Source organism: Scleropages formosus, chromosome 8 (assembly GCF_900964775.1).
Source record: "Scleropages formosus chromosome 8, fSclFor1.1, whole genome shotgun sequence".
Classification (NCBI taxonomy): Eukaryota; Metazoa; Chordata; class Actinopteri; order Osteoglossiformes; family Osteoglossidae; genus Scleropages; species Scleropages formosus.
Window position 1 is genome coordinate 2,209,617 of NC_041813.1, and position 141,117 is coordinate 2,350,733.

At 49.5% G+C, this 141,117-nt stretch overlaps 6 protein-coding genes across 19 annotated transcripts; 2 read left to right on the plus strand and 4 right to left on the minus strand.

Annotated features, from left to right (window-relative positions):
* Positions 1 to 234: 234 nt before the first annotated feature.
* Positions 235 to 8,484, minus strand: nolc1 (nucleolar and coiled-body phosphoprotein 1). 6 transcript variants are annotated; one of them, XM_018738184.2, is made up of 14 exons: positions 8,343 to 8,484; positions 7,707 to 7,762; positions 7,340 to 7,464; positions 6,658 to 6,749; positions 5,923 to 6,076; positions 5,555 to 5,724; positions 5,351 to 5,462; positions 5,013 to 5,156; positions 4,745 to 4,834; positions 4,519 to 4,650; positions 3,417 to 4,316; positions 2,738 to 2,886; positions 2,285 to 2,345; positions 235 to 686 (listed from the first exon to the last, which is right to left on the minus strand). In XM_018738184.2, exons 1-13 carry the CDS (start codon positions 8,451 to 8,453, stop codon positions 2,292 to 2,294), a joined length of 2,289 nt encoding a protein of 762 aa, XP_018593700.2. In that variant the 5' UTR covers positions 8,454 to 8,484; the 3' UTR covers positions 235 to 686; positions 2,285 to 2,291. The 6 variants fall into 6 exon arrangements, with proteins under 6 accessions (XP_018593700.2, XP_018593698.2, XP_018593695.2 ...); XM_018738182.2 differs by having other exon boundaries at positions 236 to 686; positions 2,285 to 2,368; XM_018738179.2 differs by lacking the exon at positions 235 to 686 and adding an exon at positions 876 to 2,129 and having other exon boundaries at positions 2,285 to 2,368; positions 5,351 to 5,459.
* Positions 8,485 to 8,585: 101 nt separating this feature from the next.
* On the plus strand, positions 8,586 to 10,492 carry mrps6 (mitochondrial ribosomal protein S6). Of its 2 annotated transcripts, none has more exons than XM_018738048.2 (3): positions 8,586 to 8,625; positions 8,772 to 9,347; positions 9,623 to 10,492. In XM_018738048.2, the coding sequence occupies exon 2, from the start codon at positions 8,955 to 8,957 to the stop codon at positions 9,339 to 9,341; it is 387 nt and encodes a 128-aa protein (XP_018593564.1). In that variant the 5' UTR covers positions 8,586 to 8,625; positions 8,772 to 8,954; the 3' UTR covers positions 9,342 to 9,347; positions 9,623 to 10,492. The 2 variants fall into 2 exon arrangements, with proteins under 2 accessions (XP_018593564.1, XP_018593565.1); XM_018738049.2 differs by having other exon boundaries at positions 8,588 to 8,625; positions 9,626 to 10,491.
* A 1,408-nt stretch (positions 10,493 to 11,900) lies between these two features.
* psap (prosaposin) lies at positions 11,901 to 20,932 on the plus strand. 2 transcript variants are annotated; one of them, XM_018738132.2, is made up of 15 exons: positions 11,901 to 12,060; positions 16,679 to 16,812; positions 16,951 to 17,025; positions 17,148 to 17,273; positions 17,771 to 17,959; positions 18,093 to 18,236; positions 18,360 to 18,416; positions 18,666 to 18,671; positions 19,115 to 19,267; positions 19,388 to 19,480; positions 19,566 to 19,749; positions 19,838 to 20,001; positions 20,077 to 20,157; positions 20,271 to 20,378; positions 20,461 to 20,932. In XM_018738132.2, the coding sequence occupies exons 1-15, from the start codon at positions 12,027 to 12,029 to the stop codon at positions 20,494 to 20,496; spliced, it is 1,584 nt and encodes a 527-aa protein (XP_018593648.1). In that variant the 5' UTR covers positions 11,901 to 12,026; the 3' UTR covers positions 20,497 to 20,932. The 2 variants fall into 2 exon arrangements, with proteins under 2 accessions (XP_018593648.1, XP_018593649.1); XM_018738133.2 differs by lacking the exon at positions 18,666 to 18,671 and having other exon boundaries at positions 11,903 to 12,060.
* Positions 20,856 to 33,079, minus strand: abcg2c (ATP-binding cassette, sub-family G (WHITE), member 2c). Of its 7 annotated transcripts, none has more exons than XM_029254021.1 (17): positions 32,703 to 33,079; positions 31,966 to 32,010; positions 30,440 to 30,656; positions 30,035 to 30,094; positions 28,344 to 28,461; positions 27,488 to 27,643; positions 26,948 to 27,105; positions 24,472 to 24,623; positions 23,715 to 23,807; positions 23,109 to 23,281; positions 22,555 to 22,706; positions 22,275 to 22,364; positions 21,953 to 22,077; positions 21,707 to 21,861; positions 21,519 to 21,608; positions 21,347 to 21,399; positions 20,856 to 21,263 (listed from the first exon to the last, which is right to left on the minus strand). In XM_029254021.1, exons 3-17 carry the CDS (start codon positions 30,631 to 30,633, stop codon positions 21,116 to 21,118), a joined length of 1,917 nt encoding a protein of 638 aa, XP_029109854.1. In that variant the 5' UTR covers positions 30,634 to 30,656; positions 31,966 to 32,010; positions 32,703 to 33,079; the 3' UTR covers positions 20,856 to 21,115. The 7 variants fall into 7 exon arrangements, with proteins under 7 accessions (XP_029109854.1, XP_029109857.1, XP_029109856.1 ...); XM_029254024.1 differs by having other exon boundaries at positions 31,966 to 32,026; positions 32,703 to 33,078; XM_029254023.1 differs by lacking the exon at positions 32,703 to 33,079 and adding an exon at positions 32,522 to 32,696 and having other exon boundaries at positions 31,966 to 32,026.
* Positions 33,080 to 36,790: 3,711 nt separating this feature from the next.
* On the minus strand, positions 36,791 to 48,592 carry slc29a3 (solute carrier family 29 member 3). Its single transcript, XM_018738052.1, has 7 exons — positions 48,481 to 48,592; positions 46,296 to 46,418; positions 45,443 to 45,813; positions 41,707 to 41,789; positions 40,520 to 40,746; positions 39,649 to 39,811; positions 36,791 to 37,539 (listed from the first exon to the last, which is right to left on the minus strand). The coding sequence occupies exons 3-7, from the start codon at positions 45,767 to 45,769 to the stop codon at positions 36,894 to 36,896; spliced, it is 1,446 nt and encodes a 481-aa protein (XP_018593568.1). The 5' UTR covers positions 45,770 to 45,813; positions 46,296 to 46,418; positions 48,481 to 48,592; the 3' UTR covers positions 36,791 to 36,893.
* Positions 48,593 to 52,164: 3,572 nt separating this feature from the next.
* unc5b (unc-5 netrin receptor B) lies at positions 52,165 to 106,726 on the minus strand. The gene is made up of 17 exons (XM_029254036.1): positions 105,937 to 106,726; positions 71,639 to 71,863; positions 69,391 to 69,534; positions 68,625 to 68,728; positions 68,166 to 68,346; positions 67,248 to 67,415; positions 66,396 to 66,560; positions 64,877 to 64,909; positions 63,292 to 63,486; positions 61,021 to 61,395; positions 60,224 to 60,311; positions 57,377 to 57,545; positions 56,788 to 57,027; positions 56,513 to 56,662; positions 56,059 to 56,223; positions 55,645 to 55,823; positions 52,165 to 55,001 (listed from the first exon to the last, which is right to left on the minus strand). Exons 1-17 carry the CDS (start codon positions 106,043 to 106,045, stop codon positions 54,836 to 54,838), a joined length of 2,856 nt encoding a protein of 951 aa, XP_029109869.1. The 5' UTR covers positions 106,046 to 106,726; the 3' UTR covers positions 52,165 to 54,835.
* Positions 106,727 to 141,117: the final 34,391 nt, after the last annotated feature.

Consider the following 141,117-nt stretch of genomic DNA (forward strand, 5'->3'; position numbering starts at 1 on the left):
TACAAAGTGGGACTCTAGCAAGTGGAGTCATCAGGGTGACATTACAAGCAGAATGGGATTTCAGTTCCTATTTATTGTCCTTATACAAGTGTGACAAAATTCAATTTCCCCAACTCCCAGACTAATGGAACTTAGAAAATTCCAGGCAACAACGGGATAGAGGAGAAAGTACAAAGACTAGAAGAAAGGTCGAGAACAGAACCTAACGCTTTTCGAATGTTTGTTTCGCCTTTTTCCGATCGCTTCATTTCCACTTTGGTTTCAGTTGTGATCGTTTTCCTTTTCTTTCACCATCGCTTGCATCACAATTAAACTTTGGTGCCACGGAGGGTAAAACCAAATACAGTAACACACGAGACACCGTTAACGGCGACGTGGTCCGACTGGAAAGAGCAAAGTCTTAGTCCTGCCTCGGGCCCACGAGCCGACGAACCGCTGTACACGAGCAAAGTTTTGATGCAACGAACCGTCGTACGTAAGTGGACATTTGTAACCTGGGGACTGCCTGTATGTCTGATCAATCATTTTTGTATCAGCCTGAGACAGCAAGTTAAACATATTTATAAAAAGTACTTGGAACTTTCAGCTGGAGTCAGGTGAGAGGAGCCCACGGGGTGGTCGGTGTACACTGGTGTATTGCCGTCACGCTGCATCTACTTCACGTGGTCTTGCCCTCTTCCTGCAGCCTGTCGGTGAAACAACACCAGTGCAATTGAGAGGATACAACTGCTCATTATAACCTATGCTAGAACAGTCTCAAACAGTTGCTGCTTTGTAGACCTGCACATGTTCTTGGCATCTAAGTAAAAGACAGAAATTGTTTGTTCCACAAAAGAAAAAAGTACAGTAATAGTTGATGCTGTGTGCTGTTTAATTATTCCACCAGAAAGCACAGGCAGCTGCAGAAGCGGAGTCCCATTATCGTTAACGAACACGGCCTCGGGAGATTTCAAGCAGATCTAATGAGTAACACAAGGTAAGGTTAGGGCTACTGGTGGGTGGGTGTGGTTGCTTTGTGAGACAGACAAACTTGTGACAAATATAGAACGGTACACTGAATGTGCAACATGACAGTAACCACGGGAGCGTGTCGAATCAGACTCGGAAACAGGTTTTAATATTTTATCCAGCGGCCCTTTTATTACAGTAACAAGGTTTGCATTATAACCCAAACGATTACTGCTCAAAATAGAAATTTCTTAACATTAAAAAGGGGGAGTTGATGACAACCGTTTAAATGTGCAGCTCCCTGCTGTCAGGGAGCCACCAGCGGACCCTTCCAGTAGCTACTGAGCATGGACATTCAGACCACAAACCTCAACTTGGTCACATGGCAGCTGAACTACTGAAATACACTTACAGAATATGGCTTGTGGTCAACGCAATGAAAGTCAACAAATATGTACATTAAAACTACTACTTTGGAGAGAGGAAAACTGCCAATGTGACCTGGGCTGAAAATTACCACTGCAAGCAAAAACAATGTTCTCTCCATGACTCAAACATAAAATTTAAAGACCTTGTATGCTGTTTCCCAGCTCCTCAGCTGGTAGTGTGAAGAGCACACACAAAGAAAATTTGAAGCTTGGCATGAAAAATTATTTTAAGATAGAAAATGTTAAACATTGAAGCGATTTCTAGGGCAACCGAAAGAACGAGGGAGAAGAAGTGATGTTTCTCAATGAACCACTGAGATGTCCAAATGATTAGCTTTTGAATGGTGCCACCTGCAGGCTAAGGGTACAACTGCGGCAGCTGCCCCAGTCAAGGGAGGTGCTGTCGAAGAGCAGGACGATGGTACGGTCAACCTCCCTGGCTGCGCCAAATGAAAACCCAGTTTCTGTCTTTGGAACTGGCTTGAGTTCAAGAGGAGGGATGTTTCACAGTGAGCTCCTGGAAACGAGCCATAACGGCGAAGGGGTTCGGGTCAAGCGTGGATGTGAAGGGACACTGAGGGATGGGGCTGGGTCTCAGTCACTCTCAAACTTGATGGAGTTAACAGCAGTGGAGATCGTCCCGCCTTTGTAGCTTCCGCGCTTCTTCTTGGTCTTCTCGTGGCGGAAGGACTTGCCCTTTGTGAACTTCAGCATTTCATTGGCTTTCTGGCCCCAGTCGCCATTAGACCCCAGCTGGGCGAAAATGAGAGCGCAGGGATCAGGACTGTGGGAAGTGCAGGCTGCACTGAGCAACACAGAGCAGTAGCCTTCATGCAGGTGCGTGCCGGCACCAGCGCTAAAGAACCAAGTAAGAGTTGCAATGGAAGAGGTCACCGGTGCCCACATACCTTGGCGTCAAAGGAGTTGTCCAGCAGCCTGGGATCCACAGCGATCTCGTCGTCTTTTATTCTGCGGAAGGGAGAGTTGCTTTTCTTCGAGCGACACAAGACAGCCGCAAGTCAGTCAAAATTGCATTGTTTGCAGGAAATGTAGAGCACACAGATGCGTCCCTCTTCTTGTGCAACTGATATGACAGCTCCTTTCAGGACTATGAAAACACCTGATTACGTTAATTTCAGATTTCCTGCATTTGCATACACTAAGACTGTTTAAGGATAAGAATATAAAGGAAGGAAAAAAAGTGTCAATCTAGGAACTGCAAGCAAACGCAATCAAAAAAATGCATTTATAACAAACGGCATACAGACTAGTAAAATATGAGTCGTTATCTCCTCCTTAAGCAAACAAAACTAGTCCAGAGAGCAGCCAGAGAAGTTTGACCCGTCTCATGACGGCAGTACCTTCTGCTTGGCCTTGGGGAAAGAATGCGGGGTGGAGGTCTTCAGTTTCTTGTCCTTGGGAGTTTTAACTTGGGTAGACACCTCTTCCCCCACCTTGTCCTCACTTTCCGATGACGATTCTTCATTCCTTTTCCTTTTGCCGTTTGCACCTAATAGGAGAGTTCAGATACAGCTACACAACAAAACCCAGGTACCCTGGACCCGTAGGGAACAGTAACCACCAAAGGGCTGGCTTAAAGGACTGCTAAGATCATAGACCTTTTCTAGAGGGGAAAAAAAAAAAAAAAAAAAATCCTGGGTTTCATTTGTTCTACACAGTTGGTATCTCTAAAAAGATTACCCCCCCGAGATGACTAATCGGCTGTGAGAAAATTAGCTTAGACAGACACAGCTAAACGTTAGCTGTTTTGGCTAAGAGTCTTTGAACTTCAAGTCAACAAACACAACCTTGAGCCAGCTCCTCAGGGGGCTGTTTTAATTAAGATAGTTTTGTCTCGTAAATTCCAGTAAATCGCCATGAGCACGTCTACCATTATGACAACTGGCGAAAGCATGATAAAGACCCACGATCGCTTAAGAGGACAAGCTAGGCGGGAAAATTTGTGTGAGTGTTGATGCGTTAAGCATGGCCATGGAGCTGTACTCCTTTGAAATGCTAGAAATAGATTTCAGCTCTTACTGTTGGGTGTAGCAGCTCCTTTGGGGGTCTTTGCCTTCTCCTGCCCCTTCACATTCACCTTCTTGGCGGTGCTCTCCTCCTCGTCAGAGCTGCTGTCGCTAGAAGATGAAGAGTCTTCCGTCTTTGATGTGGCAGGGGTGGGCTTTTTCGGCACCGCTTTCTTGCCATTGGCCACCGCAGGCTTGGCGGGTGTCTTCCGGGCCTCGGCCTCGGAGTCGGAACTGTCCGAAGAGTCCGAGCTGCTGCTCTCCCGCTTCTTCTTTTGAGCAGGTGCGGTTTTAGCAGGTGCCGCTGCCTTGCCGCTGACCACTGCAGGCTTCACGGTAGGTTTCTTGGCCTCAGACTCGGAGTCGGAACTGTCGGAAGAGTCAGAGCTGCTACTGCTGTCTTGCTTTGTTTTTTGGGTGGGCGTGGCCTTAGCAGGTGTGCTTTTAGCAGGGATGGCCTTAGCAGGCGTGGCCTTGCTGGGTGCAGCCAGCGTTTTCTTCCCCTCATCTTCATCGCTGGAACTATCCGAACTGTCACTGCTGCTGGAGTCTGCGGCTGCCTTGCCGGCAGGGGGTTTGGCCTTGGAAGCAGTCCTGTTCGCGGCAGCCGGCGTAGCTGCTGGTTTAGCGGACTCGGTCTCGTCGTCAGAATCGGAACTGTCGCTTTCTGCTGCCGGTTTTCCGGCTGGGGTGGCCGGTTTAGATGCCGACTTGGTAGCAGGAGCGGCGGGTTTGGCCGATGCCTCATCTTCAGAAGAGGAACTGTCTGAGTCAGAGCTGGAACTGGTCTTGGTGTTAGGTGCAGGTTTGGCAGTTCTTTTGGGGGTTGAGGCTGCTGCTGTGGGCTTTTTGGTGGCCACGGCTTTGGGGGCTGGTTTAGCTGGAGCCTTGTCCTCATCAGAGCTGTCGGACTCTACGGAAGGAAAAGAACATGAAATACAGATGTTGTTCCGCTGTCGCACACAAAGACGTAACTAAACGCAATGCCACATACTGTAATTAGGGCTCGTCATCATCAAGAACTGGAATACGGGAACGGACAAGGAAGACCGTCTCGAGCCTCAAGGTCAGTCTACAGCTCACGGGTCTTCCAAATTACAAGAGTTATCGCCTACCAGAGCTGGAAGAAGAGTCTTCCTTTTTCTTAGCTGAGGTCTTTGCGGGCGGCGTCTTGGTGGCTGCAGCCTTGGCAGGGGTCACCTTAGCTGCAGGTTTTTTGGTCTCCTCTTCTTCTTCGGAGCTGGAATCTGTCACATGGAGGGAAACTGTTACGGAATCCATCAGGGAAAAAAAAAGAAAGGGGGGGGGGGATTCTGGAAAAAATGAGGGTCGACTCCTTACCAGAACTTTCTGAGCTTGATTCTGCCTTCTTAGCAGCAGGTTTAGGGGTGGCGGGTTTTGCTGGGGTGGATTTCGCTGGAGCAGTTTTAACTAAAGGGGTTAAAGATTGAAGAAATTTTAAATACCAGCAAGTAGACAAGTTCAAGTGTGGTTGAGATGGGACAGAAGTAATCCAGGTCAGACAAAACAAACACCAGCACTTGAGTGTTTCTCAAGCACTCAATAAAGAGCATGTGTTCAGAGCCCTCTTTTCTTTAACACAACTCACCAGGCACTGTCGTCTTCTCCTCCTCATCGCTACTGTCGTCACTGCTGTCATCGCTGCTGCTCGTGTCCTCACCTGCCCTCTTTTTGGCCGTGACCGGAGTGGACTTCTGCACGGCCGGCGGGGGTGGGACTGCATTGTATGGTCCTGAAATACAGCAGCACCTCCTCAGTACAGCGGGCTCTTAAGAGTTTTGTATTGCAAATCCACACCCACATCTTGTATCCAGGTCTTTAGGCCTCTTTAAAGTGAGTAATTCCGCGTAAAATCGGCATACTTAACAGAAGAAACTCCACTGCAAATACAGGATGGCCGAGAAGACTAGGGGGACATTAGCTTACCTGATTTAGGCTTCTTACTTGGGGGAGTGTCCTCTTCCTCTGAAGAAGAATCTTCGCTGCTCGAGTCTGCTGGGGGCGTCTTTGCAGGGACTGGTGCTTTCGCAGGCTTCTTCTGGAAGAGATGGAGAGAGCGCGTAAGAACACCAACCTAAAAACTTAAGGAGAGCTTAGCCGTCTTCCATGCGGAGCGACACGCAATCCCACCTTGGCTGGTGGCTCTTCTTCCGAGTCGCTGGAACTGTCGCTGCTGCTGCTGCTGCTTTCCTCTTTCTTCTGGACGGAAGGCTTTTTGGTGACACCCTTTGGGGTGGCGGTGGCAGCAGTGGCTTTGGGGGTACTTTTGCTGACAACTTTTGGGGTTGTCTTCTTAGCAGCTGCACAGTCAACAAGAACGACAAAGCAGGCAGGTAGTATGGAGTATAGAAAACAAAGGAAACGCAGCTCCCCAAACACACGTTTGTTAAAACTCCTGTTTAACGAGACAAGTGCGATGATTCACACAACAGATTGTTTGGACCGAACGGAAGAGCCTACCAAGACAGACAGACGAGAAATGCGCGAAGCCCACTCACCGGTGGCCGAGGCCTTTGCTGCTGTCACCTCATCATCGGAGTCTGAGGATTCGCTGCTGGAACTGGTGTCCTTCTTCCTGCCCGCCACGGTCTTCGTCGGGGTCTTGGCTGGAGCCGGCGCAGGGGCTTTGGCTGCAGACTTAGCAGGAACCTTCTGAATATTGGAACAGCAGGAGGTAATGGCAATATAAACGGATAGCTGACCATTTTAACATTTATGCTTAAGATGCGTACAGTCAAAAGGGTGCAGCTTGCTAGTGAAGAAATTTACCATATAAAAAAATAAGCATAAACAATTTCATGTGACAGTTTAGGTGACGGATTGTTTCCAAGGATCCAAAAGCAGTTCTCATCCCGAGACCCATCACCGTGTCTTATTTTCTTACACCCTTGTCACCCTGCTGACAACTTGGAGTATTACTCACTACAAAATTACATATATCCATTGTGCATTTGACAAAATGCCGTTGCTATTCACAGCTACACTCTGTAGCTTCAGTTGGGTGGATTTCTGTGTATATATATATATATTTAAACTGGGCTTCATCTTGAAAAGACATCTTTTTTTGAATGATCACTTAAGAGAACAGAACCCATCAGGGCCCGCAGGTCTCAAATCAGAACTGCTGCAACTTTAGCAGGTTCTTTACTGTCTCGCTCTCCTCCCTGCCTCTAGCGTCTGACCATCCATCATCCTCTCGGTAATCCTTCGTCTTGTCCGGATCACCCTCTCACCTTGGCAGGGGCCTCATCCTCAGAGTCGCTGGAGTCGTCACTGCTGCTCTCCTTGGCAGCGCCTGCAGTCTTCTTTGCCGATGCCTTGTTCACTAACGGCAAACAAGAGGCAGTTTTAACAATACTTGCAGACCTTTGTTCTGTGTCCTCTATGGAGTGTTTGAAATTGGGGTAAGATGCGCATCTACTAATGGAAAAAAAGCGTAACTTCTAAACACAGTAATTACCTATAAGTTACTTGCCTGCAGGAAATCCGTTTTCCCATGAACTAGGAATATTTCACATTTTTCAGGCAGACATATAAATAAGATATTACTATTACTTTACAGCTAAACTCCAAATTTCACACACACGTTTTATAAGTTTGAATATGCGTAAAGTTACGAGGAGAACTCAAGCGGAATTAACGTAAATTCAGAGCTGCGAAAGACGAGAGTACGCAGGGTCGCCCCACGAGCAGAGCTTAACATTGGCGCGTCATGCGAACAAGACACGCCGGGGGTTCACCGCCGAGAAGCGGATACGGTCCTCGAGGAAACCGACGCAAGTTCAACAGGTGCCAGGGCTCAACGGTGGGATCGATCAATCGGTTCCCAGATCGACAAGGGGTAACAAAATACGCCGTTAAAGGGACACCTTCCGGCGCTACTCCCCGCAGCCACATCTGCTGGCGGAACCGTACCCGTGGGCGCAGCCTCCTCTTCGCCGCTGGAAGACGACGCCTCTTTCCTTGCCTTCTTGGCCGAGGGAGCGCTTTTCTTGGGAACCCCGTTGGCCAGCGCTTTGCGCTTCTTGGCTTCCGGCGACCTAGAGCGAGGCGCGGCACAGAGGTAGAAACGTAAACAAAAGGAGCGAGGGCATGTTGGCTTCTGCTCATCTCTTGTAGCTCAGCAGGTGCACGGATCAGATGCGTCTCTGTCCCCGGTTTCTGCTGTTCTACGGACAAGATGACTGACCGAAAAGGGATTCCGTACCAAACCTCGCTGTATAGTCGAGGGCATCGTTCAATTTCATTCACTCAGCAGTGGAGCAGAGAACAGAACACTTACTTCACCCAGAAATTGAAGATGTCCAGGAGGCTGTTTTCATTCTGGGCCAGAGGTTTCTGCGCATTTAGGAAACAGAAGATACAGCGTGAGAAAACGCGTCCTCCTCCTTCGACTCGAGTGTTTAGAGCAACTCGCAGCTCGGACCACTTTGTTAATGTTTGGGAGGGAACGTGGAGCCACGTGGGTTTCGCACTCGGTCCCCCCCCGGGCTCTGACAGCTACGTTACGGCCGACAAAATTCACACCGGCAGCTGTGGGGTTTCATTCAGTTCAATTCATAAGGAGGGAAAACTGTCTAGGTGGAACACGTGCGAGTCACGAGTGTTGCCCTGGCTTGACGACGCGCGCTACATGTCATAAGTTAACATTTTGATTTTCTTTGTCAACCACCTCGTTGTTCTGGGGAATAAAAAGCTTCCCTCCCCCCCCCACACGGTTCCGATGCCTCTATTAGATTTCATAGGGCTCACTCATCTCACACGAACACACGCACTCGCGACGTCGTTTCTAGCCGCACGTGTCGGCACGCAGCAGCACGCGACTCCCCACGTTTCCCCTTGAACTCGGGCGCCGGCGGGGTAAGCACAGTCCTCGTCGCGACGCGCGGCCTCCCTGGACCCACCGCCGAGCACGTACCACTTTGGCCTTCTTCGAGAACTGTTCTGCGGCTTTGGTGAATTTGTTCTCGAGCAGGAAGGAGTAGACGTGCTTGTAGAGATCACTTGGCACAGACCGATGCTCCGCCATCTTCGCTCCTGACGAACGGAAAGGAAGACCGGAAGCGGCGCATGGCGTCACGATACGATACGATACGTTGCGTTGCGTTACGTTACGTTACGTTACGTTACTTACGTCACACGGCTGCTAAGTCGCTGGCGCAGAAGAAAAACGACACTTCCCGAGCGTGCCCCTTTCACAGGTACTTTTCCCCCCGCTGTTTATAAACGTTAAAGGACATACCGCTAAACTATATAAATTAGATAATTTATGTATTTTGCCTCATAATCAGTGAAATGCATATGAAAAGCACTTTTAGACTGAGGGTTTTTTTTTTTATATTATTAGGGAAGAAAGCGCATGTCTGACGCACAAATGTGACGTCATTTCCCCCGTCCCCCTTCTGACACGAGAATGGCAACTTCGAGGGTCGCGTGGACTGCAACGGAATGCTGAAAGTCGCGATGATCTTCCTCTTGTAAGAGCCATCGAAACAATTCTGAGCGTTGCGGTGGTCAAGTGCGCTCCGCCATGCCCCGGTACGAGCTCACGCTGATTGTGAAAGCGATGCAGAGGCCCGAGACCGCGGCCACTCTGAAGCGCACCGTGGAAGCGCTGATGGAGCGCGGCGCCGTGGTGCGCGCTCTCGAGAGCCTGGGCGAGCGCGCGCTTCCCTACAAAATCTCCAAGCACAACGTGCGCCACACGCGGGGCGGCTACTTCCTCGTCGATTTCTACTCGTCGCCCAAAATGCTCCCGGCCTTCCTGGACCACCTGAAGCGCGACGTGGACGTGGTGCGCTCCACGGTGCTGAGGAACGAGGAGAAGGAGACCGGGAGCGCGCGCTGCTGTGTCCGCGAGCCGCCGAGCGCGAGGCAGGAGGAGGAGGAGGAGGAGGGACCGCCGCGCCGCAGATGAATGACGGTGAGTCGAGTGCGGAGTGGGGGTTGTGGGGGTGTTTTCACCCTACGAGTTTAGTACTTTGTTCGAGGCTCTACTTGCCGGGCAGGAGCGGAACTAGAACCAGGAGCCTTTGTTTGGTTTGGATGACGAACACGAAGGAAGTAAGTGGGAGCTGCGGGACAGTCGGCTCTGTCTGTCTGTCTGTCTGTGTGTGTTTGTGTCTCTCTCTGTCTCTCTCTCAGGGAAGCTCTTCTAACTTCTCCTTTTCTTGCTTCTGCTCTTTTATCCTCCTCCAGCAGACCTGTGTGACCCGGTCGGTGTTGGCCAGCTGTCCGGAGGAACTGCGCCACCTTTGCCCTTTGTTTGTGTAAATATGGTGAAATAATAAAGTGCACACCTTTCAATATTATTATTTACTTATCTATGTGGTGCAGTTCTGTAAAAGTACTGTTAGCGTTAGGTTTGTACATGAAGATACAGGAAGTTATGCACCCAGTTCTCATTACACGGCGCTCATACTGATGATCGACTCAGTCCAGAGCACTTGCATCGCCCAAGGGAGCCGCAGTCGGACTGCTGTTCCAATCCGGATCCCACGAGCGGAAGATGACGGCCGCGAGTACTGCGGTGCCTCGTGGCCACTGATACGTTTGGTGATACGTGTGACATGTGTTTGCTGGATCTGCCTCTATCGCAGAAGTATAACTGCATGTGTTCACTATGAGCTCCTTTTCCACGAGGAGTGTTGGTTTCATGGGTGTCTGTGAAAGTCTTAGTAGATAAGTAAAGTACATAAGGTTTTACAGAATGTGCATTTCATATCTCGTTCATAGATTGATTTATTTTTGCGCAGTACTCTTCCCAGCAGATTAGGTTCAAGAAGTGCAGATGGCACAGTTGTGTCTCAGTCCACCTAGTGAAAATAAAGCTTTGCGCTTTTCAACAACCTTCGGGAATCAAAGGCTAAGTAGATGCACACTGCTCGGTGTGCTGACGCCATGCCGTGAGGGTAAAATGTTAATGTTTATTAAGCAGCTTTACTAATGGTCGGGTGGGTGCCTGATCTTCCCGTGTGTGGTTATGTGGTCATCTTTTGTGTGACAAGGTCAATATGTATAGAGGGAAAAGGCTTGGAGCTTTCAGTGGGGCAAAGTTTCCTGTGGGTATGCAGAAAGGAGGAAGAGTAGACAAATATAGTTCTTGCTGTATTATACATCTGTGTTCTTGTTATCAGTACATTAACTAATGCTTTTCTCCAAAACATCTGGCACTGATTTTTCTATTTATGAGGCTAGGTACATTTATTAATTTAGCTGATGGTTTTCTCCAAACCAAGTTATAGCATTAACATTATTTATACCGCTGTGTAATTTTACTGCTGTAGTTTAGGGTAAGTACTTTGCTCAAGGGGACTACAGCTAGAGGTGGGGAATTGAGCCTGCAACCTTTGGGTCCAAGGACAGCAGCGCTTACCACTATGCCACCGGCTAGCCATGGGTAAATTTGAATGAGTAATTTAAGGTGAGAACCTTGCTCAAGGGTACTGGAGTAGTATGTGAAATTTGAACCAACAACCTTCAGACTCGCAGGCAGCCGTGCCAAACGCAACGTTACCAGCTGTCCCATGTTTTTGGCCGATCTGTACGTCACATGGTGGCCAGTGGTGATCCTGATTGAAACGCCATGTCCATATTAATTTTGAGAGAAGCAAAATTGAATTGTAATTTGGTACAATAATAATATATAGCTATATTTACATCAGCAGTTCTCACTCTATGTGGATCAATGTGTATGCTTGTTTCTTTTCGAAGTCCTTTTGGTTGTCATGACAGATACGGAGTAAATGAACTTATTCATTCATATATGTTCATCTCCTAACAGGGTTTTGATGGTCATGGATTCAGAGGCAGCGAGGCTGGGTTTACCCTGGATTCCAGTCCACGGCAAGGCTGCCGCAAACTTGCGTGCTGTAAACACAACAGTTGAAACTGGTGAATGAATGAGGGGAGTGTAAGCGCACCTGATAGTGTAGTGTAGTGGTTAGCGCTGTTACCTTAAAACCAAAGTGTCTAGGTTTGAATCCCTGGTTCCTCAAGTATGTGGTTGAGGGGCATGGTGGCACAGCAGGCTTGGCCAGGTCCTGCTCTGGGTGTGTCCCTTCCCCCTCCAGCCCCATGCCACGTGTTCCTGGGTTAGGCTCTGGCTTGCTGTGACCCTGCTTAGGACAGGTGCTTTTGGACTCTGTGCGTGTGTGTGAATATCTGGGTTAGAATCCCTGACACGCGGGGAAGAAATTATTGGTGTGAAGCTTGTAAAACAAGGGGAGAGTGTGCAAATCATGTGAGACAGTTTGGGGGAAAGGTGCGGCATCAGTGATAAAGAAGAGTTTTATTTTTTTCCATTTGAAACGTCGGACACGATTATGTCCTTAAAGAGAAGTGAGGACGAAGCGGGTGGAAATCGTGGGGAAGCGCTGCGCAGTTGAGACGCACATGATCATGAAATCAGGCAGAGGCGAAGACACGCCCACTGGATCACGTGCTCGCGGAGCCACCCACTTATCGGTCACGTTCCTCGGGTCACCTGACGCGCCGGACTCTGTATAATAAAGTGATCAGCTGACAGACCGCATTGCAGAGACCTCGTCTAGCAGGATCTGGCGGAGCGAAGATCAACGAAAAGCTGTTACTCGCGCGAAAAATGTCGCTTCTCGCCCTCATTTTCGTCTCCACAGGTAATATTCGTAGTCGTTTTGTTCGTGTGGGTTTCGGAGCGGGGAGCGCGAGTGAGTGACGCCGTTCGGGGAAGGAACTAGACTAGTAAACAAGCAGCGCCGCCATACTCTGTGTTGGTGTGTGTTGTTGCGTCTGTAAGGCCGGGAGCCGTTGCTGTTCGTTCTGCTTACCTCCCACTCCGAGTCGTATATATGGCAACCCGTGCTGTGGCTCTGTGCTCCCCGTCAGCTCAGTCCGAGTCCGGGAGTTCCCCCCCACGGCTCTCTCACACACTCTCTCCCAGGCTGAGGCCTGAACTGAACAGCCACCGAGCGACATCCAAGACGACCGACGGGTGTACCGGACAAACACGGGCTAGTGACTCATTCATTGAACTTGTTGTCCGGGATATGTGTGTATTTGCCGAAAGGACATTTGACGTGTCGCTTCAGACAGAAGCTCTCGATCCGGGACGAGCTAATCTAACGGTCAACAACGGTTGTAGCTGCTATGGTATGCCATCCGCGCGCCGCTGTCGACTTATGAACAGCACACACCGTTCATTGTGTACTTTCCCTGCCTTCCTCCCCCCCCAGGGGTCTGGTAATTGGGCTGGTTTCGAGTACAGTGAGTGAGTAACACCGCTTGTGCCGCCGCGTTCCTGTGGCGCGTGAAAGACCAGGAATGATTCACTCGCTGTGTCCCGTGACTCTCCGTGAGATAGCGGGAGCGCGCGCGCGCGACGAGCAGAACTGAGGTCTTCGCTGAGCGGTCGCTGCGATCTCCTCCGTAGCCCGAACTGTTGTCCAAATATCGTGTTTTAGAGGCTAATTCGCTGCCGTCGTTAACGTCTCATCCACCCCCATCATGGGCTCTTTCGCGAAAACTTAAGCGCTTGTAGTTGTACAGGAGTCCATTTGAAATGGCTGGAGCTCCTGTGTCTCAATCCCGTGTCACGTGTCTTGCCTTGATACTTAGTGAAGGATCCAAACCCAAGTCGTGTCAGTGAAAAACCAGACTGTAAATGGGCCAGTTGTGATAGTGTGATGCTTTCTATCATTTCAGGAGGTGTCAGCTAAAATAAGTATACTAGCAGGGTAGCGGTTAGAAGTGCTGCCTTTTGGGCCCAGGAATCATGGGTTCGAACCCCAGCCTGCAGCAGAAGTGTCCTTGAGCGAGGTACTTACCCGAAATAGTTCCTGTGAGATCACCCAGCTGTGTAACTGGCTACATTGTAAAGTAGCTTAATGTTGTAAGCTGCTTCGGAGAAGGCATTTGACCTTTTGCTTGTAGATGCGGAGTTTCAAGTTGTAGTACCATAGTGCCTAAAATACCACCTGATGTTCCTCTTTCTGACGATCTTAAAAACCCAGGTTTCACTTCACTTTTACCCACACTCCTGCTGCTAGAGACCTTCGTAGCCCAGGAGTGACTTCTGTGCACGTTCCTGGCCTCCCGTGACTAGCAACTTAAAATCTGTCCTTGGGTGGTGGGTTGAGAACTCGAATATCCAGATCGTAGTTTGTCAAAGCAGTGGGATGGAGATGTTACCGGCACTGCTGGGTGCGCGTTGGTGCGCTGGTGCGCTTCCTCCGCCCTGCACTTTCAGATCCTCCTTTCTAAACAACTAGTCAGTTGAGTGATTTTGTTTCAAAATCTCTGCTGAAAGGGAACTTCCTCTTTGATTGTCTTTTGAAGTGTCACATGCTGTCAGCTTTCTAATGGAGGATGGCTGAGCTGAAGGCTTTGCTTCACTGTCAGAGCCTAGGGGGCTGCAGCAGGGTTAGGGATGTACACTAAATCTAGGGTTAGAGTACATTAGCGGTAGTCTTGAAAGTGCTGTGAATTGGGATGAAATGGTGCAGCTGTCTAAACAACTTAACAGTGTTGGAATCAGTGGATTAGAGGTGTGTGGTTTTTTTTTTTAATTTTTTTTTTAGGTGTTGTGGGAGGTCTAATGTAGTTGCATGCTGTATTGTAGTCATGCCCTTTAAAACCAACATGTATTCAGTAAGAACCCAGATACTTATTCCTGCTCTACGTGGCTTGTAGCGGTGTTGGAGGTAAAAAGCCAGAGCTGGATGAGCGTGCGGTGAAACGTGACAGCATCGTATCATATTCCAGCTAAAAAGGAAACCTGGAAAGTTCCCTGAACAATGTGAAAGGCATACACCCAGGGAAGTACTTTTGAGGAAGTTGGACTGCTGAGTACAGTTCAATGTACTGAAAATACAATGAACCAGTAGTTGATTTGGATGATTAAGGTGTTTGATCTGCAGGACTTGGTCACAAGCACTTTGTTCAACCCTTGAACTGATTTCAGGCAGCATGTAATGTCACTGGGTTTGCCGTTCAGGTAATGTTCTGTATGTCATTTCTTGTCAAAGTGCCTACATTTACAGTTAAGCTGCTTTGGAGAGGAGCATCCTAGTATTGAACCACACCTGTTTCTCCACTTGTACAGCTAAAGATTGGGATGGGTCATTTCACAGGTGCAATTCAGGGTAAGTGTCCCATAAGTGGAAGTGGTTCACATGACCAAACAGCCAGGAAAGCTGTACAGCTTTTTTTTTTTTCTGCTAAGGTCAGGGGATCTTTGTAGAAATCTAAGGTTTATGTGCTTACTGGCAAGTTATGGGAGAAACAACTTTAGCTGCTATCAGAAGTTGCTGTCGTGTTGCAATGCCCAATCATGTGAACATAAGGGCTTAACTGCTGTCAACTGTCCTTTACCTGAATCAAGTGCTATTGCTCATGGGTTATGTTGTGTAATGTGCAAACCTGAAGTTAACTTGCTCAGCAGTGTGTGCAGTCACTACTACTGTAAGTAGTGAGGTTGGGGTCCCATCCTAAAATACATGTGAAACAGGATTGCTGTACTATGAAACTTTCAGTGGGTGATGCAAGAGTATGAATGACGTATGTATAGAGCCCTTGTGGGAAAATTTTACCTGATTTTGGGAGTATGCTAGCCTTTTCCCACGCGTAAGCTGTGCTTGAGTGAACGGTCTGCATTTTGGAACGTCTTCCCTCCGCGTGACTTGATTGACTTTGCGACGGCTCCCCGCGGTGAACTTTTGCTACAAGTTGCACACAAATCAAGAATTCTCTGGTTTGTGACACAAGGTGGTTGTCTTGTACTTTCTGGGAATGTGAAATGTGGTTTCCTTCTATCTGCGAGCATGAACAAATAGTATGGTACCTGAGTTAGTCCTGCCGTGAAGTTTCGGAACGCAGGTTCTTGTACGTGCGATTGGTCTTTCTTTCCGATTTCCAAGTAAAGCTACTTTAAGCAAGTTGCCTAAGAACTGACTAGTAGTTGCCTACATATTATCTTGGAGGTGACTTCTCTGAAACTAAGAATTGGGCCTTCAGTGAAAAGGAATTTTCTTATGTTGTCTCAATAGATGTTTGTATGCTGTGCAATGTACTTCTAACAATCATCCTGTACTTGCTGTGAGGGATTTAGGTGCTTTTGCAGCAAATTGGGTTGAGCAAGAGGAATGAGCTTTAGTTTTTGGTGCAATTATGATGGATTGGGGTCAAGCAGCCTCAGCTGCTGATCTGTGTACTAGTGTTTGGTTAAATAACATCTGATCACTGAGTAGCTACTGAATGTGGCTGTTTTCAGCAACATGCTATGCATGAAGAGGATCTGTCAGGTGATCACAAGTTTTATTTTTGTCCTTCCCGTGGCTGCACAGGAGCAACACAATAACAAGATAAAGTTTCCTGCTGCTATAGGGCTGCCAGATGAGGGTGTCCGAGTTGTCTGACTTGTTTGAATGCTCTGCTGTCTAACAGGCTGAAACCCTGCATCAGGAAGTAGTCCTGAACTCAATGAACAATATCTTGAAGGGGGGAAACGAGAATGTTGGGCAAATACCGGAGTGCCGCTGTCAGCGACGTTCCCAGTTTTCCTTCTGTAAGGAAGTGATTTGTTTGCATTCCACAGCTTGGGAAGAACAAGGTGCAATTGTTATGCAATGTAGTGATATCTTTGTGTTCAGTGTCATAGTGATTGGAGTACTATTTACCAAAGTTAAGTGCTAGATTCAGTGATTCACCTGGTTATACAGCACAGCAAGAACACCCACCAATAATGGGGAATTTAACATTTCCCTGGATCCATGCCTTTGGGTTATAGGAGGAAATGGGCACAGACATGGAGTGTCTGAACCCACCACCCTGTATATTTAGTTACCCACTATGAGTTTTAAGGGTACTGATGCTTTTCATCAGATTCACTCACATAACTTATGTCCCTTTTAATTGCAGGAAGACACTTTCCCTCTGTAGAAAAACCTTTCCTCTATTAGGTACAGATGGTGTGTTAACTAGTACTTGGTTGGTTCTTTCATTCGAGGTGACTAGGAATGGTATACATGGCAAGTACCTGCATTATTTTACTGCTTTAGACTACAAAGCAGTAGAAATGCATGGCGTGTGGGATGAAGCGAGAGCACCCAGGAAACTGTTGGCGCCCAAGGGGGGAATGTGAAAGTGGTACATATACCCAGATTGAAATGTACAGTATTGTCAGCATTGGTGCAGTTTGTATTTTTGTTCCACAGCTGAATGTGGCTTAGTACAAGTCTCTCTTTATTAGTACTCCCAACTGTGCTTTCTGTTCCTCAGCTGTGGCCACCCCCCTCCTGGGCACTGAGCAGTGTGCGCAGGGCCCCCCTTACTGGTGCCAAAATGTGAAAACTGCCTCGGTCTGCAATGCTGTCACTCACTGTCTGCAGAATGTGTGGAACAAGCCACAAGGGGTAAGTAGATCATTTTCTGTGCAACATATGGGAAATTGACAATCTTAAGTTGTCTCCCTGCTCCACTAATGAACCCTATCCATGTGAGTTGTGTGGTTGTATGGAATTTTTTTTTTCTTCCTGAATCTGTTGCTGCAGAACTCTGTGGCATGTGACCTGTGCAAGGAGGTGTTAACTGTGGTGGGCCAACTGCTGAAGGACAATGCAACCCAGGTTAGTTTGGGTGAGGTGAGGTTTACAGTTCAGCATAGTTTGCTTTATTTAGACTTGATGTGGGATTTATAAGTGTTCACACCCAGGAAGTGAGCATTCAGTGTAACTCTTCTTGTTTCCAGTCTGAAATCTTGAGCTACTTGGAGAAGGCCTGCCAGTTGTTGCCTGACCCGAATTTGTCATCTCAATGCAAAGAACTGGTGGACAGCTACTACCCTGTCCTGATTGGCATCATCAATGGAGAATTGGTAAGGAATGGAAAGCTGAAACCTGTTGGTTCTGTAGATATTCTGCAAGTCTTACAGCCTCATACAGAAGGATGGGAACCTGCAGCATGTTAGAGATGCTTGCAGACAAAGGGCTGGTCATGTATTTGGTGTAGCAGTTGGCTGAAGAAAATGTTTCCGGCATTGAAAAGTTAACTGTGTGCTGAGAAGACAAACTGCTGTTAAAAAGGCTTGAAGGTTACTGCTTCAGGCACTTGATGGTGATTAGCATGGATGCACTTAATGTTGATGAGCCAGGAAGTTTGCTCAAATTTAAAGTACTTGTTGGAAGGGCCGGAGTAGCGTAAATAGTTTGAAAACAAAATAAGAGCTTGTGATGGAATGCATTGCATAGGCTTAGGAAGCCAGAGGCCGGTATAGGTGATCTATAGGAATTGGGAGCGTTGCGGCAAACCGGAGTCATTCCGGAAGGAAATACTGTAAGGGTGACTCCTGTCCTTTGTCTGTGCCCCGCATAGAACAATCCTGGTGCGGCATGTGCTGCCTTGGGCCTGTGTAGCTCCCAGCAGAAGGTACTGGCTGAGTCGCAGCTGCTGTCGAACGAGATCCCCCAAGTTGATGCTCCAGAGGGTCTGTCCCCCTTTCTTCTAAATGTCCCACAGCTGCTATATCCTCAGGAGAGCCCTGAACAGGAGACTCCTAAGGAGGTAAATTTTAGTATATAGTAAAGGGCAGAGTTGCATACCTCCCCCTCCCAGTATGTAGTCGAGAATTGGAAAAGTGAATTTATTTATGTAAGGTGAATAATTGCTCATGTACAGATGTTGTATGCTCCCCCAGGTGAATGGAGATGTGTGCGAAAGCTGTGTGAAGTTCATCACTGATGCTCAGGAGCAGGCCAAGGCCAACAGCTCCTTCATAGACTCCCTCATTGCTCAGATTGAAAAGCAGTGTGATCTGCTGGGGCCTGGGATCTCAGACATGGTAGGAGCATGCAGAACAAAGCTTTGAAATGGGTTTGCTGAAAGGAGGTAGCTTATGAGTGCAGTGTATGGAATGAGTTTTTTTTTTTTTTTTTTTTTTTTTTTTTTTTGTTCCCCCTTACAGTGCAAGCAGTATGTTGGTACATACGGACCTCTAGTTATCCAGCAGCTGATGTCCATGGTAAGTAGTGGAATATAGGCAATGTCACTGGCCCTCTTTTTCTTTAAAAGCTTCCATATGCCCCCATTGATGTAATGCAGCATCTGTCCGGGTAGGGTGTATAGTAATTCTTGCTTCTGGAAGTCCTGACAGCAGTGTTCTTCATATGCAAAACCCTTACTGCCTATCTGTTCATCTCATTTGTAAACTTGTCTTTCTCTTTACCTTCCTATTCTTTCGTTATGGATTGTTAACTTTGCCGCCCTGCAGGATCAGGTAGGTACTGGGTGTCACGTAGCCCCCTTGCTTTTTGCCCTCTGCTGTTGGCACCACCTCATCGCTTGTGCCGTTTGTGGCTTAGAAAGTTGGAGTGCAATTTTGGTACACGTCTTTCAACTAATCCCCCAACCACTAATGGTCATCAATAGACTGGTTTCCTTTGCAGTTCTGGCACCTGTCTGAAGTGGAAATATGAAAGTCTCATACCTAGCTGTAGGTAGTGAACCAATGTGCTTGTACTGACACTAACCCATTTTATCACTCAGATGTGTTTGAAGTTTGTGCATCCCATGTGGTGTCCTTCAAGGTGTATGTTTATGTGAGCAGGACAAGGGCTTGCATGGATTTGCTGAACTGACATCAGGGTGCTGCAGACATGTAATGCATGCTGGGCCAGTTAGAACTGTGTTGGCTGGTTTAACCTGCTTGTGTTTCCATAGCAACCGAGGGATATATGTTGCCGTGCTGGCTTCTGCTCATCTGCCCCAATGGAAGTGCTGGTGGCAGCTAAGCTTGTTCCTGCTAAAATGTTTCCTGCGCTCAAGATGGAGGAACCTACAGAGGTGAAGCCTCTGGCCCTCAAGCCTTCTAAGGTAATGTCAGTACTTGTGATGTGAATTTTACTGGGTGAAGTTTTAAACAAATACTCTTTGTGAAATGTGGGTTATTTTTAAGATGAATTGGAATGATGGTTTATGTTCTCGTTAATGCAGAAGATGGTGCGTGCCCGTGAATCACCCCAGTGTGTCGTCTGTGAGTTTGTAATGAAGGAGTTGGAAAGCCTGGTGGAGAACCCAAAGGAGGAGGTAGGGGCTGCTCTCTCTCCATTGTCCTTGTCAGTGGCCTGTGTTGTAAATGTCAAGTTGACTGCAGTTTTCCTTACCCTTGTAGGAAGCTGTTGTTCATGCTGTGGAGAAAGTATGCTCTCTTCTTCCCTCCACCCTGAAGTCCCAGTGCAAGGACTTGATTGATGCTTATGGCCAGGCGATCATTGAGCTCCTGGTCCAGGAAGCTGACCCTAAGACCATCTGCACTGTGCTGGGTCTCTGCAAGGGTGCTAACCGTGCATTCATCCGTAAGTAAGAGTCCAGATGCAATGTTTATAATGTCAAGTGCCCATGAAAAGAATGCAAAGATTTCTGTATAAATTGGCCCCCCCTCAGCGGAGATGGACAAGGCTCAGTTTGAAGCTGGAGGCTTTTGTGAGGTCTGCAAGATGGCAGTGCGTTACATTGATGGATTTCTGGAGCAGAACGCTACAGAGGCAGAAATTGAGGATGCTGTGAAGAAGGTGTGCAACTTCCTGCCAGATTCATACAAGGAAGAGGTGAGGACATGTGGCAAAAGTTTATGTACATTTCTGTAGTGAATTATTGATTAATGTATTTGTTGGTCTTTGCAGTGTGATCAGCTGATTGAACAGTATGGGCCAGTCATGGTGCAGTTGCTCCTACAGATGATGGACCCAGACTTTGTTTGCATGGTAAGTCATTTACCCTGTCAACAACCACAGCTCCAATAAGTGTGTCTGTTGTAGAAAGGTGAGGTGATGCACAGTGGCAGTTGAGAAAATGACTTTGGCATCCTTTTCTGCAGAAAGTGGGTGCATGTCCAGGTGTACTGAAGAAGCTTCTGGGTACTGAACAGTGTAGCTGGGGCCCATCTTTCTGGTGCACAAACATGGACACAGCCTCACGGTGCAATGTGAGTCTAAAGGTTGGTTAGGGTGAAAGTATGATAATGGTTATGACAGTATTGTAATGTGTCTATCCTCAATTCTTTTCAGGCTGTGGAGCACTGCAAACGCCATGTGTGGAACTAGGAGTGATGGAAAGTCCCATCGTAGGACAGGAGGAACTGCTGTAGATGTGCTTTCTTACTTTGGTTCTTCAATGATTTTGATTTTTGTTCAAGTGGGTTCCTCTGGGGAACAAAAGGGATCTAGTCATTAAAGGTTTCTTTTTGTGGGGATTGCTGACAGGGATGGGGGAGAGTAAAGATCAGCTTCCTTTGTAGGGGTCTTGGTTCTTGCAGGAGGTCTGTGTGGATTGAAGAAACTTTCTGGCCAGTGTGTGTTCAGTAATTTTTTTTTCCTAATAACTAATGAGCCACTGTCTCCATGAATGTCCTACCTTTTCTGCTGAGCTGATGTTCTGTTTATTGATCAGTCTTCTAGGATTCTTTGTGTGTAGTGGCTGGTTTTAATGAATTGATAAGTCAGAGCTGTCATTTAACTCCATTAAAGGTAAGTGATCTTATACTGCAGTGTGGAGGAATTGCAGGGGGAAAAGGGTGGGTGGATGTTGAACAGCTGTAGCACAATATCATAACCACTATAAGACTGCAGGGTTGAGGATAGGTGCCACACTACCTCAGCATGTTAATTACTGCTTTTCAGCAAGCTCACAGGAGAGAGAGCAGTATCCTTGATTAGTCAGTGCTCACTTCCAGCGCTTGATCCTCCACAGTTGGATGTATGAGAAGAGCATGCAGAGACACATGATGCCAAAGAGGGCTACTTCATTCTGCCAGAAGCCCCATGTTGTGTAATCTATAGCCTGCTGATCCATGTACATTTCTCCTGTAATGCTGCAGGAAGGAGGAGTTGTATCAAGAGGGGGTGGCAGGACATTTAACTGACAACACATGAAAGGGGTGCTAGTTGGCCTTACCTGCTGTAGTTGCTTGTGAACACCTGTCCTGTCAGCTCGTTAATGGTGAGTGCCTAAAGGGTTTAAGTTACGCAGTTAGGACCTGTACACACTATTGTACTCTAGGAAGAGGGTGCTATCAAATACAGTGGAGAGCTCAACTTCCCTCTAATAGGTGACAAGTGCTACTCACATTCAAGCCATAGTAGAAGATGCTGACCCACTTTAGCCATGACAGCCAGCTCAACATGGAGTTGAGGTTCACAAGAAACCCTCCAAAAACCTGGTGAAAGGAGTGGGGTAAGAAGTTTATGATAGAACCAGGTACAGAGTGGCAGGGCCCTAATAAAATTTCCAAACTGCAGCATAACAAACACTCACCATCATGAAGACATAAGGCAGTGCAATGAGGGTGTTGGCTACACCAAAGGAACCCACACTGGCACTAACCAGGAATGCCAAGCTGACTGCTGAGAGGCTGATTAGACTCATGGTCACACAGAACAGGAAGAAGGCCTCTGGTTCAGGCTTAAAACCTGGATGACATGAAACAAAGTATGTGAGCAATTTTCTGAGGAGGGGGAACAAAACATTAGGCTCCCCTCTCAATATTTGACCTTTACTCACCCATCATGAAATAAGGGATGGCAGAAAAGACAAAAACAGGCATGATGCGGTTTGGGATGAGGTCAACAACCATCTTGGACAGGAAGTAGACAGAGGTGCGGTAGTAACCGCCAGAATTCTCGTGGCTGGAGGGAACATCATGCAATGTCACAGAGCCAAATATGCAACTGGGGTTCTTTTGTGGGTGTTGAAACTGCATTTGGTTATTGGGAAATGTCCTGGTGCAACACTACACAGAGCGGACAGCTCCCCTGAAAGCATGCACACTTACAAAAGTGTTGCCACACCTCCCTTCCCTCTGTGAGACACAAATATTTCTCACATGAAGAGTGCTCTCTCACTGATGAAGAGCTCAACTCCAGACAGGTTTCCAAACACCATGTTGATGACCAGAAAGAAGAAAGCCCCTATCCTGCAGAACAAAGAGACCCATTTTGCAGTGCTGTCACTACTGATGCCCTCACTGAGTGTGACTCCAGCAGTCAGGAAGAGTCTTTTTTCCAACCCTGATATAGAAAAACCTGACTTGTCATTTCATTTTGTTTTTACATGAACTTCTTACGTAACATTGGCTATCTCGTACGGCGCTACGGGGTGTTTACCTGTTCTGCAAAGCCTCGGGTAACGTTCGGGGGATCCGATAGTAGATGAGTCCCACGAGGATGCCGAAAACGATGTTGAGGGCAAGCTGGGCGTAGGAAGTCTGAGGGTTCCTTAAGATGTTCTTCGCCGTACGCTTGCTCACAAGCAGGAGCTGAGAAGACAGCGACGAGCTATTTCATTCGTCCGAAAAGTACGCCCCAAAGGCGAAGAGACTTTCCGCTCGGACTTCGCTTCGACGCGTACGCTTAGGGAAGGTGGGCAAAATACTTCCTCGTGTCCGAGGTAGCGGCGCGACTCCGGTCCGCTCCCAGAGAAGGCCTTGCGGCCTGAAAATAAAAGCGCTCCCCGCTAACCCCCGTGACAAATACTAGGCCGCCATCGCTTTCTCAAAAACCCACCAATATTTGGCAACGGAGATACCGTTCCCGGTTCGGTGCTTCGTTTCACCGGGAGCTTCCGGTAAACAAATTACAAATGCACGTGCTGGATGCTCCCTTTGCCCAAGACGGTGACTTTTGTAGAGAAAAACTGATGGAACAGAAGGTTTGCGCACCTGATAGCAAAACGGTGTGGCGTAGCACGGCTTCTCCCTCCTCGCCTTGTCGTGACGGTTCACGGGGTTCTTCTCCAGCTGCTCCAGCTGTTCCATCGTGCGGCCGTAGAGCTGGGATCGGCGGTACTGCAAGGCCAGCGGGTTCTTGTCCTCCGCAGTCCGAGTAAGCGTGGCTGCGCGGACCAAAGGAGAGACACGGCAAGACATTTACAGACGGCAGGTAAATGGGGACGAGGGTATTACCATTTTCTATACGTTACACTCTATAGTATTATCCTTTGCGCGGTTTTTACGATGCGTTTCGTTTTAGCTGCGAAATACACAAATGGCAAGTTACACCTGGCTTTGTGGCGCGCGGCCTTTGGGCGAGGGAGGGAGAGAGAGAAGTGGAGACACCGACACACTTGTTCCCCATGAAATGTCTTTAAACCCTTCGTGCGGCACGTTTCGACCCCGACCCCGAGCCCGATAACCTCCCACCCGCCCTTTCTCCGTCTTTAAACGATTGCCTCCCTTGCCCTCGCATCAACGTGTTGTCTTGCCCGAGCGGACAGAGCGCCAAACCTCTGTCGACGGGTGGGTGGGCGTGCGGGAAAAATAACCAACCGAGGCTGGGACCGTCCGTCGCGGGGCCGATCGCTCCCTGCGTTATGTCCATGAAGAAGTCGGCCGGGTTGTTAAACTGCTCGCATTTGTAACCTGCGGACAAGAGGAGGACAGGCAGATGCGTGATTCTTAAGTGCAGTTAGTTCCTTCCTTCCTTTCCACAACGTGAACCGACGTTCATCGCACGAGTAGCTCCGTCAAACTTTATCGGAATATCCACGATTCCCAATCGCTTTCCTAGTAATATATTTTTTTTTTGAGATATATATGTATATTTACGTTACATCACAGGAGCTGCTGTGTACAGGTTTATTTGGCCACGATCTTCAAGTTATGGTGCATGAACATTTACACCTTATGTGAACTTAAAGAGATGACGGGCAAAATGAGTCTGGAAGAGATGAGTTTTAAGACCCTTTTTAAATGCGGACAGGGATTCAGCAGTTCCGAGTGAGAGGGGGAGCTCGTTCCGCCGCGACGGAGACGCTACCGAGGACCTTTGTGCTTCGGCACATGTAAACGGTGTCATCCTGCAGAAAATCGCCGTCTCCTAAAGTCGCAAGTTCCCAAGAGAACAGCGTTAATATGGAGCTGGCAGCGAATATGAATGTTGCGCACGAGCAAGTGTTACGTCTCTTCCTGTGAAGAGACTAGGAATCTCAAAACAAAGTAATGTGAGCAACGGCATTTTATTCGCTCTTTATGCATTTTTAAAGTATTTCTTCATTTTCCCCTGCCCTTCCCCACGTCCTCTCACCCAAGTCCTCGAAATAGGCCACCGCCTTGCTCGCCTCTCCCGCGTAGATGGCCTCACCCTGGTTCAGGAGAGTGAGGTGGTCAAACTGCCGGAAGATGGAATAGCGCGGCTGGTGGATGGAGAAGATGACGGTCTTTCCGTCTCGCGACAGTCTGAGATCGGGGAGAGGGGTCCGTGAGTACGGGGCGACGGCGTGAGCGCGACGGCCGTCTCGGGCCTCCTGCCCGACCGCGGCTCTGCCGAGTAACGGCACAAACTTTCGCAGCAAAGTGCGGATTAGAGGCGATGCGGCATCGCCGACATCTCGCCTTGCGACTACCTGCGCAGCGAAAACATTGCCTTCGCGTCACTTTCGGCTCGGTTTTAAAGTTAAAGCTTTTCCGTCGTGACATCGGCATTCGTTCATTTAGCAAACGCTTTTCCCCAAATGCACATAGAGCTCAGAGTAAAACAAAGTACACCGAAAAACAGATGAGAGGCTTCAGAGAGACAGATACGTTGATTACAGCACAGCGCGCCTGCGCGGACATATGCTTTTTCGCTCGTACACAGAGTAGTAAGCTGAAGTGCCTGACTGCAGATATGACAATGAAATTAACACAAATAATCCTTACGGTGCAAATCGTGCTGCGGTTTGGGTTTAAATCCCACCCGGTCTGCGTGCGGTTCGCAGGTTTTTCTGCCCACGGTCCAAAGACATCCGTTTCAGGTGAACTACCGACTCTATGTTGACTGTAGTATAGATATGTGTGTGTGACATTACCCTGCAATGGACTAGTGTCCCGCAGCGCCCGTACCCTGTCTCGACCCCTACGCTCACTATGCCGTGGACCGCCTCGACCCTGCGCTGGACAAACGGTTATTGGTCACGGACAGACGGAAGGGTAGAGAATCACAGCGGACGATGCTGGAGAATCTCATGCAGCTGTCAGGAGAACAGGAGAGAAATGGGTCTGAATGAAATGGGTTTCAAACATTTACATACATGTACATGTATTCATTTATCAGACGCTTTTCTCCAAAGCGACGTACATCTCAAAGAAAATACAATGTGTTCATTACATTAGCAGGAAGAGACACTTAGATGCAGATTAAGTGCAGTTCGTTTGTCTCTTTCCACCATATGAACCAATGTTCATCACACGAGAAGCTGCATAAAACAGTCTGAATATCGACGATTCCCGATCACCTTCTTAGTAATTTTTTTTTTTTTTTTTTTTTGGAGATAGATACAAACATTTACATTACATTCCAGGAGCAGCTGTGTAAAGGTTTATCTGGGCATCATCTTAAAGTTATGCTGCATGAACATTTACACCTTACGTGAACTTAAGAGATGATGGGCAAAGTGAGTCTGGAAGAGGTGAGTTTTCAGACCCTTTTTAAATACGGACAGGGATTCAGCAGTTCCGAGTGAGAGGGGGCGCCCGTTCCGACAACCTCCGCGCTTCATCCCGGAGTGCCGAGAGGGCCTTCCCGAGGGACGCGTTTAAACTTCCTCGCAATACGATCAAAACCACATATCGACAGGGGCTCGCTGTTGGACCTCCTGCGAGCGGGAACAGCAAGTGGCCAGCGGTGGAGGAGAAGCACGGTACTCTTGATGGAGTGTACCGTTTCCGCGTCTTATTTAGCGACACGTCTGTAACCCGAAAGCTAACGATTTCGAGTCCCTAGACAAGCCCTGCTGTGCTATTCCAGAGTAGAAAGTACCAACTGGTAGCGTCGTGGTTACAGCTGCCGCCTTTAAAACCGAAAGCTGCAGGTTCCATCCCCACCTCCACATGCAGTACCCTTGAGCAAAGCACTCGGCGTACATTGCTCCGGTAAAATCAGCCGGCTGCGTAAACGGGCAGAACGTCGATAAAAGCACTCGATAAGGTGTTCGAAAGCAAAGACGTAACAATCCCGACCGAGATCAGGCTCGTTTGGGCGCTTGTGTTCCCGATGCTAAATTACGGCGCGAGAGCGAGACGGAAAGATGACGGATTCCGTCGAACTTCGGCGTCGGACGAAGACGTCGCGCGTTCCGTGGACAGCTACGAGAACAAACGAGTCGACCGTAGAAGAGATGAATCCGACCGTCGCCGAAACTACGTCCATCCTACTTTGGTCGTACCATTAGAAGAGAACGATCGCTACAGAAGGACGTCGTGAGCGGAAAGACGGAAGGAACGAGGAGAAGAGGACGACCCGCAACGGCGTTGACGACGGCGACGGGGACGACGCCGGAAGAGCTCGCCGAACTAGCGCAAAACCCGTTTCTTCTTACGTCTTTAATTCGTCGAGTCGCCGTGACTCCGACCCGAGTCCAGGGCACTTAGCAAACTAATCAACGGGTACGTAATTGCAAGCTTGCAACTCTAACCGCTTTGGAGGAAGGTGTCAGCTAAATGTAATTTACATGCACAACACAAAGCGGCGAGGAGGAGGTGCGCGGAGAGAAGTGAAGACGCAGGGGCCTGCGGACAGGTACTTCTGCAGCAAGGCGATTATCGAGTTGGCCGTGTTGGCATCCAGGCCGGTGGTGGGCTCGTCCAGGAAGAGGAGGGCGGGTGAGGTGATGAGCTCCATGCCGATGCCGCACCTCTTCTTCTCTCCTCCAGACACACCCCTGAGAAACACCGTCCCGATCTGGAGACACGTGGGAGTAAGGGGCCCGATTCAGAAGCGCGCGTGCGCGAGATGCCTCGAGAGCGTTACGACTGAATGTGATGCTGCCAACATGAACAATGAAGAGCGAATGAGCGAATGAGCGAATGAATGAATGCAAAAGGACTTGTCCAACAGAGGCCCTTTAAGGAGGTTACCGGTTGAAATCTCACCGTAATCTAACCCTGTTGTACCTTCAGGCAAGGTACTGAATTACCTCATAAAATCACACACTGCAAACGTATAAGACAAAGCTACTCTTAGTTACACTGTTAATAATCCATGATAACTTGTCCTATGATGGATGTCAAGGGGGCACTACAGTACTTTTTTTGTTTTGTTTTTTTTTTTTTTTTTTTTTTACCTTGGTGTCGGCGCAGTCCTGGAGGCCCAACTCCTGGATCACTTGGTTCACTTTGGCCGCCTTGTCCATGTGGGAATATTGTCGCTGCGAAAGCCTCAGGTTGGCGGAGAAGGCCAGGTTCTCCCTCACAGTCAAAGTGCCCATCAGAATGTCATCCTGACACACACACACACACACACACACACACACACACACACACACACACAGCGGAACCAGTTACACACAGCTCAGAACACAAGGTGTCACAATGGCAGATGGGGGGGGGGGTTGAAAAATGGAGAAAATCGTTTCTAGAGAAGTCAGTTAACGTTACGTTTAACATAAAATTTTGTGCGCTCTGCTGTCGGGTTTCTTTAAATGACGGCTTTTTGCCCGACACCTTCAGAACACGCACCGTAACACTTAGGCTACGGAATGTCATCTTATTCGGATTTTTTCAGAATTTTCTGGAATAAAATACAAACGCTATTTACTGCCACGAGACGGAATCCAAATACAGATTTCAAAACCTGTTCTTTAAAAAGAAGCTTTTTCTAAATGATCTGTCATCATCTTAGGACGCGTGAGGCAAGCTGGCAGCCGCGATGTTATTTTGGCACATCTGGAAATTATTAATGCGCGACTAGAAATTCCGCCAAGAGACGGTTGTCCCGAAATGTCCGATTGCGTTGCGTCCAAAAGGGACAAGGTGACCAAATGCTGACCTTTGGTCTTGCCAAAAACACAGAGTTTATCCTTCAAAACACGGGGGCGGCGACTCGTGCAACGTATCGCCCAAATGATGAAATATTTCATCGGGCGGCGAGTTCCGGTCGGTTCCGGAGCCGAGCCCGAGAACGAGCGGCGACTCCCTTACCTGAACCACGTAGGCTGAACTAAGTCTTAGGTCCGATGTCACGACTGCGTTCTCCACCATCACCTGACCGGAACGCAACCCTTTAGGGTCCTTCCTTCCTGCGATGACATCCAGCAGCCTACATGGATACATGGATAGATACATTAAAGTAGAACATAAAAGCAACGTAAAAGGTGAAAGCTAAACAAACCAGCACGACAACATGATGTTTTGGTGAAAGCAAATATCTTTTATGCCAATATTTCTTGAGGTTACGTTTAAATGTATTCTTTCAGTAAACACTTTTCTCCAAAGCAAAGCACATCTCGGAGGAAAACGATAAGTTCTACGAGCGCTAAGCGTCAACAGAAGGAGACGTTTGGATGCAGACGTGCGATTCCACCACGCGAACCAGCGTACGTCACACGAGTAGCAGCGTAAAGGTTTAGCCATTATTTCACTAATTGTTATTAAAAAATGATTACGTGCTTACACGTTGACCGAGAACTTCGGGGAGAAGCGAGTGCGAAAGAGGTACCTTTCGAGTCCCTTCTTAAACGTAGAGAGGGATTCAGCAGTTTCGAGTGACAGGGGGCGGTCGCCGCACCACGTCGGAGCCGGAACCAAATACCTTCGAGCTTTTCCTTTTGGACCTTTTGCGCGTGGGGCCGCCGAGCGGGCGGAGGCGGACGAGGGAAGCGGTCCGGTTCGGGCGTAGCGGATGATCAGCTCTTGTAGGTATCTGGGAGCGGTTCTACCGATGCTTTCGTAGACCATAACCGGGGTCTTCAATTTGACCCGAGCAGCTACGGGAAGTTAGCGCACGGAGACGACGAGAGGAGACGGGCGGGAACGCTTCGACGGGTCGGACGCAACTCGGGCGGCAGCGGGAAGGCCACGCGGGACAGCGCCGCGGCGGTCCGGACGGGACGTCGTCGTCGCCCCGGCCCGGATCGGGAGCGGCGCGCAGTCTGTTGCGAGATAAGGACCCATCCCGCGGACGTCGCGTGGGACGCGTCCGCGGGTCCGAGGCGCGGCTTCGACGCGCCGAGAGAAAGACGGACCCGGACGGATCGTCGCCGCCCGGCTTGACGCGGAGTTCTCGACGGGACGACGCGCCGGCCGGGAAGTAAAAGATCTCCATTTTGGAGAGGTTCGGCTGTACTCGGCGAAGGGCATCGACTTCTGCGCAGCGGTTTTTTTTTTCTCCAAAGTGACATACAACTGAGCGAGATCAAAAGGGCATTTTGCAACGCGGACATGCAATTCTCAATTCTTCCCCGACAGCTTAGGAAAACAAAGCGAAGGTTTAAGGACCGCATTGCGAATGCGGCGCGAGTTTCGGGAGCACGTGACACATCGGGAGAGAAGCGGGTCCAAAACAGATGTGTTTCGACGCCCTTCTCGAATGCTGAGAGGGATTCGGAAGTCCGGAGAGAGAGAGAGAGAGGGACGCCGTTCCGCCGTTCCGCCGAACCGGAGCGAAAACGGAGAACCGCCTGGCTCTTAGCAAATACATCGGAACGGATAATTCCGATTAAAACATCCAGAACAAATTAGGAAGATAACATCTAGATAAGTCTATGGGCTGCGATCTCCAGCGGTTTTCATCGTATCTCAGTTATTAATTGTTCACTTTCATTCAAAACCCCGTACGTTGTGCAGTCCACAAGGACCGGCCTCCCAAACCCAACATGCCGTTTGCAACTTACGAAGTTTTTCCGCTTCCCGTGGGTCCCATGATCGCATTCATTCCCGGCATCATGATCCCGCTGAAACGAAGAAGTCATCAAAAAATTTGCCGGAACATTTCCTCGTCCTCGAAACTTGACGCATGCATTTTTTGTACAACATACATGCGTTGACAGCTTTCCGTTAATTTGCGCAAAGTGGAGACAGTGACTACGGATGCGAAATATGTGTCTGTAAAGCCATCGTCGGGTATATTATTAAATACGTACCATGCGGCGGTAACGTATCCTACGAGATTGTAAGTACACGCTCTCTGCCGCGATCCCTCTTTCAAAGGAAGTCTAATACTCTGCTCTATTCTACCGTCTCCCATGTACCGTACGGTATTATCGTCATCGGCTGCTCTCCGTCCCTCCTCTCCTCACCTGACATTCTTGAGGATCTCTCTCTCCGTCGGCTTCCTTTGAAACGGCCCCGCGCTCTCCCGGATGCGGTAAGTCAAGTTCCGGAACGTGACGGTGGGACCGGGGATGCTGAAGCACTTCATCTCCTCCGCCTCGCGGGTCGTACCGTCCGTCTTACGGCCTCCGTCCATCGGAGACTCTTCTTCGGGCACCATGGCAGCGGCCGGGACGCGGCGACCTTAGAGAGCAAAGGAAAAACAAGGGAGCGCGCGGTGCCCTAAGTACGATGAGTATATTTATCTCCCGTCTTTTCCACGATGGTCTTTTCAGAGAACGCTCCATTGTTCGGTTGTCTCGTGACATCCAAGTTCAAGGTTTGTCGTCGTCGTACGTACAAGTACCGCGTACAAAGTACTACGAAATTCTTGCCCGAGCGCTTCTCCACAGACTATAGACAACACAATAGATAGTACTACGCAAAAAAGGAGAAATAAATAATACCAATAACAATGAACGGCCAAAATAATTACAACTGACAACGCGAGTCAAACGCGTGGAGGGGATCAGTCCAACTTCCAGTTGCAAAAAGTGACAAAGTCCAGTATCGTTGTCGATACCGTACATCAGTATGCGTTGAACATTCTTGCAACATTCTTCACACGGCTATTTCCTGTCTAAGAAGAACCACCAGAGCTCGCAACCCATTTCGTTCTTAACTCACTTTCACGCTCCATCGTCCGAAATTCACGTCGAAACACGTAGCGCTTACAGCGAAACAACCTTCAAAGAAGCAGAGAGGGTGGACGACTGTGCAGCGGTGATAAACTTTGACCCCCAAACTCTTTTTCTATTCTTTAACAACGCGCTAAATAAAGAACTGCCAACGCCTAAATGTTTTTTTTTTTTTTTTAAATGTCACAAAAAAAGAAAAACACTGATGCTTCTATCTGAAATTTAAAAAAGCAATAAGAAGCCAATGTCACATCATTCTGTTCTGTAATACGATGAGAACTCCAGTAACCCATCCATGATCGATAACTGTTTGTCGAGCGCAGGGTCAAGGTGGTCCGGAGCCTATTCCGTCAACACGGGGGAGAAGCGAGGTGCACCGGGACAGCCGGCCCACGACGAAGGATTTCATTATTACTGTTTATTACCGTAATTACCGTTGTTATTATTCAGCATCGTTTCCCTGCAATAAGACTTGAGGAGGCCGGCCGTTACGGCAGCGCCCCGTGCTGACCGAAGACGACGAGACGTACCTTGCCGAGCTGGGGAATCAAGCTACAATAGAGCAACAATAACTGGCTTACAATTCTTGTTTAATCTAGAATGTTTGGGCGGGGGGTTACAGCCACAGATTTTTTTTTTTTTTATTCCTTTCCTCTGGACATACTTATCGCTTCATAAAAGCATTGATAATATTTTACACTAGTAACTCTGTAGTGTCTTTGTTTCCTCGCTCCGTAGCTGTGCGAGAAGAGCTTTACACACACTTTACACTGTACAGAAATGGATACATTGACTCAATTTCGTTACACTTACACAGGAGCCGCCTGCTGATGCGGGTGGTGGTGTCCGGCGGCAGCCAGCTGCGAAGGAAAAGTGCTGTAAAAGTAAATAGTGAAGGAAACCGTAACTGAAATTTTTAAAGAAATTAAACAAAAAAAAAAAAAAACACAACATTATATATATAGATATATATACTGAGCCACACTTAAACTGGGGGATTATTTTCTGTTTGCTGAGCCGCGCTGCGTGTGTGTGCGGAGGTTCTGAGACGGAGCCGCTGGCTGAGGCGGATGATCATGATGGTAACGAAGAAAGAAAAGTGTCACACGACGACACGACACACGACGGCGGGGACCACTGACCGACTCAGTGACTGGACCACCGGACGGACCAGCACCAGCGCAGTGAGTGAGTACGTCGTTTACCGCGACGCTCCCCGCACAGCAGCACAGCGCCGACTTGTGTCATAATGACTGTATTAATAATTAATACCTGCGACTGAACAGTTTTTATCGTTCACAAAGCCTAAGCGAGCCGGGGACGAGGAAGGACAAGGAAGGAGGAGGAGGAGGAGGACCAGGACCCACTTACTCTGACTGACTGACTGACTCACTCACTCACTCAGGACCCGAACTTCTCGGACTTCAGCACCAGCAGCAGTCCCGCGCTGTACCGCCGACGCCCTGCTGCTGGTGGTGGTAACGCAGCCGCAGGTCCCGAAAACGTCCGCACGTGCACAAACACATAACATAAACACAGTAATACTACTCACGAGCGTAAAGCAGCGGCGCGCCGTCGTAAACGGGCGCGGAAGGGTTCGTAAACGTCACGGCCGCCGCACGTGCCCGCCTGCGCCGCCCTACGTTCGCGACGCGTGTGTCACGTGGTACAAAATAGTCGACGTCCGAGCGGGTAGGGCGAGCTGCGCGAGCTGCGCGAGGACCGCGTGACACGTATTTAAATACAGAAGCGCCTCGCGGGCTGCCGCAGCCGTGTCGCGCGCGCTCACGCGTGTCTCCCCGCGTTCCCGAAACGGCACAAAAGCGATTTTTCCCCCACGGAAAGTCGAGCCGAGTCGCGTCCGGCGGCGTAGCTCTGGCGCACAAATCAGTGCGAAAACGAAATAAAAACAGCTGCTGTAACTGTGTGATGTGGCAAAGAAGCGTCCAAATTGCTCCATATTTCCGTACAGTTCGCCTCCGATTATAATCATCGTGTCTCATTTTCACACATTTTAGTGGGCCGGCCGTTTTTGTGATTGGGGGGGGGGGACAAAAAAAAAAAAACACGTGGGCAGTGGCTTTGCGTTAAATTTGCATTAAGAAAGCAGAAGTTGGCATCTGATGCCACGGTTGAGGAAAAAGCAGAAGTTGGCATCTGATGCCACGTTGAGGAAAAAGAAGTTGGCATCTGATGCCACGTTGAGGCCATTTTGCTAGGTAGGTCACTCAGTTGACACCTTCGCATGATAAAAGTAAACGTACATGGTAAAAGCAGGGTAAAAGGACCTTGGTTCAGGATGCAAGAGCAGGAAAGAGCGGTTTGAACTCAGAGCCTGGGATTGTGAAGTGACCGCTGTAGCCCACTGCATCCACTAACTAGTGGGTTAACCCCTAACCTGTACTTCATCAGTTGTGGCACCGCTTATAAAAATGTTTCATTAAACAGAGAATTTTTTTTTTTTTTTTTTGGCATCTCACCTATTGCCGTCTTCACCATCATCTGTTCGGTCGTCGTGTCCGTTCAGAAGTGGACAACACCTGTGGATCGGACACTGGAAACACGCGCGGAAAGAGACGTCCTTTAGTTGGCTTACGGAAGATTTTTCCTGGTGGGTTAGGGTCGACTGGCTTAGCACTAGAACAAAGAAGGTACAACTCTATGCAATTTGCCACCGTTCATTTAATTTCCTGTAAAAAGAGTACAATGAAATGTCTCATATGTGTAGATAGATCTAAAGAATACCGCAAAATAAAAAAAAAAAATGAAGAGGCCTTTATGCAAAATACATACATGCAGTAAAGGTTATGCATTCAAACCTGATGTACAGCAGTTATTTCATTTTAGAACATATTTTGTACAGCGTTGGCCAGTTTACCTCTGTGGAGAATAAGGTGGTTGAGGAACGAGGATGGTGATCGTTAAATGCACCCTTCCCCTGATTTATACGCGCAAACTAAAGAACTTGACGACCGAGACGAGAGCAATCGCACGGCGGCTCTGGAGTGCACTCTTGCACACTGCAATCCGTAAAGGAGCGGCGCAGTTTCTTGGCTTGTAACGTTTTTCTAGTAACCGCACCGTAGCATTAACTTGCAAATTTAAGATATGGATTGCACATGCTCATAAAATCAAGTTTTCAAAAGCCAGATGCTCGTGAATCGAAACGTTGAGAACTTGGTACGCTCTGTTGTTTCTGTGAGACTATGATTTTGAACTTCAGTACTGTACCCTTGATACCACTTCAACAGATTGACCAAAAAAAAAAAAAAAAAAAAACTGTTAGAATACTGATTCCATGAAATGAAACCACCTACTTTATACAGGCCTAATAATACATAGTATGCTCTGCTGGCCCAGTAATTAGCTTGCTTTTGTTTGGCTATTCAACATAAATGTATGACACAATGGTACTTTAAAGTCCAGGTGCAACGTACTGTATGTCATATGCATAACATGAAAGAAATCATCTTGTACTACCTTTTCTCATCTTCAACTTTCCCATGCATATTTAAATATTATTTCACAGGATGACTGTGTAGAAGCCAGCAGGAAATAACACTAATTACAGAGACCCTAAGAACGCCTTATTTACCGTTAATAAAGGTATCATAAATAAGGATCAAACACTGTCATCAGGCTTAACTGTTTGTGCTGTAATGTAACATAATATACAGCTGATCAACTATGAGCTCTCAAAACTTTACTGTGTAAACATGTTTAATTTCTGAGATACCTCAAATCTCTGAACTATAACCCTTGACATAAAATGAACAACTTTCAACCACACCTTTACTCCAACTTTGTAACAATGATCCAAAAAAAAAAACCCCAAACAATTAATACACTGGTTCCATGTGTTATGAACATTTGAGTAACAAATTTTCAAAGATACAAAATCTTCCCACTTTATTGTTAAATGGATTTTTTTCAGCCACCCATTTTCTACAATTTGTAACCAGGTGAAAGTGACACGTTTCCTTGTACCGTTATCGGTAGGCAGCAAAACACACTCTGAATTTAAACAATCAATGTGTGGACAGCCTTCATTCCATGCACTTTCTCAAGGTTAATGGTGTTAACAGCTGGTGTCTGGTGTTCCTAAGTCCTGATCATTAATAACAAGATGACCGATTTCATCCCCTAACCTTTTGCAATAATTGTCAACTGGCATTTAACAGGAGTTTGTGGAAAGTATTTTTACTTACAGTGATGGAGGTGCCCAAATCAAGGGATATCTATTTCATTCAACTTCGACTGATAGTGTAAGCTGAAAGTGTCCCAATGCTGGAAAATGTGTTTTTCCATTATTACAGCTTTATCAGAGGTTTTTGCAGAATCTAATCTGTTAATAGAAATGGCTGTATTACTTGGCTTTTTTCTTTTTTGAGCACGACTAAGTTTGGTGTTACAAACAAAGTTATGAACAAGTCCAGTCCCAGTTGTGTTTGCAAGTTGGTGACTCGCTGTAAAAGTTTTATGCCAAGTCAACACATTTTCTTTACAAACCTGTATACTTTCAAATTAATGGACACTTTTAGCATAGCAACAATCAGCTGGCTTTGAATACAGTGGGTCACCTACTTGCAAACTTAATTGGGACAGAGAGCTGGTTACTTTTTAGTCTAATGTGACGCATTGCAGGTTCGGGGGCTCGTCATCAATTCTATAATTCTATTCTAATGCTTTGGAGAAAAGAAGAAAAAAAGCGTCTCCAAAATAACAATATAAATGTTAAGACCGGCTCACTTTAGTCTTACTGTATCGGAATCGTTGGTAGCGCCCACATAATTTAAAAAAATAAAAACTGTTCTTAAAATATTCCTAAGAGGCAACATTGGTCCTGAAATAAGTTAATTTTCTACCCTGAGTCAGGTTAAGTTCATGCACAGAACAGCAGTTATTTTCAGGATTTGAATCTATAGCTACGTTGTGCCTGCTGTGCCACTATGGTCACATTCACAGTGAGCTCTTACAAACTATTTAAAAAAAAAAAAACATCCATCCATCGTCAACAACCGCTCGTCCCAAGCCGGAGCCTTACCCGGCAACACAGGATGCAAGGTCGAAGGGGGAGGGGACACACCCAGGACGGGACGCCAGTATTAAAAAAAAAACATTAATTAAAATATAAAGTTGTGTCTGCACCGCTAAAGACAGGTTCATAGATGACCACAATCTACATGCCAAGTGAGGTGTATGATGGGACAACTGACTATGCCTTGAGACCTTCCTATCGAAGAGAAAGTACCTCAAAAGCCCTAAATTCTATAGCTTCTGAAGTCTGCATAAGCACCAGTAAGACAACAGCAAATTTCAAAAACTGGCCACTAAGGCTACAATAGCTGCAAAGCCTGATGGGATTCCACATGTGGAAAGTTGCATAGTTGTGTACCCTTCGGGTCAGAGTGCTGCTGCGCTGTCAAGCGCAGGTGGTCCCCAATTTACGACGGGGTTACGTTCCGCAAAACCCGTCGCAAGTCGAAAATGCATTTAATACACACCCCTGCGTGGCAGACTGGGACATGTGGATCGCTGCTGCTGTCCAGCATCGCGAGAGAGTATCGCACCGCATATCGCTTGCCCCGGGGGGGGATCAAAATTCAAAGTACGGTTTGTACTGAATGTCTTTCGCCAGCTCATAGTCGTAAAGTCGAAAAAAATCCTAAGTCGAACCGTCGTAAATCGGGGACCACCTGTACTCTGTTTGGACTACGAGGTGGGCGCAAGCCCTGCCGTTCTGTCAGATGCAGTGGACAACAAGCACGGAGAAGGCTGACCCAGTTGCCAAGCCCAGTGTGAGGAAGAAGGACATGACCACTCCAGTGGGCTCTGCCAACTCTCTTGAGACCACTTTGGGCCCATAAATCATGGGCAGGGTACCCAGGTAGCCGTTGCTGAGGCCCAGCACCGAGACAAACACCACGGGGAAGAGGTCATGGCTGAAGAGAACCATATGCATGTGGTCACGAGGCTGGTAGTTGCAGAACATGAAGAGAGGCACCAGGACAGTCCTCAAAAGGACCAGTATGGGCATCAGCGGGCTGGTGGGGCCTGGTGCCTGAAGCCAGGCCGTGGCCTGCCGGCCGCAGAAGTCTGCTGCGTTATACAGGAAGAAGCTGGTGAGTGGCACAAAGTAGGTGGTAGTCCAAGGGCTCCCGGAGTCCTGGTGCACCGACTGGATGCCCGACGATACAGCTGGGAAGACGATTATGGAAATGAAAAAGACGTAGAACACGCAGAAGCCTAGCGTCCATGTCTTCTTCAGGATGGGCTTCAGGGGGGGGGCGGACCCCCCATTTTCAGGTCCCGGAGGCCTGTCCCCGTTTCCGAACGCACCATCGGAAAGGATCCCGGCACCACAGCATGCCCCTGCTGACATGTAGTGCCTGAGGTGGGAGGGAGGGAGAGAGAGACATGCCTAGGTCAACAAATGTTATTGGTTCACGGTGATCTGGAGGTTATTTCTGGGAAAATAGGCTGCAAGGCATGGTATACCCTGGTCAAGAAGTCAGTGCGTCACAGGGCAATCGCACGCACGCATGCACCCACATACAAACTGCAGGCCATTAGAGTCACCGGTTAGCCCAAACATGTCTTTGGACTGTGGAACGAAACCAAAGCACCCAGAGGAAAGCCACGCTAACGTGAAGAGAACGGACAAAGTCCGCACAGACCGAACGAAAATCGAACCTACGTTCAATCGCACACCTGTGCTATCCATTGTGCACCATGCCACCTGTACAAAAGTATACACACTATTTTAATCCACCTTCAACTAGTATTCTGCAGCTGACTGGCATCCTGTGTACCCTGCCTTGCGCCGTGCTTCCAGGAAAGGGTATGGGCCACTGTGACCCTGCCAAATGGTTATCAACACTGAGTGACTGAGTCAATTTAATTACTCTTGTCAAACTAACTTCCTGGACAAACCACAAGACTGCAGAATTAAAACATGCTTAATATTAACAACCACTTTAAGAACAATCTTCGCAATCTCACGTGGGATGAATTTTACAAAAATACAAACCAGCATCTAATGTACAACATTTGGACAACTCACTTATGCTACCTATGACACAAGTCTATCTGGACGTGTATCTCTTGCCTGGGTAACAACTCTGTTACTTCTGTAATAGATTTATTCATTTAGCAGATGCTTTTCTTCAAAGCAACGTGAAAGAATAAACTAATATTTAAGACACCTTTATCCAAAGTGACTTACAGTGCTAGATACACTGCACTGAACTCCCTGCAGTCATTCACTGATCTTTACACCACTTTAATGTAACACATACATGCACACAATCCCGGGCAATTCAGAATCAACAACTGACAGTAAACTCCTGTGTTTGGACTGCGGGGGGTGTAAACCCAGACCACACAGAGGAAACCCACAAAAATATAGGGAGAAATAATATTTCATCCTAGATTGCAACCATCTCATTATTCTCTCATCCGAGCACTTAATCTGTAGTGACCTAACATTAATTCATCTTGGAATACAGTGTTCAAATAGAGAATGAACACCAGTAACAATAACAATAATAACAATAAAGCACGTGAAGTCCCCACTATTGTCACCCAGTGGATATTCGAGAAACTGCAGCTGTTTGTTTCCTACACAATCGAGCCAGTTACTGCTGACCCCACCAAGACTGCTGATGTTCAGTAGGATTCATATGACATAAACCAAAAGTTGTTTTACTTTAACAAAACAGTAAAGACAGGAAATAGTATTTTTGGATGTCCAGCCATGCCCACAAACATTTATACTAGTATAGATGCAAATTAAGGGGTTTTCAAAAAATTAATTGCGGTTCAATGCAACAGTAAAAAAGTGAGTTCTCAACAAGTGCGCTCAGCAATTTCAACCTATGCAACGTCACGCTAAAATCCTAACCTGAAAAAATAAGAGGATGAAAAACCATCTTAACCACAGCCCATTACAACCATGGAAGGGCACCATTTTTGTAGTGCAAACAAAAAAATCATCTAGAGTCAAAGGTGGAAGATTAACAACCCCGATGCAGAAAATGCTGGAGGCAGGCGGGGGGGAAGGGGAAAAAAGAAAAAAAAAAAAAAAAACCACTTGCAAGACAAAAAGAAGTGCCTAGTTTCGAGAGCTGACGAGTTTCACTGAACTGTGGTTTTCCTGACCGCTCGGTGAAACTCAGCAGGCCTTTCTACTATCTGTTCCTGTTCCCGATCTCGACTGCACCGGTTACGCACTCAGGCCAGCATCTCTGACAAACCGACGCATGGAAGCCCCAGATTTTTAATTAGACGTGTGTGAAATGTCAAGGATTTTGCATCACTAGAATGAGAGAGAAAACTGTGGGGTAGCATTTCATTTTCAACTTCCCAGAACTGAGCTGCCCGACGGCGGTGTCCAAAATTGCCGACGTCGTTCCTGCCGCCACGTTGACGCGGCTCTTCAAGCACTACTCATAGGTATCTGCGTGTGCGATTTCCTTTTGCACCCGCACAGTACTGACCGTGAATATTCCAGCTTGGGCAGGACGAGGTACAAAGCAATGCAGAGCAGGGTGAAGACATCAGCGGTGAGGAAGTACGCCAGAGCGCTGTCCGTCACATCGTTGGCCACCGTCAGGTCCACTATGGAAGCCACTGCACTCAGAGTGCCTCCCATCGCTTGGCCTGAGGACACGAGTATGCACATCATTACTCTCAACAGCTCCGTTTGCACCACACTGTGCTTCAGTTATATAAATCACAGATTGATGCAAGACACAATATGTCGCAACAGGACATTTTGTCAGTATTTAGGCAAAAACACACACACAGTTTCATTTGAAGAACAAAGCAGCTTCTGTACTGATGAAGTGAAGTAAATCATATTACATAAAGTTCACACAGTGGCCAGTTAATGCAACTAATACACTAAAGTCCTTTTTGCAGAAACAGTTTTGAATACTCCAGTGTGAGTATATGTTTGGGTGCCAATCTGATGTGGTAGATTATCACAGATAAAGTGATGTTTCCATTTCCACAGAAGTTATTTTTAAGTACAACAAACAAATAATGTCTTCTTTACTGAATTAAAATTGTTTGCTTTTTTTAATTTCCCTAAACGGATTGTTAACTATGGAAATCTTATGGTAATCTGTAAGTCTTAACATGTACACTGGAGTTACCAAGAAATACCTTACAATATTAAAACATGCAATACTGACTAGCAGTCACAATGCATACATTATAATATAAGATAGAACTTTATTCATTCCGAAGGAAATTCTTGTGCCTGAGATTGCTCAACAGATTAACCACAACAATTAAATATAAAAGTTTTTTAAAAAAAAGTCAAAGTGTTGCATAACGTGTACGTATGTGACGTAGCGCACCCACCAGATATGAGAGCCTGGGAGATCCTCATGGGGAAGTGACCGCTGATTCCAAAGATGCTGCCCGAGAACAGGTTGGAGGCCCCGCTGACGAGTGCCACGCAGGCTAAGGTTCCCGAGAAGAACTCGGTCCGGCAGCCCGACACGTCCACCTTGACCAGGGCCGTGGTGACGACGAACACGGCCAGGATGACGACGAGCGAGGAGATGATCCGTGCGGAGGGGGACAACCTGCCAAACAAGTTCATTGTGCGCTGCTTCACGCATCTCGAAACGCTTAATGTCTTCATATAGTTTATCACGGAGAACACCTGATTATTGTGTTTCAACCATATTCAATTATGGATACGTCCACGCAGATCACAAAAACCTGAAATGTGTTGTTTTCTACTTTCTGTGGTATTATATATGCAGCAATTTCTTTACAATCCTTACTGTTTATTGCAGATCTTCAAGTTGTCACTAATTAGACAGCAATGCAGTGTAAAAGAGTAAAGTATAAACGTATGTTTCAATATTACGAGTGTTCAAGTCTGGCAACGGTCCTCTCAAGAAGGTCAGAAGCGGAACTCAAACAGCCAGAGGAAAATTTTAGGGAAACTTCCCTTTATCATGCCATCATCTAGAATATTGGTCTCATAAGACTAAATTGAATTACAGACTATTAAAACAGGAAAAAACACAAACAGAGTGCTTTTCAGATCGCATCCGGCAGCCCCGACTACATAAGATGGAGCTGAACATTCTGATCTGACCTGGGAAGATCACTGGAGCAAAACCACACTATATTGCATTAGTCCCAGCTGATGTGAAACTTGCCGTGAATAAGCACTTTCTGCAAGCGACTGAATCGCATTGTAAGGACAAAAACGTCTTTCAGAACCTCTTCGATACACTTTATTCTGAACGGCTGGGAAGCCTAATGACATACTTCATGTTAAGGATCATCCGCAGCTATGTAGCTACTTCAGTGCAAACAAAAACTCTACCAGCTCTGAAGTTAGAGACACTACAAAGACATTACCCAACATGCAGTTGTAGGAAAGGTACTACAGTATTCGAAATGATAAAATAACCCTAATACAGAAAAACGGTAAACATGAATGGAAAGAGGGGAGGTGAAACTCCCTCCCTCAATCCATTACGACTATGCGGAGGGGTGTAGCTTGAGCCAGGTAGTGGGTAACATACCTGTTGACCAGGAGGTAGTTGAGCACCAGGCAGAGCACTGAAGGCACAGTGGAGGCAATGGCCAGGTAACTCTCAAAGTAGTCCTACAATCACAACAAAAAAATGCAGCCCCATCAGAGTAACTCTAAAAACATACCAGAAAGTGAAAAATAGTGCTTCATTGAAATCTTCAAATTGCAAGCCATTGAAATGTATTCAACTTTGTGCATTTTCATTCAGAATGAAACTCACAACACTTCTGGGATAAAATATGAAACAGCACAAAGACTACAGCAAGTGAACAAAACAACAGAAACACCACAAGAAAATTTTAATTTTGCAGTAACTACATCACAGTTAGAACACAACTGCAAGGCTGAGATACATTAGCTCCACTGTCAATTAACAGTATGTGTAAGCTATAAAGGAGGTACGACAATTAGAATTTTCGTAAGCAAGTTCTCAAAACAACGTGGAGCAAAGCGACCAACTATTCAGTGCTTCGCTCGCAAAAACTGCAAAAATTGTGTTAAGAGGACTCGTCTCAAAAATAATGGCAGCACGTGTCCCCCCATGGACACACTGCATCAGCAAAAAGGAACGGTGATCACAAGTAGAAGCTCACCAGCAAGGATAGGCATACACTTCACATAGCTGATAACTGCCACAAAAGTACAGTCTCAAAAATTACCCCTGAACTGAATCAGCACCTCTCCAATTCAGCCTCAACAAAAACTGTACATCGTGAGCTTTACAAAACTGAAATTTATGGCAGGGCTATCATTCGGTAAAAACGCTTGTACCCAAGGCCAACACATAAAGACGCATAACCCGGTGTAAGAAGAACAAAACCTGGACCCCTGAGCAGTGGAAAAAAGGAATACGGTCTGATGAGTCATCTTTCACCTCATTTCCTACATCTGGACGGGTTTACGTTTGGAGAGAGCCAAAGGATGCCTTCAAGCCACAATATCTGTTGCCAACTGTTAAAAATGGTGGGGGATCTGTAATAGCAAAGGCGGCCTTCTCGTGGGAGTCATTAGGTCTGATGACTGCTCCGTATAACGGCCAAGGAATATGAGACCATTTTACAGGACCAAGTACACCCAATGGTGCAAACACCGCTCCCTCATGATGTTCCTATATTCCAGGGTGATGAATACCAGGACCAAGTCAAATGCCTTACGTGGCCTCTCTAGTCAGCAGATCCAAACATCATCAAACCTTTATGGCAAGTTCTATAGTGCAGAGTACATTTCTACCTCCTTCATCTCTCTGATGAGAACTGGAGGCCTTTCTTCTTGAAAAATGGTGCAATATCCCACTACACGGCATTTAGAACTCATATGAGAGAATTCCAAGAAGGATTAAAGCTGTTCTGAAGGCAAAGGGTGGCCCTACTCCTTATTAAGCCCTGATTTATTAATATATTGTTATGTTGTTTATTAGTTTTTCAACCCCTTTTGTATGGTGCAGCAGATGCCTCCTAAATCCAACATCTTCTGTCAAACAACGCTGTGTCCACATAACAAAACCTACAGCTTGCTGCATACTGCTGTGCACACTGTTCACATACTGCAGGTTCATATCAGGCCTTACATTAATGCAGTACATTTATGATCAATCAGAGTTGGGTACTTTTACCCTTTTTTCAATCGGGTGATTAAAATTGAAGAGACTGGCTATAAAGCCGATACGCAAAACAAGTTAAAAATGTTTGAATGTTCCTCGCCACAGATATTTTACTGTTTCCAACCAGATGTGAATCTGAATTAAAATTAATAAGCATAACAACTGTGATACTGCTGCAGATGGGGGGGACGTGCACATGACATTCACATTGATCGCCCCTCTCTCTTCTTCCTTTCAGCACAACATGAACACAGAAAGGGCAAGCAGAATTTTCTTTTAAAATCAGAAGAAGCTGTACTTTCCTGTCTTCCTTTTATACTTGCATCCTGGCTCTCAATTCAGCCCTGGTAGAGTGTATTTACCTCTTTATTATGCAGTTACGCATTTACTTCTTCTTTGGTACACTTCATTTTACCGCACACCTCACTATAGGACACAAAGTCAATAACAAAGCATTTTTTCCAACAATGAATGTGTAAGAATAGCAGACAATCTCGACAACGATCGATTAAGCATGTTTCGGGAATGAAACTGATACAAAAACTAACAGTCAGACAGGTTGTGTTGGGAGCAGAACTGGGGAGATCTGGTATACGAGAGAGAGGAAAACATCTGCTTGATGGGTAACACTTGGAGAGAAGCTTTGTATAAATAAAATCTTAAAGCACTACTGTGTCTCATCATCAAGTCTTCAAAGAAGCATCAAAACAAGATCAATTGCACCAGCCCCAATGACCACAGTCTGATTTACTAGGGTTCCATGTGGGACAGGACATGTGTGACAGAATGACAGAGCAAAAGATCCACTTTTCCCATCTCAACTTCCCTCTATTATTCTGCTAACGTAGCGACGATTGTCTGTCGCCCTCCAAAACGCTAGTCTACCCTCTCAGGCCCATTCCCCGAGTGACACTGCTTCACGTGAGTGAAATGGATGCCTCGGCTTCCCTCAAAACCCAACATGCACATCATCGCAGCTACGCTTTGTGTCTGCATTCTTTTGCAAATTAGGGCCCGTTTTCCAGGACAAGGGCTGAATGTGTCTGCTGACCCAGTTTGGGGACAAGGGTGAACTCAATAGCTTCTCTATCCTCCTCCTCGTGCTTCGCACATCCTATCAGAACGAAACAACAACACAGTTCCCCTGTGGAGAATTATGTATCCACAGAGCACTTAGACCAATCTTGCATAGTTATTTTGGTAATAAACGTTGTTTCTTTCCCTTTCAACTCCCCATGTAGCAGTCCACTTTACCCTCTCTGTTCCACCAGCACATTCCTGCTTTCTGGAGGTTGCAAGTTTTAACGGGGGCCCCGTGCCTGCTATAGAGAGCCTTAGTGCCTCCAGCTGTTGTGGGAGCTTCCCAGGCCAGATGCGACTCGGTCACGCCCAGTCTCCTAGTAACATGTCTCACATGCGACAACCTTGTGGTGCATTTCCTCATATCACCCTCACCGCTAAACTGCTGTGCTCAGCACTTTCGTGACATTTATGCAGCCCTTGTAAAGAGCAGTTTATTACTAATCGGCTTAACGTTCACGAGGCAGAGAACAGGATGTAGCAATGAAGCAGGTGCTTTTTTCACTGTGAGAAACGCAATTATAGAACAAGAAGCATTAACCATCAGCACGTTGGAACTCTTCAGTGGTGATTAAAATAAAGAGACTAAAAGCATTCTGTGCTGATGTCCCACCAGTCAGTGGCTGGTTAAGAGTCTCCATCTGTATACAATTAAATGTGCATCTGACTTTTCAGTTTCATTAATTTTAAAAGGAGAAGATTTACAAGAGTGGCAATTCAGAGCTAAAAAAAAAAAGGGTCAGCAAAAAACATCAAATGATAAATTAATCTATACTCCTATCATTAATAACCTCTTGCCTAATGGAGGGCCATGGTGATCTGGAGCCTAAGTGGGAAGCTCAAAGCATGAGGCAGGGTGCACCCTAGATGAGAGACAGTCTATTACAAGGCACATGTCTTTGGATTGCAAAAGAAAAGGAAACTCCCTAGAGTAAACTCACAAAAACAGGGAGAACAGCTGTAAACAAGACCGAGGCTGTGAAGCCAGAGTCACTGGGATCAGGGGGTCAACATACACAAGGAGACCGGGGCATATCGCACTCACACTGAGCTCAGAGTGTGACTCTCCGTGGCCTTCAGGGTCAGACTCATTTCCCAGCTTGTACATCCAGTAGTGCTTGGCGGTGATGAAGAAGTTCCAGGGCAGCAGAGAGCCGATACCCAGGAGGAAGAAGATAATGTAAACCATGTTGTAGGTGTCTTCGGGGCGGTGGCGGACCACCAGGGGACCGGCTGGATGCTCGTCGGCCAGCAGGGCAGTGCCGTCCGACACGTCATCCGGGCCTTCCTCCTTATCCTCCTCATTTACAGAGTGGACAGGGGTCCCATAGGAGGAGTTCACACTGGCCTGAAAGGCATCTGTGACATCCATTGTCAAGGAGAGGAGGGGGAAGACAGAGGAGTGTTGAGTGGGACCTGAGGGAAGGAAGAAGGGAGGAGAGGAGGACAAAAGATGAGAAAGGGAGGAAAGAAGACCAGGATCCAAGATAGAGGGTTGACACAGAAGACAACCTACATCCTGAAGAAGGAAGAAAATACCACCTAGACTACAAAGGCAGCCGTCATGACTATTTACTTGGAATAAGAATGATTAAAAACTAGGAACCATTACAGACATAACATTAGGAAATAAAGTAAAACCACTTGGCTAATAGGAAACTGAGAATTAAATGTAAGTTTGTATAATTCCCTTACCGTAGAAAAATCACCCCAACACAACCACATATCAAATTTTATAGAATTCTTTGCACAATACACCCTTATTTATGCTGATTCACAGACAAACCACTGAAGACTGCTTCAGCCCATTAACACATAAGGGAAGCTGCATATTTCATTTAAAGCATAACACACACACACAAACATGCAAGTGCTTCTCCTCGAGTTCTTGCACTAACCTGGCGAAGCCCTCCTTTCCTCCCGTGTCACTCAGAGGGTACGACTTCCCCGGGCTGAGGGACCGAGGCGAGCCCGGGGACCAACCCCCAGGGACTAGACCTTCTCCCGCTGCTCGAGTAAGCCTGCCAATGAACACATGACATTAGAGAGCAAAGGTGTGTGTGTGAAAGGGCACCACTAGAAAACCGTTTTATCCGCCACTGTATCGCCACTTCCTTGTATATACGGCCAACCGTGTGACTCCATGTGAGGGGAGAACTTAACAGAAACTGGGACAAGGGTGTGAGGGTCACACAGACAATATGCATGAGGGGTCCTCGTGGCTGGCAGCCACACCTGACATTCCAGTTGCAGACAGCACATGCGATCAGGGATACACACATCATTTCTGTGTGTAGACACATAGACTCTGTAATACAGAATTACAAATGTCTGAAAGTCCATTGAAAACAGACATTTTTATATTATTCACTATTAAACTGAACCAGGAAGTCTCCTTTTCCAGGAGAAACCTAGAGAGCAAGTATGACAACAAATGACCACCCTAATACGCCTGCATGTACCATGGAAACAGAAGAAGCCTGCAGCACAACTTGGTCCAGAAGCCCATCGAGAGACGCCGATCACAGTCAACACGGCTGTCCAAACTCAGCGCAAAATGAACATGGCGGTTTTCTGTCGTGTCGTGTCTGTCCGGGTCACCTGGCTTTCAAACAGCAAGAGAAACCCACAGGCACGCACGCACACACCTGTGGATTTTATCTACTTAATTTCTTAATCACTCCATATATGTTGAGAGCTGTGCCCTATTGCACCACTGGATTTTCTATTCTTTTTGTTTTGGCCATTGTTTCTTTTGTGTCTGCCTTTCCTTTTAAGCGTCTGACAGAGTGCAGATAAACAGAACTGAAGAAACGACAAGAAATACAAGGAATTGAAAAGAATGACAGCTGGTTTATGTGTCAAGGGCGCCAACCGAAGAAAATGAAGACACGTTGACATTTCCACGGAGTTCGCGCTGTCCGCTTTTCAGCAGCACACGAAAATGACGTTTTTTGCCTTCATTTTCACTACAACCGTGTTAGAACATCTTGCCCCTTGACCTGCAGATCAACAAATTAAACTGTCACTGTAACACATCACACGTGGAATTGAAATGTGTCACAGCATTTTCACCTGCACCACACTTAAATAAGGTACAGATACAACACAGTACAGCAGTTTCCCCTACGAACACACACGGGTGAGATCCTTCAAGATGGTAACACACAGCAGCGCTACAAATGATTCCAACAGGCCTTGGTGGGGTTGGTTTACCCACTTTTAAAAACCTCAGTAGAATCCAAGTGTCTAGGAAGAACTGGCTTTGGAGAAGAGCCATTAACAGCCATTATCTTTATTTTTTTAAATGACTCATTAAGCTGGCACTTTCCACCAAATAAATTTGGAGTGGGAAATTTATATACTAAGCTTCTTACACTTAGTTACCCGTTTCTTCGGCGTCAAGCATCCTACAGCATCGCAGTGAGTTTCGAACCTGGGTCTCCCAATTGCAAGGTTATCGCTCTAACCACTATGTCCCCTCCCTCCCTGCCGCCCAACATTTTCATCATTTACATTTATTCATTAGGCCAACGCTTTTACAGTGTAGGTAAGGTACTCAAAATTATTTACCCATACAGCTAGGTAATTTGTAGTGGAGCAATTCAGGGTAAGCACCTTGCTCGAGGTACTGGACAGTACAGCCAGGTGGGTATCGAACCTTTAGATTCAAGGCAGTAACTGTCTCATCATCATCATCATCATCATCATACCAAGTCTTCATCAACATCACATCATCCGACTCCTTAATGACGTCACCAGCCGTCATCACACGACGAGACTCGACGGAGGAGGAGACCGACCATCAGCGGAACAAACTGCAGTCACACAGAAACCAGACTTTTTTTTTTTTTCTCCCCCCCTTTAATATATTACTGCCACTTTCCTGCGTGATCCTTCCGATCTGTAGATCTGTATGTGCGTAAAGAATCCGACAGCAGAGCCGTGTGAACTGAAATCCAATGAATGAGGCGACACGGGGGGGGGGGCAGCGCACCTTCACTACAGGCTCAGCCTCAGGTGCTGCGTTCGCCTCACCAGCCCTTCGGAGAGGGGTAACTAAAGAGGTGCAAAAGAACTCACCTGCAGTCCCGCCGAGCCTCTCATTCCACCAACACGACCGCAGCGCTAAAGGAGAGAAAACCATTTCCTGCGCCGTCCGTCAGAATTCTGCCTTTCGCCGAGTCCCGCGACTCGCGCGAGCCTCTTCTGGCGCTTTCCCCAGAAGCGCTCCTCATTCCCTGGCTGCGCTAGGAGACCAGAGCAGTAGAGTGCAGATACACTGATGCCGACGAACGAAGCTTTTGGGCCCTCAGGAACACTGATTCCCGAACGCTCCTGTGCTAAGCATGCTGTGAGACCAGAAATATGATACAGGAAGACGAAATTTTTTTTTTTCCATATTTTTAACTTTGCATACCAAAACAAACAACCGCACATAATTAGGTCAGCAATGAATAAAGTGAAGACCACCATAATCAAATGCAGATACACTCGTTCAGACATCCAGGAAGGCTAAAGCAATAGGTACAGATAGTCCGATTAAAAACCGCAACAAGAGTTAGCGGATACATAGACTGCAGTTATTACCGAGTACAGATTGAGTGTTTTGGGCGTGTAGTAAGGCCAAAATAACAGAGCATAGAGAAACTGGAAGAATGAACTTTTTTAAAGGGACAGGCGGATATTCGGAGCACCATCATTTAAAGATAGTTGTTAATTTAATTTTTAAACAATAGCAAAGAACAGCTGTGAATCTTTATCGTTGCTTAAACTTGAGGATTTCAGGAAAGAATTTTTTTACTAACAGAATATAGCACATATAAAGCAGGCCTATAGATAAGGTGAGCTATAAATTAGCTATACACAGAATACGATGTAGTAATATTCTGCCAGAGGACCCATGATTTCTTTGTCTTGGGCTGTGGGTTCAGATGTGGCTCAGTCTGTGCAGAGTTGCATTCTCATGGGTTTCCTGGGTCTGGCTGCTCTGGTTTCTTGCCACTGACCAAAAAAAAAAAAGTTTCTCTGGTCGGCTGGTGACTGCTTCCTGCGGCGTGTGCATGTGCATCTGCATGCGCTTCCCAGACCGCAGGCCTGCCTCACCACCCTGTACCACCAGCCTAGGCTCCGTCCGGCTCGGTTAGCGGTGTCCGTTAACGCAAATGAACACGTGTGAATCCAGCTGGTGGCGCTGTGGAACAGGGTAAAGTCGTGCGGAAGAAATGGAGCCGAAGACAATCTCCTAGATGACACTTTTCTCCACGGCACCTTACAGCGTTAAGGTTACAATTTTTCACCCGTGTATGCAGCTGGGTTATTTTACTAGAGCAATTTAGGATAAGTACCTTGCTCGGGGTACTACAGCCGGAGGTGGGGATCGAACCCGCGACCTTCCGATCCGCAGGCAGCGGCCCTAACCTGTACGGTACCGGCTGTCCCGAAGGTCCCGAAGGTCAAAGGTTAAAAGGACGCTCTTGTCGGACCCTAAGATCTTCGGAGGCTGGGGGAGGGACTAGAGGGAGCCGAAGGGAAAGGATTGTACGGTATTGGGTTACGCGGCCTTGAACGCTCTTAGTAACACAGTTCCGCGTAGAGCGCCGTTGCGCTGCAGCCGCTCGGCGGAAAAAGGGCCGCGTTATGAATGGGTCCCAGGGCTCCGTTTCAAAGGAAGATCACATTTCTCCGGTTAAAACCCAGACAGACTAATACGCCTCTTTGTCTCTCTTTTCCTCGCGTACATAACCGAGTCCATTGTGCAGGAGATAAATAAAAAGCCCTCAGCTTTTCTCTGTCATTTAAAGTCAATAAAGGCCGGGGCTAAAATGTTCAATTATGCGCTCGGATCGAGCGAAATGCTCAAAGCGATGCTTTTGAAACCGTGTTACCTTATGAGCGGAACAGTTGGTGGATGTTACGACGAAACTCGACCGGCAAGAGGAGAGTCTTCATATGTTGTATTGTATTACTGTGAAGCGTCCGCCTGCGTTCACCTTCCAGTTGAGATTTCATTCCCACAGACAGACTATGCCTTTTTTGCACAGCCTGGAATTTTTTTTTTTTGGCTATAATGGACATCAATTCCAGAGAAATAAAGTAATGTCAGATATAATTTTAAAATAAGATTTAAATTTCTCAACCTTTATACAAATAGGCCATCAATTCCCATTATTTTTTTTTTTATAAACTACATTTCTAATGGCTACGTACATGTTACAGTGAGTATAATTTTGATTTCGTCGGTAATGTGCGCCGAGTCAAGTGTCTCATTGTATGGGGATCCAGCAGCTCAGATAAAACTGAGTAAAGTTGTACAATTTCTTAATAAAAGTACAGGGATATGTCCTTATAGCCCCCAACATAAATTAAACCTGTTCCTAAAGTGGGAAAAACTTGCAAAATGTCACCAAGTTCTCAGGTCTTGAACAGCAGACATATTTACATTTAATCAAGAGTACATGGTCAAACTGGTGCAACATGTTACAATTACATATAACTAAATGCTTAATAAACACTTACACTGTTCACCTACTCATTACGATGTTCCTGAGCAACAAAACTAATCTTTTCCGTAACCGGTAACGAACACATAATATGTCCAAAATTTACGGACTTTGTGCTGAATGACAGAGTGTTCGTAGAAATGCTATTTGTTGTGCAGTGCATATTTCTTGGGACTCAGATGAAGGTGTATATTATATTCATTTTGATCTAAATTAAGGGGGGGGGGGGAGACATACCTGTAAACTTCCTCACCATTGAACTGCAATTCTTTTGCATGAAACAACTGTTTCCCCCCCCCCCCTTTTTTTTTTTTTTTTTTTAAAAGAAGCCACAGTGAAAAATATTTCCATCACAGCATCTAAGATATCATAAAACATGTAAACAGAGGGGGGAAAAAAAAAAAAATATTTCATGGATTTTTGAAAATGCACTTTGTCGAACATCTGTTAAATCATCACTATTTGCACGTGATTTAATGTGCGATAGAGAAAATCTCTGGCATTTGCGCTTGTGTGCTGCGATGCTCGACAACGTGATGTTACATGTGCTCCACATTATGCAGGAACGATGCAATCGATGCCTTTACTGGCAACTGCACCCGTCTCCGCCCATGAACTCCTGCTGACGTTCGCCACCCTCCCCACCCGGTTCAAGAAAACAGGCCACAGTTGGAGGCTTCAGATTCTTGTTAAACTAGGAAATATAATTTATTGCATAAAAATCATTTTAGTTACAAGTAAGAAGGCTAAACATTTATTTACAATTGGTAGTTTACAGTGTTAAGGAAACATTTGTCTGAGCATTTTTTTTTTTCAATCCATTACAAAAAAAGAGGCGTCGAATTGTACGTAAGCAGGAGCTCTCTGCCTGGCGCACACGTGCGGCGGGGGCCGGGTGGTGAACGAGCGCGGTCGGGTTCGAGGACGACGAGGAGGGATGGAGGACGCCGAGGGGCCTGGGTGGGGTGGGGGCGCTGCGCTGTGACCTCCGACCCGATGAGAACGCACCGGCCCCATGTCACTCGTTACGCCGAGCCTCCTCATACGCTAATGACGCTCTTTAAGGGGTCCCCGTGGGAAGCGAGGGCACAAAGGCAGTTAGCAGTTCTACACGCCGCTGTCTTGGCTGATGGGCGGGAGGCCCTGGAGTGCAGAACTAGATCCCCTCCCTTTCACCACTAGCACACGTTCCGTTTCATGTTCAGCAGCTGCAGGGCGCTGTCACCTACTCCAGCAGCACAACAACAAAGTGAAGCTGGTTGTCTTTTTTTTTTTTTTTTTTGTTGCATGTCATTGATCCGTATCTGTATCGAACAGAACAAGAAGAGTTGAGGCCACCGCTTGCTCTTGGCTCAGCACCGATGCTTGGAAACCCTTCGCAACAACGTCCGGTTTCTCCAAACCGCCGAAGGCGGAACGTCGCTCCCCCGGCTCAACGTCGTCGGTTTTCGCTCGTCGGAACCGCCGTTCCGTTGCGGCCGAAGGGGGCAAAGGCGTTTCCGAGAGCCGGCGGAACACCTCCCCTTCTGCGGAATGACAATACGGCCCTGTCTACCTCCGCCCGTCTCCTGTAGAAGTATACACTTTTTGCACACTGTACAGGGGCAAAAAAAAAAAAAAAAAAAAAGGCAAATTCTTCAGATGCGGCTGTTTTGTACTTGCATAGTACTTATTCGGAGAAACGACTCAAGAAAACGAAGCACACTCTCGCAGACCACAAGACGTTCGCTCAGGGAGTCGGTCCCAAAAAACAGGTCACGCGTTTACGGTTTCCGAGGGACGAAACGATACTGATGGTCTCTTCCTTTTCCTCTCTTCCTGACAGTCAAACACTTTAGCTTGTAACAGTAATAACCGTGTAATTGTAAAAATAATAAAAAACAGTAACAATAGTAATTAGAGCACTAATAATGCTGCTGCAGACAACGATAATCGCGATAGCGACAATAACTGTAATGATAAGAGACGAGAACGGAAATGATCCCATATAATATGAACGACCCCTGACTACAGCAGCTCATTAAGCACAAAGGACAGTTGAGAGAGCGACGGTCAAACAAAGAATTTTTATTTTTTTTTTTTTTTTGGAAAACTGACACCTACAGATCACACCCTAAACTTTAGCAGATCAGAACAACTAGACTTTCACGGTTGCGAAACCAATTAAAATCAAAGCCAGAATTTCCCAGGAGCCTCGGCAATCATTCAAGAATCGGACGCCGGTTACCATGCTGACCCCCAGCAGCCAATTAAAATCGCAGCCTCGTCCGGAAGCGAGTCGGATTCATGCGGCGGGTCACATCCAATTTAACAATTAAGAATTTTGCGGAATTAAGCATTTCAAAATTCGCCCTCACGCGCTTGGTCTCCGATTTCAAGGCTGCGATAATTACACGGATTTGCGGTTCGTTTCCTGCCATAATCTGTCTGCAGCTGCAACGTGGTCTTCGAGTCAGCGCGGTCTCCACGAGAGTCTGTCTCGCTGCGTTCCTGAATTTCTCCCAGCACCCTCTGCCAGCGTCGCCCACGCGCCCACCCGTCCTTGCCCCCCGCTGCCCCCTCCCACTCGTGCGATTCTGTGCCACCCCCCAAAACCTCCATCTGCCTCCAGCTTGAATCAGCAAGAAAACTCATCGAGGGAGCGGGTAATCGACTGAACGAGGGCCCTACAGCAACGCAAATGGTCCTATTTAGTTGCGATTGAGATAAAAAAAAAAAAAAAAACCTGGCATAAAGGTAAAAAGGAGTGAGGAAAAAAAAATCCAAAAATATGGACGAAAACGTAAAAATTGCGTTCCCTATAGGAAACTTGTAAGAGTTTACCAAAGGCGCCCTTCTGACTTTTTGCAAAAAAGAAACTGTGGGGGGAAAAAAGAGCAGATGGGGCAGAGCAAAGACGGGCAAAACTTTGGAGCAAATAGTGTTTCATGGGGAAAAAACGGAGGCTTTTGGTGGATTGCGGCCGCAGTCACTGCATCCCGATTCCGCCGGTCTAACGGACACACGTGGCCTCGTGCCACCTGCTCGTCGTCAGCACATACTGCCATCGTCACCAAAATTGAGAGAGAGAGAGAGAGAGAGAGAGAGAGAGAGAGAGAGAGAGAGAGAGAGAGACCAGCAGGATTCTGATTTGACCTGTCATGTGCCAGTTGGCGCTGACAGAAACAGGGCTGGACAGCTCGGTATGAGGAGCTTCATCCGCGCACCGTTCGTCTCCCGTCCGCTCGTCCGCGTCAGCACGTCCGGAACCCGAGGGCGTGAAGGATCCTCATCGTTAACCGGCCGCTGCTCCGAAACCGCGCTCCGAGCACGAGTTACCTCTCTTCGAAGCGCGTGTCGCTAGGAGACAAAGGCCTTCCGAGCACGACGACGGCGCCTACCGACCGAAAAGCGTTTCGTACCGAGCGCCCGCGTGACCGCGTGTCACCACACGTGTGCCGTTCCATACGTAACGCTTCCTACTTTACATCTAATCCCAATACGTTTTTGGTACTTCACTCTACTAATTGCAGGCCAAAAATCCTTACTTTTTCCCTGAAGAGAGTAAAAAAAAAAAATAAATAAATACATGGGCAAGTATTTCGCCGAGATCCCAAAACCGATATTGCACCGCAGGGTTGCGCACCTTCGTTTTCCCTTGCGGGAAGCCGACGCTCGCCCGCAACGGTCACGGCTGGTCACGGGGAGCGTGCGTAGAGGTGCCGAGCCCCGACGGAGGAGACGCGCGGGGAAGCGCGAGTTTAGGTGCCCTATCCCCCCCCCACCCCCTCGCTGACGACAAACGGCGTCCTTCATAGCAGGAAACACAGGTGAGGACTGGGACGCAACCGGGGTTCACGTGGCAAGCGACGCGCCGGCAGCGCTCGCGCACGCGTCCTCGCATGGGTACTGGTGGGTTTTTTTTTTTCTCTTTTGGCCGCGTGTCCGAGGGCCAATCAGCAGTCCCCTTCCGTCGTCATGACGACCAGCACCTCGCTCTTGCCCATCTCTTCGAGCGCAGTCGCCAGGGAGACCAGGTCTGCGTCACCTTGGTGACAGGCTTCCCATAGGTCAAGTAGCACACCTGTGGGGCTGGGTTTTGTTGCAAAATAGTTCAGGTACCTGTGAGGGTGAGAGAGAGAGAGAGAGAGAGAGAGAGAGGAAGGGGGAGTGAAGTTCTCTGACAAACATCACAAAAAAATTAGACTTAACCTTGAAGTCAGTGTGTGTGATAATTAGTCATCGCCCAATTTCAAAAAAAAAAAAAAAATACACAGAGCTACATTTAATATCCAGTGAGACTAAATTTTTTTTTTTGACAAAGCCCTTTAAATCAGGAACCCAAATGGACCGTCTCATTAGTCAGCCGGTCCTGGAAACTCGGCAAACATCGTTAACACCATGTGGCTTTAGAAAAGTGGTGTTCCATTAAGAGCGCGAATAATAAATGAAACCGAAAGTTATATTTAAAAAAAAAAAAAAAAGAAAAAGGTGACAGTCTAAAATAGTCTGAAACACATCATACGACTGCCATATTCCATAATATTTTTGAGACATGACATCCACTGGGTATTAAACATGTCACTGCTGGAGTGTAGATATTACATATTAATAATTCAGATCCATTTTCAAAAATAAGGTGTTGAATGTTAAGCGATAATTCCTCTTGTTTAGTGACAGTTTTTGCTTCAGAAACACGCGCACGCACACACACACACACACACACACACACAAAAGTGAGGGCAGCGTCAGTGCCACGGCCCACCTGTCAAAGCCCAGGCTGTGGGCAAGCAGCCTCCAATCACAGCCACGGGCGCTCGGGGCGTCCAGACTGGCACAGATCTTGTGGCGGATGGATGCAGGCAGCCGGAAGGCATAGGGCCCCACCTGGGAGGACGGCACACAGGTATCCCCGGACGGGAGGGGCGAGTGCGGCGGTAGAGTCTGGGAAAAGGAACAAAGTTGCAAAGAGACGGTGATTTGCGCCGTTTGGACGCTTCTGCGAAAGTGCTCCCCGAGTGTGAAGCGATACTACGTTCGTGTAAATTTCTGATATTTCCAATTTGTGTCTGAGGCCTTCATCCTCAGGCCCCATGAAGGACCCGGTTCCTCCCGCATGTTCTAAATTCATCCGCGCTACTTCGTGACGATCCCGCCGTCCCTACGAGGTGCTCGGTACCTCCTGGATGTCGGTGCGCAGCTGGAATATCTGCCCCTCTCCCTCCACCTGACGGACGCAGATCTTGCAGGTGAGCTGCGACACGGCCAGGCTTCCCCGCTCCAAGCTGAAGGCGCAGTGCAGCGGCCGTTGGCTGCCGCTCCAGATGTGGTAGAACGGGATCTCCTGTTTCGCGGCACCGTGGGACGAGAAGTCGGCCACAACGTTCTTTAAAGTTCCTAAACGGACCAGGCTGTACAGAGCTGTTCCGAAAAGTATCCTCGGGAAGCTGTCGTTCACCGAACGATACTCTCGGACTACTCGAGCGGACCAGTTCCGGAAGACGCGGCGCTTGAAACGTAATCAATTATTAACTGCGTGTATTTTATGCTTTTAATATATTTTGCATTAGAGCGCACGCAGTCTTTTGCGCTGCTGGATACGGGCAATATTGCCACGCCGTTCCGGTCCTGACCTGGTACTTGGCGAGAAGCTTGCTCCTCCAGTGGGAGTGCGGGATGTCGTGGATGGAGAGCCGCAGGTTGTGGTAGCTGTCCTTGAAGAGAAGCGGTTTGGGATCCTCCAGCAGCACTCCGCCCAGGCTGCGTTCCAGCTCCAGGACCTCCTGCGGAGACGGGAAGGGACGGCAAAGAGCGACCGGTGAGCGCGGAACGGCGAGGGAGCGGCGTTTCGGCCGCAAACTCTTCACCGCTCTCCGCGGCGCGCGACGAAGGAGGGGGACGGACGGACCTTGAGGGCGTGAGGCGTGTCCTGGGTGCAGTAGATGCGCAGGCTGTAGTCCAGCGAGAGGCAGGGCGCTCTCGGGGCGAAGAGAGCCAGCTGCAGGCGCTTGCAGGCCGCCCGGGGAGGAGCGGACCGCCCCGCCAGCCCGTACGTTCCCAGCTGCTCCATCAGGACGTGGCAGCTCTGCTCCTCTATCTGCAGGTAGCAGGGTGACGAGAAGCTCTCCTCGCCGGCTGTCAGCACCTCCTAGAGGCCAGGCAACGCGTTATGAGGGCACGCACTTTAAATAGCCCGGTCCGGCGAAACACGTTGGAGAACTGCGCTCGGCCGGTTGCCTACACCCCCTCGCGCTACGGGAAGCTCGAACAATAATTCGAACGGGCTGAGCGAACGAAGCGCGTCGAGTCGGGAGGTTCGCCGCCGTCCTGCGGTCAACGCTCCAGACCGGCGAGTCGAGCAACCGCGCTCAACGCTGCCGTTGTCTCCTCGGCGGGCGCAGATCGCTGTAATCGTACCGCGACTTTCCTACACCCTCGAACCCGCTGCGCATTTCTCCTCCATCCTTCATCCGTACTCCCTTCCCTCTCGCCCTCACCTCCCAGTCCCCCTGGTGATTCTGCGTCTTGAGGGTGAGAGTCCAGTCAGGGGAGTCCAGCTGGGCACAGTGGGGGAGGGTGAGCACCACAGGACGACTCAGCAGCATGCCCGAGGGTCCGCAGCTCACCACGGGACCCAGCGCCGTCTGGCTGCCCTCGGATGGCGACCTAGCGGGCGGCAAACCAGGGGTCACGCTTCACGTGGAACGTACGCACGGCTCAGTCACGATCAGCCCAACCCGCCATGCAAATGTTGTTCGTATTTAAAATATCTCCATAAGCAAGTTCTCGAAGATATCGCAGGGAGATTTGAGTAAAACGGAAAAGCGCAGTGTCTGTGTGTGTGTGTGTGTGGGGGGGGGGGGGGAACGCTGATAATTACCCTCCCTCGCTGAAAGGAGGCACATCCAGTAAGACTCGAGGGAAATAAAAACGGGACGGAACACCTGGACACGATTCATAGCGGCGGGACCTTCGAAACGCCATTTCGACCCCCGCCGCTCCGCGCGTAACCGAAGTTCAGAGGCGCCGAGCGTGCGTCCATCGTGCGGAACACACTTCTCAAACCGTCAGTTACGTACGCGTGAACCGGGACTGCGGAGCCGGCGCGCAAAACCTTCCGCTCCGACTCCGCAGCCCTGCCCAAAAGCCGCACGTTATTCTGAGGGTCGACTTATCCGGAGAACGCGGGCCTAACCCTACGTCGCACCTCTACCGGCGCTCCTCGATTTACGACGGTTCGACTCACGATTTTTGACTTTACGACGGCGAGCCGGCGACAGACATTCGGTAGAAACCCTTCTTCGAATTCTGATTTTTTTCCCCCGGCAAGCGATACGCGGCGCCAGCCGCATCTCCCGGTTCACGTAGACGTGCGTATTGGGTGGACTAAATGCATTTTCAACTGAGGATATTTTCCACTTTCGTGGAACGTAACCCCATTGAAAATCGGGGACTACCTGTCATTTTCGGACGGTCGATTTACATTCCGGCATACGTGGTACATTTAGTCGGAACGTTTTTTTTTTTTTTTTTTTTTACCAACTCCGACTCCACAGCACCACGATGCGTGGCAAACTAGGAAAGAAAAGCTACGAGGAATCACGGACTAATTTTAGGCCTCTTTCAACTGTACGACGCCGCAATTTTCCACCCGCTTTTTACTTTAATGATTTGTTCCTGCCGTCAACGCTGCGCAACTCCACTGCGGACTGGAGCTCATCGCTACAGACTGTATGCTTGTCACTGCAAGGTAAACAGTCCACACCCCATGCAGGGGCTCTGGCTCACAGTACTATTTGGGGACATGAGATCATCAGGCACTTAGTCACTGACAGCAGACAAAATACCGCAACTATGACAAGTAAATATAGACGGATTCCTCTCTCTGGGCTTTTCTAGAACGTTCAAGAATAACGAGGAGCGTTTCGCATAACGTGAAAACGCCAAACGTCTCAATCGAGATCCGCTCGGGAAATAGATTGTCGAAAAGGGCACGGAAATTAGAGATGATATGATATTAATTGGTCCCTCGCCCAAGTTGTACGCCGCCCCACATTTTGCCCTTTGCTTCCCACGATAAATTTCGGACAACCGCAACTCCGAACTGGATAAAGGGACACGGGAAACGCGTGGATGAACGTATCGAGACGTCATATTCCTCGTTTTAATTTCATCTTTATTATTAGGAGGACGGATTTCTGCTTCTCGGCGGATGTCTTACGTGCCGTTACTTTTAGCTACGCAAATGAAGAGCTGACGAAACGACTCCCCGTGCAGCTGGTTAAATGAATTGACCTGTGGATGTATGGATGAGCGGAGCCAACGTAAGATGTGTATCTAGCAGTGTAAGTCACCGCGGTGAATAAGGTGTGTGGGCTCATAACGCTACATAGAGGTCATTGGAAGTTGCTTTGGAGAAAAGCGTCTGATAAATTAATACACGTACAGTAAATAACCACCATTGATCGTTTACAACTAACAAATGTTATCGGCAGTATTTTTGTGACAGAGAAGGGAAGAAACGAGATGAATTCACATTCGAATGACTAAGAACGTAAAAGTTTTTAAAGGGTTTATGCACCGCCGCTCTATCGAAGGATACAAAATATTTAATTGGCGTCAGCGCGTCCGTCTCTACCGCTACGTTTCTCACAAAGAGCTTTAAACGTGCGGTTGGGACAGACGTACAAATTCGCCGATGGGTCTCGAGTGGGAAAATTTCAAAATCTCCGAGCCACACGTTTGACCGGAAAGGGACCTCGAAATCGATAATATTTTACGAAGCGCCTTTAAAGGCACCGTTCGCGCTCAAGTTGACACTTTGCCGAATACGACGAGAGGCGGTAAAACTCGTCGACGCCCTCCGTAACCTTTCCGAAGCGCACGGCTCGTCGCCGTCTAGGCCCGGAAGGCACGGGTCTGCCGAGGCTGCCGAGAGACCCCGCGCTTTGAGGCCGGACGGCCGAGGGCCCCGCGACGGACCGCACGTGCGCCTCCCGCCGCGATTCTCCGCAGCTCGAGCTCAAACGCAGGAGCGCAAATGGCGCGAGGAAGAGATTCCGGCACGAACTCCGCGACGGCCTCGGAGGATCGCGCGGCGCAAGCGTTTTAATGAGTTTCCTAGGGCTGCGCTAAAACGGGCCGCTCCTCCTGGTCGACGCGAGCCGCCGAGGGTCGTCCCCCCCCCGCCGTCCGGCTCGGCAACCTCCCTCTCCCGGCGCCAAATGTCATCGTTTGATCGAAACGCCTCGTGACATGTTTGCGTTCCGGGGCTCACTGTGTCCCGCGTGCAGAGATAACGGGTGGAAAAGGGCAGGTGTGAGACGTGGAGCGCCGGGCCTTACGTGGTTTTCTCCCACTTGTTGATGATGAGGTACATCTCGTAGAACTTCCCTTGGGGGATGGCTCCTGGGGGGACCAGCAGACTCACGCCTGCGTGGGAGGAGAACGACATAGACGGATAGACGGATACAGCGTACACATGTAGGCCGGTTGCTCTCAAACCGTGCGGTTTGCGGAGAGCCGCTCGTGGGCGGCTCCTTCGAGACGATCCCCGAGTCAGTTTCCGTTAATTACGGAATGACGGCTAACGACACGTTGCACCTGGATGGAGATACGCCGCCATTTAACCAGGAAAACCGTGTAAATTAAACGAGGCGCGTTTATCCGTAGGCCGTCATCGCCTGCCCGGATTCCGAGGTTCTTACTTTTCTTTCACGTGACGCTAATGCGGTGCATTGTAGGAGGAGTGAGTGTGCGTTTCTGACTAAGTAGTTGAACAGCCAAAAAACTGCGAGAACATCTCTGTCATCTAAGCTGTGTTGCTAAATAAAATTTAAAAAAATTAAATAAAAAAAAAAAGGTGTCGGCCATGTGTTTGGGTTTTCTGTCACTTGTCTTTCCTAAAGAATTTAAACAGCATATAAGGACTATTGAAGAGTAATAATAAGGCCATTAACACTGCACATTATTGTAATATTTTTAAGGTTGTGATGTAATGTCTCCGGTCGCTGGAATGTTCAATCATTTTTTTTCCGCACTTGTTTTTATCATTTCTTTTTGTTTACTGGGGTTTCGCTGTTCCGGATTAACGGGTCTCGTATTGTGAGCCTCTGCCTCCTCTCTGTCCGTTTCCTCTTACCGGTGCTGGGGACGCTGAGCCGGCCTCCCAGACAGCCCAGGGTGGCGCTCGCGCTGTTCCCGGGGTCACGGGGCAGCGTGTAGCCGTGCGTGTCCCGGGGGTCCGGCCGAGGGCCCGCGCCCACCGCCTTCAGGCTTAGGATCTCTCCGTCCGCCGAGCTCCCGTCGCCAGGGAGCTCCAGGGACGACAGCGTGGACGAGTTGTACACCTTGATCTTCAGGCTGGGCAGCGGGTCCAGCAGGGGCGACGTCGTCATGGGGATCTTGTGGTGGCCGTCGACGGCGCTCTGCTGCAGCGAGAACAGGGGCCCTCGGAAGGAGCCGGCCGTCGCGGTCAGGTCGGGGGGGGCGGAGGGGTGCAGCAGGTGCGGATTGTCTGCGGGCGGGCGGGCGGGGGGGGCACGGGAGAGGGCAGAGAAAAATTACAATTGATTTTTTAACGCTTCGTTGTGACGGTCAAGAGGTTTAGTGAACCGTTGGGGGTATGAAGGACTGAGGCTGAGAGACGGAGGGGGGCGGAGAGGGTCAGAGTGGAGGAATGAAGACCAAGACCCGAAAATACGTGAAAGGATACAAATGTGATTTCTCTCTCTCCCTTTCTCTCTCTCCCTCTCACACACACACACACACACACACACACACACACACTCAAATTCACCCATTGTCTTGTCAAATCATTAAATGACAAACATGTCCCTTGTAATACATGCATTAGATTGTGTAAACTATACAAGATGAATACAAATGAGGCTTCTGTGAGTGAGTGACAGAGAGAGAGAGAGAGAGAGAGAGAGAGAGTGTGTGTGTTCCACTGATGAGTGACCCAATGCAAGTAGGGTATCTAGCAGTGTAAGTCACCGCGGTGAATAAGGTGTGTGGGCTCATAACACCGTATAGAGTTCATTGGAAGTCGCTTTGGAGAAAAGTGTCTGATGGAAAAATTAACAAAGAAATTATTTGGGGGCTTCACAGTGGCCTTGGGCTACAAGGCTCAGAGAGACCCCCCCCCCCCCCCAAGACCCAGCCCACTATACCAAACCCACCTTGCCCCGACCTGGGGGATCAGTCACGTGTCGTCGTCTGGCGCGGTTATAACGTGTGAGTGTGCTGTTTTCGGAGAAAAAGGCTCCGTTACGGCCTTGTTATGCTGTTCACATTTCGGGAAACGGCGAAGCAGTGTCCGACCCCCCGCTGACTGCGGTCTTCGGCACATTCCGTTCTCCTCAGGCAGCCAGTTTAAGAGCCAAGCTCAAAGAGTCAACATTTCGCATTCAGCTTTCGGTCTTTGTTTAATCTTTCTCGGAACAGACAGGTATTGTGCGGAGCTGCCAGGTTTGAGGCGTTCTGTGCCACGGAGCAGATGGCTCAGCGGTTCAGGACATGGTGCTTTAACCTGAATGTTGTTGGTTCATGTCCCGGGGGAACCCTGCCGTTGTACCCTTGACAGAGTAAATTACTTGGATTTCCTCCTTCCGTAAAAACAGCAGTACTAAAAAAATAAAACAGCAGTATGAACTGATGAAACTGTACGTCCCTTTAGATGAAGCATCCACTTCGGCAGCAAAGCAGCAATAATGTGTGTGTGTGTGTGTGTGTGTGTGTGTGTGGTGTGTGCGCGCGCGCGCACGTGTGTCGTATGCGGTTGTTTGTGCTGTGTCACGCTTGACTCTAATTGTATGTGTTGTGTCGTGTTGCCCCGAGGCTCCGCTGCGTAGTGTGTGTCAGTGCGGAGAGCATCAGAACCGCCTGCTTCAGCGGCTCCCGACGCCACACGCGGTGGGCATCGCAATCATTATTATTTTCACAAAACGCTTTCTCATAGGGCGATGCAAGCGTCCCGCGCCGTGAACAATGCAAAGGAATAGGATAAATTAAAATGAGCATCGAAACCTTCTTAGGCAGAATTAACGGTTCACTCGGCTGGTTAGAGTGCGGCGCTAACAACGCCAAGGTTGCGGGTTCGATCCCCGTACGGGCCAGCGGTACCTCAATTCTGGGACGGCTGCTAGCATATTGGATAGAGTGCCTGCCTTTGCATCCAAAGGTCACGGGTTCGATGCCCACCTCCAGCTGTAGTAGTAGCCTTGAGCAAGGTACTTACCCTAAATTGCTCCGGTAAAATTACCCAGCTGTGGGTAAATAATTGTAACGAGGCTGTGAGTCACTTTGGAGAAAAGCGTCAGCTAAATGAATAAATGTTAAACGTAGAGGCAAGGGAGAAGAGAAATACGAGGAGCGTGAGGGTGACAACGTGGGCTCGGTTCTCACCCACCCTGTCTCGGGGGCTTGTAGTTGCTGGGATGGAATGCGGCCGTGAGGGCGGACGAGGAGTCCGTGATGTCGCTGCGGAGGTGGCGACAGCTCCGGCGGTACGCCAGCACCCCCACGCACAGCAGGAGCACCCCGCAGAGCAGCAGCGCCCCCACCAGTCCGGCGTACACGGCCAGACCCGCCCCCGGTTCGAGCGCTGGAGAAGGTGATGGCGGTGCGGACAAGGAAAGAGAAGGGAGTTTGTTACGCCATCAAGTGCATTCCTCCACACATCTCGTTAGGAGCACAGGAACGCGGCTGCCGGAGTCGGTCAGGTCGTTAAACGCAAGCGCTCGCGTCTCCGTCGCCTCCGAAACGACTTTCTCAGACAGACACGGAAGCCCGTTTCATGGGAGGGATGAAGCAAAACCGGACACCGCGCACCGCCGGTTGAAAAGCGTTCCCGGCGGGAAGTAGGACCTTCACCGCAAAATCAGTTGTGGCGGAGCCTCTACGGCAACCTTGCTGCCGGGGACAAGAAACCCTCGCGCTCAACGTGACGTTTTCGTTGAAGAAGCCGCGACGGTCGATATCTCCTAGGATGCCACAGCTCCTCGCCTTGTCCTCCGTCACGTGCGGCACAGGAAGACGGGGCACCGCTGCCTCCCGCTCTCCGGGGGGGGCTCTTCAGCAAGACGGGCAACCCTTCCGTCGCCCGGGGCCGGGCCGTAACCTCACCCGCTCCCGGCAAGGCCCTCTCCCGCTGCGTAATCCTTTCTGACTTTCCTGCATATGCGCTCCGGCAGCGTTCGGCCGGATGAGGTCGTGGGGGGGGGGGGGGGGGGGCCTGCCCGGAGCGCAGCGAAGCGGGGGCCGGGGAGTTATGAAGGACAAGGTAGCACCGCAGAGGACGCGACAAGTTAATGAGGAAAGAAGGCAAGGGATCGAGGTGAGGTGGGGGGGGGCGCATGGCTGCTGGTGGCGGGGCGCTCGCACGCTCACGCGGGGAGAGCGCAAGTGGGGCGGACAGCCGTCCGCACGCATTATTACAAACGGCTGAAATCAGGTGAATTAATTTCCCAGCATGCAACAGCGAGCCCCCGCGCTTATCGGCATAACCCGCCATTACCATGGCGCAACCGTCTTCGCGTCCGTCTACGTATGAATATTCACCGCACGGCGCCACGCACGCCGCGTCTCATCCGTCGCCGAGGCGCGCGCGTCGTTACGGCGACGGGCTGCGTCTTTCGAACGCGAAAGAGGCGCGGAGGCTTTTCGGCGGGAGTCGAGGACGGAGGTAAAGGTTAGCAGACGTGTGATGGCTTGTGACAGGGCCTGAGGAAACACACACACACACACACACACACACACACACACCCAGGGCACTTGTGCGCAAGCAGCTCTGAAAATTACAAGTGGGAGGGAAACGGCACACGCGGGAGCACACTGCCACAAACGGTTATATCCCCGACAGGGCAGGACAGGGGGCCGACACGTGTCGTAGGAGACGACCTCAATTTTGGACAGCGCGCACGCACACGCACACACAAAACAGGTGGACAGCCGACATAAAAACATATGAAATCCATGAAAAAAAGTGGACTTACGATGACTTTCACGTTCAATAGAAACCTTTTTATCTGTTAGAAATGGGGAAAAAAAACAAGAAAGAAAAAGTAATACGGATGAAGTAATTGATAATGAAATTATTCAAATGAAAAAAACATGGAACAAATTTTTTTTTTTTTAAAAAAAAAAAAAAAAAAACCCCATTACTCAATGAATAAACCAAGAAATATAAATAAATACACAAACATCCAAAGAAATACTACATTTAAAACTCATGCCCAACAGTTGTGTGTGTGACCTGCGACGCCTTCCCAGCGTGAGCGCGCTTTTCTGCAGCTCGGCGGACGGCAGAGTCGCTCATCTGCTTTTTAAATTCCTCCCGTTTTGCTTCTGTTCTTCCACGTGTCACAGTATGTCCCCGTCGAACTGATCTGACCGAAACACATTCCCCCCCGCCCCTTGAACCAACGTGGCCTCCTGATGAGAGCCCCCCATCCACCCCCCGGCTCCCCCTCTCCACACACACACACACACACACACACACACACACACACAACAACCCTGTCCTGAAACACACTTTATGCAGCAATGACAAACAAGAGAAGTATGACGCTGTAATTAGTAGAGACGTATGATTAAGCTGTAATTAAGCGTCACCTGATTCAGACGCCCCGTCTTTAAACCGGAGGGGCCAGATGACGAGCGGAGGTAAAGCGAAGCTGACAAGACCACCGACCCTTGGTGCTCCACCCCCTTTTTTGTGTCCCGACACAGATCCGTTGCCCAGCCCCCCGTGGATTTAGCGATAACTTGCTGCTCCAGGGAGGACTCGGGGCTCGGTCTAATGGTCACCTTACAATCCCCTGTTAAAGCTGGGCGGCACGACGAATAGCGCTGCTGTCTCACACGCCCGGGTGGTGCGAGAGGACACGGGTTCGATCCCTGCTCAGCCGGTGTGGAGTTTGCATGCTCTCTCCGTGTGGGTTTCCTCCAGGTGCTCTGGTTTCCTCCCACACTCCAGAAATACGCTGTTCAGATTCACCCATAGTGTGTGTTCCACCGATGTATGGATGAGTGATCCAGTGTAAGTAGTGTATCTAGCAGTGTAAGTCACCGCGGTGAATAAGGTGTGTGGGCTGATAGTTACACTACATGGAGTTTGTTGGCAGTCACTTTGGAGTGAAGTGTCTGATACATAAATGTACATACAAAGTTTTCCTGCCTTACCAAACCACCGAACCACGTTTCCAGACTCAGCCTGCGCTTCACCTGCTGATGTCAAAGTAACTCTTTCAGAAGCAGAAGAAAACCTTAATTTCGAAAACAAGCACATCCATAATTATTCAACGTTGATCTGAGAAACGACACTGTTGAGCAGCGAGTCCCCTTCCACAAGTTTACCAGTGGGGTGGTAACATTACGGAGTCATGTAACCTTCCCACCCCATCTGCTGTCATGTGAGCCACTGTCCATTTCCAGCCGCAGCCCCGATCGCCCAGGCCTGTAGTCCCCCTCCACCCTCCACCCCCCACCCCCCACCCCGGCAGCCCCACTCACTCCGCGAGCACAGCCCTTCCGTGCAGTTCTTGCTCTCCATCATGTTCCCGACGCAGTGGCGGCCGCCGTTGCGGGGAGGCGGGGCTTGGCACTCGCGGCTGCGCCAGTGGGTGCACTCGGTGCCGCAGGCTGACCACTTGGCCCACTCCGTCCAGCCGCCGTCCACTGCGAGCGACCAGAGAGCTTCGTTAGACCCGACGAGCGCCGCTTAAACCCCCGAAATCCTAGGGGCTCCTGCACGAAGACAGTCTAAATAAAGCAGCTGGAGAAACGGAGCTGCGGAAGAGATGTCAGCGCTCAATACAACACGAGCAGCAGGGAACATTCTTGCCTTTATTTTGGTCCGTATTTAAATTCCTCCCAGCACCAGGGGGTTTATACGTATGGTATGCTCAGGGCCTCATTTCTTTCCCCTCTTCATTTAAAAGTATTAAAACTATAACGTCCTGCATAATACATACAGTATCAATATATAAATGATATCACTTTCAAAGAAAGGTGCGAATGCAGTGCGTCCAATATTTATTTTAAAAAATGTAATCTTATTCGTTTTTATCTGAAAGCTACAAACAATGTGCTCCGCATCTACCGTCATCAGATTTTTTTTTTTTTATAGAAATATTGCAGGTCTAACGAAAAGGGCAGAAAATTTAGGGACGTGACAGGGTATGAAAATATGGTTTTGATCTGCAAAGCACATCTCTCGCAGGTTTTATTTCTGACTCCGTGAGCGACATTTGTTCTTTACCTTGCCAATGTCTCACGGACACAGGGCGACGAGTAAAAATGATCAAAGGGTGACACCTGGGTGCGGTTCGCGACACGCCGAACGCGTCGCCGTGGCGCTCTCACCCGGACACAGAGTGGTGCAGGTGATCCTCTGGAAGGGCGGACCCTCGCAGAAAGCCCCTCCGTTGAGCGGCGCTGGATTGGTGCAGCTGCGGGTCCTTCTCTGCCAGCCCCGCCCACACTTTGCGTTGCACTCCGACCACTCGGTCCAGGAGGACCACCCGCCGCTCACTGACGGAGGAGAGTAATCGGAAGCACCGTTGGATTTGCGCACAAGTTCCTGCGTCGGGTAAGCAGTCGCTCATCGCCGGTTGCCAAGGGCTGCAGGTAGCACTACGAGCGTGGATCTGAAGGTTACCGGTTCAAGTCCCAGAAAAGGCCCTGTTTGTATAGCCTTGAGCATGGTATTTAACCTCAACTGCTCTAGCAAAAACATCCACTTGTACAAATTTTTGGCGCGACGCTGTCAGCGCTGTAAATAGCTCTGGGAAAATCATCCTCGGCGTAATAAGTAATGTATGCTTACGGTATAATAAGTGCTTTATACCATCTCTGCGGCATTCTCCCTTTAGGCAGGAAATAGCAGCTTTTATGGCCATCGATGTAAACAGTCCATTTTACCATACCGCGGAGGTGATGACGGGCTCATGGTCAGTGGCAGCGGGTGACCATGGAAACAACGACCGAACCGAGTAGAGTACCATTAAAATAATCAGCGCTAACTGCCTCTCACTGTTGGCAAGTTAAGTCATTTTCGTAAGCGCTGTATTCTGTAGTGCAACAGAATGAATAATTTTAGAAATTCAACCTGGTGATAAATGCTGCCAATTAATCGTGCCTAGTAGCGTGGTGACATCAGCCAATCAAACGGGTTAACTTGTCGGTGATTAGAGGTAACGAAATGAGACGTAGAGTGCCCATTATTTGAAAGGATCTCGGTCAGACCCCCTCGTTGCCATGGCCACCGTAGCTGCGGGTTACCGTAGACGATGAGGGTGGCGGTGCTGCTCCTCCTCTTGGCCACCACGTTCCGTGCCACGCAGGTGTAGTTGGCCGTGTCGGACAAGCGCGCCTGCTTGATGATCAAGTCGTGGTCGACGGTGACCAGGAAGTTGGAGTCCAGGGCCGGGTCAATCGTCTCCTCGTTCTTTAGCCAGTCCACCTGCCGGGCGTGCGGGAAAGGGAGAGACGTGTCGGGACGTACGGAAACCAGAGACCACAGAAAGACCGAGGAGAGGAAAGGGGGGAGCACACGATGAGGGGTGACCTGGGTCTCGAGGCACAGGAATAATGGAAGATGGTGAAGATGAAGCCAAGAAGGCTCGAGGACCCTGTTGAAGATGGACCGTCTACGGACCGGTCCTCATACGGTCTCGGAAGGTAACGGCGACGGAAGAGACATTTGAAACGACGATGCCGACGGGAAGCGGTAAAACAGACCTCTGCGGGGGGGATGCCCTCCGGGGGGCGACACTGCAGCAGCACCTCTTGCTCCAAGCGAACCTCCCGGCCCAGCGGCTCCTGCTCAAAGTTCTTGCGCAGGTCTGCAAGAGACGAGGACAGGACGCGCATGGCACTGAGCCACGGGACGAACTTCAGCCCGACTCGGGCAAAGCCGCCGCTTTGTGCGGATTAGCTGTCCAGACACACACATGCCTGCAGTCTCTCTCTCTCTCTCTCTCACACACACACACACACACACACACACACACACACACACACACACACACACACACACACACACACACACACAGTCAACGCGCCTCCTGTTTCGATTGCTGGTATTTATAATTAACCGTGCCGGTAAACACCCCTACGCCCTGTAAGACCCCATGTGAACTTGCGCTCTTACAGGTAGTTCAACTTTCGAATAATTTGATTTTGTTAATAATGATCTTATCAGCATTTTTCTTCACGGGTCAATAGCGCGTTAACTGCGGCGCCGTTCTTTATCGAAGACCGATATCGTGCGATTGCTGTGCCGTACTCTCAAAAGCACTAATGTAGGGCCTATGCAGCCCTGGCGTTATAAGTCACCTTTCGGAGTTCAACAACGAGTAATGAGAAGAACAGTAACGTGAATGAAATGAGACGGGTAGAGCGAGGCACACACTCGAGATCCGGCTAAATTTGCACACGACAAACAAACGCGAGCGACCGCCGCGGCTCCCAGAGCGCGAAGCTGCACGCACGCGCACACACTCACACGCAATGCGGACGTAGGCGCGGCGGCTCTTGGTGGTCCCTGCCGAACTCCAAGCCACGCACTGGCACCAGTAATCCTCCAGCCCGAAAAGCTCCTCCACCTGGGTCCTGGAGACGGAGATGTCCACCTCCCGCACAACGAGGCCTGCGACATGGAAGAGGAGGAGAAGAGGTGATGGTGCAGTAACTCACCTCACTTTTTCCATTACTACCTGCTTTTGCTTTAAGGGTCATTCCCTATTGGTGATTCGAAAGGTGAATCCAGCAAGTTTCCACAGTCCTTGCATTAACTCCGGCAGAAACATCCAACCTATCGAGGTTAATTTGGAGCGTCATAAAAATCACAGCAACCTATCCATCACCACCTGTGCTATTTTTTTCCCCCTCCTCTTTTCACTGCTCCGGCGATTCAATGACATTATAAACTGGAGAGGGGTTAGGTAATCCCTTTAAATCCCAATATCGTGACGTGGGGACGGTGTTTTAGCAATCAGAAGAAACCGATTGACAAAGACACCGGAGAAGCGATGTCTCTCGGTGCTGCGAGCAAAGGGCATTTATGAGAAAATCCATGAGCACTTCTCTGCCCATAGTGCATGTAATGCAATTTGCTTCGGATGAACGATATTGTCTGATGAACATCATCATCTACGTTTTTTGGGCAAATCTTCTTTCAGATGCATAAATACGTTGGTCACCGCGACTGTAATTGGATAAGCCGTTACCGCGAATGGATCGGTCACGGACGGAAATGCTTCGGTTCCCCGTACTACACGCGGTCGCACCGGAGCTTGCGTCCGAGACGCCGGCAGAAAGATCATGCATCTTTGATGTGTTTCTCCTTTAATTTTCCCATTCATTTTGATACGTGCAGATGTGGCAACACAAGCACTATTTTGTCATGGCAATTAAGCTGACAGGGAAGGGCTGGACTGGAAGTAATAGATCAAGAGTGGGCAGTGTACTATTTTAGCCGCCTAATTCAAATACTAATTAAACTCCTAATAAAAACATGGGCAAAAATATTTAGATCGGTCATGCTACCAATTGCACTATGTGACAATGAAGCAAGGGGTTCACGTAAAGAACAAGATGCGGTCAAACGCCAATTAAACCCGCGTACGTAGCTGGCAAAAACACCCTGCGAGCAAAACGAACGCAGCAAACGGAGCGTGCGCCGTCCTCGTGTCGTATTAGTCCCTCGTTCGAAGCCGCGTACGACGTTCCGTGTTCCTCCAACCGACCGTTAACCGCTCGTCCCGAGCCTAACCCGGCAACGCAAGGCCGATGGGGGAGGGGACGCACCCGGGGCGGCACGCCGGTCCATCGCGCTCGGGCCCCAGACCTGCCACGCAGCGGGCACGGGCTGAACCTGGCGCACCATCTCGCCCCGCCTCGCAGTGTTCTTCGTTCGATTTAAAAAAATAAATAAATAAATAAGCCTTTCTCCTGGTATTCCCGCTCTAATGTTACTCATTTAAAAACACACACATATTTCGCCCTTTCCTAGACGATGTTGTAACGTTTCACAATTTTCATTTCCCTTCACACAACTTCTAATTTCACCATTGACCGCGCATCGCAGTTCACACGCGGTCCCCGATTTACGACGGGGTTACGCCCCGCGAAATGCGTCGCAAATCGAAAATATCGCAAGTCGACGATGCGTTGCGTACACCTAATCCACAGCTTCGCGTGACAGACTGGGAGATGCGGTTCGCTGCCGCTGCCCACAATCACGAGTGTCGATCCACATAGCACTTGTTTGGTCGGGAAAATCTAAATTTGACGTTCGGTTTCTGCTGAACATCTATCGCCAGCTCGCCATCGTAAAGTCGAAAAATCCTAAGTCAAAGACAATCTGTATTTTTCACCCCGCTTAATACCGACGAGAACGTTTCGTTTGGCCTGGAAAGCAGCCGAAAGCCGAATCGGAACGAACCGAGAGAAAACGAGGAGCCGAGGAACACGTAGAGGGAACGCAGTGCTTAACGCTGTCAAAATATTCCCCGTTTTCGCCGGCACGACTGCTAATACCCGGCAAAATCAGCGCGTAGAGGGCGGACTTCGTGCGGCAAATCCATGGGTGGAGAAAAGGGGTGGGCATGCGGTGGAGGTATCCCTGCCCACTTCCCACCTTCTCAAAGACATCCTGATCTCCACCGACTTTCCTCCGTGTTTAATTACCTGCCCCCTGCCAGGCTGTAAAATAGTGGGGATGAGTGTGTGTGTGTGGGGGGGGGGGGTACCTGTGATCTGGTCCAGACTCTCCCTGGTCACATGGTCATTCTGGTTGACCCACTCCCCGTTGCACTTGAAGTAGATCTGGGTGGCGGGAGAGGCTCGGCAGCGAAGCTGGACAGGCCGGTTCTTGACGATGAAGGCATCTTCCGGCTCCAGCTGGAACTCGGGGAGGGGCTCGGCGGCCGCCGACGGGAAGGAGTCGGGCAGCACCTCGCTGTAATCGCTCGCATCTGTGGACAGACGGGCCAAAGCAGAAAGAAAGAGGTTCTGGTCAGTGACCCGATCTGGTCCCATCTGGGAGTTCAACTCATCACCCCACCGGTCATCTGTCTCCCTGAGCACTCAGGGCTGCGGCACAGAAGGAGAGCGCAAGACCTCCTGAAAGCTGCGCGTGCGTATGAGATCGAGTGTGACAGACACACGAGAATGTGCTATATTTCGGTGTGTGTGTGTGTTTGAGAAAGCATCAACGTGTGGGATTTCTGCGATATGCAAGTGAGTAATGGATCTCACTGTTGTCACCTCCCTGTCCACATTTGGACTTTTTTTTACGTCGGGTCAACCCAACATTCCGGCCAGAACCACGTCCTCGAAGTGACCCCGCCCCCCCCCCGATCCACCCTCTTCGCACCACTGGTGACGCGCGGCCCGTCTGTTAGAGTTGGCAGCGGCAACTTTACGGATCGCTCGGGTTTCCAACGGAAGCGCCTTCCGAGGAGCGGCGCGACTTCCCCGAGGCTCGGCAAACCCGCCCCCGCTGCCCGCTAGCCGCCCCCCTCCCCCCCCGGCTCTCCCCGCCGCCCGATTGCCCATCATCTTCGTTGCCGCACCAGAACAGGATTTTAATTTACTGCAACTCGAGGCAAATAATCACATTGTGGCTTCCTGACCTTCCTGGCTGAGACAGACACACACACTGCTGTAACACCAGCGCAAAATGACTCGCCGCTCGTATCCACCTCCTCCGCACAACGCCCAGCACACTCCTACAATGCGCTTCCGTCAGAGTCTTAATTAATTAAAAGAGCACTGAAGCCAAAATGCACGAAAGGCTGTTGGACCGAAGGCTTGGGACTATGAAAGGCTTTAAAAAAAAAGAAAAGAAAAGATCACCAAACTACGAGGGGACGCAGAGGTCAGGGAAGAGGCCGGAGGCCGAGAGCGAGGTCCGGCCGCCGGCCGCCCGGCCTGCGACGGAACGCAGATGCCCCTGGAGCTTCGATGGGAACCGATGGATGGGCGGCGAGCCGCCGCCCGCAGCGACTCTTCGGCGGAGACGTGAAGCCCGGCGGATTGGCGCACGCGTTCGTTTTCCGTCGGAAGGGCAGCCGAGACGAGTTCGGAACCCAGTACGGCGCACAACGGAAGGGGCCCGAAGGTCACCCTGCATCCCGAGTTCATCTTCCCGCCTTGAATGCTCCCAACCCCCCCCCTCCGCGACTCAGACAGACCGGTGCCCTCTCCCTTCCTCCTCGGCCGGTGAACGTGGTCAGACATGGGGTGTTGCGGGAGCTTCCGCTGACCCAGACGCACATCTGGAACACACACACACCGCCTCCAGACTCCTCATCTCCCTCCTCCTGCCTCTCCTGGTTTACCGCACCGTTTTCTCCCAGTCCGTCTCGACCGCAGCGTCTCTCCTCCATCCCTCCTCCCCCCAAACTGTACTTCTCCTGCCTCATTCGCTGCGACGTCCTCCACTCTGTCAATAAGCAATCGCGTTTGTCTTTTTCGCCCCGAGTTACATCGATCGACGTGCAGATCCTTGGACCGGAGCCACGGGCCGGGAGAGCGGAAGAGACGAGAAGCGAGCGCCGGGCCCGAATTAACGGTAAACTCCGGCGGGCATTCGGGTCCGACACGGTTTTAATTAAGACGGACGTACGCCGGAGGCCGGCTGGGCGGGTTGCGAGAAAAACGGCAGCGTCTGCGTGACGGAGGGGGAGGCGGGAAGTCGGAGATTGTTGGGTTTTACTGGAACCCGTGTTTTCCGCCGACACGCAAACATCTATCGGGGCCCGGCAACCGACAATTTCTCTGGAATCCGTCTGTCTCAAAGAAGAGAAGCTCTTAAGAGCCCTTCGCTCCCACTCTCATTACGGTAATGACAGTGAGCAGCCAGTTGGAAGCGCCGTGAACCCTGGGTATTCCTTCCTCGGAAGGCAAACACACACACACACGCCATATGTGTTTATGTACACATAATGAATGAAAATCCACACGTGGCCGACGCCCGTACGCCACGATCGTTCCGCACACGCACCGGTACGCCTAAACGCGCACATCGCGACCCTGCAAACACGCACGTTCCTGCGCGTCATACGCACCGAACCCAGCGAGTCGGCACGTACGTAAGCGCGCGTTCAAAGAGCGTACGGCCGCACTCCGCGAACGTGCGTTTCCTCCGAAATACTTCCGCTCTTTACGCGTTCTCTCACACAAACGCGCAGACCGGCAGCACGTACGTGCTCGTAAATAAGCCCGGATTCCTTTCTACATCCATTTGCATTATCCTGATGTAGTTTTACATTTGCACCCATTTACGCAGCAGAATATTCGCTGCAGGAGTTCAGGTCGCATCCCTTTGTCAAGGGTACAACAGCAGTCCCCCCCCAATTACACACATTGTTTGTGCTCATTTATACCGCCGTCTGTGAATTTCCCCTAACCTTCTGGGTGTATGTAACCGATTGAATTTATACTTCCTAACGTCTGCGTGTACGAGCGCCTTGGCGCACACACGCGCGCTCAGTGCCACGCAGGCGGGTCAGGCAGGCCGCGTTCGAGAGAAAATTGACGTGCGCGCTCAGCACGGCCTCGCCTCCTCGCGGGTCCAAGGTGAGCTCCGCCAAAGCGGCCACGCGGTCCGTCGAAATATCGGTCCGTCGATGTGCGAAACGGACCTTGCGTCGCCCGGGCAGCCGCGTCGGGCCCCGCGAGAAATCGGGCGTGGCGGAAAGACGCTCTCGGCCATTCTGCGCTAATCAATCGCTGGAATTTGCTTCTTATCGTTTACTCTTATTACTCCTTGTATGATGTGCAATAATTCACCGTACAGTCCATATCCCCCCCCAATCCGTAGGAGGTATGTTCCAAGACCCCCAGCGGACGCCTGAAAACGGATAGTAGTGAACCCTCTCTATACACACTATATTTTTTCTTAGAGGCACATACTTGTCATAAAGTTTACTTTATAAATTAGGCACAATAAGAGATTGTGGCGAGTAGCGGGTACAGCGAGGATGCGCCGGACAAAGATGACGGACGTCCCCCGCGAGACGGTGCCAGATTTCATCGCGCTACTCAGAGCGGCGCTCAATTTAAAACTTATCAATTGTGTATTTCTGGAATTTTCCATTTAATATTTTTGGACCGTGGGTAAACAAAACCGTGGAAAGCTGGGTTGGGGGGGGGGTAGGGTAGGACACGACAACCCGCTGTACTTTGCCAATCGCGTCGATTGGAGAAACATTTGTTTACTCTGTTGCGGAAAAGCATCCGCTAACGAATAAACGTAAACGTGGCCGTTTAATAACGGAGCGCAGCTACGCGGGTAGACGTAGGAGCCCCCGCGCCTCATCGTGAAGGAGCGGACCCACGGAGCTCGACCTCCCGACCCCCCCCCCGTCCGGGCCTCCCGCTCCCCGTCGCTCGATCTTCTCGTCACCCCTTCTCATCCCCGTCCGCCCCGTCTCTTCTCGCACCTGCGCGCGTTGAGCCGTCTGCTGACTCGTGCACCTCGGCTCGTGAGGATGAGCTCACGGTGACCACCACCTGCTTACAAATAATTGTCTTTAGTCAGCCTCCTCACCCCTGTCTGTGTCTGTCTCCCACTCCACGCCCCCCCCCCCAGAGCATCCTTCCACATGGTGCAAAGCGTGATGCTGAGCGAGCCAAACATCGGTGGCAATCAACGCCGCTGCTACTGCTTCCCATCGCTTTTCTTACAGATACCATTCTGTGTTCCGTCGTCGGCGTCGTCGTGCAGTCGGGTCGTTCGTCTTCGCCAACGGGGCGCCTCGCCGGAGGCCGCGGCGTCGGAGCCGGGGCCCGTTTGAGTGCGCGTAATGGAATTTGACTGGAGTCGCCGCTCGGCGTTCCGAGTACGGCGGGCGGAGGTAGGAGGGAAAGAACAGAAGCGGAAGAATCGGAAAAGGGTGGGGGGGCGGGGGGGTTCACGACCCGGAGATGAAAAAAGAAGCGTGTGTTTGTTTTCATCCTCCGAGACCGATGATTCAGAGACGGGAAACGCTGATGAGACCTGACATTACAAAACACACAATACCAAAGGGGGGGGTGCGCGCGCGCGCGCGCGTGTGTGTGTGTGTGTGTACACGCACGCTCAGGAGAAAATGACAGAGTGCACTCAAGTAATGACAAAGCGCACAAGCAAGAGACTCCTGGACGGCTGGAGACTCCAGAGCAGTTAAATATACACTTATCAGCTGCCCATTGTGTGTGTGTGTGAGAGAGAGAGAGGGTGTGGCTGCCAGAGGGAGCCTGGCTCTGTCATCCTTGGCCTCCCTGTTGAAACACCACCCTAACCCCCATCATCACCACCACCACTCTGGCAGGTTGCCACGAACAATCACAACAGCAGAGTCCTTCAGGGTCGGTCCTTCCCAGAACCAAATCTGCACCAAGGTGCTGTCCCTCTTACACACACACAGACACACACACACACTACTGACTTGGCCATTTATTCAACGCTTCTCTTCAAAGCTGCTTACAGTGTTATTTCCAATTATTTTCACCATTATGCTGAGGGGAGGCTTTACTGGAGCAACTGAGGGTGACAACCTTGTCCCACAGTGCAGGAGCAGGTGGGATTCAAACCAAAGTCCCTCGAATATATGATGGCAACTCTGTCCACTAAACCACCTGCTGTTCCTGGACCCAAACAGGTAAGAATTTAGGGCAGGTTTGTACACACGTAGTCTCTCTCTCTGTATGACTCTCACACACACACACACACACACACACACACACACACACACACACGGCGCTGGTCAATCTCAGCCTCTCCTCCAACACTTTGAAAGTGTCAGCAGCTCAGCGGACAGATTCCCAGCATTTCCATTCTCTCCGGGTCAAGTGCGTTTAACCGCACAAAACGAGAAAAGCTGAAGAGGCCCTTTGTCCCCGAGTGATCTCTTCAGCGACACACACACACACACACACACACACACACACACACACACACACACACACACACACACACACACACACGCGCCGAAGGATTCGTTGAGAAAACATGTCTAAAAGAAGAAACACTGGGCCTGACGTGGGGCTTCAGGCCAATGGAACGGGAGCGCTCTTCCAGACGCGCGGGCTGGAAAGCGGATCATCGTCGCCGAGGAGGAGGAGAGCGGGAGATAAGGATCCTTCATTAGGGGGTCGACAAGGAGTGGGGGGGGGATCAGGTTACCGGAGTAATTGAAACAGAGACAGAAACAAGAGGTCGGCTCTCCGTGACGGACACCGCGACGTCTCCGAATGGGAAATGGAGAGAGTTGGGGGGGGGGGGATTGGGTTCTACCCGGCAGTCGCTCCAGACCCCACACGGTCCCGGCTACTAAACACGTTTATGAGTTTATGATCTTTTTTATTATTATGTAGCTGCTTGACTGACTCTTATATCCGAAGCGCAGCGTTGCCCATTTCAACAGCTGGACGTTTTACGGGAGCAATTCGCGGTAAGCGCTTCGCCCAAGGGTTCGACCGCACGGTCCGGCAACCTTTCCGCTCCACCCGCCGCCCCAGTGCACCGGTTACACGAGGCGCTGACGTTCAGCCGTACGTAACGCAACAAAATGGCCCAAAATCAAATCCTCAAAGTGGTCTCCACGAGCGACGGCCCCCGCTGTTTAATTAAACGAGCTTTTCTGCCGCGCCCCCCCCCCGCCCGATGTCCCTCTCGTGCACTCGGGGTGCAGCTTTACCGCGGTGTGACTAATTCTAATCGCTGACAGCAAAATATACTTAATTAACATTGTTTGCACCCCCAACGCCTTTTCAGTGGCGAGCGCACGCGCGCACACTCACGCAGAGAAAAAGCCTCGAGTGAGGACGTGTGAATAAAAGTGCCCAGGGACTCATCACCACAGCACAAATGTCACGCCTTCGATTGGCTCTAGAGCGCTAACGAGGGCGTGCAACACAGCCCCGATAGCGCGTTGGTTCATATCCTCCAAACGGGGGGGGGGAGGGGGGAGTGACGTCGATCGGGGCCGACAGGAGAGCCTTGCTCTGCGGTCTGATGGGGAATGAGAAGGAGAGAGAGGGGAAGGATGAGCGGGGAAGCCGTAGAACACCTGGACACACACACACCACCCCCCCATCCTGCAAAACCCTGTCCCTTGTCCCACGTTCGTCTTTTCCACAATTGCCAACCTGACACTTTGCTTCAAAGTCCAACATGACCAACAATACCCCCCCCCCCCCAGCAACACCTCCCCCTTCCTTCCTGCCCCTCCCTCCAAAGTGCACCCACCCTTCACAAGTGTAGCCGCCCAGCCCCCACACTAATGACACTTAATCATGTTCCCAGAAAGACCCAGGGGCCATGCAGTTACCCCCCCCCCGACCCCCAAAACTCATTCTTATCCATCCAGTCAGACTCCTTTCATCTAGTAAAACCGCTCATGAAGCTGTTTATTAATGTAACCGTTTAAACGGCTGCATTAGTGTGCATGACAGTCTAGCTCTGTGTGTGTGTGTGTTGTGTCTCAGCAGACTCCAGCCCTCAATGGGCAGCTAGGGGGCGCCACTCCCTGCCAAGCTCATTCATCAAACTCCATCAATGACTGTCCTGTCGTTGACAGCCACAGCAGGGTGAAAGCTGGCTGCTCCAACCCCCCCCCCCCAACCCCCAACCCCCAACCCCCCCGCATGGGAACTTAGCGACACGGCTGCACGGCTATCAATCACCGCGGTGCAAGGGGTAACGTGGAGAAGCGAAACCCCTTCCCAACCATGAGTAGAGCTACACATTAGAGACAAGAGGACAAGGGTTCGAGTACAATGAGAAACACTAATATTACTACTTTGATCAGTTTTCTTTGAAGTGTTTTCACTTTTGTGCTTCTGTACGGCGCGAAGTTTTACCGGCGCGGTTCTGGCTCAACGGTACGATAAAGTTCTGCACCTGATCATCCTGCTCCGATAACTTTGTCCGAAGTACTTAAACTGAACCGCTCCTGTGAAAAATGACCCAGCTGTATAAAGTGGAAAATAACGGAAAAGTAACCTTGTATACCAACATCAAAAGTCAGCATCAGCAAAATTAAAGAAAAATTACAACAGCACTGCCCTATGGACAGAGACGCATCCTCTGACCGGAAGCCTAAAAATCAAGTGCGAAAAACTGCGACGCTGCTGCTCTGATGCATATTTCGATGACGCCACCATTAGAGATGCGCTTCGGGCCACGGAGTAACGTATGGGAACCTCTGGGAACCAGAAAGAAAAAGTGATCGTGAGCACAGCTTGCAGTTCAACTCCCTGTGCCCAAAACAGTTTGCTTTTGTTACACTACATTTTTATATTTATTGTGTGTGTAATTTCCCAGCGTACCTATTACACTGTGCGTTCAGTACATTTAGCAGAGAAACGCTCTTCTAATTCTATCGCTGCACGTAAACAACTGCGTTCCAGAGCTCCTCGGCCCACAGCTGTAACGAGGGAAAATGCGCAGGACCGGCAGGTAAATTTCCCATTACAGCCCAAACGCGCGCGCACACACACACACACTTTTTCCTCTGATGCAGATGGGGTGGAATGGATATGTAGTTGTGGAGAAAAGTAAACGTAAAGGGGACGTTTTATTTATCAGACCCTTTTCTGCAAAGCGACTTCCAATGAACTCTACGCAGTGTTATGAGCCCACACACCTTATTCACCGTGGTGACTTACACTGATAGATGCACTACTTACACTGGGTCACTCATCCATACATCAGCGGAACACACACACACACACACACTCTATGGGTGAACCTCAATAACATGTCTGGAGTGTGGGAGGAAACCAGAGCACCCGGAGGGAACCCACGCAGACATGGGGAGAACACAGAAACTTCACACACACTGAGCGGGGGGTTCGATCCCCCGCCCAGTCTGCGTGGCATTTGCATGAATTGATGTTTGTGTACTACGGTACCTTTCTTTCACTGCCTCCTCCCCCCCCCCACTGCTCCATTCAATGGGAACACGCTCCTTTATTCTGACGAAGGAATGGGGCGTAAACGCATCCCGGTGCCGTACCGGGCCGGCCGTCGTCTCCTCCGGAGGCACCATCAACTGGCAGAATGTTGCTCTGCTCTGACAGCATCTCTGCTCAGCTGCGCAGCTGCGCAGCTCCGCTGGTGGATCCAGGGGTTGGGTCGGTCACGTGGGTCCGGCTGCTGCGGGATCATGCTGCCGAGCTCGACCTGTTGCGCTGCCTGCCTCTGGTTTTGCCGTCTCCCCCACCCTCCCCGGCCCGCTCCTTTGCTCTTTCTCTGTTCTTCCTTTGCCCCCCCGCCCCCTTCCCCCAATTGCGCAACGTTGCACAATACAGCGAGTGTTTGGATCTGGAGCCTTTTAAATGGCGTAATTATATCACAAGATGAGCAGCATTCCTTCCTGAGGGCAGAGTAATTACAGGCTTCTCTAAGCCTCCCTGTAATTACCCAGCAGCGTCTCGGTCCCGTGCTGACCTCACCAGGACCGCGGGGCCGCGTTCTCGGGACGGACGGAAGATGGGAGGGTCTCACGGAAAGCGCGCTTGCCGACACGCGGGCGGACGCACGCGAAACGGTCGGAGACGAACGCAAAAAACACGGAATTAACGACGGCGCACTAAATTCCTGATCCCCCACAAACAAAAAAAGTGTTTACGTTAACAACCAAGACTGCGCGTCACTGGAGACGATCATTAAGGAAGTCCTCGTGCCCTTCGACCCCAGAATGACACCGGTCAATAAAGCAGGCGACCTCGGCACCCCGTCCGCTCGGCGCCCGACCCATCCGGGAGCCGCTCCGACAGCTTGTGCCCTGCAGGTGAGATTAGATCGTTCCGTTTACCCCGTCCCCGGAGCGCCCGTTCACCCCCGGCACCCCCTCCCCCCAAACCGAATTCACACAAACTAGTGTGTTGACTCTGCCAGAAAAGACAGGCTGTCTGCTGGCAGGGGGTTGTGGGGGAAGAGTATGTAATACTGCCATCATTTAAATTCCACAGAGGGAAGGCATCTCATATTTAGGAAGCAAACAAAAGAATCTTGGACTTTGACAGTCAGCCAAGGCATTGCGCATATGAGCTGGCGCGGCCTCAGAGGGAACGCGTACGAGGAAGTCTTCGGCGAGAAGCTCTCGAACCGTCTCCGCTTTGTCGTGGCGGTGTCGCCGGTTCCACGGCTGCGGGCTCCAAGTTACGGGAAGGAGCTCGCACGCTGGGTCGCGTTCCCTTCGAGCGCAGATATTTGCTTAGGTCCCCCTTGGGCCACAGACAATGGCGAATGTACTCTCTGACCTTGGCCAATGGGCGTCGCGCGCTTGCACGGACTGGAACTCGGCCGTTTCGGATCAGACGCTCGCTTCCCGGCAGGCGAGACGAGTACGAGGCATCGCTCGGAGCGCAAAGCGGGAGGCGTCATCTTCGTCTCCGACGGACGGCGCGAACGTAGGCCGTGGCAGCGGAACGTACCCGCATCCCCGCGGCATCATCGGAGCCCTTTACGGCCGGACGTTAGGCGGTAAAGCCGTTGTCGGTCGCGTCATCGTGATGTTTGGAGCACGTCCCGGAGCAGCAAGTTCTCCCCTCAACTACAAGACCGTGACTCATCTCACCGCTGGACACTAAACCAGGTGTTCAACACGGAAGAACCTTCACTGATGTTCGCAGCGAAGGAGATCACCTCCAGTTCGTGCGCAACTCCCGTCGCAATGGGCGTTTGCTTCTGAAACGTGACCGCGTGCACCTTCTCCCACCGCTGCTTTTCGATGGTGACCGGTGGAAGGTCAGTCCAGCATTTCACCAGCAAATCGGGGGGGGGGGGGGGGGAAGGCAGTAAAATGAAAGATAAAATGTACTGAGCCGAAATCTAGTCTGAGATTTAATCTTTGTTGTGAACTTTCATCATTTCCATTACACAGTTCAGGAGACACAGGCTTCCCCGACTGTGCAAAACATTTGCGTGGAAGAGAGCAGATACGGAGCGTACGGGGTCACTTCGGGGGTCGCCGACTTGTGGCCGCGCTGCGTCTGGGAGAGGTGCGCGAGCTTTGTTTTCTCTACTCTGACTTTGCGTCCTTCACCTCGTGAGTCAGCAACACGCGCGTCGGCCGCCTTCCTTTTTTTCCAGCCACGCGGCTCCCGCAGGCGTTCTCCACGCTGAGGTGCCGTAGGTGTTCGGGGCGAAGAGAGAGCCGCTCTCGAGGGGGTTCCTGCCGCGCGACCCCGTCCGCGCGCGTGCCGCTCGGCGGGCGGGAAGGAGAGCGCCGCGTCAGCGGGAGCGCCTGTTTACGGTAAACGGCGCCCCACAGGGAGCGAGTCGAACCAAACCTCCTGCAAAAATTACATCAGGTGCTGCGACCGGGTAACTGTGGGAAACGGCGACGGACCGGCGGGTGGAAGACGGGGATGTGGCGAGCGGTGACCAGGTAACCGAAGGAGATGCACGAGGGGTGGGGGGTGCCCAGGAAACACAGGAGCGCAAGGCGGCGGAGGTCGGAACGAGGAGGCAGGCGGACGAGAACGGAGGACAGAACCTCGAACTCGAGACGCGCCGCCCTCAACAGATGTGTCATAATCGCCCTCGTTAGCACCATTACCGGCCCCCGCCAGGTAATCCGTGCGGACAGGCACCGACGTTACCCACTAAGTGTTTTGGCGGAGCTGTTAAGTCTGCCGTGCCGATGAAGCTCTGTCGAAATTAAGTGAATTGACAGAGACACACGGGTGCTCACATCCATCCACCCAGAGCACGCACGCACGCGCGCACACACACACACCCCTTACAAGTCTATCTATGTCACATGTGTGTATGCACAGATTGCCCTTGCTCCATTGTGCCATTGCGTCCCCTTGCATCAGAGAGGAGCTCCCCAGGTAGAACGGCGAGTCAAGAAACAGGGAAGAGATGCGGCAACACGGGGAGCAAGAAGATCGGGGAGGAGACCGAGGTGGAACTGCGGCACATCGATTTCCCCGTACGGCGGGAACCGACCGTGGGTTTTAATTAAGAGCCGTCTGCGGTTCGACCGCCACGCGCCGAGAGCCGCGTGATGCGTTTAACCCGTCACCTTTCACCTTTACGGCGAGGCAGGAAACGGCGCGCGGCAATCCGGGGCAACGGCCGCGAGGCCGAAGAGCAAAGTGCGTGCCACGTTGCGCAATACATTCAAAAACTTACATCAGCGTGCATCGCATGACATTTTACATTTATTTAGCAGATGTTCTTCTCCAAAGCGATACACTGCTTACACTGGGTCACTCATACATACATCCATCCATCCATCCATCAGTGGAACACACACACACTGTCACTCACACACTATGGGGGAACCTCAACAGCATGTCTTTGGACTGTGGGAGGAAACCAGAGCACCTGAAAGAAACACACAGACACAGGGAGAACATGCAAACTCCACACAGACTGAGCGGGGATCGACCCCACATCCTCTCTCACCACCCAGGTGCTGTAAAGACACCCTTTTCTTCCCTGCAAACATCTCCAGTCCCCCAAAGACTCAAAGCAGGCACCGAGGCTGGTCGATCTGTGGGAAAATTTCCCGCAGCCTCAGAGCGGTCACTTCTCCCCCCGTACATCACGCCATAAAAGCGGCAGCACCCTACTATCAAAGCCGTGGCAGTCAGGTTTGGTATTTAATAAAGATCTATGTTTTAATAAAGGCACCATAACACCAAAAAGCACCGCAAGCAAAGACACACCTTCCTCTGAAATAATTACTATGGTAGAGCACACAGCAGCGACGGGTCTCCATTCCGTCCTGCATAATTCATGAAGGATGGAGTATCGCTCCGAGTATCTGTCATGGACATTTTGGTGGTCTAATCAAGATATTTTCCCAAGCTGGTTGTAACTTTAGCGTAAAGCAATACTTGCTCATACGCTCTCGGTGGTACGAGTGCTGGTTTTAACGTACCCGTCGTAATTCCTTTTAAAATATTTATATGGGCACGAATGAGCCATTTCGCAGGACTATGGTTCAGTGTCAGAGGTCAGTAGACCTGAGAGGAGTTTTAATAGGTTTGCTCTTTGTGTGCCTTAAGAGTTGAAATGTCATTTTAATATAGCGATGGATCCGACTACTAAAAAAAGTTGGAATGGAGTAGATGAGGATGAAGATTTGCTGAAGTGTGGGAAAAGATGAGAGCTGTTGTGGTGCAGCGATTCGTTTAAAACACCGTTTACTTTGTTCTTGAGGCTATGAATTATTATAGTTATCAGCTGAACTGTCCAGTTTAAGAGAACAACAAAGCTCCTCAAGGGACTTGAACCAAAAATCTCTATCTTTCGCATCCACGCCTCCAACACAAGCAACAACACCTGACTCCGCACTAGCTCATGAGTAATCGCTCACCCTACAAAGACCCTCTTCGGCTCCCGTACCGTTGCGGAATCTCGTTTGGGACAACCGCCCTTCTTCGCGTTACTGCACTCTTGCTCTGTCCACGATCTCTGGTTTTTTTTTTTGACTCCTTGCTTCGTTCTCCGACCACATCCACGGATCCTCGTTCCTGTCCCGTTCGCCGATCGACCGACCCTTCGCCTGTCCTAGGTTTTGAGACCTTTCCTCTTCCCTCAACGTCTAATGAGCAACGCTGCACTTGGGTTCAGCCGTCTCGGCTCCCTGTGTTCCGCGTGACAGTATTCTTAACCACCATGGTATTTACTACCATGGTGCAGCTCTTCGTAAGTACAAACAGAATTATGTGGTTACATAAAATTACTTTCTGACCTACCTCACAGATGAAAGAGAGGGATGCTGGGAAAAAACTAAGCAAAAATCCACATCCGTGGGATACGATGTTACAGCCCACGCGTATTCTACACCGGCTCTACACGAGGAGCCGGTCCAACCAACCTCACCATGAAGCCTGAGAGAACATCACCCATCGTTGCCAACATACATCTCCATGACTCGAGATCAAGGAGCTCAAGTTCCCTCCCTTCCCAACACAACCACAGGCTACCAACATGGGTATTTCATCGAGGTTGTCGGGTGGGCACCTCCCTTCATCTGTGTTTTGTTGACTTAGTCCTACGACACCTCCGGAAGGTCTAACGGCGCAGTCTGGCATCCCACACCTTCGTAACTACCACCAGCTGCCTCTAATTTTCCACCACTACACACCTCCCTCCACCCTGCAACCCCAACTACCCTCAACCATAACCACTGACCTACCTTCTCAGCCGTTTCGCACAGCTCCTTCACCGCCGCCTTTAACGAATGGCCTCCAATATCAAACTCCCTCACATTTATGTTGCTTATCAGTCATTATGACAATATATATATAAACAGCATGAACTTTCTGTAATGTGTGCAAATATGTATTACCAGTTAATGTCACTGGTAATTAAAAGCATTCCATTATTTCTCCTGCTTAACTTACTGCAGATAAATATTTCACTTGTTATTGATAGAAATCATGGCTAATTATAACATGGCAGAGAAATTAAAAACGTGCTGCATACCAGTTTACGCTGAACGGTATGAAAAGCGATAAGCAAAGGGGGCATGAAATAAACGGGAGAGGATATTTCTCCCTGCATCTCAAATGATGAGTTTCTACTTGATTTTCCAAGGGTCTCCTTCCTCCTTCAGGTTCCCATGCGCTCCCTGGACATTTACCGTGGCGTTTAGCTCATTTACACCGTGTTCCTTCGGCACAACTGGCCGAACGTGGAACTGGGTGCTTTTACTGCTGCTCCTTATGGTCATCACCAAGGCTGCATGTGATCGTCTCTCTCTCTATTGGATATTCCCCCCCCGCCTCCTCCTCCTCACGGTGCAACAGCCACAAGTAGGGGCAAAAACCAACACGCAACCCCTCGCGTGCTGCAATCCACCCGCCTCTTTTTGCTCGACAGGCCCCATCAGGACACGTGACATGCTTGGAGCAGAGTGTTGCTCGCCCAGTTCCACCCGCAGTCCTCAAAACCCCGAGCCGGCAGAGAGACCCATCCAAGGAAAACGCGCTCCCTGGACTCTGCCGCAGGCATATAAACCCAGACCCCACCGTAGGGTGCGTGAAAATATACCGGTGTGCCGCTGGGGAGGGTTCTACTGGACATTAGTACCGAGGGCACCGCTATGTAGTGCGTCGATGGCGTTTTCCGCCGTCAGGTCGCTTGGTGTCCCAGCGGGATGCCCATGAAGGATAGAGAGAAAATTAAGTTTGAGGTCTCATCCCCAAAATTGTGCCATTTAATGAAGTGAGACATGGGGGGGGGGATTCTCTTGCATCTAATGGGCTGCTCAGCATCTCGTCTACCATCAGTACCATTCTATAGCATCTTCATTACTTAAAAAAAACCATCCCGGTAATCTAAATGTGAGCCTGTACTTATTTGTGCCAAGAATGTTTATTTTATCTAACTACTCTAGATTTGACTTGTTTTAGTCACCCGCCTCTCCTTTTGCTGAGGAACAGTAATGGTGTTTGAATGAAATAAACCTATTTGACAGGTTTAATCTGATTTTTTGACACATGGATGTACAAAAATACGAATATCTCTCACATACAGACACCCCTCTACTTACGTCGATTTAACTTATTTAAATCCGGATTTACGTAAAAATAATTCCTAGCATACACATTTACAGATTGTGCTTTTATTTCAAGCAAAACGTCTGAAACACGTCAAGTACAAGTCGGCGTAGTGAGACAAGGCCGGAAGCCGCATCTTCGCAGTTCTCGTGAGTTTCGAGCCGTGAACACATCTCGGTTGGTAACTGCTCCCCCCCCCTCGCCCCCCACATTTTTTGTTTACCCTTTGTTATTCACAATGCCTGGTGATAAACGTTCACTTGAAGGAAAACAAGAGGCGTCTCGCAAACGTACAGCAATCGATTTGGAGATGGAACTGAAAATAAGGAGGTATGAAGGCCGACAAAGATTATGGTCTATAGCGCGGGAAGCGGGTTTGCGCCGTATCGACTGCAAATACGATAGGGAAGGATGCTGCACGTATAAAGGAGCAGCGAAAGGAACGGCGAGCGTGAAAACGACAAAGAAGAAACGTCAAGGTGTAATAACGGATGGAAATATTATGTTGAAAGGTGGGGGACGAGGGGGAATCTGGCATACGTTACTTCTGAAGTATGTAAGGGGTTGAAGAACCCTCTATTTGATCAAGTCGAGATGTGTCTGTATACCATCCGGTCACTCAGACTTTTGCCAAAACTGTGTTGAAAAGCTTCCGCGGGCACCTGTGGTGCCTCAACGAGGCTACGGCTCATCTCCTTCGTGCCGAGGTTCCGGGGGCACCGAAGGCCGATACGGCGCTCGCTCCGTGGCATCGGGATGCCGACGTCTGTCAAAAGTCCGAAGCCGGACGAGAAAGTGGCGGCACGGACACAATGTCACCGCTTTGTCTCCTCGAACACAAAGGAGCCCTCTGTTGCTCCGGGCATTAAGCTCGACTTCCTTCTGCTGGAGCCCACTGCGCGATAAACCACAAAGAGTTCCGCGAGGGCAACATCAAGACTATTCGCAGAAGGTGGTGAACGACACAGCGGAACGTGGCAGCGCTACCGGAGACCTTCGGTTCGGCTCCGAGGAACCAGGAGAAACAAACCATCCAGACTGGAGCCAGGGGAGAAACACCTGCAGGACTTTCCCACCCTGTACACACAAGTCACAACTTGAGGAACAGTACAAACTGTTAATGTGAAGTGTGTGAGATTTTGCAAAAGGTTTCACATTGTTCACTGGTACTCGGCACATGGACGCAGCGAGCAGCACCGTCACACACCCGGGTGGCGAGGACGTGGGTTTGATTCCCACTCGGCCTGTTTGGAGTTTGCGTGTTCTCCCCGTGTCTGTGTGGATTTTCTCCGGGTGCTCTGGTTTCCTCCCACAGTCCAAAGACATTCTGTTCAGGTTAACCTATACTGTGTGTGTGTTCCACTGATGTATGGATGAGTGACCCAGTGTAAGTGGTGTATCTAGCAGTGTAAGTCACCGCAGTGAATAAGGTGTATAGGCTCATAACACTAGAGTTCATTCGAAGTCACTTTTCTCCAAAGTGTCTGATAAATAAATCAAGGTAAGTGTACTCTAATGCCCCAGTGCTGACCTGCAGCGCTCCTCAGTCACTGGGGGTGCCTGTTGGTGTGCACGCCTATTCGCAAGCTTTGTGTTTTCTGTTAGGATGATGAACCGCATCCTTCATCGCACCGCACCACCCCCCCCCCCCCCCCATCCAAGCGCTGGCAGGAGATTTAGCATCAACGAGCGCTTTTCACGTACGCTCAACATGAGCGACGGGGCTCGCGCAGTGGGTCTCGAAGAAGGCGGGAACAGAGAGAATAAGAGCGAGAGACCGGAGGAGTCGGTGTTGACCTGGATATGAGAATATCGATCACTTAAAGAAGAAAGAGGAGGTGAACCCATTGGGTTTGGTCAATCGAGAAAACAAACAAGCGCGTAAAGCAAGTGGGTCGACATTCTGAGCACATCCTTAATTGGAGGAAAAAAAGCACTTTGGCAGGTAGAATACAGGAGTTCCTTCCAATTTCGCCACTACGTCAAGGCCGGAGAACAGCGGCGCGTATTTCCCATCTCGACGCGCCGCACGTCATTGACATAAGTAGGTGCAGCGCTAGGACCGCATCTGACCGCAAGTATACGAGGTCCATCTGCACAGGATGGAGATGGGCCGCCCCCCCTTACGCCCGCATCCCCCACGGAGCCCCTCGATTAGTAACCCAGATTACTTCAGTCGGAATAGATTATCCTCAGAAAATAAAGAGATAATCGGTCCAGCAAAATCAAAACAAAAACAAGAGCAGCCACAGCAGAGCAAATGACTCCATCAACGTCAGTCTGAACTCTGAAAGAGGCGCACGCACACACACGCGGCATGTTGACAGACAAAAGCCCACGTAAAAGGAAGATGACAGCTAAGCGCTGCCCTCCTCTACTCCTTTAAAGCCAGTAAATAGGCTTTGGAGGCCGACTGAGGCCTTTTAGGGTGCGTTTCCTTCTTCTGAGCGGCTCTAAAGAAGCATCGCTGCGATCTGCTCCACGTAGTCTTTCCAGAAGCCTCTGCAATCAAGTGCCGGTTCCTGGAAAGATGCTTCCCGGAACGCTTAAGAGCGTCCCCAGTAACCTCCGTACCCATCGAACTGAAGGGCACGACGTACACGACGCACCCTTCAAAGCGCGGCGAGGGCAATCGGTCCTCGCGATCGCTCGGGAAGTGCACCCGAGACCGGAGACGATCTGATCGAGTGCCATAACGGGCACGCGTGTCGGTCACGTGGCCCTGGGACTCTGACCTGGATGTGCGGTTTGGAGCAGAGGCCACACGGTATGGCACACAAACATGTCCACCTGAACGACACGGTTTATTACGCTATAAATAAAACGCTGCACGTCACACCGGCCAATCCGCCAGCCGGCCGCTCGGGTTCATCTGACTCGCCTTCGCGAGCCCGTCAGCGCGTGCTCTGCAAGGCTACTCCCGGCTGCGTCTCGACAGCTCGCGTGCCGTCTCCGAACGGCGGGAGCCTCATCTCGAACTCCAGCTGCGGACGGTATAACCTTTCGCCGTTGACATGTTGACCCGGGGGTCTGAGGAGTAGAAGGGTACCGTCACGACCGCACTCGCACCTCAACCATCGGCACCCGACTCCGGTTAAACACCCGAGTTCAGTTGAAACGCTCGGCTATAAAAGAAACCACTCGACCACATTCCAGTTGCAGAGTCTCTTTGAGACAACCGTCTCTCCCGCGATCACGGCTCTTCCCCAGCGCCCTACCCGCTCTCCCCCGTCTATCTCCCTCCCTCGTCCCCTCGCCCGTTTCCTTGTCCCTTTTCCCGTCTACTATGGCACCGACCTTCGCAACGTCCTCACCGACCTCACTGTACGCGGGGACAATCGGGACGTCTGCACCTCAGATTCACCACGACCGTCCGACTACGAGCACTGCCTCGTCCCAAGAATCTTCGCAACAAACGACCCCGCAACTGGGTCCGCACCCGGGTCCCCGGTCTGCACGAAGCGACGGGTATGATGCTCAGGGGCCAACTAGAGAGACTGTCGCCGAAGAACTCGCCATAGATGATTCTGCTCATTTACCATACCTTCAGTTCTTGGACAAGTGCACCGTCCAACCTGCCCCCGTGCCACGGAGGGCACTCGACCTTCAACCTCTCGTCTCATTAAAATAAAACGGACGGCTTCTAACCCGTCACGTCCGCACCCGAACCGCCACCGGCGGCGCGTGGCTCCGATTAAGCGCCTGGCATTGACCCAAATGCTCGACTTTAAGACACTTCGCAGCCCCTTCTCAGGCATGGAATCTCATCGAGACAAGTGCCGCCCCCCCCGCGCCTACATTACTCACCACATCCTGTGTCCTGTTCTCCTTTGTCCCCAGCTCCTAATCTTTGTTCCCAGGCTTCCGGCCATTCGTCGCGCCCCCCTCCCCGACTTCGACCACGCTGACCGCCGATCGACCGACTCGGCCCCGTCCCCGACAACGAGAACTCGTCCGATCCCTCAGTTCCAAGCAAACGATTCTACGCTTGGGTCCGGCCTTCCCCGTGTCCCGTTCCGAGCGACGGGACCGATCGATGCTCCGGCAGACAGGCCAACGTAGCGGAAAGTAGCAAGACGACATCCCGCGACAAATGTACGACGGCTTAAATTAATGAAGGTTTGAGTACAAAAGACGGCGAAAGGACTTTGAGCCGAACGCAACGCGTAATTATCTGTCACGCAAACAGGCCCCGATAAAATGAAACACTTCGACTTCCACACCGGAATTACTTCACCCAATTTGTCCGTAATCGATTTAATCCCACCTGTAGCCTCCTTCCCACCCACGAGAACGCCACAGCGACCATAAATCACGCTATTAACGATCACCAGAAGTTGGCGGGGAGAGGAAGGCTTGCGCAATTCTCCGAATTTATTAGCAGAAAAGCGTGCGACAGGGAGGAAGAAGGTAGGAGAGGAACGCAGACAGGAAGGTAAAGGCTGGAGCAGAGGAAGACAGTTTTGCGACTTGGAAATTAGCATGAAAAAGCCGAGCTCCGCCGAGACGACGCACCGGGTGGGTTGCTGCGGGAGAGACGCCGGAGAGATGATCCGGGGTCGGGAGTAGGGAAACGATAGGTGGCGGGTGGGGACGTGGATGTCGTGCTCGACGTTTATGCCCGCGGGGCAAAAGAGAGCGAGGGAGTGGGGAGGGGGGCTGAGAAAACTCGATGGAGGCGACGGCACTGACGGAAGCATCCCCGACACCTCCCTGGCTTGACGCTCTGTAATGGATCCCTAATGTACCAAATTCATCACAGGTGTCTGTGTGATGCGGCTTCTTAACTCTCTCCCCCTCTACACGGGTAGCGACGAGCGATGGGGGGTGGATGGGCGACACGGAGAGGCAGGCAGGCAGGCAGGCAGGCAGGCAGGCGAGTTGCGAACCGGCGCAGGACCGGAGAACGTCTTCCCACTCTTTCCGCAACGTGTTTAAAAGCTCCGGATCCTGCGGTCCGGTTGACCTGAGGAGCGTTGCTTACCGGGCCGTCAAGCTGGACCGCCTGGAGACAAACACGAGACACTTAAACGCTCGGTGACCGATAAACACGGCCAAATAGCGTAAATACGCGAGAGAAGGGAAGTAGAGCTTGATGGAGGGAAAAACCCTTGATTATAAATACCAAGTTATCTATTTGCTTTAGCTGTTTACTTTCGATGTACTCTATATTGCATTGCCTGTGGGAATGCACAAAAAAAAAAAAAAAAGCACATGCTGTTTTTGCAAAAAACAGAAAAAAAACCCCAACAACAAGAACATCTCCCTATTTTACTCTGCCCAGGGCACTTGCACTAAATATACTCGCTCCCGATATCCGATCTCTGCTCCCGCTCCATAATTCATCATGGCAATACAAATCGGAAAAAAACGGGCCGAAAGCTCGCGAAGCGCACGGCCTGCAGTAGGACCGAGGTGGGGGGGCCCCCCCACACCTGGGCTGTTCCCCGGGCCAACCGCTCCACCCAGAGCCCGTCCATAACTGGATGCCACAGGGTGAAAGGAAACTGGGCCAAAGACAAACAGGATAGGATGCAAACCCTTAAACATAAACCTTTCCATTCCCCTCTTTTTCACCCCCCCCCCCCCATTCCCCTCCTTTCCTTGCTCCCTCCCTCCACAACCCCCCCCCCCAACCCCACCTCACCAGCTATGACTGATGTGTCACTGCTGGCCTGAATACAACAATACATATATTAAAAGATGATGTATTTATTCGCTTATCTATTTCTCTTCCAGTGGATCTGGGGCAGCCGTCGGGAGCTTTAATCAATTTTACATGAGGAGGAGCGCCGTCACGGCCAGGGCCGCCTGCCGATCCGACGGGAGAACCGGGGAGCAAGCGCAATAAACCTAAAAAATAATAATCTGAATTATGGTCTAAAGAGATTACGGCGTAATCCCTTGGAAAGGAAAAAAAAAAGGGGAGAAAATCCTGACCGTGTGAGAGCCGAAGAGGGCTGGAGGCGGGTGGTCCAGGCGGCCGCGCGACGGGAGAATTCTCACGATGGGAAGGAAGGGGGAGGCGAACATCACGTTCGTTGGACAACGTCCACCGACGTCTACCATTTACAAAAGGTTCACAACCGGAGACAAACGTGCCAAGTAACAAATGAGGTTTTGCATCTTCCTCTTAAAAGCCAAGCCCAAGAGGGGGACAGAAAGAGTCTTCGCCAAAGCGCTGCCGGGATTAGTGCGTCGGGGGGGACAAGGACACGCCGGACGAGGCCGGATCGACCCGCCGGCCACCTTTGCCGAACAGCCGCGTAGTACACGGCGTCGGCGTCCGCGCCGGGCCCTCCGCGGCTTCGTTATAATCCTCCCGTCCGCAGGCCGCGGACCCATTTCTCCTTCTCTTGCATAACTGGATATCCCAAATGTGCTTAATCAGTTTTGCAATAAAAGTGTATTGCCATCGAGTGATGTTCACCCAGGCGGAGATGGAGCGCGGCGGTGGGGGGGGGGGGGGGGGGGGTTATAGAGAAAGCTGACACAAACATTAATGCAACAAACGCACACATACGCCGAGCCAGAAATACACACGGCAGCGTCAACGTGCCAGACCTCCACGCAACCTGGGGGGACGCGAGCGGTTCCGGGACGGGAGCCGCGTCACGAGGCCGCGTCTCTCTGCGGACAGGCAAGGTTACCAGTCCTTAACGCCCCCCCCCCCCCCATATTTGACAACTGGACCTTGGATGATGTGTGCGTAAGGTCAGTGGCAAAAAGTTGACTGGTGACCCCCCCCCCCCAATCTCCCTCGTTTCGTTCACCCAGGGCAATGTGTACCATGTCCCTCTGGATGGGACAAGCGGTTCTGAAAGTGTGTGTGTGTGTGTATAATATATATATATTATATATACACACATACATACACACACACACACACACACACACACACACACACACACTTTATTTAAAATGTGCCAACGTAAATGTACTAACAGACGCACGGCAGAAATTACTCCAGTCAGTTTAAAGCCAAACACTCTGTAGAAACAATAAAACGGGCTTTCCCCTCAATAACTTAAAAAAAAATTTTTTTTTTTTTTTACAAAGAAATTAGTAAATTTTTATTTTTAAGCCGGCATGCCACAAACGTATGATGAGAACGGACACTTTCAAAGTGTTGCCGTCACCCTTTATCAATGGAAATCGGCACCGTTAGGTCCGTTCACCTCAGTTCCTATATATTTGCTGAATTATACCAGCTATGAGGTTATCTGTCACTACAAATTAAATAAATAAGGAAATTATTTATGCAACAACATACCGATCAAGTAGGTGGGGGGGGGGGGGAGTCATTCTTATCTCTAGCGCCATCAAGGCTCAGGTATTTATTGGCGAGACGGGCACTTCACCCCGGATGCGTACGTGTAGTTACATGCAGAACGACGTTCGGTCCGGCGTATCTCGCAACGGAGGAAGGAAAGCGGAGCACGCGATCGTCTCGCTCATCGCGGAAGGGAGAGAAAAACGGGCCGTCGTAAAATTCCTGCATATCCTGTTTACCGCGGCCTCCTTCCCCCCCCGCCCCCATCCCTGCCGGCGCGTCTCCGGCCGATTGCCGGTTCATTATTCCCGAGTTGTCGGGGCCCTTTGCCTCCAGGACAGATGCGTAAATTGTTGCGCTAATGCGCCGCCTATATACGGCCGGCCCTTCCCAGGGAAGATTTACACACTCCGCACCACTGTATTACTGTCACTCACACACCCGCCGACGTAAAGGAGGCTTGCGTCAACACAAGGCCTTCGTGCTTGGTCTCTCTCTCTCTCTCTCTCACACACACACACACACACACTTTGACCGAGGAAGTGCAGCTTTCCCGTTTCCCTCCGTTTTTCCACTCCGTTCCCGAACGCTTTACTTGGACAGTTTACGTTTTGTTGCAGGCATTAACACAAGTTTGGAAGTCAGACATAACAATGAGGCTGACTTACGACTACGTAAACAGCATTTGTTTGTATATTTTCGGCCGATGAGCAGACGAACAAGCGAGGGAAAATGTTCTTGCCGCAGAAAGAACAACAGCTGCGAGAAGCGTTGCCAACTTCCTGCCCACAACATCAACACGCCCGTTACTAAATAATCCATCACGCCCAATGTCACGGTTCAAACTGTCATCTAAACACTGGTTATTTTAGCAGGTTGTAAATCATCGACGCTAAATTATCTGTCAGCCTTCCAGTATCTAATTCAGATCGGCTGTCATCTCCATCGGCGCAAGAGACGGCTGAAAGACGCGTTCGAGAGGAGCGAAGGACGTAATTGCTACCTGTCCGAGGAAAAACGGCAAAATGAGGAGTCATTGTTAACACTTCTACTCATTTGCCAGACCGTGCAATGTTTCGAGGTGGTCAGTAGCGCAGGGGTTCAAGAACGGGACCGGGACCTGGACCCGGACCCGCAAGGCCGGGCGACCGATCTACCGTCGACCCAAGTTCTTCTCCAACTACACGTAGACGTACAATCGAACTTTTTCTCCTCCCGTTCCTCATCTTGCCCGACGGTTATCGTCTCCGATTCCACTTTGTCCCCGGTCCGCGTCACGCCGTCTACTCAAACGTCTCAACCTTCCTACCCGCGGGCACACCTGTCCTCCGCGCGAGGACCGAACCCGGCTCCCCGTGGCCCGCCGTCGGCGCTCCGGCCAACGAGATCCATCCGCCGCCCGTCTGTCCGGCTGACCTCCGGCCTTCGCTGGCGGGGATATCCGTCGGTCCACGTTGAGGTTCCGGCTTCTTGCAGGCTACCCGTAGGCCCACGGTGCCAACGTGACAGACGTGCACGGGCACCCGGCTACGCTGCCGCGATTGCTTCTAATCGGGCTGTCGTAGCTCGTATCGTGTCATGTAACTGGCTGTAAAGGCTCATTACTTTCAAGCTCAAAGCAGCCCACCCCATCCTTTCCAGGCCACTCCATCCTGTAACGAGGCCAAGCCTGCATCTAGACCGCTGTTGGGCTGACCTTTGACTCCCAGTCTATCCAGAGTACTTTCGCCCAGTTTAATGGCTACGCTTTGCTCGGCATCAATGACTTGTGTTACCGGTCCCTCAAACCCCAACCGCACACGTAGAGAAAAAGCTTACAGCTACCATAATCGGGAAACGTTTTCCTTAACTCGGCCCGATCGATAGAAGCTTGTCAAAAACTGAACCAAGCTACTCTCGCTGACAAATAAATCAATCAAAAACAGGGGAAAAAAAAGCCAATTCTCCCAGCTCCAAATCGATAAGGCATGCTTGCAGCAGTAATGTTTTTTTTTTTTCCCCCCCCCAAACACCCTCTTCCACTTGCAGCAGGGTGGGCACCGTGCCCAGCCCATCAGTCAGCGCGTCTGTGTTTGGAGGGGCGGGACGTGCAGTTTGAACCGAGACGATGGGAGTTAATGAACCCTCACCAGTCGGCATGTCCGTCCATCTGCTTTTATAATCTGACTACTCATCGTGGGGGTGGGGGGAGCGAACACCACTGTGCCACGCCAGCGATGGGTGCGTGTGGGGGGGAGGCGGAGGAGTGACGGCGCCCATCAAATGCATGGCACCAGGAGTCCTGGCGGTGCGATTTCCCGAGCGGTACCTACCCGGCACGTCGCTCACCTGCTAAATCCAAGCAGAGCTCTGGAGGAGAAGAGGTGAGAGTGAGGTCGACCGCGTCGCCCATCTGTCTGTACACAGGTAAGAGGCTTGGGGAGCTGGAGAGGCAAACTAGGTCTGAGCACTGGCACACCGGGGGTGCTCTCACACGTTTACACGCAGAGAGCAGTCGGAGTGTAACACACGCACAGATTCGCTTATGCGATGGAAGACAGCATGCTGATAACTACTGGGGGGCATAGTGTGCGAGTGACGGCGAGAGAGAGCGTTCCACTGATGTATGGATGAGTGACCCATTGTAAGTAGGGTATCTGGGTGCTCTGGTTTCCTCCCACACTCCAAAGACATGCTGTTCAGCTTCAGCCATAGTGTGTGAGTGACAGCAAGAGAGAGAGAGTGTTCCACTGATGTATGGATGAGTGACCCAGTGTAAGAAGTGTCTCTAGCAGTGTAAGTCACCGCAGTGAATAAGGTGTGTGGGCTGAAAACACTACATAGGGTTCATTGGAAGTCGCTTTTCTCCAAAGTGTCCGATTGCTAAGTGTAAATGCAACATACTGGCTTTTCTACACATCTGACCAGGTTAAAGGGAAGATGAGGAGCAGGAGGTCACTGTCCCCCAGCTGACCTGTACACCGAAGTTGCTCTCTACCCCAGTCTCCCTCCCACCGCATCACACTTGGCGCCTGCAGTGGGATCTGTCATCCCGAGATTAGGAGTTGAGATGCAGCTGGGGGAAATTTAAACGCACGTCGTGCCACATCGCCGGAGCCAGGGGAAGGAAATCCGGACTAAAGCCTGCTACGATGGTTCGGGGGGGGGGGGCTTCTCATCTGCTAATTCCTCACGTTAAATTATTTATTCGCTTAGCGAGACGGCTGCACCCGCGGCGGCCCACGGCACAAATTTCTCACTCGCGGCGGCCGACCACCGAGCCAGATGGGTGCGGGGGCAGCGTTGCGCCCGGGACTGAAACCCAGAGCTTTTTGGAGACACGAGCGCTGAAACGACACCCCACTGGCCTCGCAGACAGACGCGCTTATTACCGAGGCGGCGGCAAATCGCTACTAATGGGAGCGGAGCCGCTGCGTAATACCTGCGGAGCGACTGACGAAGCACCTTCCGTCAAAGCGAGTCCACAATGCAGCCCGGGAGATCCGGTTGCCATGGGGGCCGGCGGCCGCTCTAGCGCTCTCCATTAGAGGGTCGGCGATCGCACCCCCACCCCCCTCCCGAGACCGCTCGCGGGTCCCCGACGTCAACGGAGGCAACTTCATCATCCAAAAAGGCCGCTGCGGGGAAACCGGGCGTCGCCTTTGCGTCCGTGCCCTTCCGCGCAACCTGTGTGGGCGCACGCAAGCGTGGGAACGCACGCTCCGAGAAGCGCGCAAACTCTGTGCGCTGTCACAATCAAGCCGACGCAGCATCCCTCGCTTCTTCCAAGCAACATGGAGGCACGCCCCTTTCTCTCACACACACACACACACGGCTTGGTCTCTCCCAGGAGGTCTACGCCCATTTCCCTTACAGTGACACCAGCTGCTCGTGGGTGTTCGGAGAAGCCCCCTCTGTGGCACTTATGCCCCGCAGGATGACAATGAGGCCCCCCCCCCCCGCCATCCCTTTACTTCCTTACCCTGGGGCAGATGGGATCTTAATAAGCGTATAACTTAGAGAAATGTGATTTTCCACGCCGGCTTCCAAGGCGCAATTCCCAAACTCGGCCGGAGGCGCGCGGGATTGGGCGCGCGGAGACGGCCGGGGAGGATGGGAGCGGAGACAAGAGAGCGAGAGAATGAAAGACAGATTGAAGGGATGAACGAGGAGAGAGGGGAGCGGATTTGAGCGACGGGATGAGGCTAAAACAAACAGGATAAAGCAGCAAAAGAAAGCAAAAAATGGGGGAGCAGAAGGAAAGATTGCAGTGGAAAGAGAGGAGGAGGAGGAGGGATTGAGAGAGCAGTGAGGTCAGTGCGCCAGGGCACAGATTTAATACGGCGCTGGCGACGTTGGGCAACACACACACACACACACTTTGCTGGATCTCCGAGTCAAAACACCCTGTTAAAACACTGCTTTTAAGAGCCCTTTATTAGAGGGCCAGAGATACTTGGGTAAGCCTGCTGGATAAACAAGCACTTGTGCGCGTGCACACACACACACACACACACACACACACACACACACACACACACACACACACAGGCCTAAATATGTCAGACACACCCGCAGATTGCTGACGCCATAATCTCCCCGTGTGGACCCAGCTGAACTAGACTTTGAAGACAAAAAGCCTCCCTAAGAAGATGAGGACGACGCCGGTGCCCTCGGAAACTCCTTCTCCGGATCCCGGGGCGTCGGAGAGCCGGCGGGAGGGCCGATCACGCGTCCGGGTCCCGGCGGCTCATTTTCCCGCCGAGACATCGCACCCCGGCTGCTGAGAGGTCTGCGCCTCGAGGGGCCGAGGCACCACCATCCCCTCCGGCCAGGGGAAGAACACGGGCGCGCCATCGATGTGACGGGAAGCGCGGCCACCGCCGTCCCTCCCGCAACGCAACGGGAGCGGCAGGTGGCCAAGTGTTCGGAGCCGTCACCTTCCATCCGAAGGACTCGAAGAACCCGGGGTCAAATCCTGGGTCCTGCAGCTGTTCCCTTGAGCAAGGCGCTTACCTTGATTTACTACTGTAAAAAAATTACCAGCTGTATAAATCAGCAAATTATCGCATATAGATGAATACCATGAGTCACTCGGGAGAAAAGCATCGGTTAAAAAAAAAAATAACTGTAAATATAAACAGGAGCGTAAGTCTCAAGTTGGCAGCTGCAGCGTTCGCTGGGTGCCGCACCGAGCCGCGAATCGCACCGATGGTTAAGAGCAGATTTGTTTCCCGAGCGTCACAGGTGCGAGTCCTAGGAAGAGCTGTGCTGCGGGAACCGTTAATGAGGCGCTTCGCCTGGACCACGACTGCAACCGTAGATGAGCAAAGCTGTCTGCGTGGGTAAAACTGGAATTTGCTTAAACATGGCAGCAGACTGACCTCTAAATTTTGTACGCGTGCACACACACACACACACACACACACACGCTGCATCTCCTGTTTCTGTGCACAACAGGAGCAGACAAGTGGACAAAACAAATGCGGTTGAGGAACTGCACATCTGCAGGGCTCTTACAAACAGCCCCTCCCACCCCACCACCCCCTGCTTGCATCCTGCTGCTGCAGCCACTTGCATGGTTTATATTTTTTACACTTAGACACTTTTCTCCAAAGCGACTTAAACTGAACTCTATGCAGTGTTCTGAGCCCACACACCTTATTCACCGCGGTGACTTACACTGGGTCACTCATCCATACATCAGTGGAAAACACAAACACATACAGCATGTCTGTGGAGTGTGGGAGGAAACCAGAGCACCCGGAGGAAACCCACACAGACTGAGCGGGGATCGAACCCACGTCCTCTCGCACAACCCAGGTGCTGCAAGACAGCAGCACAACTCGCTGTGTCACTGTGGAGCCCCATTTTTGAATTTCACTTAATCCATTACACCGACAAGTGTACAGTTCGGCTCAGATTTAGCCGTATTCATGCCAGCGCATGTTACGCCCCACCCAGAACAACGCTCCGCCCATACCCCGTACCCATCATGCTCTTTGTTCAGGGGACCCCAGATTCTTCCTACAGGCTGCGGGCTTTGGGACACGCTTCCCCACCCTTCAAACTTCAGCGACGCATGAGGCTCGTTGCCGCAGAAACGCCCCCCACCACCGGTCGGCCTGCGCTCCCTAGCCCTTGCGCTCGGAGAGCTGGCCGTCCGTCCGCGCAGGAGCGCACGGTCACACGCGGGCTCATTCAGCTTCGACCCCTTCGCCCAAGGAGCCACTCGGATGGAAACTTTTTGACGCGCCTTCCGATACGCTTGTTACGTGGAGAAACGCGTTCGGGTCACTCGGGAACCCGGCCGGCCCTTAAGACAAAGGAAGCAGCAAAAGGGACGCGCCGGCACTCGCCCGAGCGAACATTTGCCGACACGCAGCACGAAATGGGGACGGACGACCCCCTTCACGCACGCATGAGCACGCCCCGCGCCGAGTCAAGGAAAAACGGCCCCTTTCTCCTTGAACCCCTCCCCACTGAGCCCCCGACACAAAAGAACCCCACGGAGGCATTCTTTCCCCTCTGTCCAGCCCACCCCATCTGGCCCCACGGGGGGGCACGACGGAGAGCCTTGCGGAATCCCCGTGACTCCCATCCGGCGCATCCCCCTCTCCGGCCGTCCTCGTCCCTCGTCCTCGCGTCGCTCTCGCAGCCGATTTACTGCCGGGGCCGACGCACGCGCTATCGGCAAAGCATTAAACACGTCCGCCCTTAATACTGGAAGCTTTCTTTCACATCGATAAAGACATTAATAAAAATATCTGCCACGGAATCTCTCCATTTCGCCCCTCTTTCTCACTGTCTCCTTCCATCTCGTCTCTCGTCTCCGCGCCAGGGGCTTAATGGTGCTTGAATGCCACGGCTCAAAACTTGTCTCTTTTTTCCAAATAAAGGATATTTAAAAGTCACTCTCTCAGATCTCATCCATCTCCTTGGCTTTCTCCCTCCCCCCACGCTCTCGTTCCCTCACTTGGGCGTGGCCTTCTCAGGCTAACTGCCTGGCTAGACGCCTCACTTACCTCGTTTTACTGGGGTATCTCGCCAGGATGCTTCTATGCACGTCTGGCCCCAACGTGACCGTGCCGCGACGCCCCTCCTCTCCACACGGATCCTCCGCCGATGCGCCTCTGTTGGGGCAACGAGCGGCTCCCCGCTAACCTCTCGGCCATTTCGGTCCCGAATTTGTCCCCCCCCCCCCCCGCACCGTACCGACTCGGGGCTGGGGTATCATAAACGCCTTTAAAATATTAACCGCAGCCACTTTGCAGCCATGAATAATGGAGAGGAGAGGAGAGCAGCGAGCCGGCGATCTCCTCCCTGGGCAGCCGTAAAACTAATGCACCGCCGGGCTCGCGGTCGGACCGAGGAGCCGCGGGCCCCCGCCGGGTACGGCCCGCCGGCCCGTCCGCCCCTCCGTGGAGGAACCCCACGGCATATGCGGCACATCCGCCCGCCGGCGTTCGCTCCGACCGGAGCGCGTCTCCCTGGCGATGACCCGTCTCTGCAACCGAATCATCCTCCTGCTGGGAGCACAACCACAGTAGAGATCATTACATTTATATATTTATCTCACGCTTCTCTCCAAAAGAACTTACAGTGTCGGGACCGCAATTATTACAGTTACAAGCTTACAATTATTGGCCCCTTTTATACAGCTGGGAAATTTTACTGGAGTAATTCAGGGTAAGCGCACTGCATCGCGCTGCTCGCGGAACCTGCGACCTTTGGATCCAAAGGCGATCGCCGTATCCGGCGAGCTACCGGCCGTCTCACGTTGTGGATCACGTCTGTCCGTCGGCTCGTCTTCCCAGAGAACCGTCATCTCTGTACGACACCGCTCCTCAGACAACCCGTCCCCCCCCCCCGCACGCGTTACCCTGTCCAACTACAGCCCCTCCGTTTCACAGCACGGCGCTGTGCATTAGCGTACCGTGGCCTGTCTCGCTGCCTCCTCTTTCCGTGCTTCTACAAGCACCCCCCCCCCGCCCCCCCGATGTTTGACAGTTCCGCTGTACGCAGCGCTGCCTATCTTCGCCTGTCATTGTCTCTCTTGCGTCTCCAGGTTTGTTTGACGACAGCTCGTCTCCCTGCGCGCGAACTCGCGGATCTCTTTCCGGCGCCTCCCTGCCATCTCTTCCAGCCCGACTCCTTCGACTGATCCTTCCCCACCTCTCCTACTCGGTCCTGTGACAACAGCTCGTTCCCCCCCCCCTCTGTCGCTCAGAGCCGCTCGTCTCCCGGTCTCTACGCGCAGCCTGCAAAACGGCACGGACTCAATAGCTTCCGGTGACCTTTGACCCAACAGTCCACACAGGTATCACCGGGGGCTTCGGTGCTGCAGATGAAAACATTTGCGCTTACCCATTTAGCTGATGCTTTTGTACAAAGCGACTTATTTACCCGTTCATACGGCTGGGTAACTTTACTCGAGCCGTTTAGGGTAAGCACCTTGTTCAAGGATACTACAGCTGGAGGTGGGGATCGAACCCATGACCTTGAGATCCAAAGGCAGTAGCTCTAATCGCTACCCTACCAGCTCACCTTCTGGAAACGCTACCCGTGCGCAGCGGTAGCTCAGGGCCCTGAAGAAGGCCTTCGTTTATTTGATGGACTCTAGCGGCGTCTCGGCCTCTGACAGCCTAGCCCACGACGTCCCTCCTCCCCGCTGCGGCGGGCACGTCGCGCCGCATATTTCTAACGAGGCAGGTCGTTCCCAGCCGCCCCTTCACACCCAGTCAAAGACCCTAGCTCTCCGGCAGGCCCCCTCCAGCTTCAGGACTAGGTAGCGACGCTCCACGGCCTCCTCGTTCGCATTTAAACTTAGTTATCCGCCCCACCCCCGGCACGGGGCCTACGAGGGACGGCTCACGGGGAACGGAACAAGTTTCGCCAAGACCCACTTAAGTTTCCCTTTTATTTAAAGACCTTCTCGCGTCCCTTCCCGTTCGCTCGGGAGAACGGTACGACGGAGGCGAGGACGGAACGGCGGGTCAACCGGGCGGCGGGGCAAAGCGGGGACTTGTTGGCAGCCGCCGTAATTAATGTGCGTGTCAACACGGAGCGGCGAGCGCCAGGCTGGAAACCTGAGCTCAGCACATCCGAAACACTGACAGACAGAGAAAGATCGGGAGAGACGTAGCGAGTTGAGGAGGGTAAACCTGACAGCGTAAAACCACCACCAGAAGGAATGAGGGCGGTGTAGAAGTTCAGTCTCCGGCGTCACCGAGGGCTTCCCGTCACCGCAGAGCGTACGGGACTGGGAAGTCCCCAGTTTCCCCAGCTCCTCGCGTTCAGCGCTCCTACCCACAAGGCCGTTCGGCCTATTTTTTTTTATTTCACGAACCGGGATTTCGCAAGAGGCCCCCCCTTTTTAATAAACGTAAGCAGCTTTTCTAGGATGTCTGTCCGGGGACCAAAGTCCGACAGGGGAGGGGAGGGGATGGGGGCGGTATGAGAAAGTGAGAAGCGGAGAAGACGAGAGGGCTACTCTGCCACACCAGGGTGTCGGCGTTCACGCTCCGTGCTCACGGCGATAGTCGGGCTGGGTCGAAACAGATTCCGTTCGCGAAAGTGACACCGGTGGTCAGCAATGAGCCGCACGAGCCATTCGAGTCGCCCACGAGGTTGCGGCAGCGACCGCACGTCGCCTTTGTTCTTTTCGATCACAAAGCATAATCCGGTAAACCTTCGGGGCGAGGAGGACCAGCGCTCGGTTCGGAACAGGCCCCTCCCCTTCCGCGCGCCTCCAAGGTCGCGGCCCGTGCACACGGGCACCCGGACGAAGGCGCCCCGGTCAAAACGCGCTTGCGTCCGATCTTTGAAGAAAAGTGAACGCGACACCTCGCGACTTAACGCGGCGACCCCGGTTCATCCGTGCAAGCGATTTAAGACTTTCGTTCGGATAAGCAAAAGCGTTCCTTATTCCGCTGACGTTTCGAAAGGGTCGAAAAGGGGTTCCATCACGAACGCGAGGAAGACGCTGCATCTGGCAAGTCGCAGCTACGCTTGGCGGAATTCCAGCGATCCCCGTGTCAGATCTCCTCGACGAGGAGCTGCTCGGTGTAACTGAACGACGGGAGCACCTCGCTCCAGAACATCCTATGGGGAGAAATGAGATCGACCTTTTACATGTTTCAATAAGCAAAATCTTACATTTAGAAGAACCCCCCTAAACTGCAGCCTACAAACCTGCTTAAATATTTACAGAACTGTCTGTCATGGACTCTTTATGACTGTTCTCCTTTGGACTCCTGATGGAGACATCAGCAGTCTATTGGAAACCTGGTCCCCCGAGAGTCGTCAACGCGGGTTGTAGATAATCCGGAGCTGAAGGAGGGATCGGCTGCTCCGCCGGGCCGCCGCTCGCTTCCACAGGGGCCTCGAACGGCACGATTCGACGCCAGATTGGCGAAGGGAGCAGAGCACACGGCGGACAGCCCACGGCTCCGACGTGTTCTAGTGAAACTCATAACACGTCTCCCTAAGAACGACGAAATGAGATGAATGTAGTTTGAAATGAATGTGATTAATAATATGTTTCTATCACTAAGCAACCAGTCGATAAGGAAGCCTGCAGTAACAAACCAGCGTGGGTTCTGTCACTGGCAACAGGCCGAATATAGAGAAAATAATGCCAAGATGATCCTAAATCCATAATAATGATAATAATAATGCCCGATCCTATACGTACTGTGTTAAGAATGGCGTTTGTGTGGAACAAGCTGCTTCCCAGCCCCACAGAACACGATGCTCTTTTTTGGGATTTTCTTTTTTCCCCCAGAAGGTCACGAACCCCCCCCTTCCCAGGCCTCAATTATCGCCGGCGCCACCGTGTGCCTTTACCCCCTACTCCGTTAAAGAGGGTAAATCCGCTCACACGGGCCTCTAAAGTGCCGGAGCTGAACCTGGAGCCTCAGAGGCTCTTCGTACAAACCGTCTCCCGGCGTTCATCACCGCCAGCAGAGCTTTATCACGCCACACTTCACTGCGGCCTAATGTGCTTTTATTCCAAAAAGTACTTACAGTACTTTGTTTCTTAAAAGAACAGTGCTTTCGCACTGAAACCCCTTCACAACTTAATAATAATAAAGAAAAAAGGTGATTATTATTAAGTTGTGAAGGGGTTTCTGGGAATAATAATTCCCAAATATCTTTATTATTTGTATGATTACAAATTGTAATGATTCCAATGTGAGAAGTTCAGCAACACAAGGAAGAGCTTTATCACCTCACTGCAGCCTAATGTGCTTTCATTCCAAACTGTATTTACTGGCTACTTTGTTTCATAAAAGTGCAGAAACCCCTTCACAACTTAATGCGGAAAAAAAAAGATTATGACGTTGTGAAGAGGTTTCTGGGAATAATTATTACTCCCAAGTAAATATCTTTATGCTTGTATGAGTACAAGTTGTCATGATTTGAGTGTGAGAAGTTGAGTAAAAAGGAAAGAGTAAAAGTAGTAAAGATGAGTGCAGGTCCAGCACAACTGACCGTAACTGGACTGCAGAGAGAAATGTTTAATAAAATCTGTTAATAAAATCCATACCGCGGGTGAGGAGGGTCCTTTTAAAACTGGGGACCATTTAATTCTGCATATTACGGCCAAAAGACACTCATGATAAAATATGTAGCTTTATAAATCCCGCCCCGGGAAACAAGATTTCGCAGCTGTCAGATGGCCGTAGAAATTTGTAGCAAATTAAATATGTATGTTGGTGTTATTGTGCAAGTGCTCCCACTCAGTAATATTTATTAATTATTATAATAAATTAACTGAGTGCTCGATCCCAGCGATGACAAACCTCCAGGACACGTTTGGACCCCGCCCGCGAACTTTTTAAAGTAACCCCCACCCCCGCACCGGACCCTCGCCTCGGCCAAGTGGGGCGCAGCGCGCGCTGGAGCGCAGCAACCCCGAGTGACAGCTGTCAGTCATCCGCGGCGCGAGCTCCGCACCAGCGCGCGGCCACCAGCGGCTTTGCGGCAGGACGAACCGGGCAGCGCGCGGGAGAGCGCGCGCACAAAGTGCGCACCGCGCGCCAACTGGACGCGTGGGCCAGGAGAGGGGGGAACGCGCGCGGCGCGGCCCCGCACAGCATCGCGTTCGAAAGAGGGGGGAAAAGCAAGGGCAATAAAGCCGCAAACATTGCAGGTGTCACCGTCGCCTGATGATTGATTTCCAGGGTTGCTGTAGGTCCAGAGAGGACGATGACGACGACGAGGAGGAGGATGAAGAGGAGGAGGGTCCCGCAGCCATCGGGGACTCACCTGCTCCGTAGCCCGACGGTCCAGAGAGAAGGAGCAGCAGCAGCAGCAGCACCGGGAGGAGGAGAAGGGCGCCGGGCCCCGGGCCGCGCTGCGCTCGCACACCCAGCATGGTTCCCCGGCCGGCCGGCCGCACCGCCGCGATCTGTCCCGCCCGCTGCTCGTCCACCGTCCGGCGCTCGCTGGCCGAGGGACGACGATGATGATGATGATGATGATGATGATGATGATGAGCGGGCGCGAGCGCTCAACTTTTGGTGGCGAGACCGCGCGCGCGGAGAAGTGCGACTTTCTTCGGTGATGTGATGAGCGCAGCGTTCGTTCGGTGGCAGCGAGCGAGAGCAGCAGTAAGACGGGAGGAAGGCAGGGAAGGAGCGGCTGTCGGCGCCGAGATCCAAGTTTCCCCGGAGAGCCGTAAGAGTGCGGAGCGCGAGCCCAGCGACGGAGGTGAGTGAGTGAGAGAGTGAGAGAGAGAGAGAGAGAGAGCTTCAGCGGAACCGCTCCTCCCGAACTGGGGCCACCAGCAGACACGAAGCACGGCAGGAAAACTTTGGTCACAGCGCCACATCCAAGAAAAAGAGGAGGAAAAAATATCCGCTATTTTTACAAGAAAAAAAAAAAACCACAACAACAAGGAGCGCGCAGCCGTAGTGTTCCGAGATCCCACACGAGCAGCGCTCCTTCCTTCGTCCGTCCGTCCCTCCGTCCACTGCCTCGCAGCGCCCAGTCCTCAACTCATCTCATTGTCACCGGAACTCACGAGAGCTGCAGTCGGCGCGCGCTCCCTCGGACCTCCGCTCCCCAATGCTGGGGGTGTAAACACGGGCACGGGGTGAGAGAAAGGCACCTCCGGCCCCCGGTGCCCCAGCGGCCAATCAGAAATGGAGAGCGCGCGAGAGAGAGAGCGAGAAAGAGAGAGAGAGAGAGAAGGGGGGGGGGGGTAAATGAAGGGACCATGGGGGGTATAGAGATAGAGGGAACGAGTCCGCGGCGTTGTCCTCGCGGTCACAACTTCTTCTCGGCGATATCGAAGGAGAATATTTGCGAAACGTTCCTTCCGTCTTCCAGGTGTGCGCGCGTCATTTTCTCTTCATTTCTCCGCGTCTCGTCCTCGCGTGTTCGTAGGGAGAAGCCCCGCGAACGGACAAGACAAGTAGCGCAGCACTAAGGGAGGAGGAGATGATGATGCTGAAGAGGAGGAGGTGTCGGAAGAGCGCACCTTTCGCACACCTTTCGCTGCGCTCACTTGGCTCATCCAACAGCAGCAGCTTCCTGGGTTCTTTGCGCTCTTCTTGCTTCTGTCGCGAAACGGCGCCGTTGGCAGTGTTCCCCTCTGCGTTTATCCATTTTTCATGCCCGCCCCCCAATTTTAAGGCGGGCAGAAACAGGGTGAGCAGAACAAGGAGCCCCGACTGTGTACGATCGCCGTGCGCTCCACGCCTCGTCTCTTTCCCACCCGCACCGCTAGGCGGCGCCACATCACACCTCACTGAAGTTGCCAGCAGCTGCGAACACTGTCATTGTTTGCTTAGCACACGAGCTATTTATAAAAAGATTTGTTTTCAGTGCTAGTTTTTTTTTTTAAGTAGGAAAAAAAAAAAAAAAAAAGCCTTGGTTGCCCAGAGCTGTGATGTAAGAGGCCCGTGTGCTGCAGCCATCACATCACACTCCCGTGGGATGATGGGAAGAGGGAGCCACACTGGTTGGGTTCAAACACTGACTGGAACCAGCAGGAAAGAACTGTCCAAGTGAGACCTGTGAAGGCCCCCCAGTCTGAATCCCCCTCCAGCTGCAGTTCCACTGATATGGGTACTTACTCAGCAATGATACAGTAAGAACACTGTACTCAAATGGGTGCGCTATTGTTATCCTGACACTAAGCTGCCTTGGACAGTGGTGTCAACAGTGAATAATAACGGTAGCTGCTGAACCCATTCTGTGAGTATGTGGTGCGGCTGGGTGCTCAGTTGGACAACACGGATGTACGTTCACTTGCAAACATGAACAATTCTAATTAGACAAGACCCTCAGAGTTAGCACACACCGTCTGCTTGTCCCAAGGGGGGGGGGGGGGTCGTGGCAAAGCGGAGCCTAACCCAGCAGAGGGCATAGGGCAGGAGAGGGGATGCCCGTCTGTCACGGCACCTTAAGTGGGACTCGAACCCCAGACCTGCCCCAGAGCAGGACCCAGCCAGGCCAGCTGCACCACCATATCCCCCATGACATGAACGGGGGGGGGGGGGACCCCAAAGCAGCAGAATTTGAGATTTGCCACTGTTTGCACCGAACTCATTTCCTGACCTGCATGAATTTAAAGTCACCGTGCGAGAGACTTGCATGGCAAACCAGCGCGTTGCCATTTGGCACATCTGAGTGCTAAAGGCGCTTGTATCTCCTAGCTATCAGCTGCACGTGTGTTTGCGCGCGCCAGTGAGCGTGTGTGTGTGTGCGCGCATGCAGTGACAGGTGCACCAGGAAGGATGCGGCGGTGCGCACTGTTGTAAAGCAGACGTGAGGCGCCATACTCAGCATGAGCTAAATCCAGCCTTGATTTAAAGCCATTACTGCTTCTGACTCAAAAGGTCTACCGTTCTGTTGCTTAAATCCAACTTCAAAGCGATAATCCTGCAGGACAAGTGACGACTTTTTCCCTTGTCTTCAAAAACATGGCCTTATCCTCGCTTCCCGGAACACCGACTGCGTTTTTGATTATTTATTCAGTTGTTTATTCGTTTCCTTCTTTTACGCTGGAAAACTGTTCAAGAGACGGCAGGGAGGGAAGTTCCTCCGCCGCACTGTGTTGCGAGATGCGATCGCGCATCATTTGCGGGTATTTTGAGTGACGCCGCTTGGTTCTGTGCCGAAACGACGTGACGTCCATGCTGTGCTGTAAACTGCCACAGCAACACCGGGGCCCCGTTCCCCTCGGATCCGCTCCTTCTCCAAGTCAGATGCGTCGTATCTGCGCTTCTCTGAACTGCACGCGCGAGCAGCAGCATGAAAGGCTGCTAGCAGAGGGTTGTGGGTTCGCATCTCAAATGGAATGCCACTGCCTCACCTTTGAGAGAAATACCAAGTTATGAATTTTTCCACTTGCTTTAAGAAAAAAAAAAATCCTCATCCAGCGTGATCCATGCATCTCCGGTTATGTGACAATCAATGTGCACTTCATCTACTTGAGGAGCAACCCAGTTTCAACATCTCACCCAAAACTGAAAGAGCAGTGAATGCTGTGGGATTTAATCTCATGACTCCCACATCAGGAGTCAAGTTTCCTAATTTTCGAGCTATTGCACTGCAGCGATGCCACTAAAGAGGCTCCCTAAATAGTTTGGCCACTTCAGTGACGGGGGACATCAGATGAACGGAATACCCAGCCCAGCTGGACTCATTAGTCTCAGTTCCAGAGCCTTCGGGGTCCAAACGCACTCTAATCCCTTAACTATTAGAATTCATTCCCTTTCTATACTTCCATAGAAGATGGTTTTCATAGTTGGAGGATGCGCTGGAGAGATGTTAGGCAACAAAGCTCTCATTCGGTGAGACACTAAGTTTACATTCATCAGATGCTTTGTCCAAAGCGACTTCCAATGAACTCTACGTAGCATTCAGCACCCCCCTCCACCAGGTCACTCACCCATGCATCAGTGGAACACACACCCACTTTGGGTGAACCTGAACAGCATGTTTTTGGAGTGTGGGAGGAAACCAGAGCACCTGAAGGAAACCCACACAGACATGGGGAGAACATGCGAACTCCACCCAGACTGAGCAGGGATCAAACCCACGTCCTTTCACACCACCAGTGGTGAGAGAGCCAGCGGCATTACTCGCTGTGCCGCCCCAGAAATAAAATGCTGGAGGTGCACAAGTGACCAAATGGGGGGGAATTAATTAGGTGTGGCACATCAAGAGTAGGATTTTGAAGTAGGGGAAATTGTTTCTAACACAAAGACGTTTTCCCGCACAAGACCGTGACGGTCTCCACAAACTTAATAGGTGCGCCGCCGTCACGTTTCCCCTCGTTACGGCTCTAAATAATTTAGAGCTGGAATGCGCGCTTCTCTGTCCAGGTAAGTGCCGAGAAAGAACCAGGAGAGGAATGAAGAGAAAACCAGAAAAGGAAGCTATTTGTTCTTAGAGTGCTGTTTATGCTGATAACCAACATTTTAGCCAGGAAGAAATTAATTTGCTTATGCAGAAGGAGATAGATTGAAATAAGATAAAATTGTGTCATGTGGGATTTCAAGTCTATAAATAGGTCCTCAAGTTCAGAGAGTTGCAAAGTAGATAATTGAATATTATTTTCAGGAATAATTAAATTGACCCATCCAGCAGTCTAATTATTCCTTGTAGGCCAGAGGGGGATGTCGTTTAATAGATTTAAAAGCAGTGAATAACGAAGTTGTGCAATCTTCACCTAATAGCAGTGAGTAACACTGATGCGCAGCTTTTACCTCAAAACAGAGTATCCATGTACAAGCTTCAAATAAAGAGGAAGTGAATAATACATGTGACCTGCAGTAAATACCAGTGATTCATTAATGTAACTGTACTTACTGTCCGAGTAACACTGATGCACTTTTACTAAGAACACGACTAGTCTACCTTATATGAAGGCAGAGAATGGCTGAAGTACTGTGCGCAAGCACCGCAAAATACAATTAATTAGTATAATACATGGTAAACTTAACAGTGAATTACAGCCCTTTCCTAAGGAGACTGGAGCATGAATCCACATAACTCATCTAGTGAACACATTACTTCCAAGCATCAGTACATTCTGCTGGTTAACACACACACTTTCAGAACCGCTTGTCCCATACGGCATCGCAGGGAACCGGAGCCTACCCGGTAACACAGGGCATAAGGCCAGAGAGGGAGGGGACACCCAGGATGGGACGCCAGTCCATCGCAAGGCACCCCAAGCGGGACTCGAACCCCAGACCCACTGGAGAGCAGGACTGTGGTCCAACCCACTGCGCCACCACACCCCCTGGTCATAATATAGTAGTGCATATTGCACATATTAGCAGTGAGTAACACTGATTTATACCTTTACCTTCCATCAGTTGTTTGCATTTGTTTAGCTCACATACAGGTATCTAAACTCATTTTACTCTGGGTGGGTGGGTGTATTTAAAGTTCCATTTAGGACATTCAGGTTAGTGATTCATTTCTCTCATTCCAGGGAGAATATTGGGTTCCTGATAAGCATGTGCTCAAATGATTGTATTAGCAAGCTTCCTTCAACAACAGACAATTGCTTAAAAGGATTAAGGGATAACCCTGTATCCAGCAGCACTTCACCTTATTATTTATTGATTGTCATTACAGTACTTGGTTAGCAGTAGCTTTTATCCAGAGCAGGCTGTGTGTCCTATGGCTATTACTTAATTATTCACCTGTATAAAAGACACTGTAGTTTTAGGGTCCAAGAGTGCAGCTTAAACTTCGAGTCCAGCTCTGCAGCCACAGACCTGAAGGGCTTCTACTGTTGGGTGGAGCAGAAGGTGCAAGAAAAGAAGTATAACCAGGAAAAAGTTGGTGCCCTAAACATGTTGGAATGGACAGGCTTCAGAGTTTCAAATCCCAGCTGTGTTAAAACATCAGCAAAGTTTACATGATGTTCTGACAGTCCATAGTGGAGATTAAGCATTTTAACCTCCCCACCTAGCAGTAGAGGGGAGATCTGGAAACCAAAGAGAGCCTGTGAAACATGACTTTCACAATTTTATGCTTCACAGTATTTCCACACCTAGTGCGTGGTAACTTTGCCTAATTTTGTGGCTGAGGATTTAAATTTTCCTGAGCAATTGTAGTGTAGTGTGTAAGTGGTAGACCGAGTGTGTTCCACTGATGTATGGATGAGTGACCCAGTGTAAGTAGTGTATCTAGCAGTGTAAGCCACCGCAGTGAATAAGGTGTGTGGGCTGAGAGTTCATTGGAAGACACTTTGGACAAAAGGGTCTGATAAATACTGTAAGTGTAGAAAAATGTAAACGCAGTGCAATACTGTAAGGCACCTTGAAAGAAAAAAAGTGTCCCCTCAATACTACAAAGCAATCACTGGAGGGAGGGAGGGGGGGGGGGGAAGAGGAGGGGGAAAAAAAAACCCCCCCCCCACACACACACCTAAATGAATAGATGTGCATGTAAGCGTAATCCATAACGGAAAGATACTTAATGTGGGCTTCCAGCAGACTCACTCTTTTGCCCTGTAATAAAGGCATGATGAAACAACCCAAAGCCTCTTGCCCTCCGTGTCCTTCGTCTCCCTGTAAATAGCACACAAGGAACTATAGTGACCCAACCAACCAATTTCAATGACCGCTTGTCCCAAGCGGGTTGTGACGACCGGAGCCTATCGCAGAGACAGTTGGTGCAAGGCTGAGGGGTTGCGGGGGCGGGGGGCACCCTGGATGGGACGCCAGTCCGTCGCAGGGCCGCAACCGTGCGCCCAGTCACGGAGGCAAGGCAAAGATACCGGCGCAATTGCAGGGCAAGCACCTCTACAGCTGGAGACGTGGATCGAACCGGCAACCTTCAGATCCAGAAGCAGCCACTCGCTATAGGGAGCCCTAAAATGAGATTTAATTCGGACGCTCACGTGAAAGAGCATTTCACATTTACGCACGCAGATGCGTCGGCTCGGTCAGCGCCGCAGACAGACTTGAACCGACAACCCTCTGTCCGCAAATCCCTGCGCTCCTTGCTGCCTCCTGTTGGATTCCTACAATGTCAAGTGGTAGATGGCGTGGGGCGCGACGGTGTCAACCCGTCAGCGATATCCTGCCTCGTAGCGTTAAGATGAGGAGCTTCACCTCTGACTCACGCTTAGGTGTTCCGATTATGTCACCAAAACGGGTCCAGCGCACGAGCCCAGATTTTACTGCCCATGTAGCCATAGCCCTTTGTTGTGCTGTGGCTAGAGGTGAGATGGCAGGAATCATTCCAGTACATGTTGAGACATGTTTTGTGCCAGTATATTGTGTATTCAGACCAGCGTGCCATCATCTCCTGGGCACCGGTCGTTACGGAGGCAGAAAGGTGAAGCGGTAGAAGGATCTTGTTTAATTTGAGGCGACGGGCCAGCATGCACCTGAGAACGAGCGTGAGAATGTTCAAAGTCCCACCCCGTGTGTGTGGCCGCGCTCCTCCATGCCTCTACTCCGCGGTCCGAACGGACGTGTCCCTCGGGGGGTGCGTGACCTTTGAGTTGAAATGTCAGCGTGCTACGCAGGGGAGGAGCTGACCGATCAACGTCAATTTACGCGTCCCGTCTTTGAGAGGGAGTCCTTTGTGCTGGTGAAGAACCAAGAGGGGCCTGCCGTGCAAGTCTCTTGTTTCTGCATAAGTGTGTGGACAGCTTAGCCGTTTCTCATGCACACTTCCATGTGTTTGTGTGGCTGCATGTATGCTGACAGCGCCTGAATGGATGGCTACGTTTAGTTGTGTCCAGTGTGGGGGTATAGAGTCATGTGCTCAGTCATGAGTTACTCCATTTGTGAATCTGGCTGTTGCTCAGACAGTGATGTGTGCTGCTTTGCTCAGCACTGTGAGAGAATGCATTTGCTTCCGTTTGTGTGCGACAGGAGACGCGGGGTATGTCTGTCATGTGACTTTGCACCTGTGTGTTATGCAAAGAGACTAAACGTGTGTGTATGACAGCACCTACGTATCTGGGTTTGTCCCCCTCTGCTGGAGCCACCTGTAGGGCTACAGGGCTTCTAGACAATTCCTCGGTGTCATTAGACCAGTGACTGAGTACAGAAGCAAAGCTCTTGAGGCTGATGACGACAACAAAGCCATGAAGAGTGGAGGAAGAGTAGTGCTCAGAGCAACTCAATCCATCCACACACAAGGTACACATATGGTACACACTGCTCTTACCATCTTTCATTCATAGACAGAAATCATCCCTCTGCACACTGTGCCAATTGGTTTGCGGAGATAGGAAAAATGGCAAAAAAAATGAGGGGGCACATTTTTTACTGGGTCCCACACAATATGATCAGCCTCTTAAACATCTCATGAGTTTATTCAATCCCTTATTTACTCTTCTCTGGCACCGTTAATGCAGCTTTGCTTTTGTTCTGCGTTTATACGTGTATGTGTAAAAGTATTTGTCTACGCTACACTATGAGCCATTGGGAACCGAAGCCAGATTCCCTGTATGTGTGTATGCTTGGCCAGATTGGATTCTGTTGAATATTAAAAAACACCAAAAGGTAATCAATGAGGTTTGATTACAAGATGTCACACACACTAGATTTGCAATGAACTACGGTATATTTAAATTTTAACATATGACAGGTATACTAACACCGCTACAGAGCTCAAAATTTGTCTTCCAGAGCTATTAAACATTTTAAATCAGTACAATAGACCTTTCAGTGATCCTTCAAATATTTCCTTTTCCTGTAAATAGCTGTGTTTACTTCTAATAAGGCTGCCTAAGTAGTATTGATAAACCCAATCTACCTAAACCATGTTGGAAAAAATGTTTTCCACTACAAGATGGAAATTCAAGACAAATTCATTGTATATGTGAACATACTTGGCAATAAAGTTCGTTCCAATTCTGAAGATGCCAGTTCAGTTGCACTCAAACATGGTGAAATGTCACAATAGCCCATTTCCGCAGCCCAGTCACCCCTTTCGTAATTGTTATTCTGGTTAATATGAATTACCTACAAGCCTTTTCAGGGTTATGGATACATTGGCTGTGCTCTGAAGGTGTAAGGGGAGGGGGGTGTTACTTCTGCCGAATTTCCTTGATGCACCTCTCAAAGTCACTCCCAGAACCAGACCATATTCCTCATATGCAGCTTTGAGCCAGCTTCCTGTCTGTCTGCCCCCCCCCCCACACTACAGTGGATGGATCTTGACACATTACAGCAGAATGATGCCACAGGAAGGACAATTCTTTTCATGCCATCTTGGCAAGAAAAATGTTACAAGTACAATAAATGAAACTGGAATGTTTAGCAGACCTGGGATACAAACACATTTGCATAATATTGTGTTCAGACTCATTCCCTAATTACTTGAATTGCTCCATGTTGCTTATGATATTTCAGTTTCTTCAGATATGTTCAGCTGGAAGAAATTCCTGTACTACAACTTTCCATACATCTAATGATATCTCACACTTTCCCAAGTGGGGTTGTGGGGAGCCAGAACCTCACCTGGTAACACAGGGTGCGAGGCTGGAGGGGGAGGGGACACACCCAGGATGAGACACCAGGCACCCCAAGCAGGGCTCAAACCCCAGACCGAGAGCAGGCACAGGCCAAACCTGCTGTGCTGCCACCCCGATTGTTTTTAAAGAATTTGATGTTTTGCCTTGTACAATTGATTCAATGCAGCAGGCAGTTTGGTTATTCATAATTTACTGAGAAATTTGCAACCTGAGGTTTTAGTACATCGTCAGAGTACTGCTGCTGGAGCTAAGAGTTTGTTTTCATGTTTGTGATTTTAGACCTTTCAGTTTCCTATGGAAATTGTTAGAAAGCAGCTAAAGAAAATATAATTACATTTTGGAGAACTTTGTAGATAGTCTTGTGTGCCCCATCATACATTTGAGCACCGCATTTCGATAAGCCCGGTACCTTAAAAAGACATCTTTGGCAAGCTGTGAAAGTCAGAACCTTGATTTTTTTCATTCGAGATAAAACTTGGGTGTTTTGAGGGAAACACTGCGGTGGTCTAACAATCGCTACTGGAGGGTGTGTGGGGGGCCTGACTGTATGCACTGCTGTATGTAAAGTCAGCTGTCCCTTATTCGTTTGCTCACTCGGGCTCTGAAACCCATGCGCCTCGTCTGCTTTCCCCACCTCTTAAAGGTTAATCGATAACTGTCGCCGACTCTGCCCACCCTCCGAGGACAGCGGGGCTCCTGTGAGCGGTCTGCCATCGAGCGGAACCTGTTCATTTTCCCTCCGCTAATGACGGCGCTCCTAAAATGATGCTGCAATGGCGAGCGTTTCACTCCATCACCATGCTGCTGGGCCACTATGGAGAGCACATTCGTCACGACGCTTCCTACATCTATCGACTTTCCGTTCGTTTGGCAGAGAGCAATAAAAGAGTGAGAAGGACGACTGATGGTGGGGGAAAGACCTCTGATGGAGGTGCTCAATCTAAGAAGTGAAGATGGAAGATCTAAGAGTGAAGAATAAACTCTGTTCATAGTCTTCACCTTCATCATGGGTCATAAGAAATGTGTTTTGTCTTTGCCTTGCCGATCTGCAATGCAAGAGACCTACATGACACAGCACACGTTCAGTATGGGCTGTGTGTTTAAGGTATGTCACACCTGATCGATCGCTGTTGTCTTGGTGTGGTGGTTGGGCTTCTGCGCTGCCATAACCCGAAGGGCTACATTGACAGGAGTAACACTCCTTTGGGTTCAACCTCATCAGGAAGACCAATGGTTAGCGGTCAGACAAAGAGCAGCGAACCTCATACTGCACAGCAGCAGAGGATCACATTTTAGCAAAAATGGCAGGAGTACCTGCAGGAGCTGTTCAGCCTCCTGAAGCAGTTCAGACTTCCTTGGAGACAGGAAGTGGTTTGATGTAACAAGATCACTTTTGAGGATATCATGTGTGAGCTTCTTGATCAGCATCACATGTACAAACTAAACATGTCTGGATAACTTCAAGAACCTGACTGATCTTCTGGACAGGTTTGGAGGACCTGGAGAAAGTTGCTGCTAACAAGTAGTCAGAGGTTCATGAAGGCACTGTTGAACAAAACGGCAAAGTGGGGCAACAAGGAGTGATGTGTGTTGATCCTCTGCTATAGCGTTCATGTCAGTTGTACAAAAATCAAAACACCCCTGCTGTAAAACACATTGAGACAAGAGGGCTTTTTAACCCAACATTAACTGGGTAGACAAAAGGCCTTGCAACCTACTTCCGTATCCTGCCATGAAAAGTCAATGTTCTACCTAAAGATGTTATTGGAAGCTCAGACAACACAGGTTAGACTCTAGACACACAATACAACAAAGACAGGTCAATGGAAGAGGACATCATGCTGGACAAAGTGGAAGGTCAACATAGAAGAGGAAGGCCAGCTATGCAGTGGATCAACAATCACAGCCATGGACACCCCACTTAAGCGTTGCTGGAAGACTGGATGCTTTAGGATAATATCCATGGAGTTGCCACTGATGACACAACAGCCGGCATGTCCCGACCTTGGGCCAAGACAAACTTCTCACTGTGCACGTTGATGTGCCACACCCACAAATCCCAGCGTTGGGGTGCCGCACAAGGACTTGCACGCTAATTAAAACACGACACCTGTTGCAAGGTGGTCTCTAAAACAAGGAGAAATCAGTCACCCATTACAGCCGGGAGATGTTTTAATAATTCAAACGGAAGTCTTAAAGCTCAGACGATCCCAAGGTTAGGAACTCCCTCCAGATGAGATTATTTCAAGTCATAATCACAAAGTGTCTGCTTTCTTCTTGCTACTGACTCAATATTTATCATTTTGATCTCCTACATGAAGATTCATATTGCCTCAAGCTGTACAAAATGAAATAATGGTGCGAACACTTCACTCCTACCCTTGCACGCTTTTCAAATGGTGCGTGTGTTCACCTTGGGGAGTGCGGTTCAGTTTTTCTGCTCTAATACAGTGGGTAACCAATGAGTTCTGGCATTTAGACACTTTTGTCCAAAGCGACTTCCAACAAACTATGGGGGTGTTCAGCCCACACACCTTATTTACCGTGGTGACTTACACCGCTAGATGCACTACTTATACTGGGTCACTCATTCATATATCAGTGGAACACACTGTCACTCACACACTATGGGTGAAATTGATCAGCTAGTCTTTGGAGTGTGGGAGGAAACCCACAAAGACAGGGCAAACACACGAACTCCACACAGACTGAGCAGGGATAAAACCCACCTCCTCTCACGCCACCCAGGTGCTGAGAGACAGCGCTACTCCTTAGTTATTCCTTTTCTGTCCATCACCATAAGCTAGTGTGTAATAAAGGCAATCAGTCACCGGAACCCATCCTCCATGCAGATCGATGTGTGTCGCGCGGGTGCGTTTCCGTGCGTGTGCTCATTTGCGTGTCGGCGTGAGCGCGTCTTAGCTGCCGCTGTCTGCCGTCCTCCTGAGCGGCGGATTCCAGCGCACATGCAGCTTCTGCGAAGTTGCGGGGAGACGCCCGGGGGAAGAGGAGCGCGCCGGCTTCTGTCCTCTTTTCCCTTCCCGCGTGCCGGCTCACCTGCGCCACCCCGCTAATGATTGTTCAGCAGGCCTGTCGTTGCCATGCATCATTTACTATGATCTCCGCAGAGAGGGGGAGCTGGTGGAGGAGGTGAAAGGGAGCGAGCAACTAGAAGCGAGACGCCGCAAGAAAGGAACTGGAACGTCTCTCAGCAAATCCAGGAAGGCACAAGTGAGCCGCTGCTCCGAACACCCAATTTTCAGGTTTAATTGCTTCAGGACACGGAACAAGATCACTTTTATCTCAAGGCCTCTTGTGCAATTGCACAACTCCCTTATTAGCTCATCCTGCCAGTGCTGAGCTCTTGGAGAACTGCAGGGGGACGAACGGCCCTTCTCTAAAAGGCCCTCTTACGGACACGCTCTTCTCATCTTGGCCTTGTGTTACACATTTAATTCGTTTCACATTAACGGTTAGCTTTCGTCTTCGAAACTGCCAACGCCGGAAGACGACAAAATAAAAATAGTCCGTGCGGGCAATAATTAAGAATTGATCAATACGTGTGTCTGCTTGATGCGGAAGAGTTATCGACTAAGTGGTCGCTCTCTAGCAGTTATTCTGTAAGCTCTTGCCAAATAAGTTTTGTAATAACTATAGTGGCTCAGATATGACAAGCTCACAAAACTTATTTTTTCCCCAGCTTTAAAATGACATTTGCTAGAGTAGAGTAATTTCCATACCGAGTACTGCATTCTTGAATATTTCAATCAGTGGCAGAACCACATATAGCTGTTAATCAAAAACAGGCCAGTGATTCATTGAACCCCCCCAAAAAAAGGGTCTTTGAGGAGAAATACTAAGCACGTACAAGTCAGTCTTTCATACTCCATTATATTTTACATGCATTGAGCAATGCAGCTGAACCCAAATGGAAAGTTACATTTTTTCTCCTGAGATGCTTTTTAAAAACAAATACTGCAAGTCCCAAACAGGGAGAGAAAAAAAAAATTTGCTGTGCCCATGCGTACAAAAGTGTACTCTGACAAAGATGGATTTCACATTTTGTCAGCTAATGTTACCAGACATTGAATGAGTTGAAATGTTCCCAGCCTTTTCAATAGATGACCGTCTGAACCGTTCGGGGAGAATACCGGGGGTGGGAGCAAGACTCGAGCCACAAATAGCGAAAGGGCAAGTTAATGGAGCTCCTCCCGTTGTATTTATACATTTCACTGACACTTTTCTCCAAGTGACTTACAATGTTAGTCCACCTACAATAATTTACCCATTTATACAGCTGGATAATTTTACTGGAAAAGTTTTAGGGCAAGTACCTTACTCAAGGGTGCCACAGCTGGATGGGGGAAGAAAAAAGAAAAACCCCATCAAACCTGCAACCTTTGGGTCCAAAGGCAGCCACTCTACTACAGTACCAGTAGTCTCCATACTCAGTCTTTTTTTTCCTGCTGAGATACCCCTGCATCACACTAATTTCTGCTGGATGGGTTGGCAGGGGGTACTGTGCAGGGGGGAACAAGGTTGCATAAGAAACTGAAAAAGCTTCTCACTTGTCAATCTGACATGCCCGTGTGCTACCTGTCAAAGTATGAAAGGTAGAGTCTACAGATTTGTTTCCCCCCCAAAGTCTTGCCGTAACCCGATAGAATGCACTCCTCAGGTTGTCTATCGAACGTGTTGCCGGGAAAAGGAAGAGCTGTGCTCTCTTCACGTGGCCCGGTCGCAGCTCAGAGGCCGTTACCGTCATAGCAGGAACGTTGCGCTTGTACAAAAACAAATAAAAGCAAACGTCATTTTTAGTCTTTCGCATCAAGGGCGCATCTCACTGAACGGGCAAGTACATGACAAACGCAAGCAAAGCTAAGGCACTTTCAGACACTTCAAGTGATCATCTGTTCTTACAGGTTTTAATGAGGGCAATGAGTGGCAAAGCAAGGCTAAGAGGCAACCATGAGGGAGAAGAGGACTAGCAGCGAATGTCAGGAAGAAAGATGGAGACAGAAGTGATGAGGTTTTGCTCGGTTTGGGGACACAAGCAGGTGCACCATTCCACGGCGGAGACAAGTGGTACGTCCGCGGGGATGGTGGGTGGGGGGCTAATTTAGAAGAGCAAAATGTGGACCAGACACTGTATGCTCCTGAGAATTAATTCACTTTCTCGCGAAAAAAGGGATTTCAAGTCGGGGTGCTAATTTAATCCTCGAGATACACCTGGTTCCACCTGTCGTCCCACGCTTTTCCTGGGAGGGGAAACAGTCAGACGTTGCCCACACAAACAAACTCTGAACAATCATAGTTATACCCCTGCTACTGGAACAGATGGATTTGTCACCCCTGCTTTAATAAAATGTTGGCAATGCTGGCATCACTCCAGCGCTTGGGAATAGACTCCTGGTTCTGCGCTTCTAAGATCTATAAATGCCGTGTGCCCTAACAGCAGGGGTTTTCCAGGAACCGACCGCCATTATGTTCTCTGCAAAGGCCAGCGGCTCAGCTTCATGGGATGTGAGCTTCCGTGGAAGGTCCCTCATAGCTGCTGAATCCATATACAAAATGCATTCCAAAGATCTTGCGCATTTAACTATCACACCTAATCAAAGCAGCTTGTGTGTTCTGTGCACGTTTTACCCAGTGGTTTGGGAAACGGCATGACAGAGCGAGGTGTAGCAGCAGAAGCTTGTCATTCACCCCCATCCTGTAAACAACCACTTTCTCACAGATCTTCTGCGAACCAGCCATAGAATGGCTAACAATTTTGTGGGTTCACAATTCAGACTGATGGAAGCTCACCTTGGCACCTAAAAGAACACCTTTCTGAATTTCATCTCACACTATGGTCCTTCTAACAGTCCACTCCTCCCGTTGCTTGCGATGCAGGAAATCTTTCAGATCTTCCGGTTTCACTGTAATTTGGTCAGTGAGATATCGCAATTGGACCTGGGGTGCATTCAATATGGTTTTCTCTTTTGTGTTGTAACAACCCCGCAATGAATAGCACGCCATCTTCAGCACAAAGTGCCGTTTGCCCCAGCGCTGTAGTCAGTCTCCTGGCTCCAGGTCACCACATTTCTCCCTGTATTAAAATTACCGAACAAAGTAATTGTGATGCTCCTCATCATCTGCCTCAGTGCTTCATCACTGCCTCATGGGACTGATTCTTCTCCACATTTACACAGAAGAGGGAAAAATGCCACAACAGAACGACATGGCATGACATTTAGTCCAAAGAAATGGAAAAGACTAATTCCAAATGGTTTTTCGGAGACTATTATTCTCCGTGAACGCAGTCTCATGAAAGTGCCAACGGGAAGAGCGGAATTTTAAAAGATGTGTGGCCTTGACTCATTTTGATGAGTGAACCCCTTTAGCTCAGTTGCTCTCAGATGTGCTGCGTCCCCAGTGCAGAGCAACAGTTGTTTCATTATAGTGGTACTGTTTGTTGGGGTTGGCCTGTTTTGCAACTGCTATAAAGCACCATGCTGTGCTTCCATGTCGTAAGAGTCAGGGTTATGGAAATATCCTCTCATTTTTCACTACAGGGAAAAGTGTCCTTGCAAGTGTGACTTCCTGTACAGAAATTGTCAATTTGGGCAGTTAAGACACCATTACTAGCCCTTTCTTCTACCGAAGGAGGGAGTGACTCCTTAACAGGGCTGTGGAGGGTGACTGTCACCATTTCCCTCCCTCAAGGATCTTCTGGAACATTCATACCTACTGCTGCAGAGAGACTCTAGGAGCACTTGCATTGGAGGTCACTCAAGAGGAAAGGGTGATACAAGAGAACTGACATCTCTACACCACTGCAGAAGGCTGCTAAAGATTTTCATTATATTTATCATTTTTCTCCAAAGCAGCTTTCAATGAAGTCTGTAGTGTTATGAGCCCACACACCTTATTCACCGCAGTGACCTACACTGCTAGATACACTGGGTCACTCACACACTATGGGTGAACCTGAACACCATCTCTGGACTGTGGGAGGAAACCCATGCAGACACAGGGAGAAAGTGTAAACGCCACACAGACAGAGGGATCAAAGCCACATCCTCTCACACCAAGGCACTGAGAGAGTAGTGCTACTCAGATGTAGCCGAAGGCAGACAAGCACCTCCATGCTCACCCTTTCCACGATTTACTTACTCTTATGAACATGTGCTTGAACTTCCATGGACGCACATACGCACCCACGTCGACATGCTCAAATGCTCGGGCATGCATCTCCTGCCCTTCTATAGAAAGTATCTGCAGGGTCTGGTCTGAAATGCAGGCACGTGGCTGAAGAGATGTCCCAGAACATCAGTGTCCCAGTTGAGTGCCTGTCAAGTTCCTGAGTTTCAGAGGAAGCTCCCTGACTGGGAGAGACAAACAAAACAAAACCTTGCAAAGGCCTCTCCTGAGCATGAATTGGTACTCCCCCAGTCACAGAGCTCATGGACAAATCTTTCCCCCCCTTTCTGACTAGAGTTCTTGTTTTATATCCCTTTGTTTTAAGTGGCTTTTGTGTTCAGAGCCCTTCAAAGTCCCACTTCTCTGAAGTGCTGCAGCCCTTTTGGATTCCTCCATTTAAATTAACTTCTCATTTGCTCCACATACACTGCAAATGTGTTCAGAAGACAATTGGAGTAGGTGTCTTTTACACACTAAAATATGCCCACGCATTTTATTCGATGAGCACCAAGCACCCTTTACACTCATGATGTTCATCATGTAGTGACTGCTCTAAGGTACAGCTGCTCCTTTCCTTATGTCAGGGTTCTTTCACCTCATTGCTGAAGTTCCTATAAGTTGGACATCTGCTTATACTGTACTGTATGAACCATAAGAATATACAAACTCAACATTAGTCATGTGCCACTTAAGATAATTGAACTGAAATTGATTGATTAGCACTGTCATAGTGCACCGAGTTACTCACGTGGTTGTGCTGCCACCAAACCTATTGCACCAGTTGTATAAAAGTACTGCACATACATGACAAATACCTGTGTTACTATACTGTACAAGTATAAAGTACACTATAGAACAAAACGAACTGTAAAGCAGTATGCTGGGTTAGCCTAGCAGTATCACATTGTTTACACTGCATTTAGGTGTGTACAAGTACACTATGATCGAGGCTATACCATCTAGGTGTGTTTAAGTACACTATGGTGTTTGCACAATGAAGTTGCCTAATGACATTTCTCAGAGCGCCACCCTGTTATGTATATGAAACTCCAACTAAAAGCAGCTAGTAGCAGAGTGGTTAGAGCTGCTGCCTTTGGACCTGAAAGTTGCCTCCAGCTATTGTACCTTTGAGTGAGGTACTTACCCTAAATTGCTCCAGTACAATTACCGAGCTGTATAAATGAGTAAATCATTGGGAAAGGTGTAACACCAAGTTGCTTTAAAGAGCAGCAGCTCAAAAAAAATATAGTTGAAGTACACATTACTGCTAGAAGCATAAATACTTGAGACCCCAACAAAAAGAAAGAGGTGTCTTGCGGCAGCATTGCCAGTTAATGTTGTCGTGCAGCCCAATGACCAGACATCAGTACTTAATTATTTTGATAGCTGTTTTAACACCGGCTGTTTGCAAGTCACATATTTCGTAAGTTGACTACCTGTATTGCTATGTAATGGGACTGATGTTTCTAATAAAAATTGAGGATCCTTAAGATATAAACACATACAGGGGAACTGCACAGCCTCACAGAGAGGGATTAGAAATCAACTAGAGGGGAAAGGAAGGTGGGTCAGTGAAAGGAGATGTCTCCTACTGTAGGAGAAGGGGGGGGGGGGGGGGGGGGGAGTGTGGCACTGGGCACTTTGTGCTTGGATCCTGCTTTTCCTGGCTTTCAAGTGGAGCCCTCTTGTGGATGGGGCTTTGCAGGGTGGGGGGGGGCATGCATGTACTGGGTGTGAAGGAGTGGTCTGCACCCTTATACAGCATGCAGAGAAGGAAGGGCACTGGTAAGGAGGGAAGTGAGAGGGAGAAAGGTGAAGCTTACAAGGAGGACAGGAGAACAAGAGGCAGGTAAGTAAGTGCATGGAAAAAGATAAGTAGGAATAAAACAAGCAGAAATACCAGTTTAAGGTAGTCAAGCAGGTTATTAGACCTTACAGTGGCTTTCAATGCAACCTACAGGTATATTTCTACTGGAAAAATGATGTTTTTATTGGAGCAATTCAAAGTACAACCACAGTACCTATGTTGGGACTTTAACCATTAAAGCTGTCAGTCTCTAAATTTAAACTAATCCTTAAAATGTGTCGTGATAAATCAGCTCAAAGGACAGTTTGTTGGAACTTCAGATGAAGTTTGTCAGTGGTGTAGAAGGCAGTCTGACAACGAATGAAAAAAATTAGAGCTGTGACTAAATGAAGACCATATAGAACTTGCTTTATATCCTATACGAAGGGACATAAAGCATAGTTATTAGATCAATAGTTCATTAATTTTTCACTTTTCCATTAAGCATGTGTTTGCAGAGGTGCAACCATATGGATTGGATGAGGAATATTAATTGACACATTATTCCCCATCACCTTGGAGATTAATCCACCTGATTACCTCATTTTAATTAAACACTATGACAAATTAACACATATAAACATTTTCTCCCCTCCCACTTCATGATTGTACTTTGATTCCAGTTACCAGGTGGGGTGAGGATCCAGTGAATACTTGGAGGGTAGTTTCTCCCAAGAAAGAGTGTTAAACAGCTGTTGTGCCAAGATGTGGCTATACCAGTCAGGGCTCACTAATTTTAGTCACACACAAAGATAATTGGTTAATTGATATCCTGCCAACTTCCTGCTCTTTTGAAGCAAGTTTGGTCTAATTCTTTGCAGCCCCCCCCCCATAGATCATAGATATGAGCAAAAACAGTGTGCTTCATCGGGGGGGAAGAACAAAAGAGATTCTGATATTGAAGTGACAGTGGACTCGTAGCCAGAGCAACTGTAACCATGGATCTAATCCTGTCTTTTCTTTCTTTTTGAACAGCAGCCTTCACGATCCAATAAAGTTCTCAGCTAGGGTTGTCACAAAAAAGTAATAAATCCTGACCATCTTGATTTTACCAAGAATTTTAATATTTCCTCCACAACCAGAAAGCTGATTCTGGTGTGATTTGTTTGGCATTTTTCCAGTGTCTTGTAATGACCTCATACAGGGTCATCAAAATGCTGTTATATAACATTTGAGTAATAACTACAGATTGAGGTGGCAGATATGTTTTTGGTGTTTAAAATTGCTCCCCCCCCCACCCACGGGTGACCATGTTCAGACAATTCAAGCTCTGTGGCAGCTGCTTACAGATCAATAAATGGTTACATACACATATCGGAGAGCCCTGGTGCTGCCCTGCCTCCTGCCAGAGGCAAATGACACCTTTGTGAGGAAACTGATGCCCAAATTTGGTGATGTTGGAAGCTGCAGTGTATTTTTGAATGAAAATGTAGAACCAGCTATTCCATGGTAATTAGTATTGTGCTCATTTTGAAGCTCAATCATTACACAACTTCTGCAGAAGTATTACGATTCCAAAGCTTTGCATGTGCCGCCATGACAAATCGCAGATCCTCACCTTAAGGTTTACCCACTTGTGTGGTCACTGCTGTACAGTAAGACAGTAAAGATATTTTCTTGCAGAAGAATCAATTAGTTCACTTGCTCAAAGCAGTAACTGTGGGACCAATTAGCCAATCGGAGGGCTGCAGACCCCTAACTTTGCCGTAGGGGGGGCCCCCCTCAGAGGCCTCCCGGGGTCCAAACTATCTGTTCCTCTCATTAACTTCTCCGCCGGCTGCCTGTTGTCCAAATGCTCCCAGGAGGAGCTGGGGGGGGGGTTCTGGGTAATTCAGACCACGGTCTCTGAGGTGACCCCGAGCCTCAGGGCTGACAAAAGCAGAGGACATGTCTTTTCAGCTGAAAGTGCCCCCACCGCCACATGTAATCTCATATAGTGGGGTGGGACCAAAAAAAGAGCTGTAAAGTTTCCGTCTCCCTTAGACTACACACCTAGTAGCAGAGGACGCTGGGAAAGGACAATGACATTCCCATGCCAGTCTTTATTAGGTTAGCTGTTGTGGAGCTGGGGGGGTGGGATTGCTACTGCTACAACCCCACCTACAAGACCCATGAAGCTTCAATTGCTTGCTGCCTGTCTTTGGGGGACTGGTGTGTTCCGTCTGTCACTAAAAGTGTGTCCACAGTGTGCATACAAGTATTTTTGCATTTCCAGGAAAAGGCCCAGGGCATGTCAAGGCAAGTTTCCATCCCACTTATTTTACTCATCTCTTAATATTCCGGGTTCAGATGAGCTTACTTGTTCCCAGCTGCAGTGCACCATTAGAGCATCCTCTGGGGTCGAGCGCTGGGGATTCGGAGGTGTCCGAGTCATAATTTCGGAAGCCGTTCACAATATTTCTATTGGTATTGCAGGCACTTATTCTCCCAGGGCTTTATGTAAACTTTTTTGTACTATTTATGCATTTGTGCAGTGGGCTATTTACTGGAACAATTAAGGCCACACAGCTCACTTGAACATCTGAATTAATTAAACTATTAATCCCAGAGGGGAAGTTCACTGGTTGCAGCAGCCTACGATATCCAACATGCACACATACCTATGATAGACATACATCAAGGAATGAACAGGCAAGCATATTTAAATGCAAAACATTAAAAAAATTTAAATGCAAGTGAGGGGAAGAGTGGAGTGCAGTGATTATGATTTATGGACACAACTGCCATTGTTCAGGCTGAATACAAGTAGTTCAGTTCTTCTGTCTGTTTTTGGCAAACTTTCAAGCCAGGCTGCTGCAGCCAAAGACACCAATCAAACTCCCTCCCAAGATCTGTCTGAGTGATCGCAGCCCCTTTGTATCTCACTTTGCTTTGTAGGCCAGCAGAACAGCAAGTGGGGTGTCGCAGCACAGCGCTCCGCAGGCCACGCACCCGAAAGCGCCGTTACCGCCGACAAGCGCAGAGGTCGCCGCAGATGGGAAACAGCTGCTGGCCTTCTGATGAGAAGTATATGTAATGAGTTCGGATGTAAGCGGCTTTTCGTGCTCAAAGATTTGAGCCTTCTCTTGTTTCTGCCCTCCTCTACGCTCCCGTTGCGAGCGAGGAAATACATTCGTCGGAAAGCGAGATAATCCCTGCATTGTCAGCTTTGCGTTTCGGTGGTCCGGCACAAAGGCGAGAGCGGCGGCGCACTCATCAGCGAGAGCCGCCGCAGCTTTTATATACAGAGCCGTTGCATCCAATCAACACGAAGGCAGAGTTTCTGGGCTTTTTAAAGCTGTTGCTTTAAATCCTCACTTATGCATTTATCTATACACTAATGGCAACATTAGTCTATTTGTGGTTCCCTGGCTACAAGTTTCTCAGATTAAGAATTCATTCTTGTACCTGGTGTACCATCTCCTCCAGAGATGATCTTGCTCTCCCACATGCAGAGACTCAAGAGGGAGACAACTTATATGGGCATTGGCCCCCCCCACCCCACCCACCCACCCACCCACCCACACACACGGTGGCCTGCACTTCCGCACACTGCATAGCCAACTAACACGTTGTGACAGGTGTGTAGATCAGAGCGATGGCTGTCAGTTGCCATTGCTCACCCCCCCCCCCAAAACCCCTCATCCCATCTGAGGGTCCTTCAGCAGGAGCACTGGTGTCCCAAGAGATGAGCCAGGGGGGTAATGGCTAAATCCCCTGGCAATGTCAAGGGAGAGCAAGCAAACCTGTCCAGCCCTTTACACATACCCCTTAAAGCCCTGTTCCAAAATCCATCCTACACCCCCTGAGGGTGTGGCTAATGACTTCCCTCACTACACTGCATTTTCACCTAGAAAGGCCAGAAGGATTACCATATCCGAATTGGAGATTAACGGCAGCGCATGCATGGCAGAAAGTGATGACGATGGAGGTCAGAATGGGAGACTGGATCATAAACCTGGATAAAATTGACTCCCTTGGCAACATCCTCCCCCCCATTGCACCTGCCTGCACTAGTCCCCCTGCATACAATATCTGGGCAAAGGGGAAAAAAAAAATTGCATTTCCAGTTCCTGTCTGTAAAGCACTTCAAAGAATATATAGCTGTGGAAAGAACACAGCTCCATTTAACAGGGGAAGAAAACTGAACTCGAGTTCTGTTCTGTCCAAGTGTTGCCCCAGTCTGATTACCAGGTAATTGTTAAACTACACATACACTAGCTGAGGCCATGGCAGACTGGAGCCTAACCCAACACCCAGGATAGGATGCCTGTCCATCACAAGGCACCCCAAGAAGGACTTGAAGCCCAGACCTGCCAGAGAGCAGGACCTGGCCAAACCTGCTGCACCACCATGCCCCCATTAAACTATAGCCAACATGAGAAGTATGGAACTCAGTCATGGAAAGCTTGTAGACATTACTGGAAAGGAAGTGTCCCTTTGCACTCAAGAGGATCCAGGTTTTGAAGCCCCCTCCTGCTGTTGTACTTTTGAACAAGGTAAAGTACAAAGAGCACTCCAGTAAACATGATTGAACAGCACAAATGGCTGAAGTGTTGACTTACATTTCAGTATGACCCATTTCTCCAAATGGACTTCCAATGAAGTCTACTGTTATCAGCCCATACACCTTATTCACTGTGGTGACTTACACCGCTAGATACAATACTTACGATGGTCACTCATCCATACATCAGTGGAACACACCACACATACAGGGAACCTGAACAGCATGCCCCCCCCCCCCCCCCCAACTTCATAACCTGCCTCTGAAACAGTCTAACATAGCCTTCTGTAGTTTCCAGTTACATTTAAAACTAGTTGAAATTGCACTTGTCATGTGCTAAATGCCTTTCTGTAGTTCACCATTTAATACAACGATTAAAAGTCTATACCTCCAGCCCTCAGCCCTCTAGGCCAGCCCTGATCAGGCGACACCGTAAACCTACCCGGGACCCACCCTCGGTCCTCTGCAGAGCCAAGAAACCTGTCCCCACATAGATTTTTAATTGGTTCAGCTCTCAAAATCGATTTGCTCTTTGCCGACAGGAATGTGTATCAGCAGATTTTTACATTTCTTTTTGTGTGTGCACACATTTCTGAAGGCAGCTTTTGCCTTCCTTGTTTTCAGTAACCTTTTACCACAATCTGCCCTGAGAAAACCACAGGCTTCTCCAATCCCTTTTTCCTCCCTCCGTATACCTCGACCGCACCGGTGAGTGACCAGAAAAGGCCACATCAACAAATACAGACCTTCACTACAACTCCAGCCTCTGCCATTGACTGCTGCTGTACAGTGCCAGTAAATAGTGTAAACAGAATTATATGGACAGAACCTATGTACTGTATACATTCATTAGCACTTTATTACTCAAAGTATTAGCTATTCAGAGTGCAAGGACACAGCTTACGGAATAACAGCATTAAAATAAATGCAACTGATACTAGACAGAAAAAGAAGTTGGGCCACAAACTTGAGTCCACCTTTGTCAAAGGGTGGAAGGGTCCAAGTTGTTCTATGAAGCCAAACCAACATTTGTTGTTGCAGGTTGAGATATCTAGTTGATGGCTGTGGAGGCTGAGAGAATGAATGGCATGGAAAGCCAATGATAGCTACCCTTAGACCTCTTCCTTCAGTCACCCAGCACTGGAGAAGATCACACAAATGCACACATATTGCAGCTTGCTAAATTCCACCTAGGAGAACTCCATCTTAGATGGAAGAAATAAGTGGACTCTCCTTAATTTTGCAATCACTCCAAACTTTCAGGAAATCAGAACAGTTGGGTCTGTATTAGGAAAATTGGTTGCGTGCTGAGGGACTCTTGCCCACAAGGACAAAATCAGCCCGACCGGTCGGCGATGCTGGTGTAGCCATCCCTCAGTGCAAGAGGAGCGCTAAGCGCAAGTGTGGCCGACGAGCCAAGTTGTCAAGCGGCATCCATGGCGGCAAGATGCTGGCTGAGGGGGGGGGGGGCTTAGGTGCTCTTGCCTTTGCATTAACTGAGTAGCAGTGAAGAGAAGAGAAATGACCCCAGTATTTTTAAGCTTGCCACAGGAATAAATGGCACCAGGCTAATAACAAAGATAGAAATAAGCCACCCCACCCCCAACTTTTATGCAATTCCAGTAATTACGAACCCATCATGACAATAAATGAGAAAAAGGAACAGAGAGGGAGGTGGATGAGGAATCCGAATAGACGATGTCTGTTTCATTAAGCATTTCTTATAAGCAGCCCGTTTGATCGTCGCGGTCAGCACATTCCTCGGCCTGGTTCATTTTAGTAGGAGGAGGTTTTGTTGGCAGCCGGGGGGGGGGGGGGGGGGGGGAGATGCAGCAAGTCAGTCGATGAAAAGAGCTGTTGACGACATTTCTCATTGCACATGCCATAGGAAGGAGGCAAGTAACCTCGGCCACTGCACCAACTTTAACAGCATAACCGTCCCTCCCCCGGTCGCCTACGGCCCTGGCCTCCCACACGAGTTCCCATGTTGTACACGGGGACCTTTTTTCCGCATCATTGTCTCAAACCTTTGTCTTCTGCTCCCCTTACCATCTTTCCGCTTCTATTTATTTTCTTGTTACATAATGCTGTGAATCGCTCCGCGGTAATTTAATTGTAAAAGGCAACGGGAAATAAATTTAATGGATTTGCCAATGAGTCGGTGACCTCGCCAGAGCACTGCTGTGAAAACTCATTTTAGAATTTCATCCCGCACCCCAGAACACCTGCTGAAAAGCAAAACACCCACCGTTTATTTTCTCGCCCCGTAAGACTTTTAGTTTAGAATATCAACTGTCAGCTGAGGAAATAGTGGCTCCCCAGAACCATAGGCATGTTGCCTTTAACACATGGAAGGACACTTCCAATTTGCTTGTATACAGTTCTTATACTTTAGAGTAGAATTTACACAAACACCCTGCCAATTGCCACATAGAAAGGCAGCAACATTTTCTTAATCAGCCATGATTAATGGCTTTTCCCCTTGTCATGATGTGCAAGTACAAGTGTGTGTATTCCACTCTGAGCTGCACTGCAGTCTACCCTGGGTAACGACAAGCAGCTCACATACTGTAGCAGATCTTGACAGCGAAATAAATTTGGGCAGAGCACAGAGCCCCGGGCTCTCTACTAAATAGGTAAAAGAGCCCTGCCTCTCGTTGGGGCTCTGAAGGGTGTGACAGCAGGGCCATAGGTAATCATCTGTCCACTCCATACATCAGCCAGCCTCTACGTCCAAGTCAACTTGACATCGTTTTCAGTCTTCCTGTGACAGGCTCTACGGGCTATGTGTTCTCCATCACTGGCACCTTGAGCGCTGTGCTTGTAGTTCAGCTACTGGTCTGTTGTGCCAATTCATAGACAAATCATGGGGGGGGAGGAGGAGAAGAACCCCCCCCCCCCCCAATCTTCTGATGACTTTTGAAACAAAGTGGAAAAACCTTCCAAATTAAATGGATGTCATTGCTTGTATACAGAGAACTAAACATCTGACTGGGAGCAGTTCCTCCTTATGTCTTTGAGCATCTCTAACTGAGATGAGCTGAGATCTGGCAGGGGCGGGGTTTGGACTGAGCAGCAAGTGGGACTGTGGGAGCAGGAACACTGGCAGGCATTCCATAGAATCTCTCCTCCTGGCTGCTGCCCATTTATAAAAACTCCCTCACAGAGCCAGGGGGCTATAAAAGCAGACCGTGGAAGGGGGGGAAGGAGCGAGGAGGTATCGTGTACAATTTATAAACCATTAAGCACCATAAAAGGGGCCATCTCATTCTCGGAGACGCGTTCGGCAGCTTGGCTGAGGGGGAGACAGTTAATCTGAGCAGGAAGCCTCCGTGGGGGTGCTGAGGGGGTCACCTTTAGCAACCCTGCAGCAGTTCAGCACCGCAAGGCAGAGATGGGGAGTTGCAGGCAGTACCGACATCCTTTCGCCAGGCGAGGACTTTTCACTCACCTTGCTGCCGTTTCACTTTGTACCCATTAATACAGCTGGATGTTTTCACAGATGCAGTTCAGGTAGGACAGCACTTGCTCAAGGACAACAGCGGGGACCTCCGCTGCCACTTGAGCGGGCCACCTTTTGTTCGCAGCTCCATTTACAGGTGCTTCCCGCTGCCCGGAGGGAGGAAGAGCGCGGCGCCGATATAAACAGGAGGCCCCCGCCGAGCATCCCCGCTCTCATTAATGGAAGCGGCGGAGGGTCTCGTCTCCAGCGGACGGCCATTTGCTCCTCGGCCCAGCAAGGACGCAGCAGGGACCGGCCCGCTTCTCACCACAGCTTCAAATGTCAATGATTAGCTGGAGGTGCGTGCTGAAAGTCAGAGCAACAGTTTTGTTCGGAAGGCACCCGCGAGATGCCTTGCCTGCAGTTCTCAGCCCAGCGGAGAAGGAGCTTTAGACAGTGTTGTTGCGCCTCCTGACAAAGCCATCGCACACCTTGTCTGCAAAGGAGGATTTTTCCACTGTGCATCACTAACTGTGCACATTTGAGTCAAATAGCACAGTGACAGATTGATATGCCACACCAGAACAAACGAAGAGTGCGCTCTGCCACGGAGGCATCTCGGACAACTAGAAGATGGAGGAATGGCTCCGAGCCACACCGCAGACCGGACGGCGGATGGGTCCATGTACAGTGGCCCCGGCGGAACTCAGACAGAAGGTCAGAGAGGGCAATAGCCGCGAAGCAGAAAGCGTCAGCGTGGAGCCCCGGGCACCGACTGGCAATATCACAACTACACCGCGGTCAATACGCTCAAAATTGAGCCCTCATCGAGGAGGGCGAAACGGGAAAGGAAATCAATAATCTTAAAAAGGTTACATGTCAAACTATTAAATACAGTATCGATTTGCTCGGCCATCTTTAATACCATTTAGATATCTGCAGATGTTTCCTTCAAGAAAAGTGGAGGGAAAGTAATCTTTCCTTTTATTGTTATTGAATATGTGAAAGGGACTTGGTTTTTAAAAATATGCTGTTCAAAGTTTGGGCCATTTGAGCATAACTGACAATGCTCACAGGAGGTATTTTTCAATTTGTCTGCTCAATAAAAAAAAAAAAAAAAAAAAAAAAAAAAAGGTTCTGGCAAACCAAATATTTGCCAAGCCATTTTGCTGAAAGTCAGCATTGAGCTAAAACTCTACTTGTCCAGTGACTAACCAGTGAAGCTAAAAACAGTTAGCCATTATAATAGAGGCTAGGAAAACAAAAAGCTTCTGCAGGCTGTAGCACTTTGAAACCACAGACTTAATGGAAGATGATATTTCACATGCACTGCATCACAATGGCATTCAGCACAGTGTCGAGTTCAAATCCTGACAATCCATCTGTCTGCAGATTTTTCCCTCTTTCACCTCCTCTAATTGCTTAATTAGCTCCACCATGTTTTTTGGAAGGAACACATTTTATGACCAGCTATTTCACTGTGCAGTGAGAAAACACTTTCTTAGTAAAAATAGTACTGTTAATTAGCCACAAACTGACTCCAGTTAAGGAAAGAGTTGAAATGAACATTGAGTTTGACAGATCCAGTGTATGGTTCTAACACAGGTAGAGATATGCAGAATTAGATTAAGGAACAGAAGCAAGAGTGAGAAAGACACACTAGAGCTGCAGAGTCAGACAAAAGGTGGAATTAAGGCATCACATGGATCATTGAGGGGGGGGGAACCAGAAAGATGAAAACAAGGAAATGAGGGTAGAATGGAAAGGGATGCTTGGCTGAAAATATTGACGCACGGCCAACAAGCTCTTCTTACAGGAAGCTGGAGGGCAGAGCAGTGCGAGATGGTAGTAGGGAGGGGTAAGAACAAGGCAAGAAAGCAATGCTGTTTTTACATGAGAAAAGCTTGAGTAATACCAGATGAGGGAGATGCAGCGATGGACAAAGACAAATGTGTGGTGGGAAGAGGGAGAAAAGTAAGAGGATGTAAAGGAATGAATGAGGGATGGTGGCAGTTATGGATGTGTGGTGAACACGCTTATTACAAAGCTTCTTTTATAGAGGAATAAAGATACTCATCAATTCCCATCTGCTGGGATCCGGACCTCACGTTTCCTGCTAGACAGGGAGGCTTTTTGGAGCTGCCCCACCACCATAAGCCATTGATCCATCAATTGCGGAAAATGGCATCAATGCTCCCTTTCGCCACCGTTTTTCCCCCCGGCTCAGCCCTAGCGAGTGCACCATGGGTAATCTTGCATGGCCGGAAATGCGCCATACCACCTTTGTTATTTACTGCCCACTTAGCCCCTCCGCACCCCGACACCCACACAATTTATGAGGACAATCCCCAGGCTGGACTCGCTCTAGTGGAGCAGGGCCTGATGGATGAAGAGGGCAAATTTGGAAATGGGGAACTGGAATCACGCATGTCTGTCAGGAGATGGGAAAAGGGAGGTCTGGGGCAGAGAGTGAGAAACAGAAGCAAAATGTCTTCACTTGGAGGCCTTTTGTCAGTCTAAAATTAGAGGTGGAACACAATGAAAGTTGAAATCAAATGCCAGTTTCCATGGTGTGTGGGAGACACCCTAACCATGGAAATTTAGGCTCATCTTTGAATGCTTGCATGCATAAAAATGACTGCTTAGATACCAGCGAGCAAGACCTTCAGCTCCCAAGAAGCAAAACCCAATAAAGTTAGCAAACCTGGAAGGCAGTTTCTCACATTGAGATACTAGACTGAACATGTGTCTAGGAGTATCAAGGGCTGCTCATATGACTTTACAGCGGAAGTGTCAAAAACCACACAGACATTAACCAACTCATGACCAGTTGATTTTGACAGTATCCACTTCCGTGCCATTAGCAGGTGCAGTATTGCATGTCTGTTTCGCAAGCAGAAGTGTGCCTCTAACTTGTCTGTGCACTTAATGTATGCGGTACTACACCTGTGCGTAGTATGCATTCTGAGCTGCACGCATGGTGCATCTGCAACCTCGTGATGCGCTGGTCCAGGCTCTCAGTGTTCTGACCTGTATTTGAGAACCACATGAACTGTAACACACCCTCATAAGTCTGGGGAAATGCCAGCCTTACACAAAATGTCACTGGAATGTCACCTGCTCTGGGGTCATTATTTCCGTTACCTCTTCCAGAGCGCGCGATTCCCTGTCGTTCACCTGCCGGGGGTTCGGCTTCCGCGTCTTCATTCGGTACGGCGTAGTTTGCGCTGCAGCGGCAGCTCTAATCACGACAATGAATTAGGATAATTAACATCACTATTATCACAAAGTCCAGTTAATGACTAACTAAGCTACTTACACAGGCTTTACTTTGTAACACTATTGTCCATTTATTCATGTACAGGCTTACAATAAGTTTTATCTTTCTTTCGCCTGTACAAATGCTTTTTGAAGTCATTTGTTTTAGTTGTCATAACTCACATTGACATGTATTCATTTAGACACGTTTCTCCGAAGCAAAGAAGATCTCATAGAAGACCTAATGTGTTCGTTAGCAAGAATGAGACACTTAAATGCACACATGCGATTCTTAAGTGCAGTTTCTTTCCACCATATGAAAGTGTTCATTACATGAGTAGTTGCATAAAACTTAGAATAGCCACAATTCCTGATCACCTAATTTTTTTCCCCAGCTATAACGACAAATTGGTTAAATTATTACTCGACTGCTTTGAAAATTCCACCAGAACATTTCATTAAAGCATCAGACAGTCTGAGACTGAGTGACAAGATACTTCCTTACAATGCGTTGCACATCATTGTGTACAAATACACAAAGGCAGAAAAAACCCACAAGCAGATAAATGTGACTCAGAGGGTGGAAGTCCTGCAGAAGAGGGGAACAAAAGCAGAGAAGCCTTCTTGTCATGCTAATAAATCTAGAGTGACTTTGAATTAGAACTGGAGAGAGACAGTTAAAAGGTAAAATTGGAACAATATGGAGAAAAAAAACTAAGCTGTAGTAGAAATACCAACTAATGAGAACACAGATGTGAAGGTTTATGCCATAATAAAATTTTGCTTTTGAGAAAGAGTTTGAAGGGGGAGAATTACTCTGTGGAGGAATATTTCTTAATGAAGCATTTCTCCCCTTGACCCCCCCCAGCAGCTCCATCAGCATCTAGTGGAGACCAGGCTCCTGAGGGAGGGGCAGATCGGGGTTAATTTGAAAAGCACCATGAGCACCAGAGCACAACGTTTGCGCCGCCCTAGCGCGACCGACCGTCGGCTCACGGTCGCATTCCGGTTCCCTCGGCGGGGAATGAAGCGGACTTTGACAGGGCTGGGAGGTCGATCTGCAGCCTCAGACTCTGCCATATGCGACTGCATTCGTTCTCTCGGTGGTCAGGGATGGTCACCATTCTTTGATGCAACACAGAAACAATAGCCAGTGGTACAGCAGCATTATGAGACCATCTGGCACTAGATCCCAGCGGCGGGTCTCTAGAATTCTGTTGTGCAGCAATAAAATGAATCCCTGACACACCACTCACAAGGTACAGCTTGCATACGGTGCACACAGTTGGTTTGGCCCCCCCCAAACTGCATAGTTCTACATGCATTCTAGATACATGTCCTCCAAAAAGAGAGGCATCAGGGCAATGTAGGTAGAGGGAGGCATGGGAGAACATCAACACATCACCCCCCTACATAAACTCCCGCACCTCATCCTACCAGCGCTCCGTAAAGTCCCAACAGCTGGATAGGTGACACTAAACATACCTGCTCCCAGAGTCAATAGTTTTGTAGGCAAGTGCTAACGACAAACCCACCTCAATTGGCAAATTGGCTCTTGCGGAAGACATTGACCAGTCAAACAACAGGAGCAGGGAGAACCAGCTGGGGGACAATGGAGAAGACAGATGAGAGCATCTCATACAGGAGCAGCCATGTGGCCTTCCTTCAACCTGGAGCAGGAGCCTATTTAAAGACGCCAAGTGTCTAATTAAGACGTTGACACCCGCAGACGGGGACCATGGCATTTTAATGACTTAATTAACAGCAGAGTGGGTGTCCTCTGTGTGTGGCTAAGAACCGCCCTCTGCAAAATCCATCCTGCATGTGGGCCCAGACCCAGAAATGGAATAAAGTGAGACCTCCTTGCAGCTGGACATTTTTTCCCAGGAAGGAAGTTTGATGTTATTTGCTTCGGGACACTTTTCAATAGAATCTCCACCCTTATAAACGAGCAATATGTGAACTGCATTTGAAGCAGTAATCATTAATGCTGAGTGTTAGGAAATTAATGAAATTACACTCAGGGATGATTAAAATGAGAAATAAAAGTGCTGCAAGTTGCCAGGATAGAGGTGTCAACAAAGCAAATGAATCTGGCATTATAGATTAACCTTTTTAATGCATTTTTTTTTTTAAAATCATTCTTAAATTTATGCTTCATCAGAGTTTGTAGAGAACACACACTGTGAAAGGCGGTGGATTAAGAGCTGGCAGGAGGCATACATGGAATGTGCTATTTCTTTTCTCATTACACTGTTTACGACATAACAAGGAAGAGTTTTATAGCTGCCTTTATTGATTTACAAATGAACGGAGGGCACCGTGATTATTTCGGCAAGACTTTTAGTGGGAACTCAAGCCACCTCTTTAGGGCAGCAACACAGAGTTCCCTGTCTGAGATGCACTATGTCCCTAGAACGGGTGGCATGCTGGCACAGCGAGCAGCGCTGCTGTCTCACAGCGCCTGGCTGGTGAGAGAGGATGTGGTTTTGATCCCCGCTCAGTCTGTGTGGAGTCTGCATGTTCGCCCCGTGTCTGTGTGGATTTCCTCTGGGTGCTCTGGTTTCCTCCCACACTCCACAGACATGCTGCTCAGGTTCCCCCACAGTGTGTGAGTGACAGAGAGAGAGAGAGAGAGAGTGTGTGTTCCACTGATGTATGGATGAGTGACTCAGTGTAAGTAGTGTATCTAGCAGTGTAAGTCACCGCGGTGAATAAGGTGTGTGGGCTCATAACACTACATAGAATTCACTGGAAGTTGCTTTGGAGAAAAGCGTCTCCTAAATAAATAAATGTAAGAACATTCTCCTAGCACATCCAGAGAGGATGTCTGGAAAGTGTGTGGAGAGCTGGTCATAACTGGTCATAACGGGGCACCCATATGACTCTGTATGTTACAGGGCAAATCCCAAGCAGGACCCTGGTATTATACCACTGAGAATAGCATGGCATGAATATAAAGAGAACACATACGGCTCACAAACAAGTTCAATGTGAGACCAGCCCTGGATGTGGCCTACAAGTGGATAAAGGAAGAGGATTGGGATGTATAACCCACAAAGAGGACAGCAGAGCTCTTTTGTGGGATTTGTCTTTGCTTTACAAGGAACCCGAGTTTGCAAGATGTCCTCTTTCTCTGTCTTCGTCCTGGTGCCCCAGCTCACCTCCCTGACAGCAAATGGGACAGCGACCAAGGGGTCTGTACAACAAGAAGCAGATTAAAGGATTACCATTAATTAGATGTCAGGAGCAGAAAGGGGGCTTTGCCTGTCTTGGTCATGATACAATATCTTTTAATCTGCTCAGCTCCCGGGTAAGAGAAAAATCAGTCAATTGACAGGAGAAAAATAGGGGATGAATCAGAAGGAGACATGGGAGGTAGAAGAGAAGAGGAATAAGGGAACATGAAAGAATAGGAAGGGGAACGAGAAGACTTGGGGTGCTTGGCACAAACAGAATGAATTCTGTGGAAGCAAGAAATAGCGGAGGAGAAATTTCCCTGGATAATGGAAGGGAAGAAGAGGATGGAAAAGGGGAGTCGTGCGGTGGTGAGGAGGAGCTGTGCACATAATAGAGAGGAGACAGAAGGAGCAACAGAAGGAACGTACAAGAGGGGTGAAGTGGAAGGGCACGCCGGAAGACAAAAGCATTCAGCGAGAGCCCGTGAGATCATGTAGACAATTTGGAATACCCACAATGCACAGCACCGGCAACCTGTATTCAAAAGGTGTGCGTGTCACTCTTCGCAACTCCAAATTCTGCAAAACCTCATTTTCACCGATTTAATCAAGCGCTGTCTTTCGTGTTTACACCACAATCTCACAACTCAGATTATAAATTATATGTGGACACAATTCTAATTATTTTTTCCTTTTATATTACTTTTTCTGATCACCTTTTTCAAAAAAAAATTTTGTCTTTGTTATACTTTCAGGGGTTATTTTTAATGTTTTTGCTATACACATCAGATACATATGTAGCCCTCGATTACTGTAACTCAGTCCATTAATCCTCTAACCAGTCTGGCTTTAATATCTAAAGGAATATGCCTTTAGAAGACACGATTCTGACATTGCAATTTCTGCAATGAATTTATTGTGGACAGTTTCCACTTTCATGGGGTGCTATTTCAAAGGGGACCTCCAAGGTGTAGTATAAATATGATAGTTATAATGTTACATAAGCTGTTAGTTAGAGAAAAGAACCGATTCTTAGGTTGCAGTTACAACTTCCAGTCCATGTCTAATTTTCACTCTAAAGTAAATGACAGATAAACTTCTAAAAGTGAATTTTTATCCTAGCGAGAGAAGACATCACTTCTTCAGTCACACTTTGACACATTTAAAACATGACAGGAAAAAAATAGGTGTAGTGAAGGAAACAGCTCTTTATATTCAAAAAATTTACGAATAAATTAGTTCTGAAGTCTTGAACGAGAACAAAATTATGTTATATCAAGCAATAGCAGCACACAGTACATTTGCAGTATAGCAGTGTACGTTCTGTTCTGATGACACTAACAACTTGGCAATGACCATATAGCTCATATATTTTGACTAAATATAATAGTTGAACTAAATTTACATTTATTTATTAGACACTTTTCTCCCAACTCTATGTAGTGTTATCAGCCCACACACCTTATTCACCGCGGTGACTTACACTGCTAGATACACTACTTACAATGGGTCACTCGTCAATACATCGGTGGAACACACACATACACTCTCTCTCTGTCACTCACATGCTATGGGTGAACCTCAACAGCATGTCTTTGGAGTGTGGGAGGAAACCAGAGCACCTGGAGGAAAACCACACAGACACAGGGATAACATGCAAACTCTGCACAGATTGAGCAGGGATTGAACCCACATCCTCCCACATCACCCAGGCTCTATGAGACAGGAGTTCTACTCACTGTGCCACCATGTGAAACTCTACTGTTAGCCTCACATAAAAACTGAAATGTATTTTCACAATAAAGAACGCACAAAATTAACAACAAAATATAAGGATTTAAACCTTCCCAATTGTCATACGGCTTTCTCACAGCGGACCTTAGAAATAAGCGAGTTAGCAAGTTGAAATAGTGTGTAGATATGTGAACACCACTTTATTATGAGAGCACCATCTCTCTGCTCTTTGATGGATCAAAAAAATCATCTCACCAGCAAATGGTCATGTGAATAAACCCAGGAGATTTGGCCTCTTTCAAGTTATTGACGTGTGAAGCTGTGGAAAAACGCAAGACCACCTTCAGTAGCACCCGTGAGGTAAACCTGGGCTTACGTTTTTTCTTTAGCGGGGGGAGAGAAAAAATTAAAATGAAAACTTTAGCGTGTTTACCACGATATCGTCAGAATTTCTTACATCGCACACGTTTTCACATTAGTTTATTCTGTTTAGCAGGAATTAAAAATCTATTGATGTTTTGTTCCCAAAGTTAAGGTTCTAACTTTTTGTCCCCGCTCCATTCATTTGTGCCGAAGCATTTTTCTGTTTGGTTTAATACTCATTCATGTTGTTTCACAGGCAGGAATCAAGTTGTTTAAATTGATTTCTGTTTTAAATTTAGTTGGATGCACTCGGAGGTACCGCAATACAAAACTGCAGTTATTTCACGTGTCCTCTTTGGAAACCTGATTTGCATCCATGAACAAGCCCAAGGCTGAATGAAATAAAATTGTCCTGATTTCACTTAATCTGTTAAAAACTTTGGCTGTAGAAGAGTGAACCAAAATGCGGTGAAGTCCCGCGTACTT

What these genes read in the sequence shown, in the direction of transcription:
- nolc1 (XM_018738178.2), bottom strand. Translation starts at nt 8,453, where the DNA reads ATGGCGGAGCATCGGTCTGTGCCAAGTGATCTCTACAAGCACGTCTAC. An exon ending in AGAGGAGGCTGCGCCCACGG is followed by an intron (nt 6,750 to 7,339) that starts GTACGGTTCCGC and finishes GTTTGCCGTTAG; the next exon opens with TGAACAAGGCATCGGCAAAG. An exon ending in ACAACTCCTTTGACGCCAAG is followed by an intron (nt 2,130 to 2,284) that starts GTATGTGGGCAC and finishes ATTTTCGCCCAG; the next exon opens with CTGGGGTCTAATGGCGACTG.
- mrps6 (XM_018738048.2), top strand. Translation starts at nt 8,955, where the DNA reads ATGCCCCGGTACGAGCTCACGCTGATTGTGAAAGCGATGCAGAGGCCC.
- psap (XM_018738132.2), top strand. Translation starts at nt 12,027, where the DNA reads ATGTCGCTTCTCGCCCTCATTTTCGTCTCCACAG. An exon ending in GCATCATCAATGGAGAATTG is followed by an intron (nt 17,274 to 17,770) that starts GTAAGGAATGGA and finishes TGCCCCGCATAG; the next exon opens with AACAATCCTGGTGCGGCATG. An exon ending in TGCTAACCGTGCATTCATCC is followed by an intron (nt 19,750 to 19,837) that starts GTAAGTAAGAGT and finishes GCCCCCCCTCAG; the next exon opens with CGGAGATGGACAAGGCTCAG.
- abcg2c (XM_029254022.1), bottom strand. Translation starts at nt 30,633, where the DNA reads ATGGTGCCCGAAGAAGAGTCTCCGATGGACGGAGGCCGTAAGACGGAC. An exon ending in ACGGGAAGCGGAAAAACTTC is followed by an intron (nt 28,462 to 30,034) that starts GTAAGTTGCAAA and finishes GTATCCATGTAG; the next exon opens with GCTGCTGGATGTCATCGCAG. An exon ending in AGTGAGAGAGCACTCTTCAT is followed by an intron (nt 22,078 to 22,274) that starts GTGAGAAATATT and finishes TGTTCCCTCCAG; the next exon opens with CCACGAGAATTCTGGCGGTT.
- slc29a3 (XM_018738052.1), bottom strand. Translation starts at nt 45,769, where the DNA reads ATGGATGTCACAGATGCCTTTCAGGCCAGTGTGAACTCCTCCTATGGG. An exon ending in AACTACCTCCTGGTCAACAG is followed by an intron (nt 40,747 to 41,706) that starts GTATGTTACCCA and finishes CTTGTTTGGCAG; the next exon opens with GTTGTCCCCCTCCGCACGGA. An exon ending in CTCCCAGGCTCTCATATCTG is followed by an intron (nt 39,812 to 40,519) that starts GTGGGTGCGCTA and finishes TCGTGTCCTCAG; the next exon opens with GCCAAGCGATGGGAGGCACT.
- unc5b (XM_029254036.1), bottom strand. Translation starts at nt 106,045, where the DNA reads ATGCTGGGTGTGCGAGCGCAGCGCGGCCCGGGGCCCGGCGCCCTTCTC. An exon ending in ATCACCAGGGGGACTGGGAG is followed by an intron (nt 57,028 to 57,376) that starts GTGAGGGCGAGA and finishes CCTGGCCTCTAG; the next exon opens with GAGGTGCTGACAGCCGGCGA. An exon ending in TGCGCACCGACATCCAGGAG is followed by an intron (nt 55,824 to 56,058) that starts GTACCGAGCACC and finishes TCCTTTTCCCAG; the next exon opens with ACTCTACCGCCGCACTCGCC.